General features: G+C 45.4%; 3 protein-coding genes, 1 non-coding gene and 1 pseudogene across 5 annotated transcripts; all 5 read right to left on the reverse strand.

Moving 5' to 3' along the window:
* Positions 1 to 7,477: 7,477 nt before the first annotated feature.
* On the reverse strand, positions 7,478 to 7,607 carry LOC142462012 (small nucleolar RNA SNORA44). The gene has a single exon (XR_012787162.1). It is a non-coding gene; the product is annotated as a small nucleolar RNA SNORA44 (small nucleolar RNA).
* A 6,009-nt stretch (positions 7,608 to 13,616) lies between these two features.
* On the reverse strand, positions 13,617 to 14,350 carry LOC142460754 (dnaJ homolog subfamily C member 12 pseudogene; annotated as a pseudogene).
* A 6,565-nt stretch (positions 14,351 to 20,915) lies between these two features.
* On the reverse strand, positions 20,916 to 31,061 carry CHCHD5 (coiled-coil-helix-coiled-coil-helix domain containing 5). The gene is made up of 4 exons (XM_075563127.1): positions 30,793 to 31,061; positions 28,564 to 28,704; positions 28,319 to 28,484; positions 20,916 to 27,329 (listed from the first exon to the last, which is right to left on the reverse strand). Coding segments are annotated over exons 1-4 (333 nt in total). The 5' UTR covers positions 30,795 to 31,061; the 3' UTR covers positions 20,916 to 27,305.
* Positions 31,062 to 41,353: 10,292 nt separating this feature from the next.
* On the reverse strand, positions 41,354 to 60,162 carry POLR1B (RNA polymerase I subunit B). The gene is made up of 15 exons (XM_075563128.1): positions 59,951 to 60,162; positions 57,695 to 57,862; positions 57,297 to 57,443; positions 56,274 to 56,406; positions 55,127 to 55,263; positions 53,677 to 53,900; positions 52,914 to 53,085; positions 51,270 to 51,441; positions 50,300 to 50,581; positions 49,111 to 49,244; positions 46,429 to 46,599; positions 45,712 to 45,868; positions 45,096 to 45,292; positions 43,689 to 43,942; positions 41,354 to 43,233 (listed from the first exon to the last, which is right to left on the reverse strand). The coding sequence occupies exons 1-15, from the start codon at positions 60,125 to 60,127 to the stop codon at positions 42,351 to 42,353; spliced, it is 3,408 nt and encodes a 1,135-aa protein (XP_075419243.1). The 5' UTR covers positions 60,128 to 60,162; the 3' UTR covers positions 41,354 to 42,350.
* An 11,426-nt stretch (positions 60,163 to 71,588) lies between these two features.
* TTL (tubulin tyrosine ligase) lies at positions 71,589 to 103,655 on the reverse strand. Of its 2 annotated transcripts, XM_075563131.1 has the most exons (8): positions 103,362 to 103,655; positions 100,049 to 100,127; positions 92,233 to 92,465; positions 85,416 to 85,551; positions 84,160 to 84,429; positions 77,275 to 77,337; positions 76,321 to 76,464; positions 71,589 to 75,057 (listed from the first exon to the last, which is right to left on the reverse strand). In XM_075563131.1, the coding sequence occupies exons 1-8, from the start codon at positions 103,516 to 103,518 to the stop codon at positions 74,934 to 74,936; spliced, it is 1,206 nt and encodes a 401-aa protein (XP_075419246.1). In that variant the 5' UTR covers positions 103,519 to 103,655; the 3' UTR covers positions 71,589 to 74,933. The 2 variants fall into 2 exon arrangements, with proteins under 2 accessions (XP_075419246.1, XP_075419247.1); XM_075563132.1 differs by lacking the exon at positions 77,275 to 77,337 and having other exon boundaries at positions 103,362 to 103,650.
* Positions 103,656 to 142,986: the final 39,331 nt, after the last annotated feature.

Here is a 142,986-nt window from a genome sequence, read left to right on the forward strand (position 1 = left end):
GAATACTCTCTTTCCTGGCCACTCAGAAACCAAGGCACACATTTGGAAGCGACCCTTCTCGTTCCCAAACTTTCTTTTAAAATTCACTGAACTGAACTCCAAGATAGGCCAGAGAACTTCCCATCTCTGCAGCGGTCTGTGGTCAGTCTTCGAACATAAGTGCATGAATTTTGTCGACATTTTCATCCGTTCAGGAAGCTGATGGAAGTCCAGAACAAGGTTTGTCGTTAATTGACATTTCACCGTTTTTGAAACAAGAAAACCACATGTACACTTGAGTCTTTCCCATAGCGCTGTCCTGTAAGCTGGGTTCAGCATCACAACAGTTTCTGTGGCATTTTTCCCAAGCAATTTTACAGCCGCATTGCTGTTCTCTGAAATCGGCCATCACAAAAACGAGGTTTGAACGAAACTGCTTTTACAAAAAAATTCACTGTGACCAGAGAGAACCTTCCCAGGAGACGCCACTGGGTGCACTAACTCAGAGCTTGTTGTTGGATGCTCACCTAGCACGCAGGCAGCGGCGGAGGGGCGGGGGTAGGGGGTGGGGTATGCGGCCGGATGCATACTAGGAAAGCTCCGCCCAACAGAGCCTCTGTGGGGGACTGGATTTCACCAACCTCATGCCATCCTTACTGTGGACACCTTCCTCCCATGGTATTCACCTTGATTTGGACTTCTAAAGGTTATACGCGTGTCGTTCTGTGCGGTCCAGTCTTATTTAAAGGCTGGTCTCCTTTGGATCCACATACACTATGCCCTCGACCTCATTGTTCACAGGGTTCTGCTGTACGGAGTTTCCTCACCCCCTTTCTCGACCTACCTGACTCCTACCTCCGAGGCTAAGCTCCAATCATCATCAGGAAGTCAATTCAGAAGTTCTCAGAATTCCTAAGGAATTTATGGAACATACCATTCATTCACTCGTTCATGCCCTTATCTGCATGGAGCCCTGTGGTAGAAGACGCTTATCACTGGGATCATGATTCCTAGAGCCCGAGCCTGAGGACTTTAACTCATACTTCTGTGGTGAGTGCAGAGCTGAGGAATTGAGGAATCTCAGGACAGGCTCATCCATTCACTTCCCTCCATCAATGTGCATCACCCAGGATCCACTGTAAAGCTGGAGTCTAAGGGAAGCCGAGAATAAGACACCATATAACCCGAGGGCACTTAATTCATTTCAGGCTTGTCTCTGGAGCCAGATCAACTCCCAGAGTCCCTAGCAAGGGAAAAGACAGCTACAACTTCCGTCTGTCCCACATCCTCCTTCTCTTCCCATCGTTGATACTTGTTGAGTGATCACAAATCTGGATTATATATAGATAAGTGTGTAAGCATAGACATATGTGTACCTATGTATGTGTGTGAGCATATACACAGACCCAGGGGCTTATTGATTTGGCACTCAGCAACCATTTCCACCTCCTTCCAAGGAACCTTCCCGCATTGCTACTGGAGAGCAGCCTAGTTAGATGGTCTTCCCGAAACAGGCAATAAAGTGGAGGCTGTCATCCCCCTGCTTGTAGCTGGTTTCTTTCTTTCTTTTTCTAGCTGTTTTCTATGGGCACACACAGTCATGGTGCTGTGAGGTCAGGGGCAAGCGTCCAACCTCAGCCTCATTAAGAGGCAGTTTCAGTGAAGGGAATAGTGTATTTCAAACAAAATAAAGTGAAAAGAAAACCCTTGTTTACTGTGGATTGGATGAAGGGAGCAACTTCTTGAATTTACTGCTGTTCAGTCTTCAAGGACTTGTTCCGAGGCCCAGCCCCCAGCCCACTTTCCTAGCTGTTCCCACATTTGAAATTCCCTGCACTAGTTCCCTGTTGGCATTGAGTTTCCAGACGGGTGTCTGTTTCCTGTGGGATTTTTTTGAGTACCCCACCCTGTCAGCTCCCTTGTCCCCCACCACCCCTCCCACCGGCATTTTACATCTCCATCCAAGATATACTGAATCGGAACCTATGTCTCACTACTTCTGGGTGGAAATGCAGATCCTCAGCAGGAGAGTTGAACTGGAATGGACTGGTTTAAAGTCCCAAGCAACACCCCTCCATTAGCCATGTTGTAAAGGTTAACTGAAACGGTAAGGCTGTATCTAACACAGGAAAGGGGCTGCTTATTTTTGTGATAAAGTGGTAAGATGACAAAAGCATTGTTTTAGCGTCTGTTTCTATTCCGCTCTCGGGTTCTCCCTGTGGTGGTGGACTTTGGTTTGGCTGGTGTGTTGCTGTGACCTGCAACACTGCAGCAGCTCCAAAAGGCAGCCAGGACAAAATGAAGTGCAGCTCCCTGCCCGTGCCCACCACCAACACTGACCTCTGGTTTTTCCCCTTTTGCTTGAAGGAATAGATGAATATTCCCATGATCTTCTCTCAGAGGGCACCCTGTTGGCAGTGTGGATTATGAGTTGGACTGCAAACTACAAGGCAAGGTCAGCAGTTCAAAATCACCGGCCACTCCGCAGGAGAAACTCCATTGGAGAGTTACTGTCTTGGAAACCAACAGAAGCAGTTAATTCTCCTTGGTCCTGTCGCCTGCAGCGAGTTTGGGTTTGGGGTGCTCTGAATTCAGCCCAGCTTTGCTGGACTCTGGTCATCTGGGCTTGTTGGTGGGAGGTGTTGGGTAAGCAGCAGCCTTCTGACAGCGGGGTGAGTCTGCGGGCTAATCTCCTCATGGGTTAGCCAGAGTGGGAGGGAGCGGACAGTCCGCACATGGCCAGTTCTAGACACACCAAACACGTGTACTAGGCCCCAAAGTTCCCGAGGAGGACAATCAGACAGAGGCTTCTGTTCCCCCAACCCCACACCAGACCAAGCTCCTCACTGCTCACCCTCCTGCAGGTGTAGACAGAGGTTGCCTGACTAGATTATAAGACTGGAATTTTTTCAAAAAGCACTCTCAGGGCCTACAAAGCCACAACAAGCACAGACTGCCTCCCTGGGACATTCACAGGTTGCGAGAAAACAGTGGCCCTTGATTCGAATGTGCACTTCCTCATGAAATTGGAGGACTTGAGGTTCAAAGATTCTTAGGTACTTCTCCACAGGGCCTCACTTTAAACTGAAAAACAGAAAATAAGAACTGAGTCAATAAAAGTTTCCAGCCCAGGGAGGTGGCCAGAGGGAGTAGAGTCCCAAGCACTACCACGGAGGCCTTTAGTGGAAAAAGCAGCGGGGGGTGGGGGTGGGGGTATCTTGGAGTCAAGCTGTCCACAAGTCTGCTCATGGGCAGTGACTCCCTCTGAGGAAAAGGAGTGCCCTGTATTCTGGGGTAGGACACTTTCTCCAGTGGGATGTGTGGCCAAGGCAGGAAATGAAGCAATCCAAGACTAATCAGCAGCCGGGAGCAGGCAGATCTCGAAGTCCAAGTCATCCCCGACTTGCTGCTCAATACGGACTCCGCATCCCAACACACAAAGGACACAAAAGGGACCGGATTCTGGTCAGAAAGGAAATGGGCTCCCTTTTGTCTTAGACGAGTAATAATAGCCTCTCTGACATGCACGGGTCTCCATGAGTCAGAGTCAACTGCACAGCAGCTCATTTGGGTCTGGCAACTTCTATGGGAACCAGTAACTCTGAGACTAGCCACTCCCAAGGCCCTCCCACCTAAGCCTGTGCCTCAAAACGACAAAGAAAAACATTTTTAAAAATCAAGACAGATTCTGCACGAGCCGTGATCAGAAGCAGGAAGAGCAGCCTGCAATGGTATGGTAAAAGAAGGTGAGCGTGGCAGGATGCCAGAGCTGAGCATATGCCAGGCAGAGCCGACACAGCTCAGGGAGAACTCAGCACAGCCTTTTACGCAGCCCCTCTGTGCATCCTGTTTTTGACGGAGTCGCTGCTACCAGCAAGTGGGCACCATGCCCAACCTTCAGTGGGCAGTGAGGGGGTTAGGTACCCACCCATCTGTCCTGCTTCCTAAGCAAAGGGGCTAGGAAAATGGTGCCCAAGCTTAGGCTGCCCTCTGCTGGGCAAGCACAGAAGCTGCTGTGGGGCCAGAGACGAGAGACATCCCAAAAGGAAAAGCGGCCCCACGTAGACGTACATTTTCCACATCTGTGAGGTGGCCAGGACAAGGCGGTGATGCAAACAGAGAATGTGTTAGGCTGCTAACTGAAAGGCTGGCAGTTCAAGTCCACCCAGAGGCACTGCAGAAGAAAGATCTGGCAATTTACCCCTGAGAAATAAGCACAGTTGGACAGTGATGCACAATGGCTGTGGATTAAAGGATCCCGTGGTGGCCTTTTGCTTTTCAGCCACCGTCTGAGGAAGGCCCCGGGGTCCTTCTGTGCTGTCAACGCCTCCTAGATGGGACCGAGTAACTCCTCCAGAGTCAGTTACTTCACGTGCATTTCATCAAAACGGATTGTCTGACACAGGACCTGACTCAATATATATGTGCTGAATAAATAATTACAGATTTTATGTACATGTATTGAAAGTAGGTCAGCCATTGCATATGCAAAAAAAAACTGCTCCCAGCTTAGTAGCACAGAGCAACTCCTGCTTAGGGTCCCTCTTTCTGAAACTATTCTAAGGGTCACTAGTGAGCTGGCACCTGCTCGGTCTCAAGCAGAATGCTCCTGCCCAGCCCACCAGCTCTGGACTCTTTCTGATGCTGGCCAAGCTGGACTGCTTCCTTCTAGCCTCCCGCCCCGGCCCCAAAGCTTCTCCCTTCTAATTCCTCAGCACTACCCCCTCACCCCATTATTCCAGTAGCAGTTTGTCATCCTTTGGTGGCTTCCATGTTGCTGTGATGCTGGACATTATGCCACCAGGAGGTCGTATACCAGACGGGCCATCAGTGGTGGACATCATGCAGCAGAACTGTCAGACGGGGCCAGACTAGGAAGGAGAGAGATGAGCCACTGTAGGCTTGATGCGTAGCAGCAGGGCATGGTCTGATTAGTGCCAGAAGGTGAGCCTCTCAGGTCAGCAGGCACTCAAAATATGACTGCGGTAGAGCTGCCCTTTGAAGTCAAGGTCATCTTAACCACGTGGGTGGAGTTCTGTTCTCTGGGCATTTATTTGCTGACAGACACAACTCAAAATGAAAAGAAGCAGCTGCTAATGTTTGCTAATCACTGAAATATGGAATACATGAAGTATGAAGTTGTGAATCTAGAAAAACTGAATCCTCTCACCCACTGCCATAAAGTCCATTGCAACTCATGGTGACCCCTATAGGCCGGGACAGAATTGTTCCTTTGGGCTTCCTGGGCTGTAAGTCTTTATAGGAGCAGAAAGCCTCATCTTTCTCCCGTGGAGACTAACCGCTAACAGAGCACTAACAGGGCTCCTTAGAAAAGCCAAAAGCCGTTCAAAGAAATGGAATGGAATGCAAAGACATGACTGTTGTGGGCAGCCAGGCACCGTCTAGCTCTGTGGGTCTCGGGTTGTCGAGATGGATGTTTGTGTGGTCTGTTAGTCCACTGGGCCAATTGCGCCCATGCATCTTTCTATGTTCATCATTCTTTTCTCCCGTCGCTCCTTACATGGCTGCTCACAAGCATTTAAGGCTCACGTGGAAACTCCTGAAAGCAGGATGTACAGCGTCTTTGGGAATGATGTTATGCCAAGACCTTGGTGTTCCTCGACACTGGTTCGGAACCCCGACACCTTGCCTCGTGGCACTTGGTTATGGTTAAGAAGCTCTGATAATGTCCCCTGAATGCTCCACCACATTCATGGATAGCTTGGCGCAAAGGTAAATACCCATGGGCAAAAATCCTCCGTCAGTCCTCTATGGATTCTCCCACACTTTCCAGACTGTGTGTCTATCCCAACACGTCCTCATAGATCACCATTACTGCAGGGTTGTGAACATAAGACTATCTGCCTCTGTTGCCTTTAACTCTTTCAAACATCCCCGACTTTCTCTGCCTCCATCATTTTCTGCCAGACTCCCTCTTAGTGTACGCTGCCTTCCCCTTTACCCAAGTTAGCACTTGCTAATCCTCAAGCCAGTGACTTCCTGTCCCTCCCTGTCCCCCCCTCTCCTGCTGGCCATCAAGAATGATTCTTTGACGCTGAATTATACATGTAGATGTTGTTGAATTGGAGAAAGTTTTGTTGTGTGTATATTTTTGCCACAATTAAAAAGATAATTACCTGAATAGCAGTGAGTAGAAGGAAGGAGGAATTCTAAAATCGACTGTGGTCATGATTGTACAATTCTTCTGGGTATGATTGAATCATTGAATTGTATGACATGTGGATGAACTGCCAACGAAACTGGTTTCAAAGGGGTGTGTGATTCTTTTGGTGTAAAAACACTTTCTTGACTTCTTACCGGCGCGGTCTCACACTCGCTGTCCTTTTGTGGTTCACTTAGGACCGTGTCCCCAGGTTCATGCATGTTCTGAGGTGTTTCGTGCCCATCATAACGGTGCTTTCGCATTGTGTAGCGTCCCATCGTGAGTGCATATTGAAGTTTGTCCATGCATTCTTCCACTGATGGGTCTTCAGGGCCTTCCCGTCTTTTCATCACTGTGAGTAGGGCTGTGGTGAATGAGTGTCATGTTTCTGTTCGCGTCACAGCTCGAATTTCTATGGATTGATACCATGAATAGGAATTGCTGGGTCATATGGTATTTCTAGGGGCTCTGGTGGAATAGTGGTTACTCATTTGGCTGTTAACCTCAAGGCCAGCTGTTTAAAACCCCCGGCCACTCCACAGAAGAAAGAGGGGCCTCGCTACGGTAAAAGAGTGAAACGCACAGGGCCCCTTCCCCCTCCTATAAGGTCACTAGGAGTCGGTGTCAAGCCAGTGGCCATCGGTTTGGTGTTGTAAGGTATTTATAGTCCCGACATTTGTGGAAGCGCTACACTGACTCCCACAGCAGCTCACTGTGACCCCAGCCGCAGTGCGTCGGGGTCATCTTTCTGCACCCTCGCCCGCAGTGATTGATTTCTGGTTGTTCTTTTTGTTACTATTTGTTGATTTTCTTTTGTTTGGAGGTTTTGATGTCTTTTCTTTTTTTTTTTTTAAGCATTGTCCCAAACACCAATGTTTTATTTACCAATTACATACAGTGACATCAATCGCTGAAACTAATTTAGGAAAGGAAAGAAAGCGTGTCCAGAGTTGGTTATACAGCTGATGGCCAGATGCTCATTGATGTTTTGCGTATGAATAATGAAGGTGAAAATGACACATGGTTACAGTTACACAGAGCTATTTACAAGGATTCAAGGCACACTTTGTAGTTTTGAGAGTCTTGTTTTCAGGTTTTTGCTTTTGTTTTTTCCCCTCAGGTCTTTTTTAATTTATTAAACCAGGTACATTTAAAAAAACTTTCTGCTGCATACAAAACAGCCTGCTTGAAGTTCGTTCTTCCCATAGTGCTTCAGTGCCCAAAATTCTAGATCTTTTGTGCATCATTTCCAGGCTGTTTTACTAGCCAGATCTACATGGAAGCTGCTGGAAAACTGGACTTAGGTAGGAGGCTTCCTTGTCCAGATCCTGGGAATGCTATCAGAAAGGCGTGTGGCAGCTGCAGATCCTCTGCTGACCTGAGCGGTCCCAGTCTCTCCAGGTTGCTCGTGGATGCAGTCGGAGATCAGAGGGCCACACGAGCCACAGACCTTGGGGACATGCTCTAGAGTTTGTTTTTTAACATATGTAGAAACTACACCAAAATATGATGTAATTTTCAGAAAATGACAAAATTCCTTTGCATTTTAGATTTAGAAATACAATTTACTACAATATTTATTGGTGGCCCAATCAGATTTAGACATAGGCAAATGAAACATTTTACAGTTAAGAACGAAGGTTTCCCATTAAAAAGCGACATTCTCAAGATTAAGGATGGTCCATCCATGACTCCAGCTTCTGGAATCACACTAGAAAAAATAAGAAGGTGGTTCTTTGGGAAGATGCATCTCTGGGGGAACCAGAGTAAACTCCTCATAGGAAACTCATGATGCACCTGTAATTCTGCTTTATTGATGGCTATTACGAGGCAGATGATTTCAATGCGGTTTTGAAAAGATTTCCAGTATCTGTGGGGAATTAAGACATTGAGAATGGCTGATCTCATGGTAAGTTTAAAATAGTAGCTCACTCATTATCGTGTTTCTACCTCAGTAATGGGAAATTCCGCTCTAACAACTCTAGCTGAATGATAGTGGCTTGGGAAGCTACATCTTCATTTGAGAATTACATGATTTAATACAATCGTGTATAATTAAATTAATGTCACAAAAAACAAAATATGCCAATTGTTAAAAAAAAGAGCAAGTGCCCCTTTTATCGTTACTATAGTTGTAGCAGTATAAGAGGGCCTAGGGGTGGAGAGCCAGGAGTGAGGATAGTGCAGGGCTCGGGAAACCTCTGCTCATGCTCAGGAAGAAGGGTCCAGGGAAGATGGACGGAGGCAATCTGGGAGTAGTGACAATCGGATGTGGAGCCTCCATGTTGGTGTTTTCTTTTCTTCTGCTTGTTTGTTTTTAACTTTGTATTAGTGCTGGGTTGAGGTGGTATCTCATTATTGTTTTGATTTGTGTATCTCAAATGGCTAATTATAGCACACATTTCTTTGTGTTTTAGTTGCTTGTACATTTTCTTTGGTGACGTGTCTGTTCACGTTCTCTGCCCATATTTAAGTTCGCCGGTTTGTGCTTTTCAAGTTGAGGTGTTTAAATTTTCCATAAACCTAGACAGTTGCCCCTTGTTTAATGTCATTGACAAATATCTTTTCTCCAGTCTGAGTGTTACTCTTTTGGTAAAATCTTTTGATTTTTAGGAGGTCCCAGGCATCATTTGTCTCCTATTGTTTTTTAGTTTGTGTTTTTATTATGTTTGATAGTATGCTTAAACCATGTATTCTTTTAAACTCATTTTGGGGGGGTTCTTACACCTCTTATAACAATCCTAACATCCATTGTGTCAAGCACATTTGTACATATGTTGCCATCATCCTTTTCAAAACATTTTCTTTGTGCTTGAGCCCTTGGTATCAGCTCCTCATTTTTTCCTCCCTCTCCCGCCCTCCCACCCTTATGAGCCCTTGATAAATTATAAATTATTATTATTTTCATCTGTTACACCATCTGCTGTCTCCCTTCACCCATGTTTCTGTTGTTCATCACCCTAGGGGGGAGGGCTTATACATTGATCATTTGAGTCAGTTTCCCCTTTCTCTCCCCACCTTCCCCCTACTCTCATGGTATCACTATTCCCATGATTGCTCCTGAGAGGGTTATCTGTCCTGGATTCCGTGTGTCCAGATGTATTAGAGCCCCTGTGTATGTGCTTAGTTTCTTTTTGAAACTTGTGATTGTGAATTGAGTGAAGGTTTAGAGAGCAGAATATCACTTGTTACACTTCTTTCTGGGTTTCCTACTTCTCCATCTCCCCTAACCCTTTGAATGCTATCCTTGGGATGTTGCCCTTTTTGATCTTAATTGATTGATTATTCTACTAGAGAGGTGAGTTCAGGTTCGGACGTGAAGGGTGACTAAGTCGGGGGTCCCACCTATATCTATCTATCTAATCAGTAAGCCTAGACTCTTTCATGATTTTGAGTTTTCTTCAGCATGTTCCTCCCACTCTATTCAGGAACTTCTAATGTGACCTTTTTTTTCTGTTGTCTCTTTCAATTCTGGAAGTCTCGTAGCATGTAAATCATTCCTCTTGATGGCATCCCAATAATTCTTAGGCTTACGTTGAACTTTCTGGTTCTTTTCTCTGGTTGTTCCTCTTGAAAGACTTGTCTTCAAGCTCACGAATCCGGTCTTGTAATAGTCATGTCTGCTCCTCTGCTCTTCAATGCATCACCTAGTTCTGAAATTGCAGTATCCATCTTCTGGATTTCTATTTGATGTTTTCACATGGTCTCTAACTTTTTGCTTATTTTGTCGGTTTGTTCTGGCAGTGTTTTCCTGAAGTCTTCAAAGTTTGTTTTGTGTGTGTGTGTGTGTGTGTGTGTTTTTCTTGTTTTCCTAAGCAGCTTTCCTGATCTTTCTCCCAAGATAATCTTCCTCTTGAGGGAATCTAAAAATCATTCTTTTACAGTATAGCAGTGATGAAACATATAACTGTCTTCTAGTTCTTTAATGCTTACTCCCCCCCACTATCATGATCCCAGTTCTACCTTACAAATCTGACTGGACCAGAGGATGTACACTGCTACAGATAAGAGCTGGAAACACAGAGAATCCAGGACAGACAAACCCCTCAGGACTAGTGATGTGAGTAGCAATACCAGGGGGTTAAGGGAAAGGTGGGGGAGGAGGCATCTACATATAACCCCCGCCCTGGGGGATGGACAACAGAAAGGTGGGTGAATGGAGACACCGGTCAGTGTAAGACATGAAAAAATAATCATAATTGATAAATTATCAAGGGTTCGTGAGGGAGGGAGGGAGGGTGGGGAGGGAGAAAATGAAGAGCTCATACCAAGGGCTCAAGTAGAAAGCAAATGTTTTGAGAATGATGACTGGAACAAATGTACAAATGTGCTTGACACATTGGATGTATGTATGGATTGTGATAAGAGTTGTATGATGAGGACTTTGGAGTACCAAGGACTAGGTGGTACAGAGTAGGTAGGGACCCTCACCCAATAGGTGTGGCTGCAGGAGGACATGTGGGCCATGTGGACATTATCGCTGTCTCCCATCAGGTGGGACAAGAGGAAAGAGAAAGAGAGGGAGAGAGAGAACAAACGGCTGTCAAGAAAGAAAATAATAATTAAAAATATAGGCGGGGACATTGGCAAATAAGAAAAAAAATATTTGATGACTAATCAAAGGAAAACACAAAGCAAATGAAAGTTTAAAAATACAGTAAGCAAAACTGGGGAAGAAAGAGAAGAAAAGCAAAGGAGAAAAAAGGGGGGGAACCTAAGAGAACAGAAAAACAAGAGAAAGAAGGGAGAGAACAGCAGAAAAGAGAAACCAAGGAGAAGGAAAAGGGAAGCAGAGACAAGATAAAAAAGGAGGGGCTGGTGGTTTCTAACTGCTGACCTTTAGGACTGCAGTCCAATGTGTCACTACTACACCACCAGGGCTCGTGTGTGTGTGCGTGTGTAAAATCATTTCTGTTCCTTATCTAAACACCAGTGATAAATTGGCGATGACTTCCTTTGTTCATGTCTGATTTCACTCTTGTCCTGCCTGTGAATCCTGAGACACCACTCTGACCTCTGCTAACAGCTCCCTCCCCACATGATGGGTTCGAGCCTTTGTCCCTTTGAAGGCTTAACAAATGTTGCTCTTATGTTACATTAGAGATTGGGGTGCTTTGGTATCCTTCAACAACTCCCGGAGCCTCTGTTTGCAGGTAAGGAGGACATGAGAATTAGGCCCCTGAGAGGGAGTCGGAGCTGGACTTAAAAAAAATGTTTTTGTTGCAATGTCACCAGAGAGAAGAGGCCAACTAAGATTGTAGAGAAACAACTGAATTGCTATAGGACATCCATGGAATTACCATATGACATAATGGGCCCCGAGCTCCCTCAGGAACAGGAGGGCTGGACATCTGTACGCCCTCTTACCCCTCAGAGGGATTCAGGGAAGAGACCTTGAAAGCAGGACACAGGATTTCTGCTGCAGCCCTTCCAGCCTCTCTCCTAAGACCTAACTCGCTTTTCTTGCCCTGGGACCTGACGCCATCGGCAGACACTTGCACTTAGTGCAGTGTTTCTGCCTCAGTCATTCCAAATGGGAAACCTGATCCTTGGTAGAGTTTTAAGTAGAAAGAGGTTTAAAACTCTGTTTCAGAATTAGGACTCTCAGACCTCTTTCTGCATTCCTTCCTGTTGCTGTCCTGTTCCCTCCTCTCCATACCCCCACACCTCACACCCCTAACACCAGCATTCCAGGTTTCCCGGACCCTCAGCCTCCAAGGCTCAGCCAGGGCTTCAAATCCATTCCTTTGATCCTCTGTGGACAATTTACATTTTCATCCCAGATATACTGAATCAGAATCTGTTCTACAGAGATTCACCCAATCACTGCGGCATCTTGTTAAAACATAAATTCTGATTCATTTTATCTGTGGTGAAATGCAAATTCTCAGCAGGAAGTTAAACTGTAATGAACCAGTTCTAAGCCCAGAATAGTATTTATCATTGAGGAATGTTGCAAGAGTTAAATGAAACTGTAGGAAAAAAATTTAACACATTTAAAAAAGGCTTAATTCTTTACAAAGTGGTGATCCACCTTCCGAATGAGCTCAGTGAAGTGTTCTGGGGTTCCCTCCCATTCTTCATGTTATCCACAGTTGGTTTGCACAAAACCCAGGTCAACATTTCTCTGGTACTTTCTGCTTTCAGCCAAGACCCACCTGGCATCAGCAGTGACATCCTTAGTTCCATGTCCTCTTGTGATCCTGCATGAACTCCTGGAGGCTCGCTGTCAATGTCCTACTGCAAATGTTGTTGAATGCTCTTCAGCAAAATTCTACTTGCATCTGTTACTAATGATGTTGTTTAATAATGTATGCATTCTGTAAGGTTAGCTTTCTTTGGAATGGGCACAAATATGGATCTTTTCCAAAAGGATGACCAGGTAGCTGCCGTCTAAATGTGGAGGGAGAACACGAGTACTTCCAGCATTGTATGTGTTTGTTGAAATATTTCAGTTGGAATTCCATCAATGTCGAGAACTTTCTTTTTCCCTGATGCCTTTCCGTTTGGACCATTGGATCTTGACACGGTTGACTGCTGATCAGTTCCTTATAAGACAGTGACTGTGTATTCATTACTGTGTTGTCTAGTGTTTTGCCCAGAGAAGCTTTCAATATTACAATTTAAGCCTTAAATTTTCTTTTCAATTCTTTCAACGTGAGAAATGCTGAGCATGTTCTTCCTTTTTGGTTTTCTTTTCTTTTAAAAAAATCATTTTATTGGAGGCTCTTACAGCTCTTATCAAAATCCATCCACCCATCGTGTCAAGCACATTTGTACATATGTTGCCATCAGCATTTTCAAAACATTTTCTATTTGAGCCCATGGTATCAGCTCATTTCCTTCTTCCCTCATGAACCCTGCTGTCTCCCTTCACCCACTTTTCTGTTGTCCATCCCCCTGGGAAGGGGTTATATGTAGATCCTTGTGATCAGTTCCCCCTTTCTCCCGCCACCTTCCCCTGACCCTCCTGGTGTCGCCGCTCTCATTATTGGTCCTGAGGGTTTTGGTTTTCTTGCTCTAGTCTGTGCACATTTCATTATAATATTGTGTCTTCTTGAGCCGCCCTTGAAATCTGCTCAGCTCTTTCACTTGTGAGGTCCTCCATTCAGTAGCTGCCCTGTGTTCAAGAGTAAGGGTTCCTGCTGCTGCAGGGGCTAGGCAGTGGTCTGCAGCTCAAGAGTACACTTCTGTCTCTTCTGACATCCATTCTGATCTTCCCGCCCCCTCATCGTTTGTTTGTTTTTAATTTTGAAGAAAGTGTTTATTTCATTTCATGGGATTTAGACATGTAATTTCACATTTCATTTTAAATCAAGAAAAAACATTCCTGATACCACCAGCATTAAGAGATTATAATATACCAATGAAGTATTTAAATACAGAGATCGATATTTAAATGTTTTCTATAAAAACATTCATAGGAAAGAGTCTTAATATATGAAAATATTGAGAGAAATTTACTCTTCTGAAAGTTTCACATTGTGAGAACGGTTTCACGAATGGAAGAATTAACTGGTACTCGGCAATTCACAGACAGGACAAACCCCATGGAATGTTGAGGGACAAAGATTCCAAGGCGTCGGCCCTGAGGGATGGTCTGTTCTCTCCCTCTTGCGTGGTGCAAGGGAATTTCATATTTCACCGTTTCTGAACGTCCTCAGAAGTTCTGAGGGCGCGTCTCCTGACCAGCGGAAACGAAGATCACATCGGGAGAATCTGGACTTTGTGGAGAGAATGCCTTCTCCAGGGACTCAGATGCTTTCTGCTCTATTTTCTCGGTGCCTGAACCCCTCCCTCTTGATTGACTGGTCTGTGCTCATCCCCAATCCTCCTTTTAATCTTGTTGGTGAGTCTGGTCAGACTCTTCCAGGATCAGATCTTTCTTACCTCTGACAGCCCAATGTACTGACCTTTTCACTGGGTCACTCCGAGCTCCGCATGGCTGGAGAGACTTAGATATCTGGCTCCTTCGCCAGTGGTGATAGCAGGCTCGACTCTTCATTGGTCGGGATGTCCTTTGCTTTCTGCAGGTTTCTGGAAAGGCTCCACAGCTTTGGAATTTTCAGTATGCTTGTCAAGGTGACATTCCAGGGCTCTGATCTTAAATTCTGCCACGATTTGTTCAATGGGAGACAGTTCGTTGCATCCCAGTAACATGTACTAATTTTCAGTGTCTTCCACACTGTAAGTCAGCATTGTGTCCATTTTACACGATTAACTAACTTCTTCCTTCTGAAACAAGCGGCACAACAGAAGAGGCCGCTGTAAGTCAGATGGTATGTTCAGCAAGTCCTCCCAAATGCCAGTAAGTGGATTGAAGGCCCCTCGTCTTTTTAATGATGATTTGCGTTCTTTCTCTGTGGATGCTGTCCCTGATGTCATCCCACACCGAAAACTAGACAGAAGTGTTCCCTGTGTCGAATCTACTTTTAAATACTCTCAAAATGATCTATATTCAAGATCATTCTTTAGTTCCTGTGGACTTATTTTCATTTCCTTTCGCTTGGACTTACATATGAGCAATTGATAATCTGTCCTACAGTAGAACATTAGAACCCCAACAGGGTCATCCCACCTTGCCCTCTCCGGTCACTCTCAGTCAAACTCAGTTGGATGGCAGTCAGAGTTTTGTTTTGTTTTGCTTTGGGCTTTCTGCATTAATTTTCATGTGGGGTGTGCCTTGAGTAAAGCCCTTTGGGAATATAAAAGTGACTAGACAATGAAGCAGGGGAGACATGGCTCAAAGGAGATGCCAAGACACAAGGAGATAGAAGCTAGAGCCACAAAGACCTTTCTCTGAGCCTACAGAGAAAGCATTCCCCTAGAGCCAGTCAGAATTCAGACTTCTAGCCTCTTAAGCTGTGAGCAGATCCACATCTGTTTTTTAAAGCCATCTATCTACCTTTGGTATTGCTGAGACAGCACTGTGCTTTAACTCATTAAGGTGTGCCTGAAAAAACAAAACCAAACTCACTGCCATTGAGTCAATTATGACTCTTAGTGACCCAGTAGGACAGGGTAGAATTGCCCCTGTGGGATTACGAGACTGTCACTCTTGACAGGAGTAGAAAGCCCTGTCTTTCTCCCACGGAGCTGCTAGTGGTTTTGAGTGACTAACTTTGCGGGTGGAAGTCCGACTTGTAACCACTGTGTCCCAGGTCCCCTTTATTTAGAAAAAAACCATCTTTCTGGGTACATGTAAAAAATGGAGGATGATTACCTGGCCTGAATGAGTTATCAAGTTCTTCTCCAAAGCTTTGTTATACTGGGGGGAGCGGGGAGGGAGGGGAAAAAAAAGAAGAAAAAAAAAAGAGGACCTGATGCAAAGGGCTTAAATGGAGAGCAAATGCTTTGAGAATGATTGGAGCAGGGAATGTGCAGATGTGCTTTATACAATTGATGTATGTATCTGTATGGATTGTGATAAGAGTTGTATGAGCCCCTAATAAATTGTAAACAAAGAAAAGAGGAGAAAGAAAAAAAAAGAAAATGATTAGGGAAAAGAATGTACAGATGAGCTTTATACAATTGATGTATATATATATGTATGGATTGTGATAAGAGTTGTATGAGCCCCTAATCAAATGTTTTTTTAAAAAAGCTTTGTTATACTTTATAGGTTTATTTATTTATATTATTTATATAAGTAATAAATTATATAAATGTATTTATTTATTTATTTATTTGGGGCTCTTGCAACTCTTATCACAATCCATACATATATCCATTGTGTCAAATATATCTTTACATATGTTGTCATCTTTTTCAAAACATTTTCTTTCTACTTGAGCCCCTGGCGTCAGCTCCTCTTTTTGCCCTCCTCCCTCCCCCAAATTAAATTTATATAACATTATATTATTTTTATTTACTGTGTATGATTACTTACTTCCCCAGCTTTGTATTTTTAACATGTCAAACTTACACCAGGGTTACAGTATTAATACAGTATGCCCTTCACATTGATTCATCAGGGTTTCCCTTTCCTGTATTCATTCCCTCACTGTACTATTCCTAAATCATGAAACTTTACCCCTGAACACGTTAATGTGTGTCCCCTAAAAACAAGGACATGCTTCTATATCAGCCTAGTTTATCATTAGTAAACCCAGTACATATAGAGTCCACGTTTGATTTTTATTTTCTTTTTTTCATGTTTTTCCTTTTATTCTTTTTTAAAATCATATTATTGGGAGTTCATACAACTCTTATTATTATCCATCCATTGTGTCAAGCACATCTGTACATTTGTTGCCATCATCATTCTCAAAACATTTGGTTTCTACTTAAGCCCTTGGTATCAGCTCATTTTTCCCTCCCTCCTCCCACACCCTCATGAACCCTTGATAATTAATAAATTATTATTTTGTCATATCTTATACTCTCCGACATCTCCCTTCACCCACTTTTCTGCTGTCCATCCCCCAGAGAGGAGGTTATAGCACATTTGATTTTTCCCATTATTCTAATAATGGCCTGTGGACCTGGTCCAGATGCCAAACGAAGACTTCCTTAGTCTCCTTGAATCTATCCCACTTCCCTGGTTCCCTGGCTGGCATTTATGAAACATCCAGGCCAGTCACTTTGCAGAATGTCTCTCATTTGGATTTGTCTGATGTTATCTCACTCAAGTGGAGCAGACACACACTGATATCCCAGAGCGTGAAGACTGCAACTAAGAATTCTTGGTGCTGTCGTGAAAATACATGGAGATAGAATCTGATACTCTAAGGCAGGGGTCCTCAAACAGGGCAAAAACACCCGGCGGGCTAGATAAATGTCCTCGGTGGGCCACATGAGACCCGTGGGCTGAAGTTTGAGGATGCCTGCTTCAAGGGGAGGAGAATGGACAAGAAGACTCTCTAAGGAACTCTTGAGAGAACTCTGATCTCAATGATGGTGTTAATAATGAACTGTGGCCCATCCCACCCCACCCCTCCCCAAAACATGTGTTGGAATCCTAACTCTACACCATGGCTGCTACCCTGTTTGCGTCTTGGGTTTTCAGCGTTATGTTAAGGAGGCTAGAGCTCTGTAGGGTGTGTCCTAAACCTAACCGCTTCTGAGATAGAAAAAGAGCAGTTTAGGGGACTGCTGGGGAGCTGTTGACTCAGATTGTGTATGAATTGTTGAATGTGAATATGATCTGCTCTGTAAACCTTCACCTAATTCACAATAAAAATGTTCTTTTTGGTTTTATGAAAGAGCAGATTAAACAATGATATGAACACATATGGGAGAAGATAGATGCCATAGGGGGATGGTCAGGGCTACAGAAGTTAAGAGAAAAAGCAGCATCCCTCAGAGCTTCCTGATAGCCAGGTTAGCCTCCCCTACTGCAGGCCGGTCCGTTTCTACTCAGAGCAATGCTGTGGGACAGCCTGCTCGGTAGGTTGCTGAGGCTGTAAATCTTCATGAGAACAGACTGTCTCATCTTTCTCAAGAGGTTCAAACCATCAGCCTTTTGGTCAGCAGCCGATTGACCCAGCAGGGCTCTGGTATAAATGAACTAATAACCAGAATTCAGACTGAACTGTGAGAAAATAAATTTTTTCTCTAAAGCTATCCACTAGTGATATCTATGGATGTCACAGCAGCACTAGATGATGAACGTGTTGTTAGGCTCCATTGAGTTGGTTCTGACTCATAGCAACTTTATGTACAGCAGGGAAACACTCCGGTCCTGAGCTATTCTCACAATTGTTCTTATGTCTGAACCCACTGCTGCAGGCTTTGTGACAATCCGTCTCATCAAGAGCCTTCCTCTTTAACACGCTGGGTCACAGAAAAGGAAGGGGCCCGGCGAAACCTTGAAGAATACCTCCATTTAATGGCTGCTGGAGAAGGTAACGGGTGGTCAGAGAGGGAAGCGGAACTACAGCGTGGGAATCAAGAAAGCAAAGGGAAGAGAGTGTCAGAAAGGAAGCAGGGGCCAGCCCACCAAGAGCTTCAGAGAGAACTGAAAGCTACATTCATGTGAAGGGTACCACTGCTCACAGAAGCAGCAGAGAAGAGTTTGAGGACATGGTTCACATAATTCTAGGTATATTATCAATAACATTTAACTGTAAAGATAATTAGTAGTATATCTATATAGTAGTATATCTATATAGAGATAATAAGCAGCCATAAGATGAAATGAAGGAATGCTATATGAAATGATATGGAATGATTGCCCAGTGAAAGTTTGGAGAGAAAAATGAAAAGGCACAACCAATTTCCATGTGTACACAAAAGGATGAGGTAAAAATACACATAGACACACGTAGGAGTGTGAGGGCCCCTGCTTCTAGAAAGACGTGTAAGAACAGTAGCCCTGGAGCAGGAGTGGAGAGACTTTTCAACGGTCCCTTTTGGAGACCCCTAGTAGTACAAATGGCTAGCGTGCTCAGCTGCTAAGGGAAAACAGTGATTCATCGTCTCGGAGGCACCTCAGCAGCAAGGCCTGGAGTCCACGTTCTAAAAAAATCATCCACTGAAAACCCTCTGGAGCAGTTACACCCTGAACCACATGTGCTCGCCCTGGGTCAGGAATGGCTGGGAGGTTTGGGGTTTGTATCTTTCAAGTTTTGCACAATGAGTAGGGACTGCTTAATCACATCATTGAAATTTCATATTCAAATAAAATTGTTTCTATATCATGTATGATCACTTGGATTTCCATAGAATATTTTCAAATAATAAATTATGGAGAGTCATCTAATTCTTTCAAACGACTATATGCAATTCCTCTGTGTAACTTTTGACTGTGAACTGGGTGAAGTTGGACAGAGCAAGTCAATGTGACATTCACCAGGCCATTCACCTTTTATTTCATCTCTGGCTGCAACCCCCACTCCCCCGCTGAGCTTCCCTTTGCAGCAGCGCCTCCTCCTTTCCCACCCCGTCTGAACTTGGTGAAGTCTGCCTCTTTGACCTCAGGTGGCTGGTTGATTATTCTAAAGTGTACAGATCTCACCAGTGTTCGTGTTCCCTTACAGACCAACGATTCTCAACCTGTGGGTCGCGACCTCCTTGGGGGTCAAATGACATTTTCACAGAGGTCTTCTGATTCATAGCAGTAGCAAAATTAAAGTTATGAAGTAATAACGAAAATGGTATGGTTGGGGGGGGGGGTCACCACCACATGAGGAACTGTAGGAAAGAGCCGCAGCATCAGGAAGGTTGAGAACCACTGTTATAGACCTATTGCTTGGCTGGAAATGGAGCCACAGAGATGAAGGGTCAAAAGAGGGCTACAGTCTCAGGGTTCTTCCAGCCTCTACCAGACCACCAGGCCTGGTCCCTGTTATGCGTTTGAGCTTTGCTCCACATTTTTTCTCCTGCTCTATTCAGAACCTTAATGTGATCCCTGTCAGATCAGTTGGTAGCAGTAGCCAGGAACCATCTGTTGTCATTGTGAGATGCCATCCAGTCAGTTCTGACCATAGCGATCTTTATGCACGACAGAAAGAAACACGGCCTGGTCCTGTGACCATTGTGGCAGCCACTGGGTCAATCCATCTCATAGAGGGTCTTCCGCCTTCTTGCTGCCCCTGCACTTTATCAAGCATGACGCCCTTCTCCAGAGACTCGTCTCTCCTGACAACATGTACAAGGTATGTAAGACAAAGCCTTGCCACCCTTGCCTCTAAGGAGCACCTTGGCCATGCTTTTTCCCAAGACAGACCTGCTTGTCCTTTTTAAATAATAAAAAAAAAAATCTGCTTGTCCTTTTTACAGCCCATGGTACTTTCAATATTTTTTTCCAACACACAATTCAGATGCATCGATTCTTGTTCGGTCTGTTCGATGTCCAACTTTCACATCATGGGGCAATTGAAAATACCATGACTTGAGTCAGGTGCACCTAAGTCCTCAAAGATCTCTTGACTGCTGCTTCCATCAGCATTGACTGCAGATCCAAGCAAAACAAAATCCTTGACAACTTCAATTTTTTCTCCATTTATCATGTTACCTATTGATCCAGTTGTGAGGATTTTGGTCTTTTTTGTTTTTAATTTTGATCTTCTTTACATCAAATCCATACTGAAGGCTGAACCCTGTCCACTTTGGGTGACCCTGCTGATATCTGAAATATTGGTGACATCGCTTCCAGCGTCACAAAAAGACACAAGCCACCACAGTATGACAAACTGACAGACACATGGTAGTGTTAGGAGCCATCTAGTTATCCTGATCGCAGGGGGTAGAAACTGAAGTTCACATGGTCCATTAGTCCTCTGGATTAATCATTTCCAGGTGCCTTCAATTTTTATTATTCTTCCCATGAACAAGGAAAGATCAATAGTTGTACCCAATAGAGGGCCAATCACAAGCTTTTGAGACCCCAGTCACTACTTACCCAAGTAGGGTGTAGAGCATTGTCTTAGTGAGCCATGTTATGCCGACTGACCTTGGTGTCTACAAAACTATGGTCTGAAGTCCCCAGGCCCAGCAACGCACACCCACAAGGTGCATCCACCTTCCTTGTTAAATTTTTTTCTGTTTACTTTTCCCCTTCCTTTTTATAGGCAAACTGTTGTTCCTAATGTTTCCAATGACTGTACATGACATTTCAGGGTGTATCCTCCACATAGTACTGCTTTAACAGAAATAACACAAGTGAATGGTTTTTAATTTTTATTTTCTCAAACTTTAAATGCCACTGCAACTGAATCTACTTCAAATCACAGAAACCCTATATACCGGGCCAGGGCTATAAATCTTCATGGGAGCAACTCCCATGGATCACCTAGTAAGTTTGAACCTCTGACCTTAGGATTAGCAGGCCAGTGCTTACCCGACAGTGCCACCTAGTCTACAGAGGTGGCTTTCTCTGTAATAAAGTCCTTGCCTGTGCTTCACATATTTTACAGCACTGAGTATTCTCTCAAATTGGGTGGGGATCTAGAGTGACAGAGACAATCAATACTCCTTGGCAGCGGTGGTGGTGGGACACAGGTAAGCTACATTTCCCAGTTTCTTTTTTTAATCGTTTTATTAGGGGCTCATACAACTCTTATGACAAGCCATACATACATCAATTGTGTAAAGCACATTTGTACATTCATTGCCCTCATCATTCTCAAAACATTTGCTCTCCGTCTAAGTTCCTGGCATCAGCTCATTTTCCCCCCTCCCTCCCCACTCCCCCCTCCCTCATGAACCCTTGATAATTTAGAAATTATTATTTTGTCATACCTTGCCCTGTCTAACATCTCCCTTCACCCACTCCTGTTGTCCATCCCCCAGGGAGGAGGTCACATGTAGATCCTTGTAATCGGGTCCCCCTTTCCAATCCACCCTCCCTCTACATTCCCAGTATCACCACTCACACTACTGGTCCTGAAGGGATCATCCACCCTGGATTCCCTGTGTTTCCAGTTCCTATCTGTACCAGTGTACATCCTCTGGTCTAGCCAGACTTGCAAGGTAGAATTAGGATCATGATAGTGGGGGTAGGGGAAGGGGAGGAAGCATTTAGGAACTAGAGGAAAGTTGTACTTTTCATCATTGCTACGTCACACCCTGACTGGCTCATCTCCTCCCCAAGACCCTTCTGTAAGGGGATGTCCAGTGGCCTACAAATGGGCTTTGGGTCTCTACTCCACACACCCCCACCCCATTCACTGTAAGATTTTTTTGTCCTGATGATGCCCGATACCTGATCCCTTTGACACCTCGTGATTGCACAGGCTGGTGTACTTCTTCCATGTGGCCTTTGTTAATTCTGAGCTAGATGGATGGTTGTTAACCTTCAAGTCTTTAAGACCCCAGATGCTATATCTTTTGATAGCTGGGCACCATAAGCTTTCTCCACATTTGCTTATTCACCCCCTTTGTCTTCAGCAGTTGTGTCGGGAAGGTGAGCAACCTAGAATGCCAATTTAATAGAAGAAAGTATTCTTGCATTGAAGGAGTACTTGAGTGGAGACCCAATGTCCTTCTGCTACCTTAATACTAAACCTATAAATATATGCACATAGATCTATTTCCCCATCCTCATATATAACTATATTTGCATATGTACATGCCTTTATTTAGAGCTCTATAAACGCCCTTTGCCTCCTAGCTCTTTCCTCTATTTCCTTTGACTTTCCTCTTGTCCCACTATCATGCTGTCTTCATTGGGTTTCAGTAGTTTCTCTTGGTTATATTACCCTTGATCACGCCCTACCAGGCTTCCTACACCCTCACCACCAATTTGGATCACTTGTTGTTCCCTTGTCCCTGGGTTTGTTAACACCACTACCTTTCCCCCCAACTGCCCTTCTTCCATGTCCCCCGGAACTCTCGTTCCCATTGTTTTCTCCTACAGATTGTTCATCCAGCCTATCTTAATTAGACAGACCTGCGGTGATAACATGCACAAAAACGAGAGGGCAAAACCAAGCAACAATAGACAACAAAACAACAAATCAATGAAAAAAACAAAACATAACAAAAAAGAAAAGCTTGTAGTTAGTTCAAGGACTGTTTGTTGGCCTTTAGGAGTGTTTTCCAGTCCAATCTGTTGGGGCACCATGCCCTGGCCCCAAAGTCTACTTTCAGTATTTCCTGGGGACCTCACCACTCCATTCCCTTGCTGTTCTGTTGCACCCCCTTAGTGTTTTGTCTCAGTGTGGCGGGATTAGATCTGGTGCAATTCCCACAGTGTCTCTGGTGTTGTCCCTTGTAGGGCTATGGGTCAGTGAAGGACGTCATGTCTCATAGTGGGGCTGGCCATGTGGACCTCTCTGTGGACTGGTTGCTCTAATCGGGAACACCATCCTCAAGGCCTGGTGGGCCAGGATGTGCTCCACTCTCTCCTCCTCCCCCTTCACCTGTTCCCATGTGGTCCGATCAGATATGTCCCTCTCCTGGAGCTGCAGATTCAATGCTGTCCTTTGAAATAAATTCTTCTGGGGGGAGGGACTCCCAGTTTCTTTTGTAAGTAAGAGGATGAGGCCTGGTGGCTGTAGTGGGGTGTGATCCAAAAGGCCAGCAGTTCAAAACCACCAACCACTCTTCAGGAGAAAGAAGGGGCCTTTTACTCCCATAAACCATTAAAGGCATAGGGGCAGTTCTACCCTGTCCCATAAAGTCACTCTGAGTCAGCATCGACTAGAGGGCAGTTGAGTTTTTATAGGGAGGCAGGGTTAAGTTTTGTACACTTCTGCTTCTAGGACTGTTACCTAAAACCTTCCCCATGATTCTTCAGCTCTCTCCTTCAACTGTTAGCTGTGGGCTGGAGATCAAGTAGAAGACTCCTAAGTAGCCTTAGAACATTAATTGAAAAAAATAAACTTTTACCAAAACTCACTGCCGCCCAAAACCTCTCTTATCCAGCCCTTGGGATTTAATCCCATACATAGAACATGACATCTAGTCTTTGCCGCTTATCATCTTCTCAAAGCACCGCCCTTCCACCCTAAGTATTAACAGTGGGCTGCCCATGCCCTGTGCTGTGCCTCATGTGCCTGTTAGCTGTGCCCTGCGTAGGATTAAACTGCTTCCTGAAACGGGCTTAAGCTGCTAATGTCGGACTGATGGACTTGATCTGGACTAGGCTAGCATCTTTTCTCAATATACAATTGCACTTTGATATAAAGATCTTTCTTGTACATATATGCATGTCCCTGGATTTGTTTCTCTAATCAACCCGGGCTAACACAGGATGGAGGATAGGAAGGCTCATGCAAACTGAAACTCACAAGTTAGGATGTGACAGAATGGTTTTAAATCCATCACAAAGGGCTTTATTGTTTGCACCCCTACAGACACACACACACACACACATACAGAGCAACACCTATCCTAAAAGGAAAACAGAGGTCCTTCAATTGGCTTGGGTATACTACATGCGCACACATTCTGTGAAAGTAAAATTATACTCCTGGTTCAGACACTGAAACGTAGATGCCATGTGAGCAAAGACAGAGAAGATACAGCTATGTTGGCCCCTTACTGTAGAGTTGACCAGTCCCACACTACCCTCACAGCTGTGAGCCCATTGTTGCAAACAACATGTCAGTCCATCTCATTGACAGCCTTCCTCTTTATTGCTTACCTACTACCACGCATGTTATTCTCCAGGGATTAGTCCCTTCCTGATAATGTGTCCAAAGCACCTGAGATGAAATATCACTAGCCCAGCTGCTAAGGAGCATTCTGGCTGTACTTCGGCCAAGAGTTGTATTTGTTCTTTCTTCAGTTTATGGTATACTTAATATTCACCAACTTCCTTATCCAAAGGCACTAATTCTCCTCCAGTCTTCCTTAATCATTATACAGTTTTGCATGCATATGAGGCAACTGAAAATACCATGGCTTGGATCGATTATCTGTCTTCAACATGACATCTTTCGTTTTTATCGCTTGTTCTTTTACAAATCCACCCGATGCATTTTGCCCTTTGACTTTGACTACTATTTTCATGGGCATGGGTTATGGATCTAAGTAAAATGAAATCTTTGACAACTTCAATATTTTCTCCACTTATCATGGTGTTTCTAACCAAGTACACAAAAGAAAACATCAACAAAATAAAAAGTAAATTGGTTCCCCACCCCACTCAGAAAAGGCACAAATACCAATGTGAAAAATGAAAGGGGGCTATCTCTATACACTCTATAAGCTAAGGAAAGTATGATGAACAGATTTGTGGCCATTTGAAATTTATACAAGGAATTTCTAAAACATATATAATTTATCAAAACTGGCACAAGAAAAAATAGAAAGCATGGAAGAGTTTCTGTGGTAGTGTAAGTGTGGCCACAAATCTCTATGGTCCCTCCAGTGTGCCCCCTAGCCCTTTCGTCTGTACTGGCTCCGTAACCTGCTCTAACACAACGTGGTAAAAGTGAATGGAAAACGCGGTTGTTGAGGTTTCCATTTCACTCTGGCACTTCGAGAGCACCCTCGGGTGAGGAAGCTGGCCAGCCTACTGGGAGAAAGGCCCAGACCAGACCCAAACCAAACTCACTGCCATCGCGCTGATGCCGATTGATAGTGACGCTATGGAGCAGGGCACAACTACCCCTATGGGCTTCTGCGACTGGAACTCTTTATGGGAGTAGAAAACCTCATTTTCCTCCCGAGGAGTGGCTGGTGGTTTCAAAATTCAGACCTTGCAGTTAGCTGTTCAACAGCTAACCACTACACCAGGGCTCCTTAAAGGCCCAGCGCTGTTCTAAATTCTGGTTTCTGTTTCCTTTCGTGGCCAGCCACTCAAGTCTTCTGATCAAACGTCTTTCAGTTGCACGGCATGGAAGTCCGTTTAAGCCAACTCAAGTACAGGGATTCAAATGAGTGGGCTTGGCAAAAAACAGAACAGACATCCAGGGTTCGAATCACAGTCCATGGAAACTGAAGGTAGGGGCAGAAAGGTGTCAGAACCCAGGCAGCCTTTTCAGGGAGCCCAGCGCTCGCTCGGAATCCTCTCAAGTACCTGAAAAGCACCCGAAAACTCCTGCAACACAGACTACATAGGACTTCTACTTGGCTTGACTTTTTTTGTCACGTAGAACTTAGGTGGTATAACTAAAAGGGTGCTAACCACAAGGTCAGCCATTAACCTCTGCAAGTAAAGGTTTAGTCTCAGAAACCTACTCTGGTCTATAGGGCGTGAGTCGGAATCGACTCGATGGCATTTTATTTTTGAACTTTGCTGCCAATTTACATTTCAGATGGTTCACTTTGTGTCCCACAGTCTAAACTACTCTTCAAGCAGACCCACCCCTATCATCTCACCCCTTCCTGGATCCTTGATTTCCCTTCTCCCCTCCCTCTGCGGATCACCACCTTCATTTCACTCAAGTCTACACCCACCGGGGGTCTAGCGCACTGCTTTATTTTCCCTCTCTTGCTCTGGGTCAGTGAACAGCTCCCAGTGTCTGGGAGGTCAAATCCCCAAGGGACATCCCAACTGACCAGACTCATTTTTCAAAACTAGCGCAAAACCTTAGGTTTCAAGTGGCCATTCCATCAGTTTTGACAATTTATCTTTACTTTCCAGAGGTTGGAGGTTACTTCAAGAGAAAGACTGGCTTGCTTGAACTCTGGATCTGAGCACAGGGCCTGGGCAGGCTCAGCAGCCTGGCCCTCCAAGATCTCTCCCCTGATAAACTGGCTGGCTGTTCTGTTCTTTAGGACTGGCCCTTGCTGGGGAGCCTGTGATCGGTCAGCTGTGCTCATAGGGCCTGTAACCCTGAGAAACATCAAGAAGCTACAGCAGCCACTTGTTCAGATCCACTCCGAGATCTCTCCTGGAGGCTCATGTGACCCCTGCTACTGTACCACGCCCTCTTCTGAGGCAGCAGTGCACCTGCTCTGCATGTGAGGCAGGTAAGAAGTGTGGCCCATCAATGCCCTGAAGAGAGTCCTCAGTGACAGAGTGGCGGTGAGGGTAGGGGGGCGGCGTATACAGATGGTGAGCCCTCAAGCTTCTGAGTCAACCTGTTGCCCACAGTGGTAACTGGTTTGATCATGCCCCTTACTCTGTCTCACTTCTCCATTAGCTAGCCAGTGTTTCTACACTTGCTTCCCAAACATGGTATCTATATTAAAGTTCCTAGAGTTGGCTTCTGGGAGAAAGGAAGCCAAGATGGAAATCTAGGGTAGCCTGTTCCTAAGCCACATCCTCCAATCCAGCTGCTTTCAATAATAAAGCCAGTATTTTCATCTGACTACCTAAAGCCTATGTCTACTTTTCAACTGGTACAGAGAGGGTTGCTATAAGTCAAAATTGACTCACTAGCAGTGAGAAGTCCCAAGTAAATACTTAATACAGGCTTGCTGAGTGCTACAGTAGAGGGCGAAAAGACCTTTGCCCACACGAGCTCAAAGGAGGCAGGAAATGGTTGCTTGGCAGAGTTAACAAGAGAAAAGGGCATGAGTTGTAACCTTGGTGGACAGAGAGGGCAACCTGCCCCCTCCCAGGCCCTTTCTTAGCACATCAGGTAAAGTGGGAAACAGAGGCCCAGGGTTTCTTGCCAGCCAGTCTTTCTTAGGGCCCCTTCAGGTGCCAAAGACAGAATCAAAGATGGCACACAAAATATTTATTGCAAGTCCTGATTGCCAACAATGCTAGGCCCATGTCCTGGGCCCAGCTGCACCCAGAAGTCTTCCACACCACTCTTTGTGGGGGCAGTGGCACCCAGTTTGGTCATTTACTCATGTCTAGCTTTCCTGCAGCGAGTCCTCAGGAGGCAGGAAGCGGCTGGGCCTGTGGAGGAGAAAACATCATCTGGCACCTCGTCTGTGCCCAGCTCGGGGAACACTGCCCGGGAGACTGTGTGCCTGCCCTTGCACAGCCCAGTCTACAATAAGACAGCATCAGGTGACGACCTGGGCCACCTGCCACATGAACAAGCCGAGTGGCTGTGGTGAGCTGTCATTAAGAGGGGCAGGGTTAGCACTCTACCACCATGTTTCCTACGGGCCTTCTGTGGGCTGGGCACTCAAGAGGCAAATGATCATGAATCTGGGGTACAAACACTTCAGCAAGAAGGGGACAGATGACCAATGAATCAAAATACATCAATTGATAATCAATTCTAGAAAACTAAACCATAGTAAGGAGCAGCACTGTTGGGGCTTCAGGGCTTTGGGCAGACTTTGTCAGCTTTGGTCTCATAGTGGTCACGACTTTGGCGAGATTCTAAAGGTTTATGGCTCAAAACCCTAAGTTGCTCTACAGCAGAAGAAAGACTAGGCTTTCTTACAGTCTCAGAAATCCCAGGGGCACTTCTACCGTGTCCTATAGGGTCACTATGAGTCAGCATCAACTCAGCGGCAGTGAAGTTATATGTCAGGTTGTTGTCAGCTACAAAACACAGATGTTCCACAAGGTCTTTAGGGCATTATTTTTCTGATGAGAGCTTTTGGGGATCAGCAGCTCAATGCATAACCTTTATGCCACTTAGAGCTCCTTGAGATGAGAACTTTTTGTTTGCTATTTGGTGGGAAAGAGACTAGAGCAGGCCCAAATCTCAGGGCCCCAGTCTAGTGAAGGCAAGCTGTATCAGGACCAACCTCAACTGGAAGACCACTGACAGTGGCTGGCGGAGGGTAATGGCAGGGACTGTGGCAGGGCAGGAGAGGAACCTGCCCTGGATGTTCAGTGAAGGACCAGATGGAGGGCGAAAGGGTTGGTGATGAATCGGGCAGAGGGAGGTCAGGGAGGAAGTAGTGGACCCACAAGCCTCGCCTTACCTCCACGGTGGCAGGGGAACTTGGAGGCTGCACCTGCTCAGCACACTGCAGGAAGCGGCGTATGTGCTCCGAACAGTTGCCCACAGCCGCCTCATTCTGGCGCAGACATTCCTCAAAGGCCAAGAAAGGCTCAGCACAGACTTGGCGGATCTGGCGGATGATTGGGCTGTGGGGGAAGGATGTTTCAGAACCTGGGAGACGACCCTTCAACCCAACTCCATTGCTCACCCCCCACCCAGACTCACTGTGAGGATGTGCAACGAGCAATGCTCATCTTGAGATGGTGACAGTCCCGCTGCCATGACTCAGGCTTAGCCGCCACACACTGGCCATACTGTTCCAGCTCCCGGCCACAGTAGCGAGCAGTGACCTCCAGGGCAGCCTGCCTGTGGGACAGAGAAAGCCAAGGATCATACCAGAGGGAGAGGTGAAGGAGAGTCCGGAACTGTGTGAGGTAGGAATAGAGATCCTGGCAGCCCTGGAAGTCCAAAGGATGCTGGGATGTGACCAGAGAGGTGTAAAGGTGAGGGCTGAGTCCTGGGGGTCATGGAGTAGACCAGACACGTGGAGGGATAACAGGGGTCCTAAAATGAAATCTGGTTGATCTAAGTCAGCCCTTGGGGCCCCAGTCAAATGGTTGAGTCTAAGGGCCGAGTGAAACAGTGGAGTGGGATGTTGGGGACATTTTAGAGAACATTTGGAAGTCAGAGGGAAATGGTTCAAGGCCCTACAAGACATATATTAAGGGGCAGGGGGTAGGGGGAGAGGTGTCTAGGAGCCCTGGTGGTGTAATGGTTATATGTTGGGCTGCTAACTGCAAGGCCTGTACCTTGAAATCACCATGAACCACTCTGTGCGAGAAAGATGACGCTTTCTACTCCCATAAAGAGCTGCAGTCTTGGAAACTCAGAGGTAGTTCCACCATGTCCTACAGGGTCACTATGAGTTGGCATCTACTCAATGGTAGAGTGTTTGGCTGGAGCTTGGGGAGCCCTAAATATATTTGAAGGTCCTGAAAGTGAGGGGTAGGGATCTCAGAGGTGGGGTATAAGGCCCCAAGGAAAGGGCTTCTTGGTCAGAAGGCCTTTGGTGAACTGAGGGATAAGTCCTGGGGGCAGAGGTAGTTGAGGTGGACTTAGACACTAGGGTGAGGATGGAGGGCCTGGATGTATCTCAGGATCCTAGGCACATGATATGGAAATCCTGAGTGGGGCTGGGACCCTGGAGTAGAGCTGGGGAGCTTTTGGGAATCTTGGAGCCAGGATCTGGGAATCCAAGTGGGATCACTTAGGACAGGGGTGTCAAAATGGCAGCCCACAGGCCACATGCAGGCCCCCGGGGTAGTTTTTTGTGGCCCGCGATGCTCTGAAATAAAATGAAAATAGAAAAAAATAGCGCTTAGAGGAGATTGAGACAATACCACACATACAAAATTCCCTCATTAACTCTTTAACTACTGAAGATGAGCATACACGTGGCCCAGTGCCTTTTCTGGGGGTCTGTGGACACGTATAAACGCACTGACTCAGTTCTGGCAACGTTTGGAAGCGATGTGTCTGCCACTCTGTGTCACGTAATGTAAACAGATCCCCATAGCGAAAAGGTTAAAAAAAGCACTCGGGGTGGCACACCTAGTGGCAACCCTAATTAACATTTTTAGAGGGAAGCCATTGTGTAAGCAACTGTTTTCAGCCATGAAATTAAATAAAATGGCATACAAACCAAGATTAACTGATAAAACATCTATCTGCCTTAATGAAGATGGTCTGTTCTCAGTCTTTGAATCCAGGTATCGGAAAACTAGGAGGAAAGCGCTGTCAAGTTTCCGGTAAAAAATAATAATTTTACTTTCATAAATACATTAAATAAATGTTTAAATAAAAGCAAATATATAGTGTTTTAATTATCCTATTCATATTCCTGAATCATCACTTCAAAATATAAATTTAACAAAATTTGTCAATGTGAAGTGGCCCGCGCGAATCTTGCCTGCTGCACCCAATGGCCGGCGTTTTAATTGCGTTTGCCACCCCTGGCTTCAGCGGATATCTGCAGTCCTGGGCAGATTTAATCTACCACAAGGTATGGTCTCGTGACCCCTTCACAGGAACGTGGGGTTCTGAGGGCGGATCCAGAAATTTTAAGGGTCTTACAAAAAGTCTGGGGTCCTCGCAGTGCACGCTGAAGGACCTAAACTAGATGTGGGCTTCTGAGGACGGAGCTTGGGGTAAGGAGCACTGGCCCTGGAGGTCTTCCGGCAGCAGAGGACGAGGGGCGGAGCCTGAAGCCGCAGAGGGCGGGGCCTCCACACCTGGAGAGTTGGGGCTTCTGAGGGACCCCGCTAAATGCCGACAGGTGAGTCTCCAAGAGGACAGGGAGGGCAGTGCTTCGTCTCAGGGTCCACAACAATGTCCGAGGGACGGGGGAGGAGAAGGGACGCGGCGCGGGTACCCGGCACCGCTCCCGCTACTCACATCTCGAGGTCGGGACGGCGTGTGAGCAGTCGCGCGAGCGGCCCGCCTCTTCCGGTGCCAGGCTGTCATGGCCGCTCCCAGTTCGACCTGGCCCGTTTCTTCCGGTCCGAGGGCGGGCCAGCCGCCTCAGTCCTTCCTAGGCTGTTTCCTCTTGGCTGCGCCATTCTCTCTGCCGGACCTGTAACGGCGACATCCCACTCATGTACGTTGCGTTCTCTTTTCCGACGTACTCCCGGCTTGCGCTGGCGGTGCCCCGGGCTCGCCGGAAGTTCCTCACCGGAAGTAAGGCGTACAGGCGCCCGGAAGCGAGGGGGCCCCCTGGCGGTGGCGCTGCCTGCGGCTCTGCGCGCTGCCGCTCTCTGGGTTGGACCCGGCCGTGAACGGCTGGCCTTGTTCCGACCCTTCAACGTGCTGCTGTGTACGGGCAGGTCTCCTCGCTGTGGCTGGGAGCCCGATCCCTGCTGCCGCGTGCTCCCCGCTGTCGGCATTGCTCGCGCACTCTGTCCGCTCGAGAACCTGGCCCGTGCGCGCGCAGCTCGTCAGCTAGACTAGAGTCACCCCCAGAGCTACACCCAGCTGCTCGGCCGGGGATGCCCTGCCGAGACCCCCATCTTTTCGCATAGATAATAAAATCAGAACGGACAGAGGTGTGAATCCCGGCTTCGTTGCCATGGGGCCTACACCAGACATCATTGACTTTAAGTAATTTCTTCTAGTGTCAATAAAATTGTGTGTGTGTGTGTGTGTGTGTGTGTGTGTGTCAGAATTTAGCACAGGTTCTGGTATGTAATGTTGCTCGTATCCTCTCCTCCCCACCCCCACACACTTTCCAGGACTAGCAAGTACAACATCGTTTGCCCTGGCTGCCTACTTCAGAAGTGTGAAGCTAATCCAGACCTGTGTGGATTATGTTTGTGAGGCTGGGCACTGGCACGGGTATTTCTTGATCAGTGAAGGTCAGCAAGTAGTCCTGTGATCTAGTGCTCAGTGGACTTCCCAGACTTAAGCCAAAGTGAGTATGAAACGCAGTTAATCCTAGTGTTTAAATGGGACAAGGGCTATTGGACTGAGCAGGTGACTGAATCACTTGGAGTGTGGTTGCCCTAGTGTGTAAATTGCCAGTGATGACAGGGACATGTCATCACATAGGCGGCCATAGTGTATGTGAAGCAAGCATGCTCAGTTCTGAGTCAGAGTTGCTGCAGGAGGCCCTAACCAGAGCTACCCTTGTAAGATGCCCAGAGGCATCTTAACCTTCCTCAAAAGATTCCAGCAGGTTTAGAGCCATGGAAATGGCAAGAAAAAGTGCTGTGCCTCATGAGGACTTTTCAGTTCTTCCGTCTTCCAGCAAAACCTTTCAAGTATGTTTGTCAGGAGAAGAGGGGAAGGGGGGATCGGCATCAAGAACTGTAGGAAGAGATAGTAACTCCTCTCTGGGGCTTCGAAAACCCCAGGAAAGTTTTGTTTTCAATTCTTGTTTTTGCCTCATCCCGCCTCACTGTGCTGACTCAGAACATTAAGACCCTGGAGACCAAGGAAATGGCCTGTTTACAAAACTCCACAGGTGAATTCTGTGCAGTTTGAGAACTACCGCACTAGCCTACTGTCCCCTCACACTTGCCGGATGAGCAAAATCGCATGAAGGGCAATGATTCAATGCGATGGCCCTTGTAATACACTTGGCACAGGGCCTGGCATATAGAAACTCAGTATGCCATGTTAGCTGTTTCAAATTTTATAGAGTATGTGTTAGTCTGGATACTTTAGAGAAACAAATCCACAAAAATTCATGTATAAGAGAGAGTTTGATATAAAGGGTAAGTGTGCATCAAGAAAACATACCCCCCCCAGAAAAAGAAAACATCCCAACCCAGTGCTGCCCAAGCCCACAAGTCCAACATTAACCCATATGTCTGCCTGACACCAATCTACAAAGTCCTCCCTCCATCTTGCAAAACAGACGCAATGATGCCGGCTGCAGGAGGAAAGCTGAGTCAGTGAATGTGTAAACATCTCAGCGCTGGCAGGGGTCTCCACATGGGTGCTCCAGCACCCAGGGCTGCATTGGGATAGGTTCCATGTCGCTTCTTGGGGATGTCTTGCAGGAAGTCAGCCTTGTCAGCTGAAGCAGGGAACTGCTAAGGCAGTTGCACCCTGGTGTGACCACCACAAAGCAAAAGACTCGAGAACTAGAAAGGCGAAGCTCACCGAACCGTTTATCCCTCTGCCCTTCAATTAATCCCATATGTATTTATCGGCCAGGTTGGCACAATAAACTAAGAGTATTTCACAGCCCCCCTGCTGTGCATGCCTTCATTGTAAGAGTGATGACAATAAACATGTCGGTGATAAGAACTCCTGTTTATTGAACTCTCGATACTCACTATGTGGAGTGGTGAATTAAGCATTTGGATTATCGTGTTGGAGAAGAATATTAAAAGTACTGCGGACTGCCAGAAGAACAAGCAAATCTGACTTGGAAGAAGTACAGCCAGAATGCTCCTTAGAAGAGACTCTATCTCGTGTACTCTTGGCAAGTTGTCAGGAGAGAAGTCTCTAGAAAAGGATGTTCTGTTTGGTAAAGTAGCTCTTTGCCATCAAATCTATTTCAAATGAGCAACTCTATAAGAACATAATTGCCCCCCAAATCAGCGACTCCATAAGAATAAAACCCCTCCCCCCAGCCCTTTGGATTTCAGAAACTAATTTTTTATAGGAGCAGAAAGCCTCATCTTTCTCCCATGGAGCAGTGGTGCTTTTGAACTGCTGACCTTATAGTTAGTAGCCCAACACAACCTACTATACCCCCAGGGTTCTTGGATAAAGTAGAGCCTGAGTGCAAAAGATGGACTGTCTCTTGCAACCCTAGGCTGGACTGGGCAGCGTTTCTGTGTGTATAGGGCTGCTAAAAGTCAGGACTGATTCTTCAAGGGCATCTAGAAACAACAACAAAGTGGTGAACGCTTATTTAATTAAAAACAAAAACAACTCATTTCCTAGTCATGTGATATCAACATGTGGTTAAAAACCAAAAAAGTTTGAGAATGATGAGAGCAATGAATGTACAGATGTGCTTTACACAATTGATGCATGTATGGATTGTGATAAGAGTTGTATTAAAACAAAAAACCAAACAAGCAAAAAGAACTAGAAAAAGAAAAAGTGTACCGGGATGGGATGGATGTTTGGGAGCTGCCGACAGAGCCCACACTCATGGCCACACCCAGCCAGGAAGCACCTCAGAAGCAGTAGCGGACTCAGTTTCCTGACTGCACTTCAAAAATGCTAGATGCTTGCTGTAGCTAGTGACACAAAGCCTTACGGACACACTTAGCAGTCTCCCCCACTCTGAGGTAAGTCACGTTTACAAGTTGGGGGTTTCCCTCACGTGCTCTTTCTGATGAGCAGGAAAGGGTGCTAACTGCATGAGCAGTGAATGATTTAATGTGGTTCTTCTAGCCGGTGTCCCACTCCCATCAATCTACCTTCCCCTGCACACGTCTGGACAGAAGATGGGGGAAGAGGCTGCTAGGCGTCCACCATCCGTGAGTGATTCTCTGGAGTGGCATCCTGCAGTGTATAAAATGACCCCCCTGAGAAACAGGATTTTTGCTTGTGTTTCTAGTGCTTCATTTATTGGGCTATGTTATTAAATCTTTTGTATTCCACTTTCATTTGAATAGATCTCTTCACTTGTGTTTATCAACACTGTCCTGGAGACACAGAGCAGCCTTCAGTGCTTATGAGGCAGTTTCCGTAGACATTCATTTCTGTTCGCTAGAAGTTCATTCATAGAAAAATATGATTTCATTCTATCTTATTTCTAGTTTTTTTCCTAAAAAATAGGTTCATTTGCTTATATTCTGGCAACACGATAAGTAATCATATATTTGTGTTCACACGCCATTTAGAGACAAAACATATCACTCAGCCTCCTCAAGTAAATTTATGGTTGTTATCTCAACACTCCAGGGAGGGAAGGAATTGTTGCAGACTGAATGGTGATCTTCCTCTCCTCCCTCAAATATGTGTGCACCTGGCTAGGCGTTGATTCTGGGGTTACGTAATTATCCTCCGCTTTGTGAGCGAATGTGATTGTATCCTAATCTCTGATGTTAAAGACGCAGCTGTAGCAGCAGCTTTGTTCACGAGGCAGGATACAATATAAGGGATTAGGCTGTATTTTCAGTCAATCTTTTGGGATATAAAAGAGGTTAAACAAGTGAGCAGAGATCAGAGGGACCTACTTCCAGCAAGAAAGAAGAGAACATCCCTTTTGGATTAGGGGTCCCCGAGGTGGGAACCTCCTACAATCAGGAGACACAAAGTCTTTCCCTAGAAGCTGGCGCCCTAAATTCCTACTTCTCGCCTGCTCAACTGTGGAAAGATAAATTTGTCAAAGGCATCCGTAGCTGTTATTTCAGCACTGGATAACCGATAGTACAAACATACTCATTTAAAGCAGTTCTCAGCTTGTGGGTTGCCACTCCTGTGGGGGTCGAAAGACCCTTTCACAGAGGTCACCCGATTCATAACTAGCAAAATCAGTTATGAAATAGCAATGAAAATAATTTTTAATTTTTGGGAACTCATACAACTTTTATCACAATCCATACATACATCCATTGTGTCAAGCACATTTGTACATTCATTGCCCTCATCAGTCTCAAAACATTTGCTCTCTGCTTGAGCACTTGGTGTCAGCTCCTCTGAAAATAATTTTAAGGTTGTGGGTCACCACAACATGAGGAGCTGTATTACAGAGTCGTGGCATTCAGAAAGTTGAGAACCACTGCTATTGGGTCTGATTGCTGTAGAGTAGGGGTGTCAAACTGGCAGCCTGCAGGCCGCATGTGGCCCCCGAGGTAATTTTTTGTGGCCCACGATGCTCTGAAATAAAATGTAATGAGGAAATTGTGTGTACGGTATTGCCTCGATCTCCCCTAAGAGCTATTTTCTTCATAATGATATTTTCTATTTTCAAGGATTCAGTCAGGGGGTTAGTGAAATAAGGCATGGAACAAAGAAGCCATCACAAATGCATGACTGTGGCACCTCAATACATCACGCCCAGGTGGGAAAGCAGAATTGGGAACTGGACCGTGATTGGAACACATCCACCGTTACAAGAGCTTACCCGATTGGCGCAGGGCCTTCTGACCGAGGCAGTCTGGGCACATCTGATAGGATGTGACTCATTTGACCTCCTAGTATCCTCAGTATGGTGATCTCCATCGAGGACATACCCAGGGTATGCCCTTAGGAGAGCAGGTCCTTATCCTGGCTGGCAGGTGCTTTTCAATGTACTCTGCCTAAGGACAGAGCTACCCCCTTGGTTGATTATCAGAAGGAATTCAAGGAGGCCTAATGTATGTGCGGACTCTAATGGACTAATGGGTGCTCAGACTTTAAGCTCTAATACAGGTGGCTTGATTTTGTTTCGGTTTTGCCAGAAGCAAATAAAAGAAGCCCTAGTAGTAGTGTAGGTTAGAAGCATTGGGGTGCTAGGTGCAAGTTAGGTTGTTTAAACCCAGTAACCAACCAATCTTGGGGGAAAGATGAAGCTGTCTGTTCCTGTATAGGCTACAGAAAAAATATTGTTCAATTTGATGTATTGCAAGTTTCATCCAAGTCTGTGTGTTCTACCAACAAGGTTCATACAGAAACAAAATACAAATAAGCTTATGCACGTACAGCATTTGCTTTAGTTTATATTATAGCAAGAATCCATTCATACGTATATTTAATCTTGAGTCTAGCTTTTCCTTTTTCAAATGCACATCCCTTTGTATTTTTCCAGTCCTTCATTTATTGGGAAATATGTAATCTAATTTTGAGTGTAACTTTTCCCTTTTGTTCGATATACCCACTTGTGTTCTAAAAACACCTCATCTTGTTTTAGAAACGTACTTGGCTTGACTGGAAGGGACTCAATGCTGGGCTCACCTTGGTCCTGTTACTGGCCCCACAGTTCCTTACAGTATTTCTGAGGGGCAGATTACCGAACAAGCCTGGGAAACACATGCTTCCTTATGCCTAGTTAACACAAGTAAGTTCCCTAGTGGTAGCGTGGGGGAAGCACTGGGAAGAATGGGCCTTCAAGCCCACCAGCAGGTCTGCAGCTGGGCTGGCTGCTCCTGGGAAACTGCGCCTTCAGTCTTGCTTACTGGATACTGGGTCTCCATCAGAGATAGTAACTTTATAAAGAGGCTTTGATTCTGGAGGAAGGTGCTTGCAGTTGGGAAAGACAGATGTCAGTCACACTTTAGGAGGAGCATTGAAGTGGTGTAAAAATGTAAATTAGTTCACGATAGATTAGCAAGTAAACACAATTAAGCCTGTGCTTACTTTGCTGAGTAATCCGACACTGGTATTAGTACTTCTTCAACATCTTTAAACTAATTAAAAAATATATGGTGCCTGGTTTAGCTACGTGAGAACTGGCCCGGAAGTCTTCCCTGTCCTGTGGTGCTGACGTGGTTTACACTTGCTTCCTCCAAGGTCAGAAACCAAAGGGCAGTACTGCACCTTTCCGGTAGTGTCCTATGACTTGGAATCGACTCGATGGCAGTGGGAGCCCTATCAAAGGACCACCTGGGTGCACATGGGTGCACAGACTGGGCCCAGCCACATGGCATCACACACGTGGGCCTAAACTCAGCCAGTAAGATCATGCCTCCCCCGGCCAGTGAGACCAGAGAACAAGAGCCAGGATGCTTACACTCGCCCAGCTGCGTCTGTGCTGGGCTCCCACACTGATTCTTGTCTCACTGGAGTTCATCTCTGACGAGGGTCAAACCTTCCTTGAAGGAGAGCGTCAGAACACTGTTATTTACTGTGTGTGGAAACAGACACCTCTATTTCTGACACTGGAGAAATCACGGGGCTCACAGCAAAGCACTGAAACATGGTTTCTTTGGAAGTCTACTGACATCAACTGGAGGTCAAGGTGTCAGAACCCAAGGGCATGCCAGTTTCCTTATGGCCTTTCTTCTTTGTACCGAGCCTTTTTAGACCATTTACAAAATTACTCTGCCAATAAAAAAAAAATCTAATACTAGATACTGTAAAAATAACCAAACAAAAGAAACATACTAATTTGTCCCTTGACTACTCTATGCCTCTAGAGGTAGGCCAGCCATATATTGATTTCAGACCAGGTTTCGCTAATAGTTGACAATCTAGTTGCTCAGTCAGACAGAGAAGGGTGTGGATTTTATTTGTAAGTTTTGAAGGGTTGTGAGAAAATAAAGACCACCACTTGTGTGGAACAGAGATTTCTCCCAAGTTGTCTCCCCCAAATATATGCCAAACCTAGCTGCTTGCGAACCATGGTAAACGACTATATACACTTGGGAGGTCAACGAAAGCAGGTCAGGTTATTTTCTCTAAGGGTTATCAGCCATCTAAAGCAATCAGACTGTATAGTCCATCCCACCCTAAGTAGGGCCCACTCTCTTCTGATTGTTTCTCTGGATTGGCCAGGGAGGTCAAGCCCACTCAAGGGTGACCAAGGTTAGGCTGCAAAATTGTCCAGGGTCCGCCCATCTTGTCACATGTATACCCCTAGTCTAAGGTGACCAGACCCAATTTTTAACAATTTTCCTACATCCCGCTGTGTTTTTAAAAAGTCCCGATTTTTTGAAAGAATGCACAATTTAGGGTACACAGTTTTCAGCTGCCATGTGGCTATTTTGCCAGAATGAGTTTTATCAATGGTGTCCCGCTTTACCAATGTTAAATTCTGGTCACCTTACCCTAGTCCCTCCCCTTCCTAGGGTATATGCTTATCGTACAACCCCTCCCTGTGACGTGGGTGGTTACCTGTGACCACACCCCTAAGTATATATGGGCCTTGGCCAGAAATATTCTCCTGGCCCTCTCCTCCCGCATCCCCATGTGGACCATCAAGAAGGGCTGAGGTGAGCATGCTACTGTGAAATCTGTCTGCCTCTTTTATTTTACCTTCTCTTATTTCCGATGACTTTGCTATAATCTTTATGTTTTAACTGTACAATTGCACTTATTGGACCCATGATATAGTTGTGAGGAGCTGGATTCCCCCACACACTTGTAATTTATACCATTGTGAATTTTACTTTGAAAATGATTAGTGTCAATTCGCTGCCAATTTGCCTTTAAGCCATTTCCCTTTTCTTCCCATCTAGCCACATTTACGTCTCTCTGAATTTCCTCATCTTATTATTTCAGGGCACTTAAGAAAACATACTCTCCAGGATTCTAGAAATTCTTTCCTTTTGTTTTTCCGTATTTCTGTACAAACCATGCAGGAAGAGACAAGGCAGTTGGGGTGGGAGTCTGTACTGTTTTTACGTGTCCTCACCATGAGCGAGGCAGCTGAGCACCGCGAGTGCAGGTCCTTTTGTTCGGCCAGAACACAGAGCATCAAGATGCCTGCCGTGCTGCCAAAGGGTTGAACAGACTCAAGAAAATCATGGAAAAATGGGAGTTTTCCCCGTGAAACTTTTGAAGCCCCTTTGTGGTAGTTGGATAATTTGATGTCAACACTACTGGACTATGCGTGGGCCAAACCTGTCAATCAAGTGGTAGCTTGGGAGCACCTTCTTGTAGTTGTAGCCTCTGTGTAAGAACGAGGGGCTCCGGGAAAAGCTGTAGCCTGTGTAAGAACGAGGGGCTCTGGGAAAAGCTGTAGCCTCTGTGTAAGAACGAGGGGCTCCGGGAAAAGCTGTAGTCTCTGTGTAAGAACGAGCGGCTCTGGGAAATGCCTCTCTGCCACTTCGCCTTCCTCTTCCTCGCTGGGACTTCACTGGGACTGTCTGTCTGTCTCCAGGGGTAGGTTCCATCAGGGCCACACGACTGACAGCTGTCTGTGCCCTGCCCAGCTTCCATGACCTTGGATCCATTTGACTCTGCACTCTCCAGCCTGTGATCTCCCTGCTTCCCGCTCCCCTTTCTGTGTCATCAGCCTGCAGGTCTGTGTCTGAAGAGGGCCTACCAGCATTGGACTGTGGCCTTGAGTTGGATTGAGCCTCTTGAGACCAAGTTCTTCCTTGTATGCAGACCAGCGTCACTGCATACTTCTCTAGACAGCCCAGCCTAGCCCACCTGTCACATGGAGGAAATATAATTTCATTTCTGGCTGGATGTTATCAAGTATGTCTCCAAATTTTTAACATGTTGTTCACGCAAAAAATAATTCTCAATAAGCAATATATTTAGCTTTGATTAAAATGGTTTTGGGAAATAAACTTTGCAAAGGACACTACTCTGCGGTTCATTTAAAGAAATCCTCAAAAACAAACCAAATATCACCCTGCAACCAGGCCTGGTGCAGTAAAAGAAGCTGACCTCTTAAACAGGGAAAACCAACCAACCAACCACCTGGGCGACACGTGAGACAACAGATCTCAGACATGGAGAAACAGTGCCACAGTGATCCATGAGCGCAGACGAGTCGGCTTCTGGGCCAACACTCCGGGAGAGGGACCAATCAGAGCAGGGGCCTGCACACGCTGGGGCACAGTGGAGCACCTGGGAGGCAGGGCGGCGAGCGCTGCATAGAGCAGCAGAGCCCTGTGGATGGTCACACCCACTGTGGAGCACCTGGCCCCGAAATACCAGGTAGCAATAAGGAGGAATGAACTATTGATGCACGCAACTTGGATCTCAAGAGAACTGTTGTAAAAAAGTGAAATTGTGCATTAAAAAAGGCCACTCAGAAGGCCACATATGGTTCCCTTTACATCATAATCTTAAACAATCAAATTTGAGATGATAAACAAATAGCAGCTGCCGGGGCTTACAGGAGTGGCCATGAAGAGAAAGCACTACACAGCCCAGTAGTGAAGGCAGTTCTGACTCCTTGCCACGCTGGTTACATTCATCTGGGACTAATGACCAATAGTACACAAAGTAGCACACAGATGGAAAATGGATGAGACTCAAGACGCTCCGTGGATTGTCCTGATTTGAATCTCAAATGAAGATATTAAAGCAGAAAACCAACCACCCAAAACCCCAACCCTGTGTCACTTCCATTGTTGCTCAGACAGAAATGGAGCGAAGAGAATGGAATAGGCCCCAGGGTGGGACGAAGAAGTGGACGGAGAGCTGAAATCTGGAGTTGGGTTCCAACAGAAGTCTGTAATAGGAAGAAGGGCGACTTAATAATAGAGTCAAGATATTTTCTTAGCCTTCTTCATGAAGTTAGAATGCATTTTGGATAGATTTTTCTCAGTCTACTTCTAAAATCAGTGACACCAACCACTTAGTGTCAGAGACTCAGGGATTGTTAGGGAAATGTTGGACATCAAAGAGCACCTGATTCTTGTATAAGGGTATACAAGGCCACAAGAGAGTACAGCAGTGCTAACACGGCTTCTAATAGTTTAAAGAGTGTGTGTGTGAAGCGATGACATGGATCCACACATAGCCTCCTCCCTGGGGGATGGACAACAGAAAAGTGGGTGAAAGGAGGTAAGATATGACAAAATAAAACTTATAAATTATCAAGGGTTCATGAGGGAGTGGGGAGAGGGAGAGGGGAAAAATGAGGAGCTGATACCAAGGGCTCAAGTAGAAAGCAAATGTTTTGAGAATGATGATGGCAACAAATGTACAAATGTGCTGACACAGTGGATGTATGTATGGATTGTGATAAGAGTTGTACGAGTCCCCAATAAAATGGTTTTTAAAAAGTGTGTATTGCTCAAACATTCACCCCAGGGACTGCAATAGGCACTGCAGTACACACGTACACACACACACACACGCACCATTCTATACACTGGCACAGAAGCTGCTCACTATACATTAAAAAGGAAAAGCCATGCACTGAACAGATTACACATAAAATACTGGATTATGGGGGAAAGGCATATAAAAGAACTCAATAAATTTTAAGTATTCACATGTTGGGAAGACATTTATTATGCGAAAATACTTAAATTATTTTCTTTCTTTCATGTGGGCACAACGGCTATCAAACCGTATGTAGTTTCTCTTGTGCCTCTTCCTGCATGACCCCTTTGCTCTCCAGGGGTGAACACACACGTGAAAGCCACGCACAGGGGCAGGGAACCTAGGAGGGCTGGTTGGGAAACAGAGCTTTCTGTTTCTCTGTCATCATCTTAAAAGATGGCAATTCTTTTTCAAAACAAATGCACTGATTCAGTGGACTGCACATCAGCATTGCTGTTAGCGGCCTCTGTGCCAGTGTGGATTCACGGTGTCCCTTAAGGCGCACAGTGGAACAGCTCCACGGGATCTCCTCTGGAAAGAGATCACTACAGCTGTTTTCCAAGGTGCCTCTGGGCAGCTTTGAGCAGCCAACCTTTCAGCTTGTAGCCAATTGCATAGCTGTTTGCGCCACCCAGGCATTCTTTGGAATCTACTGAAAATGAGCTGTCCTGTTTATAGCAGACTCAGAAGCCTGGATCTGTCAGCTGCCAAAGTCTTGATCCAGAGTACTGACACCTCTGGAAAAGCTCGAGTACCCGAAATAAATGGTTATCGCCCCAAATCAAACTTACACCTTCATGGGATACATCTCTTAAAAGTAAAAGGCCAATGTCAAGTTAAACGATGTCCAACTTCACCTTGATGTTCATTGCTGCCAGTTCAGCTACGAAGTAGCGAAAGACGTAAGGCACGGAGACTGTGTCGATGGAGTCACTGCGGTTACAGAGGGCGCAATTGTATTTCCTGTTGCGCGTGGTGGACCAGGAAGGGGGCGGCTTCTCCAGCAGCGGGGAGAGCAGGCTACCACACTGGACACACACGTGCGCCACCGAGCGGTCCGAGCAGTTGAAGAGCCGGTCGTGCAGGAGGAAGGAGGTGCCGTGGGCCAGAAGCGCATCTCGCTCCATCTCCCCAAAACGGATCCCACCCTGGACGTTCCTTCCCCCTATGGGCTGGTTGGTGACTTTGTCTCTGGCTCCGGTGGTTCGGACCTGAAACTTGTCGGAGACCATGTGTCGCAGGCGCTGATAATAAACCACGCCGATGAAAATGTCAGCCTCCAACTCCAGCCCGCTGATGCCGCTATATAACCTCTCGGTGCCGTAGAAGTTGTAGCCCCCCGCCTTCAGCATCTCACCGAAGTATTCTAGGGCTGAGTTCTCCTCCGAAAAGGTGAAGGGGGTGGCGTCATGGCAGAGGCCGTGCAGGGCCGCCGACTTCCCAGCCATGCTCTCAATCAGCATGCCGATGGTCATGCGGGACGGGAACCCGTGCGGATTGAACAGGATGTCGGGGACCATCCCACTCTCAGTGAAAGGCATGTCCTCAGTGGGCCACAACCTGCTTAAGATGCCCTTCTGCCCGTGCCGGCTGGCGAACTTATCTCCGATGGTGGGGTTGCGTGGGACTCGCATGGTGACGCACACACACTTGAACTTCCCGCTCCCCGAGTCATTACTGCACACCTTGATGTTGTCCACCACACAGTGTTCTTTACTCCTGCGGAAAGACACATGCAAAGGGTCATGTGGGGTCTAAGCCTAGAGAGATCCTTTGCTCTAATTAGTGCATCATTTGAAAATACAGGCTCTTTCTTCAAGTCTTGAAGCCAGGCGAATCAAAGCACTAGTATGAAGATCTGTGCTTGGATGTGGTTTTGTTGTGAATAGAATTATTTTTAGTAAGAACCACCATGCATTCAGCATGTTAGCTCGGAGACCCCCTATAGCGCGCACGAGAAAGATGGTCCAGTCTGAAGAACCTGGTGTCAAGTCAGCCATAGAGGGACCCACAAACTGAGCAAGGGACATTACACCGGACTTTTCAGTCTCCTTTAAGCAGTGGCAATTCATGCTGACAGTGACGGAGCTGGCACCAGTGTGGCCACCATGCTCCCGTGAGGGAATGGATTTTCACGGGTCTGTGGCAGCTCCGCTCGGAGCACCCATACTCACTTGTAGTACATCACGAAGCTTTCCCCGGTGTTGAGGTTCAGGTAGCTGTAATAGGGGTCTCCATACTGCAACCGTGCGCCAATAAACGGCAGCCCATCCTCATCTAGTGTCTTCAGAACCCGCGGATCACCAGCCTTGACCCCAAACACCAGGCTGTCGTCTCCTTGTTTAATTTTTTCAGAGAGATCTATGAACTCAGACTTGTATACACTTCCATGGGCGAAGCCTCGTTCCCAAGAGGCTTTATTTACAATCTGTAACGGCAAAGAACCATTCACTCATTAGGAGACTGCAGCCATCGGAGTCTCTTTAAAACAGAAGCTGGATGGAACAGTACCAGTTTAGAAAATCTTTTCTGTAATCCTTTCATTAGGGGCTCATGCAACTCATCAGTCCATGCACACATTAATAGTGTAAAGCACATTTGTACATTCATTGCCCTCATCTTTCTCAAAACATTTGCTCTCCACTTAAGCCCCTGGTATTAGGTCCTCATTTCCCTCCCCTTCCCTCCCCACGCCCTCTTGAACCCTTGATAATTTATAAATTATTATTTTGTCATATCTTGCCCTGTCCGACATCTCCCCTCAGCCACACTTCTGTTGTCCTTCCCCCAGGGAGGAGGTCACATGTAGATCCTTGTTATCGGTTCCCTCTTTCCAAACCCACCCTCCCCCTCCACCCTCCCAGTAACGCCACTCTAACCACTGGTCCTGAAGGGATCATCCGCCCTGGATTCCCTGTGTTTCCAGTTTCTGTCTGTACCAGTGTACATCCTCTGGTTTAGCCAGATTTGTAAGGTAGAATTGGGATCATGATAGTGGGGAGGAGGAAGAGGAAGTATTTAGGAACTAGAGGAAAGTTGTATTTTTCATCATTGCTACATTGCACCCTGACTGGCTCATCTCCCAGTTGAAAAAAATCTTTCATTCAACTCTATCCCTGTGTTTTCCAAGTTACCTGTATTACTAAAACTCGAATACACAAATAAACCCTAAGTATGCATAAATATGAAAGGTAGATGTACCGAAGACTCCTTTCTAAAACACCCAAACTCACAGCTACCCCATAGAAGCCTACGGAACTACTCCTTTGGATTTCAGACTGTCAACCTTCAAGGGAGCAGAGAGTCTCATCTTTCTTCCATGGAGCAGCTGGTGGGTTTGAACCTCTGCACAACCCATTACCTCAACAGGGCTCCTACACGGCTTCAGTGCCATCCCAACTTTACTTACTATGCTCACTCTAACCGCAGGTCGCCAGCAGTTTAAATTACTTAGTTTATCCCTTTAATGTTACCCAATTTCCCCCCAGTCCAGGAACGAACCATGTAACAGGGCAGTGAGGACACAGAGACCCTCAGCTGGCCTCACAGCACAGACACCAACTTGAAAAGGAAGCACTCACCATGGCATCTTCCATATCGTAGCCGGTGTAAGAGATGACAGCGACGATGGCATTTGTCCCGATGGGATAGTTATCCATGTCGTAGTAATCGTACATGTAAGGCCTCACTAACGGGCTCTGTGGAGTCTGAAGACGGTACAGCTTGTTATCGGACCGGTCTTGATACGTAAGGAGTGGAAAGCCCATGGTCTGCTTACCTACAGGAGGAGGAGGAGAGCCACGGCAGTGCTTTCGGGAGAGCTTCCTTGACTGTGGAAAGGCAATGCTTTATGACTTTGGTAGCTACAGTAATGCAGGTGAAGAGCCTTGTTCTTAAGAACTGTACATGGAAACCTCTGGGAGCAAAGGGGCAGCATGCCAGCCACTAACCTTCAAACGGAACATGAAGAGGAGGGGGCAAAATGGCAACAGTAACGGAAACCACGTCTCAAGGACTTAAGGGGGCTCTATGTATTTTCTCTCAACTTCTTTTTGAAAAATCATTTTACAAAAATCCATACATCTATTGTGTCAAACGCATCTCTCCCCACGTCTGGACACGTTTGAACTCATTCCAGCATAAGGAGCTACAAGTGCTTCCCTTCGCTGGGTGTGATCACCTCCTTCCCCGCCTTACCCATCTGACACTGGTACATGTTCCGGGGGCTCTGGTTGTGATCGGAGAAAGGGATGAAGTTGGCGATCACACTCAGCAGGCTGTGAGGGAAGAGCTCCTGGTGTGTGGTAACTCCGGCGGAAACCTCATCCTCAAAGATAGCGATGTTCATGAAGAGCTGGAGAGAATGAGAGACGGGGAAGCTCAAGACACAAAACATCTGACTGCGGACATGTAACTACTCCTTCTCCAGGCTGAAAACCTCACTAGCATCACGGACACGGAAGAGATCCACAAAGAAACTTTGGTGAGAATTATCACTGGCCACGGATTTCACTCTAAATCTACCTTGGTCCAATTGTGAAGGGAAACAGGAAGGAGATGCACAAAGCTCACAACTTTGCAACGTCAAGGGCGCAGGCAAAGACCGAGTAGCCTGTCAATCTTGGGGAACTGTGCCCATCTCGGCACCTGAGGCACAGATGGGTGCAGAGCAGCTTTGGGAACCAGATTAGGTTGGAAAGGAGGCAATGTGAGCACGAACCCTCACGTTCAAGGTGCACGAGATAAAACAAGTGAACCAACTGCTGGTCACTAAGGCAGAAAGTAAACGGATTATCTTTCAAAATGCCTAATTATTATTAAAACAACGATAACCTAAAAAGTCCCTGGTTTAGTCAACACTGCATCCTCTATCATCATGTACATCCATCCACCCATCCCGCTTGCTCCATGTACCTGTTCCATGGTTCCAATCAGTTCTTCTTTGCCTAATTCCAAGTTCTGCACAGGTCGGACCAGTCTACAAGGAGTGGTAAAAAGGTACAGTCCTGGGTAGAGACTGGGCTTTCCGGTCATGGGAACAAGGGCCACCTCCATCCACGGAGGAATTCTTTTCTCTCTCAACACCTGTTTTTCAACGAGAAGAAATTTTCATTTAAAAAAAAAATGAATGCTTTGCTCTATATTACTCCTCTCGTGCAGGAGATAAAGGCAAACCATACTAAAGCTTCAAACTCAATAATAAAAAAATAAAATCAATAAAGATGAGGGAGGGGATAAAGAATACAAAAGAAAACCAACATCTGATCAGCATGACTACAACCACGCTAAAGCAGAAAGGGAACATTGGCTTGAGAACACCGCATCCTGATTCACCTGGGAGAGATTTGCAAACAAGCATTAGAGTGAGGCAGAAGTTCACTCACAGTGGTCTGGATTATCGAGTGTGAAACCACTCTGTTGTGGAAGGTGGAGCCAGCAACTCTGAGCTGGAGAAGGGAGTCACGAACATGGGCAGGGAAGGACTAAAGCAAGTTTGGTGTTGGGCTGAAGCTGGTGGTTTCAATGGGAACTCATGGTTTTAAACACATGTGCGTGGTGAACACGCGTGATGTGTATCGGCTGCAAGGGCTTAGAAGCAAAGGTGCACCAGCAGCAACGTCCTATCCCCTCGTTTCTATGGCGCCACACAGTCCACCAAAAAAGGAATTGAGGCACTCCCTTTAAAGAACTGGCTGATTTGGGGCTGAACTGGGAAGGTCCATGATGAGCCAGGAACATCTGTGCCAGAAGGCAAGGCAGCATGAGAGAATGATGGGACATACAGTAAGTCAACAAACACAGGGAGCCAGCCAGGCAGGGTCCCACGGCCTCATCTGACACACCTTTGAGCGTCCAAATGATTGTAACAGACCACTTGGGAAATGAGCACCTATAAACCTATGCTGATATTAGGAAATGAGTTAGTAAGTAGATGGAAGAGATAGAAAGCTCTATATTATAGAAGAGCAGCGAACACACGCAGAACGATGCCAGGATTAGGAACTACGTGGCCCCGCCGTATAACTACTTGATCCAGCAACGACGGCCACATCACAGCATCCTATTTTTGCTATACTTATTAGGTCAATGGAATATACTATAAGGAATGGGTACTACTGCTCGTCAGAAGCTTTCAAGAAATAGTACATAAAGCTACCTAAACCCACAGCACTTAGGGAAAAGAAAATCCTCATTAACATTTCCAAACCTCTGCTCAGGTTTTATAAATGCCACCATCAATTTCCTATCACTTAGTACATTTGTTTTAAAAGCTCACATCATAATGCATTACTTGTACTTTAACTAAGCAGTTTTTAGGTGTATAAAAGAATCAGCCGTGCATAGGAATCGTTTAGCAAAGAATGCGTCAACTGGTGAGTGAAAATCTGATGAGGGACCTATCTGAAGAGCAGTCACGCTCTGAATTTCACGCTACTTTACGAAGAGAAAAACACAGCAACTTTGCAGTAGATTGATGTAAAGAACACTAAGTGATTAAGGTGAACATTACCAGAAACAGGACAAGTTGACATTGAGATGTCCCAAAAAACTCTTCACGAAGCATTTTAAAACCTCAAAAAGCCAAACTCTCCGTCACTGAGTTGATTCTGATCCACAGCGACGCAATCGGACAGAGTACAACTGTCAATCTTTACAGGTGTGAAGTGGCTGGTGGTTGTGAACTAACCTGTGGTTTAGCAGGCCAAGGTGTAACCTACTATGCCACACACTGGAACTGCCCCTGTGAATTTCCGAGACTGTACACCTTACGGGAGTAGAAAGCCTCATCTTTTCCCCTCAAGTGGCTGGTGGTTTCAAACTTCTAACCCTGCAGTTAGCAGCCCAGTGCATAACCACTACACCAGGGCTCCTTAGACGTACAGCTACATCAAATATTTGTGTAAGTGAATATGAATAACACATCGAGTAAATTTTTTTATGAAGCATATACCACCTCATCCAAAATAGTCACAATTCACACTGACACAAATGGGAATACATTCACAGAAAGCACACACGTGGAAAGCCAAGGGGGTGACATGTAACACTGGGAGGATCTGGGTAGTGGGCACGGGGGCACACCTCATCCTACTGGGCTTTGGTCTATTGTGCTTCCAGATAGTGCAGGATTTTTTTTTTTTTAGTTCAAGGATCGTTTGTTGGCCTTTAGGAGGTGCATGATTTTAACATAATAAAATTCTGAAGGAACCCTGTGTTGAACAAGTTTTTTATGCATTTTTCTCATAATATTTAGCATTTTTCCATAGTGCTATTGCATCATTGGTCTCTAAGAGTTGAACCTTATTCGAAGACAGTGAGTTTGATTTTACGGCATATTAATAGTTTTTATATGTAACAGAAAACGCACAAGTCATGTGACTTGCTTTATCACGATACCACCTTATCGAGGTGGTCTGAAACATCTCCTAGGTAGGCCTGTATTATTTGAACATTTTTTAGAGTGTAAAATCACAAGGTATAACTATTTTAAAAACAAAAACAGAAATCCTAGAATATCAGCTACAGATTTATCCTAGAAAAAGAGGGAAAGCCTAGGATGAAGGGACAGAGCACTTCTCAATCTCTCAAGATTACCTTAAAGTGACGCAGAGACTTGGCAATGGCAGGGGCGAGCTCCTGCTCTACCCAGCCCACCATGACGCCATCCAACAGGACAGGGTAGCACTCACTGTATGCGCGCTGGGGAGCCCCATCAACTGGCGTCATCCCTAGTGAAGGGGACAGAACCACATCAAAATGCCTCCTCAAACATTTTCTTGTGTAAGTTGGTCTTTTCTTCAAGGATACCCAAGAAACTAGTGACACTGATTGCCTGTGGCAGGGAGAACTAGGGCAGGGATATAAGGGAAGCTTTCCATCACTTATCTTATATTTCAGTCTCTGAGCCCTGTAAAAGTATTAGTGTGCTAAAAAAATATAATTAATGGAAAAGAATTCCCCACCGTGACCCTGAGTATCAAGGAGTGACAATTACCTGATCGGCGTTTCCTCGACCACCTTAATCCGATCAGATCTATTATGCTATTTACATGCTCTATCCTGTCTTCTTCCTGGTGTCCAAGCAAGTAACACACCACTCTCCACCCCCCACCCACCGCTTCTTCTGCAATGGGGTACTTCCCCCACATATCTACCTATTTCTCTTCTCCTTTCTTGAACTTTGGCATTTCCAATTACTGATGAAAACAAAAGTATTCTTTTTCTGGTGGAGGGCAAACTACAGATTAGAGTTATCCCACCCTCTGGACCCTGAGTATTTTGGATTACTTCCTCTTGGGCTCCCTCTGCAGAAGCCATGCACGAATTGGCAGAAGCTCTCAAAATCAAGGATCCAACCCTGAAGAATGCAGAGATAATGTCCCATCGAAAGCAGACAGCAGCTGCAATGCTACCAGGAAAAGGGCCTGTGTACCGGAGATCAGGAGACAGGCAGAACCACCTCCTGTTCAATGTCTTCCTGGGATCCGACCCTCCTTTCTAGGTACAAATGTAAAGGGCCACCCAACAGAAGCAGGGAGAGTACCCCTAAAGGTAACGTGACCGCGCCTACACTACTGCAATATTAACTATTCATCGACTTCAAATGCTTTGATATCAAGACAGAAGGGAGGGAAGCAGCCCAACCCCCACGACTCTTACAAGAATAAGCTGCTGACTCCGCGACCCCCTGCCCCCCCACCAAAGACGTATAACTCAGCGGCTTGCGGCTGTTACAAAATACGGACAGCTGAGTGCGGCTGTCTCATAGCTGTACACCACGCACCCAAGTTGCAGAGCAGAGCTGGGACAGACGTGGTGTACACAAACTGCGTGACCACCTCACACACAGCAGTTAAGTGGTTCATCAGGCCGCAGGGCTCCCCGTCTGGGGTGTGCACGGGACAGAGGAAGCCCCAGGACTCCGGCAGCAGCCTGCGTACGCTGGTGGTCCTCATCTTGGCAAAGGCGGCCCCTCTGTGCACACAGCGGAAATGGGAAAGATAGCGGATGAAGTTCAGCTTATCGGCCACAACACACAGTCCGGAATCTTGCAGGAAGCCAAGACCTTAATAGAACAAAAGTCACTCAAAAGCCGGCCAAACTTTAAAAAAAAAAAGTCTTATTTTTACTTAAGGTTCTAGTTAGTGGACAAAACCCGAGGACGCTCTTACAGATTACAGAATGGGCTCCGTAAAAGTTTACCTTTAGTTTTGAGCGAGTGCACGTAACTTAGCCAAAACCGAACCAGTGCGACTTCACAAATCTATTAATGGAGTCACAAGTAGGGAGGGCCGACTCGCCATACTCCCCTCTTCACCCCCTTTGTGGGAGAGCCTTTCACGAACGAGCAGTAAAACAGGCAGGAATTAAAGGGACCCATGCACAAGGATGGATCACGTGACACTTGGTAGCCCCGAAAGCATCCGCATCAGTTTCCCTCTAGAAGCCTAGGCCTCTGATCACCACTTTCTAAGCGTTCCCCGTATGATTGAGGGGTAGCTGATTTAAGGATGGTCCTGGACAGCCTGCTAGGTTACCCTCCCCCAGAGATCCCAGTTTTCCTCAGCACTGAGAAGGGGGCACATAATGGAGGCACTGGTCGGCAGAATTGAGCTACACAGAACACTTTGTTGACAGCCCTTCATATTGACACTTATAAGTAAATTTACATGTAAGGCACTAATTTGGAGGGGGGAAAATTTCCACCGCCCCCCTCCCCCCACCAAACTAAAATGGAGCCTCCCTGCCTTCACCTGTTTTAGAACGCAGATTCCCAGTAGCAAGAAGATACTCAAATGGTTTCGTAAGGTCAGTTCCCAGATTGAAGATCTTCAACAAATTCTCAGTGTTTATGGATACATTGGTCTTCTGAGCCTTCTTGTCTATTGCTATTTTAATAGACACTAACCAAGCTTCCATCTTTTCCTGAAATAAGCAAGATTAACATCAAGTGTTTTCATGCGCACAGGCACACATTCACCAGTTACTCTCACATTCTCTGTACAGTCCACAGCAAGGGCTGACAAACTCATACACCTAAACGATGGCTTCCTCATTTTACTAGACATCAAGTTCTCCTGAGCCAAAGTCTACGATTTACAGGGAGCCCTCCAGGGTGCTTCAGCACTACCATGTCTTGGACTCGAGAAACTCGCGGGTGCACGAACCACACCTGCCACACATGGCGGACTGGGGCGCTGGCAACGGGCATGCTAAGTAGGGTAATTAAGCTATACAAAGCTTAGTAACAGTTCAGGTCAGGTTTTGCCACCAAGTTACGTCTTGGGGGGATTCCGTGCTTTTTGGATGTGGGTCTGCACAGTGATTGTGGCCTTGTATGTACAGCCGCGACTCACGCAGGTGCAGAGAGCAGGAAGGCGTGAGGCTGTCCTACGATGGGCACCAAGGATACAGGAGAGGCGTGTCTACCTCATTACAGAAGGCCAGAAAGGGCCACTCTGTGGTTTCTCTCACCCCCCTCAACCCTTGGGGAGCAGCCTCCGGAAGTGAGAAGACCCCGTGGGGCACCTCAATCCCCAGGGCTCACTTTGTGGAAGGGTGGACTTTGTAAGAGCATGCCCCTGTCAGCTAGCTTCTCAAGACTGCTTTCAGGCTCCAACCCAGAGGAGGTTTAAAAGTCTAAATAGAACTGGTGAAAAGGAAAAGAAACACTTATTTTTAAGCACTGGATTTCTTGGGAAAGTCACAAATTTCCCTTTGTTGTTCTCTGAAGAAAGGGCTGGCTACTTGCGATGCAGCTGTGACACTGCAGGGTCCAGAAACCCCACAATCAGTGTGAAGTGGGAGGGAATCCTAAATTGACTTTAACCCGCACGGCCACTGGACCTACCAAGAACATGTAGCCGTTGCCTGACTGAATTCTCATGGGGAAAAATTCAACTGGAAAACTTCAATCTAACTTATGGACAGAGCACACAGAAACAGAAGGAGCATTTACGTAGTAAGAATTACTAACTAGGTAAGGCATTACCTGAGGTTTTTCCTTTACGTATTTCCGTCTTGCTATGCTACCTCTCATGAAGGTTTAAGTCTTTTTAGGATGAACATGTAAAATGGCATGAAAGCCAACTTGGCTTTGAACATCATTCTTTTGCCTTATCAATGTCGTATGAACCCTTACAGGCTTTATTTAACATTTTATCATTCATGTGATAAAGACCGAGATTGGATAGTGTCTTTACTTAAACTATATAAAGGTACAGAACCCAACAGAAGTATCTTTGATTAAGCCCCTTACTGCTAAACAAACAGGCAAACAGGCCACATATGGAGGCCAAGCTACAGAATATAAACATGCACACAGGAGGGAAAAAAGCCCTCCTGGATCCAGTCACACTTTTCCACAGGTGGTCCAAGTGGAAGCCGCATGCACTGACCTTCAGAAACATGAGGAAGAGCTGGCCAGGTGTAAGGACTTCTTGATTCATTAAGCTGTCGGGATTCTCCTCCATGCACTCGCCTTTGGCTAAAGCAAAGAGCTTCCGGGTCATGAGACAAAGCATGTAGAACTTTTCAGTATTGGAATTTAAGTGGATACAGATGCACTGGCTGTCAAAACAGAAAGAATATAACACCTCATGACTTATTCGCCAAGACCCCCAAGGCCCATTTACTTAAATAACCCTAACTCATTTTCGAAAAATGGCTTTTTACATTTTTACAGGCAAGGGTAGCAAAAGAGGTGAGCTTACTGTCCGTTTATGGCAGTGGCATGCACCTACTGAAATAACTGAGAGGAAATAAAGCATTCTGCTTCTCAGTGCCCAGCGTGGTTAGTGCCGCACAGAACTGGTGCAGGCAGGGTCTCGGCAGTAATCACACCGTGGTCTGTCACAGGGGCGCCTTGGCTTTGGCGAAATAAAAGGGCATAAATGGCTCCAGAAAAAATAAAACTGAAGCAGAGAGACAATGAAGCGGATATACTGCAAGGTTCAGAATCGGTGCGTGTACATGTTCTCAAAAACGGACTCTTTTTACAGCTGTCCTACAAGGTTGACAGTATTAAAAAAAAAAAGTTGATACAATAAAAAAACCCATAAAAGGAGGGACAATTAGGGCTGGCCACCAACAGACAGCGTTCTACTCAGAGGTTCATTCTGACGGACCCCCACCTCCCCGCCCTGGAAACAGCACACCTACTCAAACAGAAACTCCGCCGCTTGCTCACTGGGGTACCAGTCGGGAAGGTTGAGCTTCACTCGGAAGCTTTCCCCGAGGTAGTGGAGGACCTGCTTCTGTGTGGCACAGCCCTCCTCGGTGACAATCCTTAACATCTGAGACACGGAGTTCCTGAAGAAGGAGTTGTCTTCTTTCCCTTTGATGAGCTCCTTAAAAATCTGGTAGTCGGAAAAACTGACAAGAGCCTAGAACGGAGGGGTGGTAATGTTTGCCTTTTGGTTGCTCATTCCTAATAACCAAACCATTTTCCTCAATTAGAAACACTTCCCACTCTTTCTACTTTCGCTTTAACACAATTGTGCACACCTAGAGCTAGTGTGGGGTCAGATCCATCAGTGCAATGTGACAGTAAAGTGAGCCCCACGGGTGTTTTGGCTTCCCAGTGCACACCAAACGATGGCTCTCGTCTACGGGGTGTGCGCCAGCCAGCTACCAAAGCCGCCCATGGGTGAGGAGGAGCAGTGTGACAGCGACGCACAAAGGGAGCACAGCCTGTGGAAAAACAGTGCCGACTGACCGGCTCAACGCAGGGCTGTCACAAATCTTAAAGTTAGGAAAAACAGAACTGTCTGTGGAAGGCAATTAAGCAACACGCACGGAAGAGGCCATGTCCACACCCAGGAAATCCGAGCTGACATGAAGTGAACTCTTGAAGGCACCACTGGTGAGAAGGCCAGACACCACACTGTGGCCTCCAATGGGCCATAGTCCCTGCACTCACAGCCGTGTGAGGTCTCCTCACTCTGAGTCAGGCCAGCTTGTGTGAGGAGCGAGAGAGCACGAGGCCAAAGGCAATGTGAGCCCCTCAGGGTGAGATCACCAGGGCAGCAGGACTTCTGCCTTATTCTCTCAGATCACTGTCTACGGCAGCGGTTCCCAACCTGTGGGTCTCGACCCCTTCACAGAAGCCGCCCGATTCGTAACTGTAGCAAAATTACAGTTATGAAGTAGCAACAAAAATAATTTTATGGTGGGGGAGGTGTCACCACAGCACGAGGAACTGCATTAAAGGGTCACGGCATCAGGAAGCCTGAGAACCATTGGTCTACGGCAAGAATCTAACTCGGCCTGTGGAAAAGTCTACATGAAGCGTAGCTAAGGTTACCCTCCAACCACCAGTATCAGACCACACAGCAACCTGTGACCCCAGGTTGCCCAGAACCACCCAGCCAAATGGCGCCCCCCCAGATTTCTGACCCCCAGAACTGTGTGAGATATTTAGGGAGGCTCTGAGCTGCTGACTTTCGACACAATTTGTTGTGGAGCAGTTGAGAAACTAGTAGGTTGCATACTGGTTTTTTCTTCTTTTTGGCTGTGTACTTTGATAAGGAGACCCCATTCAGTCTGCACAGGCTTTTAGCTCCAAGCAGCAGCTCGTCAAATCTAACCAAGCATATCCATTAAAACATACCTTCAGTGCAAAGCCCAGGGGGAGGAAGAACAGTTCTTTCCGGTAAATAAAGTTCAACATAACCGTGCCATTTTCCACGTAGTGAAGGTTCATGTTGACAGCAGAATGCTCCTCCCTCACGCAGTGCATCGAGACGCCTACTCAACCCGTGAGAGGACAGAGGCAGAAACTTCAGCAATACTATCACGGCTTCAATCTTTTTTTTCCGAATTATTTTACCCTTTTAGGCGTAATTAAGAACCAAATCACTAAGCTGAACAAGACCGATAACCAAAAACCGCGCTAGACATACATTGCCAACAGCCCCCAGGGGACAAGGTCCTCATTGGGAACCACATATGTAAAGGGACCAAGGCTAGGAGCGTAACCAGACTTGCATTTCCCTCAAGAGCAGACGACGTGCTGCTGCCCTTGATTTCCCAAGGACCCTGCGGAGTCTGGCAAGGAGATGAGGGCTTTGAGCTCACACCTCAAGTGAAGAAAGATAGAATTTTAGGTTTTCTTTCTGCTTCAGATAAAAATCACTAAGACTGTGTGAACTGACACAACAGAATAAATAAGTAGGTTTTGACTTGCGGATGTGGTGATCCTCGGCTACATGTATGTTAGGACTATAATAAGAGGCAAATTCCTTTTTTTTTAAAAAAAATTGGAGTTAATTCATATATCGCTCCATAGTTCAATCACATCAAGCAGTATTGTACAACTGCTACCACAATCCATTTCGAGACCAATTCTTATTAGCTCAATTGCTAACGGCTACACTGTTTACGTACAGGGGCTGTCCAACAAGGCTGCATGTAGTCTCGTGAAGCCAGATGCTGTCACAGCGAGCACTCAAACTGAGGCGAGGGGCAACTAGCCAGAGCCCCAAGGAATGCTAAGACAGGCTGACGTAGACAGAGCAGAAGCACAGGTCACACCTCACCCTACCCCCACCCCCAGCAGAGGCAGGCCAGTCTTCTTCGTAACAATAACATACTTCATACACGGTGCTCTTTCAGCCCCCAAAATTGGAACATAAAATAGGCTTTCCACTAAGAAACCGTAGCACAGACACACTTAAAAAAACAAAAACAAATGGCACCATCTCTATTTTAAAAACATCTTTTTCTGAAAGAACACCTGAGCAGTCAGTGGGACCTACCGTACTGAGTATAGCCAGGCCCTCTACTTTTCCATTTAGGTCTTATCATGGCGATGGGGAAATTTCTCCGTGGCATAATCAACATCCGGATGACCTTTTCAATGCCGTTGATTATAAAATAGCCTCCCATCTCCTGACAAAACAGATGGATTAGCGTGTCAAACAAAAAGAAAAGGCAAAGACACATCATTAACCGGAGTGCAACATGCTGTAGTACACACAAGTCGAAGGGACCCCTTGGAAATATTCTCTGCGTGCAAATTCAGTTTCAAGTAGGTGGTGGTGGTTCGAGGGACCTAGAACAGTCTCTGAGGTCTGATGATTTGATTCTACACAAATAATTTCCCTTTCAAACAACAACAAAAAGTACTACAAAGAAAACCACAGAAGCTGTTCTACTCTGTAACACACGAGGCTGCCATGAATTGGCACTGACTTTGGAAATGTTCTTTGGTTGCTGGTTTTAACATGGACATGGGAAAGAAATACGGGTGTAAATCAGGGAACTTTCCCCTATTAGAAGGTTTAGGCTAAGCTGCCTTTTTGCTCCCTGAAATGGCTTTGGTCTTCAAAGGACATTTAAAGAAATACTCAGATCACCAGAGAAGTCTAAAGATAATAAACTTCCCAAGCGCCACAACTGGTAAGCAGAGGGGCTGGGATTAAACAAAGACTTGACCCCAAAAGCCCTTCTCTGTTTCCTAACACGGTCTCCTGGCCCCTGGTGGAGTCTGTGCGCTCTGAACATGTCTCCCAAGCATTGCCTTCAGGGACACCTGGCACAGATAGAGAAATGCTGGAGGAAAGAGACAGAAATGACTAACGATACTCAGTGAGTGCTTCCTCCCCTATAACAGTTTTCTCTAATGACAGAGCTGGTCTTCATTTGATAAGCCCCACTTAAGCTATGGGGAAATTGAAGCAGAGGAAGAACTAACTGATGAGCCCCCGCAAGCCACATGTCCCCTCACTCCCTGACCAGGCCTCTGCTATTAGTTAGGTCACGTGGCTCCTCGCAGTCACCTCGGGCTCCTCGTGGTGCTCGACGAGGGCTCTTGGAGGCAGATTGTGCAAGTTGCAAAGGTTGGACTTCACCATGATCGGAATATACCCGAGAAACTGCTTGATGATTCCTTTTGAGACTCCATTCACGGACCAGCTGATGTCAGCCTACATGAAAATAGAGATGAAAAAAAATTATTAAAGAAAACATCTGGATCTTCAAGAACAAATAAAATTTTCTAAATAATGAGGGGGGGGGGGGAACACTCCACAAGCTAAATGATCTAATGGTTCAAATTCAGAAGAGGAGATCTTGTAGCTATAAGCCAGCAGAACCCGGTATAAACGGTATTGGGGACCACCAGCCTCATACTTAAAGACGTGCTCCATGAGAGCCGTGAAGAGTCCCTGGTACTCACCGTCAGCTTTCCCCGGTAGGTACTCCTCCGGCCCCGGCATTCTGCTGGGTAAACTTTGAGCTCTTTGCAGATGCTCCCCTTTGGAACTGTGGGCGAACTGACGACAGCATCCACAATGGTAAGAGAGATGCGCTCATCTTTGAAAGCAAATTCAAAGGGAGGAATGGCCTGAAATACAGTTCACAAGATTACATTCACAAGGCACTGTCTCTGATGGCGCATGTGCTTTCCAATCCTAACTGTTCTTTATGTACGGATACCTCTAACGTTATATACCAACTCAAAAACTCCCTGCCATCAGGTTGATGCCGACTCTTAGTCAACCTACAGGGCAGGGTAGAACTGTCCCCGTGAGTTTCTGACACTGTTTGTGGGAGTAGAAATCCCCATCTTCTTCCCAAAGAGCGGCTGGTGGTTTAGAACTTCGGACCCTTTGGATTGCAGCCCAATTCATAACCACTTCCCCACCAGGGCTCCTTGTCTATGTCTGTTTTATTGCTGGATGTAACTGTGTAGCTTTGGGAGAAAGAGGAGACTTTCTACTCCCGTCAAGGTTACAGTCTTGGAAACTCACAGGGGCAGTTCTACCCTGTCCTATAGGATGGCTACGAGTCTGCACTGACTCAATAGCAGTGAGATATTTGAAATTGTGCTAGTAAAACGTGTTTTGTGTATTCTTCCTTCTACGATTTTCTACAGTAAAGAGTTTAAGGCATAATTTAAAGTGACTTCTGAGGGGTTAACTCAAGCTTCAGCAAGTACTGTAACTCAGAGAAGTTACCTTCTGGGACACCTGCAAATGATCTATGCAACTTCATGATCATCCCACAAATGCTTTGAAATTAGGAATGATCCTGTGCCTGGGCACACAAGCAGTACAACTTGTCTACTTTGGAAACTTTTCCTATATTCTAAAGTTGTAGCTAAGGTTAGGGATACTTTAGAAATTTCTAAGTAAATTGTGTAAGACATTCCATACTTGAAGAATAGATTATTAAATAAGAGTCAGATACACTGCTTCAAGCTACACAGCTGACCCATGGATGTGACAGACTTTTATCCGTTCTGGTCCTGGAAGGATACACTTTACAGAGACTGGACTCTGGTCAGGTGGGGGCATGTAGAACCCCTTGGAAAGCCTGGGCATAGGGTTTTCAAGGAAGTGGATCACCCTCCCCATCTTCCCAGGTGCACCTCTGCGTGGTTTCAAACCACCAATCCCTTGCCTAGTTGTCAGTCAGACTCCCAATTGCTCATTCTCACATTTCGGATACCTGACCGAAGTATGATGCAGCTTCAAAAAGTTTATTTAAAAGAAACCAACAAAAATCAAATTCAAAGATACTGGAGTTTTCCGGCCAACTTTTTGCAGCAGGAGAACTCCCCCTTCCCAGAGCAGTTCTCTAGATTAGGGGCCAGCAGGGATTTCAAGCCCACATTCCAGCCCCTCACAATGATGCTGAGCGCTCACAAGGCACCCCGAAACCTGGAGATCACCTGAGCCCTTCCTTCACCATCCTCACCTGAACTCAGGTTTAACCATGTGCTACCTAGGAAAGCTATGACACCGTTTCCACTTTCTACTCAAGAGGGGGACCTATTTTGGAGGGCTTGCCTTACCCATTTCCATCTTCCTCAACACCTGCCTCGCTCTGTGCAGGGGTCCAGTAGCTTCTTTCTTTAAAGTGCTAGGGGAAACTGAGGCCTAATCTACTTCTCAGCCTGCCTACAACTAGATCCGAACCTTTGGGGGCAAGTCTTCCAGGGACAGACCTACGGGGTACAGCGATGTAAACGCGTGTTACGAGGCACGCCCCACACGGGTCCCTTCCTCACTCCCCTCACAGCCACCACCTGCCCCTGAGGACACTGTAGACCGCTGGCAATGCCACATTCTTCCAGAACTCAAGAGAACATCTCCCAACTCGGCGCGGCGCGGCTCCCCGCCATGTGGCAAAGACCCACGTACCCAGGAAAGCCGAAACTTAGCACTCTCGAGGAGCACAGAGTTTGTGGGATTAAACGGTGACCTCCCGAGGCCATTTCTCTGGGGCCCCTGCCCCCCGCACTGCCCCACGGGCCCCGCCCCCGCCGCTCTCCACCTCCCCACTCCCAGCCCCGGCGCCCCGTTCCCAGTCTACCGGCTCGCCTCCCCCCGCGGCTTGCCAGCCCCCCTTCGCAGCCCGCTTCCAGCTTCATCTCGATTCCGCAAACCGCGAGGGGAGCCGCGCGCTGACGGCAAGCGGCCGCGCTCACCTGCACCGCGTGGCTGAGGCCATCTCGCACCGCGTAGTTGAAGGACTCCACGTGAGCCCGCGTCAGCTCCTGCAGCGCGGGCTTCTGCTGCTCCCGCGGGAGCCTGTAAGAGGGGTCGGTCAGGTGCTTCAGGCTAGGCCCACTGGGGAGCTCCCGCCACCGGCCGCCCGGCTCCATGTGTCCCGTCGCCCGCGCACGGCGCCCCCGAGGCTGCTCCGCATGCGCCAGGAAGCGCTTCCGGCCCAGGGCCTGCCGGGAAATGTAGTTCCCGCTGCCTGCGCCCTGGGTGTGCCTGGTCGACCTAGACCTAAAACCGTCGAGCGTCGGGCGGGTGGAAAACTGCGCACAGATGCAGAGCGGGGCAGGCCCGCCCCTTCTCCTCTCTGCACGGTGCAATCCATGCTCCTCTGCAAAAGAGACGGAAGGTGGGCATCCGTTCCACGTTCCAGGCAACGTGTAGTCTCCCAACGTTAAATTCACTGCCCCGCCAGGGCTGCTCGGACTGAGAAGAGTCTCCAAACATCTTTCCTTTCCCTCTGCTTTCTGACCCCATGCTGTTATGACTCTGATTCGACACCCAGGTAGCATCCTGTCTGAGATGAAGGCAGATGTTGGCGGTCACCTGTCTGAGCGCATTCTCTTGCCCAACTCTGGCATGACGAAGGCTCGTCCCCCCCACGGTCCCTCTCCCGCCACCTGTGGGGTGGGGTTTGAAAAACCAAACCAAACCCAGCGACCCCCTGTAGGCTTCCAGGACTGAAACTGAGTTCAGGAGGAGAAAATAGTCTTTCTCCCACAGAGCCGCTGGGTCATGCAGATGGCAGCCTGGTGAGTAACCTCTGCACCCCCAGGACTCGGGGGTGGGGGATAAGGGGGCAGAAAAGCCTCTCAAGGGACATCCAGTCTTATCCTTTCGGGTCCCTGTGAATCACCTTATCTATGAGTACCTTATCACATCAGAATACACATTTATGAGGGAAAGTCACCAGAGGTCTTTTGACTTAAAAGTTTTGTGTGCTTAAAAAAAAAGGTTTATTGAAGTATAATGCTATGCAATAAACTGCAAATTTAAAGTTCACTCGATGAGATTTTACATATATACATATCCACGGGCATATATATCTCCACAGAACCATCACCCACAATTAAGGTACTGAACTATCCACCGCACCCTCTTGCCCTCTCTCCTATTCCAGGGAAGGAGTCCTGGTGGCCTAGCATTGACTGTTAGCTACAAAGTCAACAGTTCGAGCCCGCTGCTCGGAGGAAGAAAGTCTTGGTTTCTCAGAAACCCACAGCGGTCTCAATTCTTCTGGGCCTCAGAACTGGGTTTGGTTGGGGCCTTTAGAAGGCAGGAGAACAGAGCGATGGAGGTACAGTGGGTTAAGCACTGGGCTGCTAACCACATGGGAGGTGGTTCAAACCCACCAGCTGTTCCTGGGGAGAAAGCTGAGGCTGGGTGATTTACAATCTGGGAAGCACTAAGGAGCTAGGATTGTTAAGCATCGGGGTCCATGTGACTTCCATGGGTGGAGGGTTGCTTTAGAAGGCAGGAGAGTGAGAGGACTGCGGCAGGAGCAATCATTCCCATAAGGATACAAAAGCCCGGTTGCTGCTCATGCTGACTCACAGCCATCCAATAGATTCCAGAAGAGGGCTCCACAGGGCTGTATTGGCTGCTGTTTTGAAGGAAGCAGATCACACTTTCTTCTGAGGTGCCACCGGGTGGCACAAACCGTTCGTGCCACCTAGGGACCTTACCTTTAAAACAAACCCCCTTGATCCCTAATCTCGGCAACCATCATACCCACCATTTCTCTTCTCCCCTTCGGTCAAACATTCCCATTGGCTCGTTACCTTTTGCCACCTCCCACACACTTTATTTTTATTTACTTATTTATTTATTTAATGAATCATTGTATTGGGGGCTATTAAAGCCCTTATAACAATCACACTTTTTAAAAAATCACTTTATTGGGGCTCATACAACTCATCACAATCCATACATACATCAATTGAGTTAAAGCATCCTTATATATTCGTTGCCCTCGTCATTCTCAAAATTCGCCTTCTGCTTGGGTTCCTGGAATCAGCTCATTTTCATTTTTCCCCTCCCCGCTCCCCTCTCCCTCATGAACCTTTAATAATTTATAAATTATTATTTTATCTTATCTTACACTGCCCGGCGTCTCTCTTCACCCACTTTCCTTTTGCCCATCCCCCAGAGAGGAGGTTACATGTAGATCCCCGAGATCGGTTCCCCCTTTGTACACCCCCTTCCCTCCCGGTGTCACCACTCTCACCGCTGGTCCTGAGGGGTTCATCTGTCCCAGATTCCCTGTGTTTCCAGATCCCAACTGTACCGCTGTGCATCCTCTGGTCTAACCAGGTTTGCAAGGGAGAATTGGGATCATGATAGTTGGGGGACAAGCACACTTTAACCCGCTCCACCACTTCCCTGTAACTGCTCTTCACAAGCTCCCCAGTCCTCCACCTTGACCTTTCAGCAGCACTGGACGCCATGAGCCTTTCTTTCTGGAATATTTTCTTACTAAACAGTCCTCTGTCCTGCTTTTCCTCCACGGCTTTCCTGATCTCTGAATATGAACGACACGAGGCTCCATCCTAGCCTGTTTTTCTTCATCTGCTACTTTCACATCTTAGATGAGCCTAGCAGCCCCCCTATTGCTCCTCTGCCTTGGAGTCCAGATAAGTGTATTTTGCTCTCCCTCCAGCACATTTCCAAGGGATCATATCTCAAAGTTCAGATGAGTGAACTGGGTGAAGGCTTACAGGGGAAGCCAGTTCATGCAACAATTCATACATGTTTGTCTCATGTCATTGGTTACGGTCCCCACAGTGCAACACCATTTACTCCTCTTCCTCCTTACTCGTCCTGGTTCTGATCCTTTCTTTCCTAAAGATTAAGAGTTTTGTTCTTGGTAAACGCTGCCTTTTGATCTCCAGTAGTTGATGAAGTACTGACCTCTCTGTTGATAGACTTCTAAGACTGAATATTAACTGAGCCATCGGGCGAGTTCAGTTCTAGGTCTGAAGCATGACTCAGGCCCATGGTCTCGGGCATTGTAACAGGCTCTATTCCATCAGGAAGTCTAGTTGTTAGGTAGCTAAAGCAGGGACCAGGTGTGTCTACTGAGCATGCTCCAAATTCAGGCCCTTGAGCCAGAAGGCAGTAACCCAGAGGGGCCCAAACTAGGCAAGGTGGGCTTAATTCAGCCAACGCAGTCAACCAGTGTCACCAACGACGCCTCACAGCGGAAGGCCCTAACAAGTGGGAACTTAGAGACCACCTCTATTTTTCCGACCGCACCTTGGCCACCCACTGGGTCATGCCGAGGCCTCTCTCTCGGGCCTCAGGTTGCCACGTGCAGTCCCGCGGTGAGTGACTAAAACCTGAAACCTCCTATCCTTTATAAAAAACCCACTTGGATCACAAACCAGGCTTGGGCATGAATTTCTCTTGCATGAACCAAGAACCAAGGTATTTCCCGCCCGAGAAATCTAACATAGTCTTTTAAAACATGTCGTTTTGGGATTTTGTGTGGGAAATAAGTGTAGACAAATCTTAGCTATTACTCCCTCGTTAGCTTCAACTCTCAAATGGCTTCGCATCCCCCTTGAATAAAGGCAGATCTCTTGAAACTTTAATGGGCCCTACATAACTTGGACTCTACCTCCTTGCTCAGCCTCGCCTCTTCCCCAAAGCCCCCTTGATCTGTGGAGTACCATCCCCCACACCGGGCCCAAGGGGCAGTTGTGTAATTGAGGGTAAAATTAAAGAGACATCAGACAAGATGAAGAATTTGAGTGCTCACCTCTGGGACCGTCGTGACCTTAAGAGCCAGATCTGTGCAGAGAGAATATTTTTCCAACCAAGGCTTATGAACACTAGGGGTGTGCAAGCCCCTCATTACAGGTAACCACATATGTAACAGGAGGGGGACGAGCTAGGGGTGTACCTGCAATTGGACAGGGAGGCATATATGTAACAAGACAGGCAGGCTCCAGAGTCAAGATGGCAGCCTAACCTTGATGTTCCCTGAGTTGACTTGACCTTTAGGTGTTTTGGGCTCCCCTTCAGGGGAACACTCCATTATTGTTATCAGAAGGGAGTGGGCTCTGCTTAGGGTGGGACAGCCTGTAGGGTCTGATTGATCTAGACGCTGATAACCTTCAAGCAGCTGACCTCCAAATGTACAGCCAGTGCCAAACAGCACCCTAGGTTTGGCAGATATTATGGGGGGACAACCTGGGGAATATTTTCTCGGTTTCCTACACTGATCCTCCACTTTAATCCCTGTGGCCTTGCGGTCCATTTGTTTTCCCTAAAGAGCAGATCCACTTGTTCTTTCTTCTAAAAAATGTCTCTTTCAAGTCATGACCCACCCACCCTCTCACCTCCTTCAGGGCTCTGCTCATCTGGCTCCTCCACAAGGAGGCCCTCATAGACCACAACCGTCTGAAATGACCCCCCCCCCCCCCCGCACGCTCCAGCTCCTTCCCCACTCTTATTTTCACTCATAGCACTTACCTCTAAAATGCAGGAAAATAGGAAGAGTGATAAGGTGTTTGCTTGTTGTTGTTTCCTGTCCACAAACGCCAGATGGCATCGTGCTTAAAGGAAACACTCTTTTTTTTGCCTCCCGTCCGAAAACATCAGACACTTTGCTTGCAAAATAATGATTATGCTATGTAGCCTGCATTCAGCAAGAGCTTTTACATATACACTGGAGCTCTGGTGGTGTGGTGGGCATGCTTTGGGCCGCAATTTGCACAAGGTCAGCAGTTCAAAACCATCCGTGGGAGAAAGATGGGGCTTTCCACTCCTGTAAAGAGTTATAGTCTTGTAAGTGCTCACAGGAGCAGTTTTACCCTATCCTATAGGGTCAGTATGAGTTGGCATCAACTCGATGGCAGTGAGTTTGGTTTTGTTTTTATGTATGCAAGTGTAAGAAATGATTTAAGGATATTTCTGAAATTTAAAAAAAATACACAATTTTTATGGCACTTGATAGAAAATGAAAAACATGTCACTGCAAAGCTAATAATAGGTACATGCATAATTCTATACATATGTATATACATTTGTATATATACACACATATATATAACTCACTCTTTGCCATTGAGTCATAGCGACCTTATAGCACAGAGTAGAACTGACGCTGTAGGTTTCCAAGACTGTAACTCTTTTACGAGTAGAAAGTTGCATTTTGCTCCCAATGAGCAACTGGTGGTTTCAAACTGCTAAACTTTCAGTTAACAGCCACCACATAACCCACTACATCACTGGGCAATTTGCACATACACACTTGTATATTTTCCTGTAGGTTAAGGGTTAAATCATAGCTTTTTCCAAGAAAAATGAATACAGGTGTGAGGCACAGCTGGCAGAGGGATGCATTCCCTTTAACAACAACAAGCACAACCAGTTACACAACTAAACGACGGAGAGAACAGAGAGAATTGAAGCATCTGCAGCGCAGGGTTCCGTTTCCAGCAGTAACCTGTGCCGCCTCCTTTTCTCCTCCCTCGGAGAGTCCTGGGGGTGGAACTGCGTAGAAGCTAGAAGTGTCAGCGTGAGTTCTTTTTCAGATAGCTGGTTTGTGAATATTTTCTCACTTGCTTTGTTTCTTCATCTTTGGATGATATTTAAGAATACCATTTAAAAAATCATTTTATTGGGGGCTCTTACAGCTCTAATCACAATCCATTCATCCATCCATTGTCTCAAGCACATTTGTACATACGTTGCCATTATCATTTTCAAAGCATTTTCTTTCTACTTGAGTCCTTGGTATCAGCTCATTTCCCCCCTCCATTTCTCATGATACCTTGATAATTTATATATTTTTTTCTGTCTTACACTCCCCATTTTGCTGAAGAACAGCATTTTTTTGTTACACTTGCTTTTGGTAACCAAGAAACCATAGCTTAACTCAAAGTCATGACAATTTTATAACCAGACTTTTGTTGAATAATTTCATAGTTTCAGTTTCTACATTTACATCTGATCCATTTACACAATCTTTTTTGTATCTAGTTGGAGGTAGAAGTCCAACCTCATTCCTTCGTATATGGATAGCTAGGAGTCCCTAAACCATTTGGTGAAAAGACTGTTCTTTCCCCCCATTGGATTATTGAAATCCATGGATTGTGAATTTGTGGGCTCCCTCCTGAACTTCTAATTATATTGTCCTTGTGCCAGTGCCAGCCTGCCCTGTGTATCCCTTGTTAGCTCAAGAACGGCCAGGCAGGTTCTTCTGTGTTGGCCTAACCCAGGCCCTTGCACATTTCAGGGTAATATTTTTAAAAAATGTTTTATTGTGAATTGATTGGTAGTTTACAGAGCAGATCATCAGCTTTACATCTAGTGACTCATGCATGTTATTACCTCATTCAATGGAATCCCTTATCCCACCTCCTCCCTGTGTTTCCTGTCTCCATCCTCCTTTTCGAAATGGGCTGAACTTTGTCCTGGGGAAGATACTAAAACACCCATTGATCCTAAATGGCCCATTATTGTCAGGTATGCGCACGTCAGTACTGTTATTATTCCCATGCACGCCTGCCTATAGTTTGGCTGAAAGATGAACCCCAGAGGTTAGTTCAGTTCCAGATTAGAAGGGTGACCAAGGACCATAATCACAGGGGTGCTCTGACCAGTCAGCCTACTCTCCTTCATGATTTTGAGTTTTGTTCCATGTTTTAGGGCCTTCTAATGTGATCCTTTGAGAGCAGTTGGTAGTGGCAGCCAGACACCATATATTTCTTCAGATCTCCGGGACATGGAGCCTTACATTCACGTGATTCATTAGTTCATTAATTGTTTTTCATGAGTCTTAAATTTTCCTTACTCTTTTTTCCCCTTTGAACAGAGAGAACGAGACCAATAGTTGCACCTTAAATGGCTGTTTATGAGCTACTCATCAAAGTAGGATGTAGACTTGACAATTGTCCTCCAAGGCTATGGTACTAAGCCCCCAGGCCTGGTGGCCCATGCCCCTAAGGAGCCTGGTTATGATAAAGACTTTTTCATACTTTGTCCCCTGTTCCACCACATGCATAGATATAGTTACCAAAAAAGGTTAATACCCATACACAAATATCCCCTTTCTATCTATGTATATATGCATATAAACACCCACACCCATTCAGCCTATCCATGCATCTGCTTGCAGATTTATTGTGGTAGGACTGTGTATATAACAGTATTTACCTCTGTTGCCTCTGAAATCCCATACTCCTCTGTGTCCTCCCTGTCTCCATCACGCTTTGCAAACCTCCCATTTATTGTACACTGCCCTTCCCTTCCCCCAAGTTCTTGGAATCCACTTCCTCTTCATCTGGAACTTCTATCATTTCCTTTTTGCTTTGTAATGAATGGTTTTTATTGCAAATTGATGTCTGGTTGCATATTTTCAGTCTTGTGGGTTTGTTTCTCTTAGGATACCTGAGTAGCAACTGACTCAATGGCAGTATTTTGGGGTACACCTGAGTTAATTCTGGGTTACATTATCACCCATGCCATAACGTCCCAAACTTATTTGGTCTACTACCTCATTTTCAGAAAAAAAAAATTTCTCAGCGTCCCCTTGGCAGTGAAAAACTTATACCACAGCCCACAATCCAGGATAAAATGTTGGCACCTGCTTTTCAAGAGCCCCCAAGGGGCAACCTCATCCATTTTGGGAAACATTAATATAGACTAATCTCAGGTTGCTGTCTGCCATTGCTGGTTCTCTACCTACAGATATCTTTAGTATTTCTTGTAAGGTTGGTTTCGTTTTTACAAATTATCTTAATTTGGGCTTCCTGGAAATATCTTAATTTCATCCTATTAGATGGACAACTTTGCTGGGTTCTAATTCTTGTTTGGCATTGATTTTTTTTCAGAATTTTACTTATGTCATCCCATTACCCACTTGCCTGTGTGGTTTCTGCTGACAAATCCGAGTTTAGTCTTAGTGATTCTTGTGCCATTAGATCATATGTTAACTTGGATTTGTGTGAAAATTTAGGGGTGGAGTCAGACCTGCTAATTATATCACAGCCGACGACCTTTTCTTGGGTGGTGGCCTTTTCTATGCAACAGGGAGCACTTCTCTCCCCTCTCTTGACTTCGCCTTACTCCTTGCTAGGGCGCTGCCTCCAGGGACAGCCCCCTATGAGTCACTGACCCTGGGCGCCAACCTCTGAGCTGTCAGGACCCTCCCATCTCCCCAGGGACCTTGAAGCCACGTGACTCTGCACCCACCAGCCTGTGATCTCCCTGCATCTCTTTCATCTGCGTCATCCTTTGGCTACAGGAGTCTGAGGAGCATTCTGGCTAGCATTGGATCTGTGGACTTGAGTTGGACTGGGCTGGGTGCTTCCTTGATATATTACTTCTTGGTATAAAGTCCTTTCTTAAACATAACTGAAATGTCATTGGTTTTGTTTCTCTAGACAACCCAGCCTAACACAGTTCACCTTTGTAGGCAACTTCCCCCCGAATTGCTCTCAGAATTCTTTCCTTGTCTCTCTCTGGTTTTGGAAACTTGGATTATGATATGCTGTGGTGATTCTCTTTTGGCATCTAAGCTATTTGGGGTCCTTTAAGCTTCTTGAATGCACAGCTCATCTTTCATGATGTGATGGTAAGGAAGTTTTCTCCCAACAACTCTTTAACTATTTCTCTGTACTTCTTTCTTGTCCCTGCTCTGGAATTGCAAACGCATGTTATAACTTAGGCTTTTTAAAAAAACAGTTTTATTAGCACTTCATCCACATGCCATACAATTCAGTAGTTCAATTATATCAAGGTGAGTTGTAAAATTGATACCACATTCAACTCTAGATCATTTTCTTATTGTTATTCATGTAATTTTTTATAATGGTGGCAAAAACATATACAACAGAACATTCTCAATTCCACAACTTCTACCTGAATAATTCAATGTCATTGATTATATTCTTCATGTTGTAAAACCATTATTGATATACTTTTCCAAATAAATCTTAGGCTTTCTTTGAATTTAGTTGTTAAAAAAAAAATTTGTTCCTCTAGCCTAAGTGAGAGATTTGTCTTAAAATGACCAGTTAGGCCTTCCATTGATTCTGTTTAACTCCTTTGTCTTTTCAATGTGTCATCTTTTTCTGAAATCTTAGTATTAATCTTCGGGGTTTATATTTGATGTTTCTTAATTTTTCATTTGCAATGGGAACAGTTTCTGAGTCATTGTGGTGGCGTTATTGTTTGTAATTAGTTATTGTATGTTTTGCGTTGACTTGGTAAGTGTAGCTTTGTAATAAAATTTGAAATTCAGAAATGTGAGCTTTCAACTTAATTTTCAATATTGCTTTGGCTATTCCGGGTCAATTAAATTTCCATATTAATTTTAGCATCCACTTGCCGATTTCTGTCAAAATGTCAGGTAGGGTTTTGATAGAGATGGCACTGAATTTAAAGCCATGTTGAAGATTTTAAGTTCTTCCAAAATTTTTTGTGGGAAATATTTTATTTCTTTGCTTGGATACAGCAACACAACTGGCTTTTGCCTATTAATTTTGTGTCTATCAGTTTTGCTGAAGTCATTTATTAGCTCTAATAGTTTTTATGGGTTCCTTAGGATTTTATAGGTACAAAATCATACTAGGTAAATTTTCTATGTACAGGATCATACATAAATAATTTCCTTTCCCATCTAGATGTCTTTAATTCCTCATCATTATTTTTAGGGAGACTTCGTGGGTTACACATTTGATTGCTAACCACAATGCCGGCAGTTTGAACCCACAGCCCCTCTGTGGGAGGAAGCAGAGCCTTTCTGCTTCAGTAGAGATTTACAGCCTTGGAAAACCCAGAGCCACTCTGAGTCAGAATTGACTTGACAGCAGTGAGTTATGTTTCTTGACTGTTTATTTTCGCCTCATTGCCCTATTCTTGAATAGAAGTGATGGGAATAGGTACCTGTCTTGTGCCTGACTTTAGGGAGAAAGTTTTTCATCTGGTGCCATTCAACTTGCTAGCTGTGGGTTCTTTAGTAAATGTCAGGTTAAAGTAGTTCCTTTCTATTGTGATAGTTACATAATTTCATGTCAATTTGATAGTACGGGTGGTATCTACCCAGTCAATCAGGTTACAAGATAACATCTACCAGGAGTCATGCTGATGGCAGCCAGAGCCCTGGAGATGTGTCCACTGTCCTTGGACCCACAGGCCCATAATCTGCCTGCATTCGTCATCATTGCATGTGCTGTGTGAGTCTGAAGAGAAATTCATGAACTAATATCAGACTTAAGGGCTAATATTGAACTTAAGGACTTCATCTGGACTGAGCGGTTTTATTGATGAATAATTACTTCTTCTTGATAATAAAGTTCTCTCTTACGTGCATGTAAGTGACACTGGACTTGTTTCTCTCATCAACTCGGCCTAACACATCTATCTATCTATCCCAAGTTTGTTGAATATTATTATGAGGTATAATCTCCTATTTTGCCAGATGCTTTTTGTGTCTATAGAGATGTTCTTGCAATTTTTGTCTTTTATTCCATTATAGTGGTATATTACATTGAATTCATAAATCGAACCATCCTACTTATATGACTACTTTCTAATAGGCGTTAAGAGTTTGGATTTGGTTTGCTAGTATTATATTAAATACGTTGTCTTTTTTTTTAGTGTGACTTCTTTATATGATTTTGGAATATTGTTCTTGGATACTTTAGAGTCACAGTGACCCTACAAAGAATGCTGTCCAGTCCTGCACCATTCTCACAACCATCGCTATGGTTGAGCTGATGAGTGCAGTTGGGGTGCCCATCGATCCCCTTCCCCTTCTCTTTCACAGACCCCCGACGTTACCCAGCATGCTGTCCCTCTCCAGGGATAACGTGCCCACAGTAAGTCTTGGGATTCTCTAAGGAGTAATCATGGTGCCCTCATAAGATGAGTTGGTAGGTGTTGCTTGTGCTTCCAGTTTGGGAAGAACTAGTGAATAATGGGTGTTAATTGTTTTTTAAAGGTTTGGTAGAATTCACCTGGTCTTGAGCTTTTCTTGGTGGAAAGTTTTTGGATTACTAATTCTTTAGTCATTGGAGGTCTATCCAGACTTTGTATTTCTTCGTGAGTCCATTTGGTAGCTTGTGTGACTTATTTTAGAAGTCTTCCCAGGCAAGTGTGACTCACACACAGCTCTCCTTCACATCCATGAGTCTCACTTCACAGCGGTATCATGAGTCAGACAACATACGAGGCACACAAGAAAGGCTGGGCTTTGGCAGAGGACATTGCTTCAGTGATGCAGACAATCACAAAACCGCTCACTACCTTGTGAAGAGCAGTCTGTTGCCTCTTGCACTGGGCAACATGGTGAGGCCGGTAAAATCTGCCCAAATCTTCATGGCTTATGAACCATAAATGATATGTACACCTTTCCAATATTGTAAAAACAAAAAAGCCCATGTGTAACAGAAAACCCATAGGACCAGAGGAGCCCAAAGTATGTACTCTCTAGTTCTGTACAGAAAATGTTGGCCAACTCCTGGGTAACAATACCGTGAATTCAAATAATCAGCGATATCCTCGGTAGTAAATACCCACAATATCACAGAACCAAAGAGGACAAAGACATTTGAAATAGCAATGCTTTAATGCTCCAGGCATTGTAAATATCCACAAAATTACCTTCTCTCAGAAGCCATGTTCTCTTACACAGAGCCTGTGCCCGGACTGGAGACATGTATTTCACTTCTTCTCTGTGACTCTCAGAGGCGGAGTGAGCCCGGTCTGGAGCCTTATCCAGCCAGAGGAGCCCCTGCTATGCCCACAACAGAACTTTCTCTGCCCAGCTTCCAGTCCCTCACCTGTTAATGGAAACATGTTTGCAGCTTCACTGACACACGTCGGTTCTGTTCATCCTACTTTACTTTCAGCAGCAGCAACAGTAGCAGCAGCAGCAGCAGGCGCTGAGTCTATTGTGTGAATCATCTGGAAGAGCTGGCGAACGGTCATTGGTAGCCTGTTCCCATATCCCCTACAAACACCAGGGCACTTAGCAATGTTCTGGGTTAGATGAAGGTTAAGTGCGAGGGAGGGCCTTTCCTCTCATTAATGAATAACCTTAATATACATTGAGCTTATTTATAAATTCATGTCTGTTTACATTTTTGTCTACGCGTCATACGCTGTGGAAGTCCATGAAAGCATGTTTTATGAGTTCCCAGATGCTGTGACATGAAGCACATGCATTTTATAACGCAGAGCCTGGTTAGACAGCACTTGCTTGTCCCGTGAATGCAGATGAGGGCGGTTCGAAAAATTCCTGGGGAAACTCCATTATCTTTTAATTCCACTTTTCCCTACCAACTTTTTGAGGCCCCTTTGTATGTCAACAACTGGTCATCCTTAGAGAGACGCCTGTCTTTCCACAGCAGGATTACAATGAAAAATAAATAAATAAAAGCCGTTATGCCTCATTCATTCCTCCCAAGGTCATCATGTGTGTTGTTCTTCCTTCGAAGGCAGTGGTTCAAGGCATTCCACAGCACGTTGATTTCACTGGTCAGCATAAGGGGGAGATGTGGGCACCAGCTTTTTTTTTTTTTTAAGGCTTCACACATGATTCTAGCATGCAGTCCATGTTAAGAGCCTTGGTACCAAAGACTCCCGAGTCTTTCTTGTCTTTATTTGTCCTCACTCAAAGCCCTTGAGGTAGTCACTGGGCAGTAACATTCTCCTCCATGAGATAAGAAGCTAAGGCACAGAGGTAACGACAGAGCCGAAATTGGACTCCCCAAGTAACACTTTCTCCCCCAGCACCTGCCGGCACTCTGAACAGACCGCACATAGGAAGACTGACTGGGAGGGAGGGAGAGCGGCACGGCATCTGCGCTGCAAAGGACATCAGGGAAGGGTCTGGGCCATCTCTGAGCCAACCATCCTGTCTGATCCGACCTCGATAAAAGCATCTTGTGTGACACTGGGTGGAGAACGAAGCAACGCCTTAGGTTCCTCACACAGATGACATTTAACAACAACCACCACCACAAACCCTCTTTCTTAGAAGATCCAGATTTCCTTCCTAACATCGAGCTTCTTAGCTGTCTGCCACTCTGAGAGCTGGAAAATTCACGAATGTCCTCTGGATCCACAAGAGAAACACACACCTGTGTTAGCATGGTCGCCCTCCCCGAGCTTGTCTCCAGCAACAGCCCAACAACACGGGACACCCATCATTCTGATTCAGCATCCGTTCGGATCTCAGTCCCCTCACGACTCCCCCAACGCGGGCCCATCACCTGGGCTTGGGGCTGCCAGGAGAACCTGTCCCTGGAGACGATGCTATTTGAGGGATGGGGGGGTGGGAGCACAGCTGTCTTCCAGATTGCTTTATTTGGGTCAAGTACAGGCCAGTGCTCTGAGTCTGGGTACCCACTGGGGCTTTTGTCTTGTCATTCTAAACTCAGTGGGACCCTTCACATCTCAGCACCCCCCACTGCTGCGCATACAGGATCACCCTGATGAGGACTCCCACACTGCTCACATTTGAAGAGGCTGCTGCTGGCTCATCTACCTTTGAAGAAGTCTCACCTGACTTTCTGCTAGGTAGACACCCCTGTGGGTGAAGGCGGCGCCCACCAAGTTCTGGTGAGAGTTCCCGGGGGTCTGCTGTAACTTCCAGTGTATTACTCAAAGGGGGCTGTTTTCTTAGCTCACGCCGAACATGGCCACGAAAAATGAGCCCTGTGCTTCCCACTGCTAGTGACATCGTCGTTTGACAAAATGCTAGTCGACCTGGTCAGAGCACTGGCATCTGACGTACATGGGTCTGCAGACAAGATGCCGTGTAGTGCTCCAGGACCTCCTTTCCAGTTTGCGGACGTTCCCCCCTTGAGGTGGCACACACATAACTACCCTCATTGGGACCCTGTCCCGTGATGCCTGGGGGAACATGCAGACAGACCAAACCTGTGTCTGGGCAAGGTGCCTGGGAGCAGGGCACATGGGAGAGAGGACAGCCATCCGGGTCTGGGGCTGTGCCCGCTGGGATGAGGAAAAGGGAATCCTACCATCCCTCCTGATCCCCAGGGTGGCTTCAGTTTAAAAAAAGAAAAAGAAAGAAAGTGAAGATAAAGCAACTTTGCAAAAGTGCATTCAGAACTCTGATAAAAACAAAGGTAATTGCAAACCATCCTTTTTCTAACACCCACCACACCCACTCAGGCAAGCAGAGCAAGGTAACACGTGTTCCCTCTCTCATCCTTATTCCATGTACACAGGTTTGGGCAGACTTGCTTTGTATCCAGGGCATGCAGAGAGCGGGCTGAGAGCAGCAGGCACTGTTTTGGGACCCAACCAGCACCACCCCTGGCAGGTGCCTGACCAAACACCATCAGGACAGTGACGAGGAAAGCTCCCTTCACTGCGAGGGGGTGCCCAGCACGAACCCAGCACTGTTGGTGCATGCGTGGCCGGCGTTAAGTGGAGCCGAGTGTCAGGGAGGTGGTGAGGGGGAAATGCATCAGCTGCCTCCCCAATGCTCTAGCGCCCGCTCTGTGCCCGAGAAGAGAAAGGGTGATGGGAACGGCGCCAAGGCACTAAGGCTGCAGCAGATGGGAAGATGCCAACCAAATGTCCCCACGGTCTGCAATCCCCGGGGAGGCCAGGGGTGGCTCACAGTGCTGCCTCAGGAGAAAAGGAAGGTCTCCAAAGGAGGAGGACACAACAGAATCAAGTCTCGGGTTGTTTTTCTTCCCCCTTGAACGATATTCTGCCTCCCTCTCAGAAGTTGCTTCAAGTCTTGCTAGCAGCATGGAGAGCCCCACATTCTTGGGGAGTTCTGCCCAGGGTCTCCGTCCATCCGGCTGCCTCTTTCCCACGCGTTTTGGCATGTCGGAGAGCAGTCACTTCATCTTCCCCTGAAGCCGGCCCCGTGCGTGCATGCGTACTCCGAGGCAGCTCTGGGCACCTCCGCCCTCAGAGCTTGATGAAGGCAGCCTGCTGGGCCGCCGGCTGCTGCTGCTGCTCCGTCTCCGGAGGCGGGAAGACGCTGGAGATGGCTATGTCTACGATGCCCTGGCAAAGCTCTGCATAAAGTTTCCTGAAACATGTTGGGGGGAAAAATCAAACTGCAATGTGGTTTTTCCATCAGGGACCTTCCCTGAAAACATAATCAAAGTCACTGTCATCAACTACTGCCCAGCGGGGGCTTCCAAGGCCGGAAATCTTCACGGAGGACACCACCCGCCCCTCCACCCCCACCCCATCTTTCTCTCCCGGAACAGCCGGTAGTTTTGAACTACAGTTCAACGCACTCACAGCCATCGAGTCAAGGATGACTCAGCCACCTGACAGGACGGGACACGGGAGAACCGCCTCCGCCACTTTCTGAGGCTGTCATTCTTTAAGAGAGCAGAAAGCCCCATCTTTCTCTCAAGGAGTAGCTGGTGGTTTTGAACTGCTGACCTTGTGGATCCGCAGACCAACCCTTTACCACTACGCCAGGGGTCCAACATATAACCTGTCATCTACCAGGACCCCTGAGATGACCATGGCACACACAAACGATAAGGGAGCCTTCACACCACTAAAAAGCTTTCCCTCCACAAATGATTCTGGACGGCTTTGCAGGGGAGCAAGACAGACACCTCCTGCTCTGACTGTGGGAAAGAGGCAATTTCAATAGCGTGCAGCAAGGAGCCACGGCGCTTGCATGCGAAGGATGTGCACGGAGGGTGGGTGGGCACTGCCCGGGATCAGACCCAACTCAGGAGGGTTGACTGGACCTTAGGGAAGACAGCCAGGGAGCAGAATGAACATCACATTGAGGAGGGGTCAGAACGTGAAGACAGAAGGACAGAGGAGGGAGAGAGAGGCAGGCCCAGAAAGACAGTGAGAGAGAGAGAGAGAGAGAGAGAGAGAGAGAGAGAGAGAGAGAGAGAGAGAGAGAGATAGAGAGAGAGAGAGAGATAGAGAGAGAGGAAGAGGCGCACAAGCAGAGGAGCAGCATGCACAGAGGCGAGAGCATGGAGAGTATATGGAGGACCGCACATGGATCAGAGTCCCTGGACCAAGAGGTGGACGGAGGAGGCTCAGCTTGTCACAAGAAAGGGTCTCCTCTACAGTAAGTAACTTTGCTGGAAACGTTCACTGCGTCTGCTTCCCCTGATCAACACCCAGGGAGGCAGTGGGAAAGGAAGAGGTCCCGCAAAACCCCGTGCCAGCCCGAGGCTCCCAGGGGATGGCTAATCCTGGGACATCCTCCCCGACCATGGCGAGAGGGTCTGCCTTTGACCACTCACTACCTTCCCAAGACCAGCCTAACCGCCTTCCTGCGGTTCAACCATCACGGTGTGAAGCTTACTGGGCACAAGCAGGGGCGCCGTTGACCTCAATGAGCCACACCTTCAGGTCCTCATCCACCATGAAGTCGAAGCCGAAGAGCTGGAAGCTCTGGTAAGGGAGGAACTTGGTGCTGATGGCGGGCTCCACGCTCATAAGGCAGCTCCTGGGGGCAGAGGGAGAGCTCACTGAGATGGGGGTGGAGGGAGGAGTCCACAGGTGCTCGTGGATAACGGTGTGTCCAGTGTACATACAGATTGCCTTTGGCTGAACGCCTTCTTCTAAGTGTACTGCCAAGAGCTTACTAAAGAGAATTCCACTTATCAAGCAATTTGTTCAACAACACCTATGATCCTTTCTGTTTTTAGAGGTAAAGGCTGCTTTCCCGGACCTCTGGAGAAGCCCGGCACAGTCCCCATGGCCTCTGTGGGTGTGGCTGCCTTCAGCAGCTGTACTCACACCATAGATGTGCACTGGGCACTTGTGGACAATGGACTGTCATTCAGTGAAGAGCAGAATGTGCGCCTCCCCCCCAAAAAAAACCATTGGTCCCATCCATGTCTTTGACTAGCTCCAGTTCTAGTGCCAAACGGTTGTTATCTGAAAGACCAAAGAGCTGTAAGTAATGAAACTAGATGATGAGATGCATCACCATTGAGTACCGCCTGAATGGAGGCATTCGAGGGACACCTAAAACCAAACTCACTGTCGTGGAGTCGATGACAACTCATAGGACCCTATCGGGCAGGGCAGACCCACCCCTGCGAGTTACGGAGGCTGTAACTCTTTTGGGGAGTTGAGAGCCCCATCTTCCTCCCATGACACATCAAAGTTGGAAGCAAGTCTTAGACATAAGGAGAAAGTGCATGAGGTCACTCTGCTGAGGCTGGCACTTCAGTTTCTTTTTAAACCTATGCTAAGCTTTGATTTCCGTATCTCTAAAAGGGCGGGGCGGGGTGGAGTGGAGAGTACCCACTCCCAGGATTGCTGCCAGTTCAAGGAGATCATTACATCAGGAATGTGGCAGGACTCCTGGTACCTAGGAAGAATTTAATAAATGTTACCACTTTAACAAGTACATTCTATTGAGCAACAATTGAGATGATTACAAATACATTACCTAAGAATAGCAAATGACCACTATCCAGCACAAACATCCCCGAAAACCTTCGCCATTTCTACTTTATGAAAATCTTCCTGTTTTGTTAACCCCCCCCCTCAACTTCATGTTGGGGTAAACTATTAATCCACTTTAAACCATTCCCTCCACCCGCTCAATCAACAACAACAAACCCTCCCCATTGCCTTTGGGTCAATTCTGGCTCATAGTGATCTACAGGACAGAGTAGAACTGCCCCATACGGTTTCCAAGACTGTAAGTATTTATGAAAGCCAACTCCCACATGGCTCTTCCCCTGAGCGGCTGTTGGGTTTGAACTGTGGACATTCTGAGACTAGGGGAACGCTTCGTCCCTGTGGCATAAGGGCCCCTCCAACTCATCTGTGGTGGCACGAAATTGCTTACCAGCCTCCCCGTGACTGGGCAAGAGCCTGCAAATACAGTGCCGAGGCCTCTGACTTGTGAATTGGCCAGCTAGGCCATTCTGCTGGGTGGTCTCAGAAGAGAGTGGTCTCAGAAGCAGGGATCAGAACCCATGACCACCAAGAAAGAAGGTCCCGAAGTGGCAGAGGCAGCAGAGGCTGTAGCACCGAGACCACAGGTCAGAACAGAGTTGCTGACGGAGACTGGGAGGCAGAGCAGTAGGTGGCCTTCCTGGCTCCCAGAGGCAAAGGCCAAAGGGTCATGTCTCTGAAAAACCAAAGACATTCTCGCCAGTAAGGATGAGAAAAGGTACGGCAGACAAAAGAACTATATCTTTACCCATCTGTAACCTGTTAGCTTCGCTAATAAACCTCCAAACCATGACCATCGCCTGTGAGTTCTGGTTGGCCACTGCAGTGCACGATTGCACTGAGAAGAGAAACAGTGTCGCAGGGAGACGGCTGATGTCAGACAGAGTAAAGAAGAATGGAGGGTGGAGGTGTGTCTGACTCTTCTGCCTCAGAGGAAGCAACCTTGGCCTGAAGTGGAGTGAGCGTCTCCTTCCCAGCTGTGTAGCCTGAGGTCAGCTCTGATGCCCAGGCCGTTTCCTCACCACCTTAGTAAATAAGATACATTATGATGACTCCTGACCAGACACGGCTGTCCAGCTACACAGTTGTATGTTTAGATGGGAAAGGGCACGGAGACCTGGCTTCGACATGACTCCTGTATATCCTTACAGGCAAATTTTGACTCATGACTTTGAAAGAGAAGAACTGAGAGCTTTGGTAACTTGGAGCCAGGGTTTTGCTCCCTTCCTCGCTCAAGTTGCAACCACTGTCTACAGATACGCGTAAATCTGTACACATAATTTTGGAGAGATTAGCCACTTAAGAAGCAATTGGGATAAAAATTCCAGTTCCACTCATCATGAACTTGCTGTTTCAAGCCACATAACACATTTCTTCCTATATCTTATCTCTACTCCGTGGGTGAAGACCTTTCATTTAAAAAGTATAATAAAAACCCTTTAAAGTATTTATGATAGCTGAGAAGAGTTTTAAACTTCAATCAAAGCTTGGGGTGAAAACGGGAAAGAGCCAATGATTCTAAACAAGAAAGAGACGCACAGTTGGACACATAGAGGGAGGACTAAGAGCCAGAACTGAAGCCAAATCAATATGTTCACTCTCCTGAAAGTTCCAGATTAGCATAATCCAGCAGAACGCGTCACGATTTTGTCTCTGAGTCATCAGAGACTTTACAGTACATCTTTTTTAGGCTGGAGTGGGAAGGTAAGGGGAGGCTGGCTTAAAAAAGGAAAAGCAAGTAGGAGGAGCATTTATAGCAACAAAGTAGGGCAACTCAACTGTACGGAGGAGAAAGTGGACTGGCAATTTTCCCGTAAACCTTCTGCCTAAAACAGAAATCCTTTCTTCAGATAACTGATTTACATGGTGTCAGAATCAAACGGCCTATAATCCCTGATAAAATGACGCACTAAGCCCTGAAATGACTCAGCTAGATTCTATGTCAAAATACACTACGGACAAAGCCACAGTCATCAAGGCTAGGTGACAATGACACAGCAGACGAAAAGAGCAACAGAGAAGAATGGAGACCCCAACGACAGACTCTCCCAGAATGGCCACCGGGTTTGTGACAAGAGCACCGCCATGCAGAGAGTAAAGGACAGTTTCAGGCAAAACCAGCCCAGAGTCAACTGGATAGCCTTGTGGAGAAACATGACACATGACACGTAATATTTCCAGCTAACTACAGATCTAAAATATGAGATAAAATACAGATGGCTCTCGACTATAAACCCCCCCCAAAAAAACCGCAAACCCACTGCCATCAAGTCAATTCTGACTTGTAGTGACGCCATAGGACTGGGCAGAACTGCCCGTGTGGGCTTCCGAGGCTGCCAATCTTTATAGGAACAGAAAGATTCCTCTTTCTTCCGCTGATTGGCTGGTGGTTTTGAACTGCTGACCTGGTTAGCAGTCTAATTCATAACAAACAATGCCACCAGGGGTCCTTACACTATCGATTATAGAATGGATAACTGGTGAACCACTCCCACAATGAAATAAAATATAGTCATAAAAGAACTAAGCCACTGCTATGTGGGACAATGTGGAAAATTCCAGACACAATGAAGGACAGGATGGATGCAAAACAGTACATACAGTATAATTTCATTTACGTCAAGTTTGAAAACAAGCCCAAGTAATCTACGTTGCGGAGTGGCCATTTTCAGCAGAGGTACATAGTTGGAAGGCATTGCTGGGTAGTGACCATGGCTACGTGCTCAAGCATGAGTCAAAGAGCCGGCAGGTCAAGCCCACCCAGGAGGCACCTTGGAAGAAACACCCGGGAACCTGTCTCTGAAGGGTCAGAGCCTTGACCACTCCACGATACGCAGTTCTGCTCAGCAAACAAGAGGCCGCCAGAGTAGGCCTCAGCGAGACAGCAAGGAATTGCTTGAGGATGTCACAGATGGTGAGGGCCTTCGAAGGCATCGGCTTGGTGCTGCAAACACTCGCTGTCTTGATTTGTGTTGTGTTCAGGTAGGTGTATGCGTAATTAAAAACCCACTAGGCTCTACACCTCTCGGGTCTCTACAAGTCAGCATCGACTCCATGGCAGTGAGAGACGCCCTGATGGTATGTGCACTTGACCTTAGGCACACACAGAAGTACAGTCAGAGTGCTCCCTGGAGGAGGCGATGGGGAGACTCATCTCATATTTTGGACATGTTTTTAGGAGAGACCAGTCCCTGGAAAAGGACCTCATGCTTGGCAATGTGGAGGGCCAGGGAAAAAGAGGATGTTCTGACCAAGCTGTATCTCGTCTTTCCTGATCCCGACTTGTAACCTTACTCTTCCCTCATACACGGCACAATGCACGTCTGAGTTCTGTGGCCACTGAATGAAGTCTGGGTGCTCGCAGAGCAGCAGAGTGCTGTGGGAGGGCAGCTGGTGTCGGAATGGCGGCAAAGAGGTTGGAGGAAGGAGAAACCGCTGACCTCTGCCTCACAGGCATCAGCCTTGGGCCGCTGATCTCGATTCTCCTCCCCACTTAGGAAATTACAGAGTCAGATGCCTCTTCCACCACAGCATTCCAACAAGCGGCACAGTATCAATTGTATAAAGGCTTTGAAATATTAGGCACATATATTTTTAATCCCTAGAGAAGCCACTTACAAAAAAAAGAATACAAAGATATAGCCAAATACTCATTGATAAACTGAAATGGAACTTGCTATATTAGATGCTCAAATAATTCCAAAGGCAGGAAAGACTGGAAACAACAAAAAGAGAGGGCAACAAATAATAAAGGGGCACCCCCCCCCTCCCCTCAGAAAAATTCACTTCGGAGGACAGCACTGAACCTACAGCTCTGGGAGAGGGACATGTCTGATCAGAGCACATAGGAGCAAATGAAGGGAGAGGAAGAGAGAGTGGAGCACAACTTGGCCCACCAAACCTTGAGGATGACATCCCTGCTCAGAGCAGCCAATGCAGAGAGAGGACCATAGGGCCGGCCCCACCATGAGACTCAACGTCCCTCATTGACCCATAGCACCACAGGGGACAACACGGGGGACACAGTGCAGGAATTGTGCCCATTCTCACCACACCACACTGAGGCGAAACACTAAAGGCTTACAACAGAAAAACACAGGGAGCAGAGCAATCAAGTCCCCGGGGAATACCAAAAATAGACTGTGGATCACAGGCGTGGGACCCCATCAGACTACAGGAAAACATTCATAAAAGTCAACAAACAGCCCTTGAACTATTTACAGGTTTTTCTTTTTATTGTTGTTGTTTTGGTCTGTCTTGTTTTTGTGCATATTATTATCTCTGCAGTTCTATCTAAATAAGATAGGTTGGATAAACAATCTGGAGGAGAAAACAATGGTGATCCTGAGGGACATGGAAGATGGGGAGGCCGGGAAAAGGAAGTGGGTGTTAACAAACCTAGGGACAAGGGAACAACAAGTGATCCAAAATCGATGATGAAGAGGGTGTAGAAGGCCTGGCAGGGCTTGATCAAGGGCAATGTAACTGAGAGGAATTACTGAAATACAAATGAAGGCCGAACATGATATTGGGACAAGAGGAAAGTAAAAGGAAATAGAGGAAAGAACTAGGAGGCAAAGGGCATTTATAGAGTTCTAAACATGGGTATGTACATACGTAAATATATTTATATGTGACAATGGACATTGGGCCTCTACTCAAGTACTCCCTCAATGCAATAACACTTTTTTCTATTAACCTGGCATTCTATGATGCTCACCTTCTCTACAAGATTGCAGAAGATAAAAGGGATGCATAAGCAAATGTGGTGAAGAAAGCTGATGGTGCCTGGCTATCAAAAGAGATACCATCTGGGGTCTTAAAGTCTTGAAGGTAAACAAGTGGCCATCTAGCTGAGAAGCAACAAAGCCCACATGGAAGAAGCACACAAGCTTGTGTGATCATGAGGTGTTGATGGGATCCGGTATCAGGCTTCAAAGAACAAAAAATCGTATCATTGTGAATGAGGGGGAGTGCAGGGTGGAGACCCATATTTCATCTGTAGGGAACTGGACATCCCTTACAGAAGGGTCATGGGGAGGAGACGAGCCAGTCAGGGTGCAGTATAGCACGTATGAAACATACAACTTTCCTCTATTTCTTTAATGTTTCCTCCCCCTACTATCATGACACCCATTCTACCTTACAAATCTGGCTAGACCAGAGCATGTACACGAGTACAGATAAGTTCTGAAAACACAGGGAATTCAGGACAGAAAAACCCCTCAGGACCAATAATATTGAGAGTAGCGATACCAGGAGTGTAAGGGGAAGGTGGGGGTTGAAAAGGGGCACAGAGCACAATGATCTACATATAACCCCCTCCCAGGGGTATGGACAACAGAAAAGTGTGTGAAGGGAGATGCTGGTCAGTGTAAGACATGAAAACATTTTTTAATAAATCATCAAGGATTCATGAGGGAGGGAGGGAGGGAGGGGAGAGAGGGGATAACAAATGAGAAGCTGATACCAACTCAAGTAGAAAGAAAATGTTTTGAAAATGATGATGGCAACAAATATACAAATATACTTGACACAATGTATGTATGTATGGATTTGTGATAAGAGTTGTACGAGCCCCTGATAAAATGATTTTTTAAACCCCCAAATAAATGGGTAGATATGTCTAACCATATCAATAATTATATTAAATGTAAAGGTATTAACACATTAATTAAGAAACAAATTGTCATACTGGATTAAAAACAAAATCAAAGCCAATTATACAGTGTGTAACAGAAACCTACTTTATATATAGTAAATAAAATGTAATAAAGGAATAAAAGTAAAGCTAGAACATGCAAACAAACCCCGAGTAAGCTACAGTAGCTATATTGATACCAACAAAGTAGACTTCAAAATAAGGAATTTCATCACATATATATTAATTACACGAAGCAAATGCTGATCAAACAGGAGGAGAACTAGACAAATGTATGATTTTGTCTCATAGTGGAAAGGACAATAGAGTATGAAATCAGCAACCACATGGAAGACTTAACTGAAATGGCCTCTACAGAGCTCGTCATCTGGCAGAAGCAAAGAGAACATTCTTCTCCGTGGACACAGAACAGACCTCACGTGCTGCCATGAAACAAACCCTAACAAACTGCAAGGAAATGAAGTCATTCAAATGCACTCTTTGACTAGACTGGAATTAGAGTAGAAATCAGTAATAGAAAGATAGCTGGGAAATCTCAAAATATTTGGAAATGAAATAAGACATTTCTAAGCACCCCAAGCAGCAAAGATGAAGTTAAGAGGGAAATTAGAAAAATATTTGAATAATCTAATGTATTCTCTCATCTTTCAAAAAACTCCACAAATAAGAGAAAAACAGACTCTGAGAAGAGTAGAAGGGAAAGGATGTGAACTCAAAAATACAGCAGAAAAGAACATAAAATAGAACCAGACACAAATCATAAACATGAGAGCGAAAACAATAGTGAAAATTAAGAAAACCAGAAGCTGATGTTTTGAAAAAAAAATATGAAATTGATAAACCTCTAGCCAATCTGCCTAGATAAGACGCTGGGGAGACACAACTCACCAATATCAAGACTGCGATCTGGCATCTTCACAAATCTCCCAGGCTTAAAAGGACGACAAGAGCATCTTAGGAATAACCCAGCTCATAAATTTGCCAACTTACATGGGTCAATCCCTCAAAAAAACAAACTCCTCCAAGAAGAAACAGATAATCTCAAAAAAGATCCGATTGCAATACCTTATTATCTGCTTGATTTGCAGTAGGATAGTACTCTCCAGGGTAATATTCAAAGCACTTGTCAGGTACTGACTGAACTCTTCGAAGAACATTTCATTTCCTTCTTCATACTTCCCATAGTTCTTCGAGAACTCCTTCTGGATGCAGTGATTGGTCAAGTGGCAGGTTTTGTCTTGGAAATTATCAGCATGATATGGTTCTGAAGCAGTCCGAAGCACACCCTCTCCATAGAGGTAGATATTATACTGATGATCCACCAAGACCCAGCTCCTGCAAGTCAGCAAACGCATCACTGTGGTCAAGCCATCCAGTTTCTCCATGCGTACACATCCATCCCCACACCTCTGGGGCAGGGGGAGTAGGGGAAGGAGGTAAGTTCTACAATTAGAGATCTACATCTATCTACTAATGTGTTCTAGGCACATCTCTCACATTTTTCCATGAACAAGTCCCCATACATTTTATACTCTCCTCTGTGTAGTATTGATCATCTTAGTGAAAGAGAATATATTTTGTTTAAAATGCAGTCATATATAAAATTCATTTAGTCTACATAAAATTATATATGTTTAGAACTTATTTCCCTACCCTACTCCCCCTGCCCCAGAAAAAAATTGCATGTGTATGTATGTGTGTCTATAACATACACACACACATATGGTGTATCAGTGTGTGTGTGTATATGTGTGTGTATCACATACATACATGATAGCAAGATCAAGGGCCAGCTGAGGAGAACAGCACATAATCTGTCTAATGTCAAATTTTTTGCTCAGAAAGTGAAACTCCAAATGTAGTCATGTGTTCATGAAATTCATGTAAAATGCGGCAGAGATAATGAATTGAGGGCCTATTATTCAGCAGTTATGTGACCTGTTGTGTCTGAATTATGTGTTCCATGTATATTTTTCATCTTCTTCCAAAAGCAAGCCCCATATATTTGCACCCTCCTCTGTGTAGTCATTTTAGTAAAAGAGAATACATTTTTAAAAAGTAAGCCCAAAATGATTTATAAAAATATATATATATTTTAAAGTAAGCCCATAATTGGATTAATTTTTCCCCTTGATTAATATTTTCCAGAAAACAGAAGTGAATAAAAAAATTTTAAATGCTTCATAAGCTCAGTTTCATCCAGTCATGCTTCATTTTGGTAGCATATTAAAAATGATAAAATGTTATTACAGTCTATGTCACCTTCCCCCTCACCATCTATCACTTTTTCAGATGCACGAAACAAGCACAGCAGATTTTACCGAATGTCAAACTTGCGATGACCTGGCTCGAGCAGCAGAGGGTGCTCAAGGTACTTCTGGATGACATGAACCTGGCCCTGGTTGTCAATGAAATCCAGCAGCTCTGCAGCCTCGGAGGAGATGAGGATGCCTTCACCTGACAGCAAAATCAAAACAGAAACTAGTCCAGTTCATCCCAAGAGGAAAAGCTCTCTACCAAGTCAGGAAGGGAATGAGGGCAACACCCCCAGGACGCTTTCAGCGGCCCGGTCACTCTTTTCTTTCTTCCTCACGCAATGTCTCACACTCACCCTTTCCTCCACAAGAGTTCTCGGAGTTATCCAATGGTGAGAGTGAAGATTTGGTGTGAACTTGGCTGGGCCAGGGTTCTCAGTGGTTTGGCAGGTAGCGCCTAGTAACTCCCATGACCTGACCACATGATCACGATGTCATCACAGGGGATCATTGTAAAGCCTCTATCATGGGTGAGATTAGGATGGCATCTGCAATAGTTGATTGTGCCAGCCTGGCCGATAAACACAAGTAGGATTAACTGAAGGGCGCAGGGATAAATGACTTGGTGAGCCTCGCCTTGCTTGTTCTGTGCCTCAATTTAAAGGGGTACACTACCTGTGGGGTGACTAGCCTGTGGACTGTGTTGCTCTAAGTTGAGGTCCCTTTAAACCCACAGGATTGGAATGTTCGTTTCTGGAGCTGGGGACCGACAGTTGGTGACAGTTGGTGACTTGCCTTGCTGTTTGCTGCCTGGATATATATAGCCCAGCTCTCTCTACAGAAGGGGACTGGCAACTGGCAGCTCTCAAGCCTTAAAGGACTGCTAGTGTCTCACTGCTTTATAATTTAACTGTTAATTTCTTGTATTATCTGTCTGTATATAATTTAATGGCTCATTTCTTGTATTATATCTATCTTTATAAATATATTTATATATAATTACTAGCAATCTGGTTTGTCTCTCTAGAGAGCCCTGTCTAACACAATATACAACTCCCTTATTCAGGTCACAGCCTGGTGTGATGAAGAGCTTCTGCTATACATGGATGCTGTGGAAAAGCTTACTTGCTTTCTGTTGAGACTGGATCCTGCATCTGACTCACTGATCTCTGGTTCTTCTGACTCAAGCTAATGGTCTGCCATACTGCCTGCCAATCTGAGAGTTGTTAGAGATCTGCCATCTGACCTGTCAACCTTGGATTCATTCAACTCTGTAGCCACCAGCCTGTGACCTTTTTGCCAATCCTGGACTCATTACCATTCAAAGCTATGCAAGTCAGGAGAAGCCTCCAGCTGACCACCTGACCCATGGACTTGCATTTGCCCATTTGTACAACTGTATGAGCCATTTCTTGATACAAATGTCTCTCCATCTGTGTATATATAAGCTTCATGGGGTTTGCTTTTCCAGAGAACCCAGCCTGAGACACCAACTTAACTCTTCACCTAGGATTGTGTGTGAAACATCACTTTTACAGGCCTCCAAAGTGTCTACACCCTCTAAAGAACAGGCTGTTCTACAAATGGTTACTGTGAGGTTCCTTTCGCAAGGAAGGATGTGCGTGGCCTACGATTCGCAAGCCTACTTCTAAGGCTACGTTTTATAGAACTATCAGGAAGGCTAGGGCACAAAAGGAATTGCACAAGTATATTTCCTGCAGAACTGTAATAGGAGAAACAAAACACAACTAGAAGCACTCTAAGTGTCCATCAATATTAAGTCAATGCTACAATACCTTTTTAACAGCTGTGCTAAGATATATTTTCAATGGCTGATTTTTCAGAAATATATCGCCAGGCTTTTTTTGGGTTTTGTTTTGAGGCACCTCTGAATGTACGTGAAATTACAGTCTTTCAGCCAGAGCTGCATGCCTTAACCATATGCTCACCATGGAGGCTAACTCAAGAGGCCCTGGAGGCACAGTGGTTACAAGTTGGGCTGCTCATCCCAGGCCAGCAGCTCGAAACCACCAGCCACTGTGCAGGGAAAGATGAAGTTTCCTATTCCAGTAAAGAGTTGTAACACTGGAGACAGTGCGGGAATTGCACCCGATCTGACCTTACCACACTGAGGCGAAACACTAAGGGGGTGCAACAGAACAGCAAGGGGAACAGAGCACCGAAGTCCCCAGGTAACACCAAAATTTGACTTTGGGGCCCAGGAGTGGCACCACATCAGACTCGACTGGAAAACACTCCTAAAGGTCAACAAACAGACCTTGAACTATTTACAAGCTTTTCTATGTTTTGCCATTGGTTTTGTTGTTGTTGTTTGGTTTTCTTCTGTTGTTTTGTTTTGCTCAGTCTTACTTTTGTGCATATAATTATCTCTGCAGGTCTATCTAGATAAGGTAGGCGGGATAAACAATCTGGAGGAGAAACAATGGGACGGGGTGGGGTATGGGAGAGAGGGAGGTGGGGGAAGGGAATTGGGCATTAACAAACCCAGGGAAAGGGAACAACAAGTGATTAAAGTCTGTGGTGAGGAGGGTGTAGGAGGCCTGGTAGGGCTTGATCAAGGGCAATGTAACCAAGAGAAATTACTGAAACCCAAATGAAGGCTGAGCATGATAGTGGGACAAGAGGAAAGTAAAAGGAAATAGAGGAAAGAGTTGGGAGGCAAAGGGCATTTATAGAGGTCTAATACAGGCATGTACATATGCAAATATATTTATATATGAAGGAGGGGAAATAGATCTATGTGCATATATTTATACGTTTAGTACTAAGGTAGCAGATGGACATTAGGACTCCACTCAAGGATTTCCTCAATGCAAGAACACTTTGTTCTATTAACCTGGCACTCCATGATGCTCACCTTCCTACACGATCGCTGAAGAAAATGGGGATGCATAAGCGAGTGTGGTGAAGAAAACTGATGGTGCCTGGCTATCAAAAGAGATAGCATCTCGAAGGTAAACAAGGGACCATCTAGCTGAGAGGCAACAAAGCCCACATGGAGGAAGCACACCAGCCTGTGTGATCACGAGGTGTCGACAGGATAAGGTATCAGGCATCAAAGACCCAAAACAAAAAAAAAATCGTATCATTGTGAATGAGGGGGAGTACAAGTGGAGACCCAAAGTCCATCTGTAGGCGACATGATATCCCCTTACAGAAGGGTCACGGGAAGGAGACGAGCCAGTCAGGGTGCAGTATAGTACAGATGAAACATACAACTTTCCTCTAGTTCTTAAATGCTATCATGATCCCAAATCTACCTTACAAATCCGGCTAGACCAGAGGATGTACACTGTACAGATAGGAACTGGAAACACAGGGAATCCAGAACAGATGATCCCTTCAGGACCAGTGGTGATACGGGGAGGACGGAGTAGAAAGGGGGAACCGATTATAAGGATCTGCATATAACTTCCTCCCTGGGGAATGGACAACAGAAAAGTGGGTGAAGGGAGACATCAGACAGTGCAGGATATGACAAAATAATAATAATTCATAAATTATCAAGGGTTCATGAGGGAGAGGTAAACAGCGAGGGAGGAGGGAAAGAAATGAGGAGCTGATACCAAGGGCTCAAGCAGAAAGCAAATACTGTGAGAATGATGATGGCAACAAATGTACAAATGCGCTTGATGTACAATGGATGTACGTATGGATTGTGGTATGAGTTGTACGAGCCCCCCAATAAAATTAAAAAAAGAGAAATATATTGATTTTATTTTTTTCTAAAATAAGAGTTCGAGTTTCAAGAAAATGTTTTTAAACGGATGGTGGCAACAATTGTACAGTTATGTTTGATTTAATTGAATTATGCATTGTTGTAATATCTGTAAGAGCTCCTAATAAAATGGTTAATTAAAAAATAGGGAACCTTTGAATGAGATGGATTTACCCAGTATCCACAACAATGGGTTCATATGTACCAGAGATCAAGAAGACAGTGGGAGCTGGGTAGCGTTTGGTTTTGTTACACATGAGGTGCTACAAGTTGGAGCCAACTAACAATGAAAGTCTCCTTATCTAAACGCCCCTCTTAAGCATCAGACCCCAAACTGGGGGGCGGTACTTGAGAAGAGGTCACAGTAGGGGGAAAAGAAGCTGGTGAGGTCCCTGGCTTGTGGCAAGAGTCCCAATCTCCCACTTTTAGGAGCATGATGTCCTGCCTCGTGGTTGAGGAGAAGGAGGCTGGTTCACTGGATTAGGGACATAAAAGAGTGCCAATGGCCAGGTTGTAAAAGAAGTTAGGTAATAAAAGATGTTTAATGTGGAAAGGGTTTTTAAAAGAGCACAGGATGGCAATTAGAGAGAGACATTGTGTTTAGGAGCTCATTATATTTGGAACTGACTGTATTTTAAGCCTTCAGTCATGGCGGACCTGTAGAGCAGGGACTTCAGGAGAATGATGAGGCTTTCTGCTCCAGTCAAGATTTGCAGCCTCGGAACTCAATGGGGCAGCTCTACTGTGCTATGCTGTTGCCATGAGAACTGACTTGGTGAGGGATGAGACAGAGAGTGGCACAAGACACAAAGTCTGTTCATAGGGAGCTTACATTCTGACGGGGTAGACACATATAAACCGGGACTATAGTGCTAGGAAAGGGTTAAAACAAGGAGGAAAAGTAAGAATCAGGATGCAAGGTTGGAAAGCAAAGGCACTGAGTCTATTTTAGATTACAAAAGCTCTCTGACAAGACAACATCTGAGCTGACAGAAATAGAAAACCGTTCGTGCCGTCACCCTCTAGGTGCATAGACACGCTGGGAGTGTCTGAGAGACAGCTGGGCAGACTCGTGGCTACAGGCGAATGCGCAAGGCCAAGGACAGAAGAACGTGGGATCAGAGCTATGGCCAAATGTCAGATGGCGTGGGCACCGTCCGGCATCTGGATTCTTTCTAATTATACTGGGAAGCCAGCTGGGAAGCGCTGAGTGGGGGACCCATGCTCTCCATGTCAAGGCATCCCTCCAGCTGAGAGGAGGAGCACCGGTGAGGGAGGTCGGTGAGGAGGCGGAACCGTCGCACAAGCTGCAGAGAACGGCAGCCTTGACGTGGGAGGGGGAGCGTGAGAAGAGCAAAGTCAGGTTCAGAATGTGCTCAGTGCAGACTATAAAGACAACAGCAGTTACAGGTGACGTCTAGTTCTGGACTCTGGAGCTGGCTGAGAGTGGGATGATTGACTAAGCAGGGCAGGCTGAAGGAGGAGCAGGCCGGGGTGGGTCTAGCTGGGAAGGTAATAAAGAGTTTGGTATCAGGCACTCGAAACGAGATGTCTGAGTTGTCACGATACTGTTGGGCCTGCTGCTCAAGGGGAAAGACCTAGAGTGGAGACAGACATTTAGAAGTTATCATTACACAGACCAGCATGTAAAGTTATTCAATTTGACATGAGGCAGTCTTGTGGGTTACTCCTTCTTGGGCTGCTAACCACAAGATCAGCAGTTCAAAACCACGGGCCACTCCGTGGGAGAAAGATGAGGCCTTTCTACTCCTGTAAAAAGTTACAGTCTGCACACCGGCCAGTGCGATCACGAGGTGCCCAAGGGACCAGGTATAAGGCATCATGCAAAAAAAAAAAGATATAAGTGTGTGTATGTATGTGTATATATGTGTATATGTATATATGTATATATATATCATATTAAATGAAGGGGGAAGTGCAGAGTGGAGACCCAAGGCCCAAGTGTCGGCCAATGGAGATCCCCTCATAGAGGGGTTTAGGAGAGGAGATGGGTTAATTAGGGTGTGAGGTAGTATCGATGAAGAACACAGTTTTCCCCCAGATCCTGGATGCTTCCTCCCCCCAACTACCATGATCTGAATTCTACCTTGCAGGGCTGGATAGGACAGAGGCTGTACACTGGTACATATGAGGGCTGGAGGTACAGGGAATCCAGGGTGGATGATACCTTCAGGACCAAGGGTGTGAGGGACGATGCTGGGAGAGTGGAGGGTGAGTGGGTTGGAAAGGGGGAACTGATTACAAGGATCCACATGTGACCTCTTCCCTGGGAGAGGGACAGCAGAGAAGGGGGGAAGGGAGACTCCGGATAGGGCAAGATATGACAAAATAACGATGTATAAATTACCAAGGGCACATGAGGGAGGGGGGAATGGGGAGGGAGGGGAAAAAAAAGAGGACCTGATGCAAGGGGCTTAAGTGGAGAGCAAATGCCTTGAGAATGATTGGGGCAGGGAATGTATGGATGTGCTTTATACAATTGATGTATGTATATGTATGGATGGTGATAAGAGTTGTATGAGTCCCTAATAAAATGTAAAAAAAGAAAAGAGAAAAAAATGATTAGGGCAAAGACTGTACAGATGTGCTTTATACAATTGATGTATGTATATGTATGAACTGTGATAAGAATTGTATGAACCCCAATAAATTGTTAAAAAAAAAAAGTTACAGTCTGGGAAACCCACAGGGGCAATCCCACTCTGTCCTGGAGGGTCTTATGAGTCAAATAGCTAGATAGCAGTGAGTGTTTTGGTTAATCTGACATGAAAAGAGAAACCCTTGTGGCATAGTGGGGTAAGCCTCAGGCTGCTAACTCAAAGGTCCGTGGTTTGAACCCACCAGCCACTCTAAAGTAGACAGATGAGACAGCCACTCTAAAGTAGACAGATGAGACTGCCTGGTTTACATTCTCCGAAATCCTAAGGAGTTCTACTAGGGTCTTCCAGGGTTACTATGGGCCAGCATTGTCTCCACAGCAGTGGGCTTGGTTTGGTTTGGTAAAGAGTCACGATGTCTTACCCTTGAGGCTGGCGTGGAGTCAGTCAACCCTCTAACGACCAGACAAAGTGTGATGGAGACCTACCTGCAGGGAAAGGATAAGGGGCAGCACTGCCAACTCACCTTTGGCACCAGCCGAGGACTTTGCGATCCAAATGTTGCCCTCCCCGCCCTCCTTCTTTGTGTTATAAGACGCCAGGAAGATGTCTCTCTCATCGGTGCGTGAGTTCCTGATTGGTAGGTGGGCTCCATTCTGGGCTGGGGCCACTGGAGTGCTGACATTACTTGGATATATTACGTAGGACTCAGGAAACCACGTGCAGGACTCAGACAGTTCTGGGCTGGTCTTGATTAACCTGGTGATGACAGAGGTGCAGTCTCAACTTTTACTTCAATCTGTCCAGCATGGCCAACTCCATTCAGAAAGGCTGGTGCTTTCTCCCACATCTCTGGGAGGAGGAAGGGGTAGCCAGGGGCCTGGATGGTCAAAGGTGGCTTCTTCTAGGGCAGTGGTTCTCAACCTTCCTAATGCCACAACCCTTTCGTACAGTTCCTCATGCTGTGGTGACCCCCCCACCAACCATAAAATTATTTTCATTGCTACTTCCTAACTGTAATTTTGCTGTTATGAATTGGGCAACCCCTATGAAAGGGTCATTCAACTCTCAAAGGGGTCACGACCCACAGGTTGAGAACCGCTCTTCTTGGGCAACGATTTGTTCTTGGCCTCTCTCAGACCACCTCTAAGGTACCACAGGTGATATGCAACATTAAAGGCATACCCCAACTCATTCAAAGGGGCTAAATGCTCTATCCCTTAGTAATCCGGAGCCGACAGTCTTTCAATAGCGTGTTATAACTGAGCCAGACCCACTGAAAACCAAAGAGAAAACTGAGGGGAATTACGGCTAAATAGCAAGGATACTTTCTTAGCCCCAGCTTTCTAGGGGGGCGGGGGGGAGAAGCTACTTAGGAATCTGAATCCTCTAAAGATGTAATTCAGTTCTTCATTTACTCTTTTTGGCTCACCCAGGCTCCAGGGATGGAAAAGAGAAGAAATCTTTCAATGGGACATAGGCCACCAGTGATCAACAATAAACGTGCCCCCTCTTCCCAAAGGGGCACAGCACAGTGGGAGATAAAGTCAAGCGCTGAGCAAAGCATTTCACAAGCATAAAGGCCCAGGCTCACCAAGGGCTTCTCACTAAATCCACTGCATTCTCGCCCAGAGGGCAAGTGGCACTAGAAGTACATTTCACAAATTAGGGACTGGGGCCCAGAGGAATTAAGCAAAATTCCCATGATCACAAATGCAGTAAATGGCACCGCCAGGACCCAAGCCTGGAAGGAAGTTCTACTTCTGTACCACCTTTGCCTCTGCAAAAACCAAAGAGCCAGGGAGGAACCTACCAAAATCGCACACAGGCTTTCACCGATCCGTTTAGCACAGAACTGCTCACATTAAGCTCATGTTAAGATTCACCTGCAAAACCCAACTTATGAACAAATGACAGAATAACTGGGGGAGGGGGCAGGGGTACCCCAAACCAATACCCTGGAGATTTAAAAATAAAGTTCTTTCGATATCAAGGGCACTAGAATCTGAAAGGTACTGGGATTTAAAGCACCAGCAAAGCAAAATAAAAATAGTGATGTCAAACTCACTGAATGTTAAACTGTTTATGTGCATTGCCCAATACAGTGGTCACTAGCCACATGAAAAGCAGCCAATTCAACAGAGTAATGGAGCTCCATTTTAACTTTAACTTAAAATGGAAGCAGTGCAAATATTTTTCCTATTAGGTACAACTTCATTGTTCCCATAGGCTGACATTTCACTGCCTGGCCTAAGATGATAAATACTGTCACAGTGTGTGTGCATCAGGCACACGCTAGCTTCAAGTATGACACATAAGCACACCATTGCTCGCAGGGACAATGGATTGATTCAATTCAGATGCTGTGAGCTTCCATGCAAATGGTGTGTGATGCAGGGAGCACAATGACAGCGATGGCTGTGTCAGCCACGACCGGTTATTAAAGCCAGAATAATATTTTAGTTAAAAAAAATAAGTACAGACAAATTCTTAAATTTAAAATGAATGCATGCAACTGACGGAGGAGCCACTGGAAACATTGAGGCTGATTCTCCAACCAGAACAGAAAAGGGGAAAAAAGAAGAAAATGGAAGGAGGTGTGCCACAAACCCCACTGTGAATGGCAACTGCAGGTGGCTGTAGTGGAGCCCAAGGAAAACAAGTCATTTGTTTGCTGTGTAACAGGTAATTGCCGCGAGTGAGGAATGGATTTAATAAGCAGTTTCCTCTTGGAAAAAATTGATAAAATTAGACATCTAAAATCAGAATTAAATCTCCAAGAAAAAGTACACACGCTTTCAACAGGATCTGAGCGTGTAATTCTGGCCAGCTACACAATGGCTTGGATTCTTGCACAAATGCAAAAAAGCACTTCAAATGGAGAGGGAAAGAAACGGTGAGGAAAAGACTCAAAAAGGTATTTTACAAAAAGTGCAAGATTTCCAATTGTCACAATTGTTCACGGAGTACCAAGACTTTTGAAGAGCATCAAAGATTAGTTGAGTCAAAACTTAAAAATTACAGTCTTTTATAAGCTGCGGGACACATGAAATACTATCCAATAAATACAGAATGTATATTTTATCTGAAAGGACTTTGAAATATATGGAGAAATATTGTCAATTTGCATCCTAAAAAAACCTCACAGTAGGCACATTTTAAAATACCTGTTAACAAAGTTTCATCTACGTATAAAAAATTCATTTCTATCACAATTTCAGAATAATAGCCAGGACTTCAGCTGCGTTAGTTAAAAACTGTAGATTAACTGGGATTTTAAGAGATGTTCCCCTTACAGATTCATTCCTGTGATACATCTGCAAACATTTGAGTTCAGTTTTCCCAAGCAGACTCTCTGAGAAGAATCCTGGATACATTGTTAAAATGGCTCAACACACGCTTGTAAGCGCTACAATGATTGACCAGTTCAGGGAAGTGTTGAGAGAAACAAGACAATGAATTCAATGACACTTACTCTTTACCAGTGCTCATTAACCACGGAGGAGCTGTGAAAAGACACTCTGTATTGTTAGCTCTCATTCAGATTTCCTTGGAATACAGGGGATGCTTGCCAAATCCTTATTTTCATCCAATAATCAAAGATAAGACACAGCCGTGTATAGCACACTGGACATAACAAGATTAATTTAAAGTTCCAAGAAAGGGGAAAAGTCATTTGAAACTTAACTTGGATATTGTGACTTATGGTGCCATTTCATAATAAAAACATCAATAATAATGATCCCCACATCTTTCTAACATGACTCAGTAAGCCGAAGATCTGCACTGTCCGAGACAGCATTGTGCAAACTGGGCACAAAAACCCCGGAAAGACCTCCAGCATGCGGTGCCGATCCTGCCTGGTGTCGAGGTGCTTTTGTACGTCGTCAGCACCTTCGCTGAATCTGCGAGCAGGAATACTGCGTGGGTGACACGGCGGGTGAACTCACTCAACTTTGACAGATGTTATTTTAACATTGATATGCTTTTGCTTCAGAGTCAAATCAGTTCTTATCTAAAAATGCCGGCGTGGTTCTGTTGGGGTGGATGTGGGCATCGATAGGAAATTAGTTCCTTGGCAAACGACTTGATGACTGGAGACCTGTCACCTGACAGCAAGCTGGGTAAGCAGAGCTGCTTTTCAGCTCGATTTGGGTGAAGTTTGAGCACAGATCGAGTTACTGCCAATGCCAATTTGATAGCCAAGTCAAGATTTGCTAGGAATGTAAAACTACAACAGACTTTGAAGACTCAGAATGAAGCAAGTAAAACTCTCATTTGCTATTTTTATATTCAATATGTAGTTGCTGTTGCTGAGACTATCCCCAGCAAAACACACGCTGATTCAACAATCGCTAAGTGTGCCGGTCAATGGACACTGATTACCTTCTTCAAGCTGGACTGTCCTCCTCCCCCTCCTCCTGATTGTTCCTGCCCCATTCACAGCCCTCGAGGCTTCCTGTCTAACCATCTGAGTTGCTATGATCACTCTGATCCCATATCAGCCATCTTTCTCCCTTGGTTCGACTGGTGGATTCGAACTGCTGATCTTGAGTTTAGCAGCCCAGAGCGTTAGCCCACTGAGTCACCAGGGCTCCTGACTTCTCAAAAAGCCAAACTCACTGCCACGGAGTCAATTCTGACTCATTCAGGAGATACTGTTGATTTAAGGATTAAGGATGATCTCAGGATTATGGTTTTAAGGGGTCATGCAGCTCCACAAAGTCTAGATTCCACGGGAATTTACAATCCTATTCTATTTCTTCCCTTTGGGTCAGGAAGTCATTTTTTATATCGAATACAGATCAAAGTAATAAGAATCGGATTTACTGGGTTAAATGCAGAACCACTATACACACTGTGCCTGTCTGCACTTTTAAAAAACGTGGCTACTGGAAAATGACTGGACAACTGGACAAAACTGAGCAACTTAAAGTTGGAGCGCACAGCTCTGCAGGATGGTCTGGTTGGTTTAGACAGAGCCAAGCCCAGTTTCTTTGAGAAATCCTTGGCAGGGTTCTGTTTCCTCGTGAGCCCACGCGGGAAGCAAGCACACAGATTCATCCAATACCTCCATAGGCCACAGGCCTGCAGGCTGAGGAGGGTTAGAAAGGTCCTTCAAGTCTCCAACACTAAGGCTTGGGAGCCTTTCTCGGACTTCCTGAAAACTCCTTGAAAATGACAGAGGAAGCTGCTGGCTGGATAGCCTCAGGGAGGCTGTGGGAATCCCTCTGAGGGGTGCCTGGTCACACCACTATCGATCCCATTTGCACAGATTAGAAGCATCTGGCTTAACTCTGTGATAGTTCAGTTTACTGTGCCAACTAGGCCGCCATAGGAACATGTGGGCAGAGTTTAATCAGGTCACAGCTTGATGGGAGGGCTACTGAGATAAATGCTTTCCAGGGAGGCCGCCTTCCTAGCTCTCTCTCTCTCCCTGGTGACTGGATGAGCGTGCTGCTGCGTGAGCTAGTCCTTTGTCTCAACTGTGTGCTGTACTACCTGTGGCTGAGCCAACTCGTGGATCCTGATTTGCCACACTGCACGTGGCCTGTGCTGGTGAGCAAGCATGAGTAGAACTTGGGATCCCATGGAGCCTGCTTCTGCATACTGACTGGTGCTGCCCACCCTGCTGTCTGCTGCCCGCCGGCCACTCTGCCTGTCTCGCCCGAGGGTAGACTCCACTGTCTGCTTCCTTGACCTTAGCCTGCATAAGTTTAATGAGTCCTCTGTACTGCTGTGTGGACTAATTAGCTATTATAGCTTCTCGCTATATGTAAACCTATGCTTTATATCTATAGAATCATAAGTGTCCTAGTTTGGTTTCTCTAGAGAACCCTGCGTAACACAAACTCTCACTGCTGTGGTCCTAGTAACTTGGCTGTCCTCTCCGAGCCACCACTTTGTCTGGCTATAATGACAATGATCATATTTTAAACTCTTTGGGCGTCTTCTCAAACAGCACAAGTAGTAGAATACAGACACGGTGGCAAATGCAGTTGTCTCCTGGATTATGATCGCCCCTCAGAGGATACTGGAGGAGGAGGAAAACATATTACTGATGACAATAAGCCCTAGCTTGCATAAATGACATCCCCATTTAAAAGGTGCTATCCATGGCAGATCATGCCACATGCCACTAAGGGACCAAGATCAGGTATTATCACCATTGTCCCCATTGTACAGATGGGCCAGTGAGATTCAGAGTGGCTTAAGGGTCCAAGGCTCAAAGGTCAAGATACCTATTCAGACCTAGCTGTGACTTCAGAACCCATACTTCCGCCACCTCATCATGGCTAGTAAGCAGGCAAGTATGCAGAACATCACTGTTTCACAGCATTTCTGCCTCCTATTTTGAAAAACAAAAATTCTACCTTTACCTTTAAGGGGGGAAGCAATTCATAAGAGAAAAAAAAAGACTGAATAACCATTTTATACAAGTTTCTAACACAAGAACCTGGATAAACAATTGTTAGCCTTGTCTACTCAGTTCTACACCAGACTCTGATGGAACAATGTTTGCATCCTAATATGGAATAAGAAGACTTTAGGAAGCCTTCCTGTCCTGTAGACAGAACTAGGGGATCATGAAAACAGATTCTGGAGAGGCCTCGTGAGGCATAAGCCCCGGGGGCAGTGCGTTTAGACACAAATTTGGAAACTATCCTGTTCACACACAACCTCATCAAACAGAGCCTAGAAAGAAATGTTAGTGGGACAGCACTTTGCATTGAGTCCTCTCTTCCAGAACCTTCTTTCCTAAATTATGTATTTAGCAACATACTCACGTCCACCAGTCATTATGGGAGGAACACTAAAGACCTATTACATTTCTGATGTTAGGGGCCGAACCCAGTATTTACCTCCAGAAATGATAGCAATTGTAGCAATAATAGTAATCATAATCCTCAGAAGGGGGCGTTCACCTACGTGGTGTGAACTGAGACAGGAATGATTTAATTACAGAAGTTAGCTGTATTAATCCTCACCATCACCCTGGGGTCGTTATGAGAGGGCTTCAAAATATTCATGGGAAAATGAAAACTTTCCACAAACCTTTTGAAGTCCCTTTGTATTATGCCCATTTTACAGAGATGGAAACTAAGGCGTGCAGTCAGATGCCTACCATGGCTCAGGCCACTGCCCTACACAAGTCACACACAGCACTTCATTTCCTACCCACAGCCGCTTTATAAGGGGCCTGCTGAGGCTCCTTAGAGGGTCGAGGGGCATTGCCCAAGCTAATCAAGGGAGACCTGGTGCTAAAACCCACGCTGGAGAGTCCAGATCTCAGTGCCTGTATAATAATGGTTCCTTCCACCTCGCGCTACTGCTGTTCTTTACGACACCTCCTCAAAACCCAACTGCTCCAAGACAGGCAGTAGGTACAGTGACATTCTGCCTAGATCTCCTTTCTGAAGGGACCCCTCTCTGCTCTGAGAGTCAGCTGCCCAGGGTCTATCCATGCCCCTTTCCCTGGGGCATGAATTCCCTTGTTCAGAAATGTCTGGAAAGCCATGTCCTCCAACTCTCCTTGAAGAAGGACACTGGAGAACAGAAGCCTGATCCTCTTGCCTCAAAACACAATTCTGGTGCTTGCTATGGAGTGAATTGTGTTTCACCTCAAATAAATTGGAATCCTAAACAGTGCTCAGAAACACGGCTTTCTTTTATTAGGTTAATGAGGCCACAGTTGGGAGGGTCCCAAACCAAATCACTTTTGAGGTTTAAAAAGTACAGAACAAACTCAGAGACCCTGAGTGGGAAAGATAGACACTAACGATCACCGAGGAGTGGCAAGGGTCACCAGCCAACACCTGCAACCAGGAGAGAGGCTCACAGGGGAAACTGACCTGGCAGAGATCCATAGTTGGTCTTTAAGCTTCTTTTGTGGGGAGACATTTCTGTCCCTTGAAGTCACCAGCTTGTGGTGTTTCTGTTTTGCCAACTTTAGGGGACAAAGGCAGTGAGTGTCCTTACTGCAGAGCTCCAGGGGCCATGACTTCAGCTCTCAGTTGGCCTCTTGCCTTGCCCCACGTTGCTTGCAGGAGCCCTCCCTAATCAATCACGTACACTAAACATCTGTCTCCGCTCCGCTTCGAAGGCAGGCTGGTTGGCACTCTTGAAAGCAGTGGTTGGCCCAGTTCGGGGCTGCTATCACAGTAGCTCAGGGGACACGCCACAATGGCTATTTGATTGATTCTATTTTTTTAAATAAAAGTACTTTTTCCCTTTAAAAAACAATTAAATACCTCCTAGTTAAGTTCTTCACTTTGAAAGTTAAAACACAAACGACTTGGTTATGTAAGAAATCCAACAGCGAGGTCTTAGCGAACACTTACTTTACCAAGGAGGCTTTCCGACACAGTTTGTCAGCTCCTCTGTAGTAATTCACCAACTGCATCAGTCCGGGCTCATGACCTAAGAAGGAAAGAGGTGGCTCAGAAGGACAGCGGGGCAACATCAGCACCAGCGAGCAAAACGCAACACATCTGTGTGAGGGTGAGCCTTCCTCCCTTCCATCCCATGATGGGTCATTAGAAATGGAACAATTTTGCTGTCGTGTCCCCATGGCCCCCGCTTCTCTCAGCATGCCACTGGCCATTCTTACCCTCCCCACAGTGGATACTATCAGACCAACAGAGGGTCTTCCAGAGACCACTGCTGTCTTTGTTTCTTCTCCGGAGGGCAGAGAGCACTGGAGGATTTTCTATTTCCCCGCTTTCTGATCCCCACTGCACTCTTCCCTTGGGGATACCCTCCCAACCAACCAATGCTACCGAATCAATGCTGGCCTTAGAGGACAGGGTAGAGCAGCCCTCGTGGGCTTCTGAGATCGTAACTCTATATGGGAGTCACACGCCCTGTCTTCTTCCCTCGGAGCAGCTGGTGGCTTCAAACACCTGACCCAGCGGCTAGCAGTCCACCAGCCAGCCACCACACCACCAGGGCTCCTCCCTGGGAGACAAGAATCCATAAATCCACTGACAGACTGACTTGTGATCTATGTGCACGCAGGCTACTTCAACAAAGCCATGCTTTCCACAGGTGGACCTTTGCTTTCTACAGAAGCGAAGGCAGGCGGGAGAGCTACCAGGCTCCTGTTCTTCATCATGCCCACCTCTCTAGCGGCTGCCGGGAGAGCCACTAGCAGAGGGAAGGAGGGCAGAGGCCATGTATCAGTCCGAAGGGACATTCATTCTCACTGGTTGCATGCCCCTTCCTCTAACAAGCCCGAGTGGAGAAGGTGCAAACAAAACTCTCAGTCTCTGGCTTTGTTGAAAATCCTAACAGTTTGCTGCACTTTCAGGAAAAATTATCAAAATAGACCAAACCAAGGAAGAGGGATTTGAGGATGCCAGAAGAAAGAAGAATTCATTTGAGAACAGCGTGCAACCTTAGGCTCTAGCTGCCTCTCTGTGTCTCCGCTAAGGCAGAGGGGCCCCACCCTCAACCTAAACTACCAGCCTTCCACAGTGAATTTTACAACCAAAACTCAGTCCATCCTGACTCACAGAAACACTACTTGTCCCCACAGGGTTTCCAGGCTACACACCTCTAGTTACAGACCAAACTGCCATGTCTTTCCTGCCCAGAGTGTCTGGTGGGTTTGAACCAGTGACCTTCCCACTGGCAACTGAGCATTTTAACCACTGTCCCACCACCACCACCACCATACCAACCACCACTCAAAAAACCCAACTCACACCAAACTCACTGCTGTCCTTTCCAACTCATAGCGATGGTATAGAGGCGGGCAGACTGCCCCTTTGGGTTTCTGAGGATGTAAATCTCCACAGGAATAGACAGCCTCATCTTTCTCCCACAGAGGAGCTGGTGGATTTGAACACTTGACCCGAAGGTTAGCAGCCCAATATGCAAACCATTCTGCCTCCAGGTTTCCAGGTTCCTTATTGTGTTTTAAGTGAACGGTAAATATCTCCAATGTTGCAGGTAACACAACTACTTTTGTTGAGGGCTTTTCCCATTGAAAACCAAACACCTACTGATCATCTACTGAATCTGTGGCACCTGCTTAGGATTTGGGTCCAATAGGCTTCTGCCAGGCCAGAGCAAGGGACGTCAGCATGGGATGCCAGGAGGAAGTCGGCAACCACCCCTTTCAGCCTCGGCACAGCCTTCTGTTTCTGCATTTCATGTTAGGATTATGCCTACGTCTTTAAAGTCCCCAGAGAAAGGTAAGCAAAGTCAGCAGGGGAAGTGGGAAGATCAAGGAAAAAACACAGGCAATCCTCCTCCTCCTTGCAGGGTAAGTGGTTTCTCTGCTGAAGGCTTCCTGAGGAGACACGTGGCTGAAAGGGACTCTTCAGACACACTGTCACTGGAGATTTCTAGTGGTCAGAACAGCCCTTCTTATGGAGTGACCAAAGATGACCAAAGACCAGGAGGGCAAGCTTGTATGGTAATGAAAAAGTGCCCTTAGTACCAAGTCAAAGAAAAAAAAAGCCAGCAAGGCCATGCCATAACCCCCTTCATGCCTCCAGCACCTCCCAAACCCCCAGCCAAACTCACTGCTACCAGTCGCTGCTGACTCACGGAGGCTCTGTACAAGAGCAGTGTTTGAGGTAATCCTTCAAGAGAGTAGAAAGCCCGGTCTCCCTCCACCGATAGGCCACCAGGGCCATGAGTTAGGGCCAGTCAATTCCAAAGGGACTGCTTTTAAGTTTAGCTGATGGAATCTTTCCAACCCCTGACCACACCTATTTCTAAAACCCCTCTCCACTGCAGGGCATCGGCCATCGCTCTTCTTGAGTTGCCTTCCCAGGCAGAGATGCGCTCTGCTCAGTATCAATTCACATCTTTGGTAATGGCCCCCGCTCCAGCTTCATTTGGGCAGGAACTTGGCCATCCAGAGTATAGCTGTACTTCCCAGGTGACTGGGCAGCCAGGCCGGTCATGACACTGCTCAGGTCTGTGAGGCAGGAACTTAGTAACCGATCAACTTCTGGATGACATCCTGGTCCTCTCTTTCCCCCTGGGTCCTTCAGACAGCCTGACACGTGGATAATACTGGTGGCGATCTGACTCCACTATGCGGATAAAGGAACCTCCTGGGAGAAGCCAGGGGGCGAAGGGCTGAGCTCAGGGCAGCGCCAGCGGGCCTGGTGGAAAGCCTGCTTTCAAACGCCCACCTCTGGAAACTGTTCTTGGGTGAATGCTAAACCAGCTACCCTCTCCTGGCCCTTCTCTGGGCTACGGCCACTTGGGCAGCTCCTGCTTTTAGGCTCCCCGGTCTCTCCCAACCCCGCTGACACTAGCAGTCTTCATCGGTTGCTGGTTTTCCACCCAACTGCCGGGCGCCACGAATTCTCAGTGCAGAAAAGCAGCAAACGCCTCGCCGCCCTGCGCTCCGTCCAGCCACCGTGCCTGACTTGGGGGCGTCGGTCCCAGAGTCGCCGGCACACGCGGTCTCCGGCGCGGCGGCCGACGCCCCCCGGGCTGCAGGGACCGGCCATTGTCAGCAGGCAGCTGCGGCCTCGCGCCCGAATGCGCCTTAGCTGAGGAGGCAGAAGGCGTTTCTGCCCCGCCGGCCCGAGGGCCGCGGACGCGCCGGGGAGGTCCTGTAGAAAACAAAGCGCTCGTCCGCACGGGTCGCCCCGGGCGCGGGGAGGCGGGACTCGGCGCGGGGCTCACCCAGTCTCCCGAAGGGCAGCCGGTTCCGCTCGCCCAGCATCAGGTTAAAGCGCGGGTTGTCGCGCCGCAGCCGCTTCCAGTGGCCGGTGGCCAGCAGCAGCCGGGAGACCTCGGCGTAGACGCTGCTGTTCTCGTCGCGCACCACGAAGGTGTACATGGTGGCGGGCGCCGCGCCCCGCGCCCCGGGCCGCCCTGCAGCCGCCACTCGGGCCAGCTGGCCCGGGCGGGGGCTCCGCGCGGCACTCACTCGCCGCTCCCGGCCCGCGCGTGGCTCCGGCGCCCGCGAGCCCGCCGCGCCCGCCCGCCGCTCCCCGGCCCGTAGCTCCGCAGCCCGCGTCGGGCTCCGGCCGCGCCCGGGCGCCGGCTGGCCGCGCGTCTGCAGTCCGGGCGGCGCCCGGCCGAGTGGCAGCGCTGCCCGCACGCCGCGCCCACCTCCGCCGCGGCCCCGCCCCCGGCCCGTGATTCCGCGCGGCGCGGCCCGGAGGGGAAGGGGCCGGCGGGCCCGGGCGCCTCCGCACCCCTGCGCCCGCGCTCTGCGGCTGCCTGCCGAGGGCCGGGGCTTGCGCGGTGGGGCGGGGGTTGCGCGGCCGCGTTGGGGATCCGCAATGGGGCCGGAGAAGGTTGGGGCTTTCCGAGGGGACGCTGCCAGCCGGAGTCCGCTTTTGGGGGGCTCCTCCGCGTAGCCTTTGCAAAGGGACGTTTAAGGATGCAAACAAGAAGGTCTCAGGCCCTATCCTGTGTCTAAGGGAAGATCCATTCCTCTTTCCCTGCTTAACGACAACAGAGACCGAGTGCTTCCGGTGGCTGTGGGTTCCTGTGAGTCGAGGGCCCCCTGGGTGGCCTTGGGAGGAACATCACACGCACAGTGCTGTAGCCCCGGACCGGCCTGGAGGCTATGATGGGAGGACCGGGGATAGGGGGCCTGGGCTTCCTCCCCACCCCCACCCCCACAACCTGTGTAGAGCTGCTCCACCGGACTTCCTGTCAACTTCCTACTCCAAAGAAACAAAACCAAACTCACTGCTATCAAGTCAGTCAGACTCATAGTGACCCTACAGGACAGGTTGGTGGAACTGCCCTTGTAAGTTTCCATGACGATACATCTTCAGGGGAATATTAAGCCTCATCTTTCTCTGTTAGAGGCCCGATGTGTAACCCACTACATCACCCGGGCTCCACACTGGCCTTGGGGTTCGCTCCTTTTCTTACCTTGCTGGGACCCTACTCACTGCCAAGGAGTTGATGCTGACTCCCAGCCACCCTATAGCATCTGAAAGCTCCCTCCTCTGTGTGGGGCGTGCACACAGGCCTCCATCTCTGTCGCCACCTGAGGGTGTTCACTGGCGGCAGGGAGCTTGCTCAGTGAAGAGGTGGGGCAGGCCTGGAAGAGCACAGCCCTCCTTCAGTGCGGAGGATGTTGTCAGATAACGTGCAATCTTCCTCATCTGTTAGGGGATTTGTTGGGACGCAGAGATCCGACACTGCGTTTCAGGGGTCCTCTGCAGTACAGAAAGGAGTCTTGACAGCACTGTGGGCTAGACACTGGGCTACGACCTTAACGTCTGTGGTTCAAACCCACCAGCTTCTCAGAAGAAAAATGAGACCGTCTGCTTTTGTTGAGGTTTACAGCCTTGGGCAGAGCAGGGCAGTTCTGCTCTGGCCCATTGGGCCGCTGTGAATTGGAAACCCCTGGAAGGCAGTGAATTTGCTTGGTTTTGGTCTGCACGACAGACACAGCTCATTGGACTATTTTGCTTTATTGCATTTCACAGATACTGCATTCTTTTTACAAATACGATTGTGGCAACCTTGCTGTGTTAGTCCAGGTTGACCAGAGAAACAAATCCAGAGACACCCATATATGTATAACAGATAGCTTTATATCAGAGAAATTGTCCATTAAGAAAACAGCCCAGCCCAGTCCAGATAAAGTTCATAAGTCCGATATTAACCCCTATGTCTCATACTAGTCCATAAATTCCTCTTCAGACTCTTGCAGCACATGTACCAAATGCAGGAAGATCACAGGTCGGTGGGTGGAAAGTCTTGTGGATCCAGTGGTGGTGGTGGAAGCATGTCCAGGGCTCTGGCTGCGATTGGCGTGCCTCCATGTGACTTGCTAACAGGAAGCTCAAGCAGGAGAGTGTGTCCCGTCTCCAAGGAAGAAGAGAGGAAGTCATAGAATCCTTGTGAGAAGGCCACATCCACAAGGAGGCATCATCAGGCTGTGACCTGATTGACAGGCTAACTCCAGCCCATCACGCTATTTATCAAGTTGGCTTGGTATTATGTAACTACCACACCTACGAGGAGCAAGAACCATTTTTTTCCACTTCATGTCACATTTGGATAATTCTTACAACGTTTCAAGTTTTTTCATAATGCTACTGTACATATAATAGACCACGGTACAGTGCAAGCATAGCTTTTATAGGTACTGTGAAGCAAAAGTAATTGGGGGACTCTCTTTCTTGAGGTACTACTAACTTTATTCTTGTGTTCTCTAGACCAACAAAACCAGGACACTTACGATTTTAGATAGATAGATTTATCTAATGAGAGGGAATAGAACAGCTAATTAGTCCACACAGCAGTACAGAGGGCTCAGTTCAGCTCACTTTTGTGGAACAGTTACTACACCGGAAGTCCTTCAGTTCATATGGGCTGCCACGTCCAAGGTCAAGGAAGCAGACAATAGAGTCTTTCCTCGCTCAAGGCAGGAAGCAGGCAGCAGGCAGCAGGCAGCAGGGTGAGTCAGCACAGTCAGCAGCTGAGTGAGGCAGGCCCTGATTGGATCTCAATCTCAAGCACAGTGATAGGATCCACCAGCCGCAAGCTCAAGCAGTGTACAAGCTAGCAGCACGGTGAAGCAAGTCTCAAAGGAGCCAAAAGCTCTACCAACAGGATCCATGGGTTGGCTTGGCCCACAGGTAGTATAGCACACAGGTTGAGGCAGAGAAACAAAGCAGGAGCACGCTGGTTCGATCACCAGGGAACAAGAGGGAATTGGGATGCCAGCTGTCTTTATTTATTTCGGCCATCCTCCAATCAAGCTGCGACCTGATTAAACTCAGTTCCCATGTTCCTATTGGCCTAGTTGGCACAATAAACCTAGCACAATTGTGGTGACTTGGAACTAAGCCCATAATATCTTCAAGGTATGGCTTGTATAGAAGAGGCATTTAGTGATAAAGTATAGCGTTTTCCTCTCCCATAAAGAAGACCCCACATACAGCTACCCCCACCCCCACCCGCCACTCACACTCCACTGTCCATGGAGATTTGCAAGTTGCTATATGCTGAACAGGTTTCAGTAGACTTTTCAGAGTAAAGTAGACTGGAAGAAAGATCTGGCAATTTACTTCTAAAAACCCTATGGAGCACAAAGTCCTATCTGTGAGTTATCATGGGATGCCACAGGATGGGGCGACATTTGCTCTCTTTGTGAATGGAGGCACCATGAGCAGGGCCTGACTGGAGGAGCGCTAACCACAGCTACTGCAGGCTAGAGTAGAGCACCAGCTGTCCACAGCTGTAACCTGCTTCCTAATGCACACTGCTGCCTGCCATCCCCTGCCTCACTCTCCCATTTCTCCACTTTGTTTCTTGATTATCTCCCAAAGAAGCTACTTGTATACATCTTCCTTTCAGGGTTACCTTTTTTGGGACACAGTGTATCTGCAGGCCTTCATGGTCAATCATCTTGAAGGTGATATTTAGTTTCCATGTCCCACTCCTCTCCATCCATTCACTCCTGCACCATGCACTCACTCCTTGGAGCTGGCTTCCCTATCTGCCACTCCGCAGCATGGCTCTCTTCAGGACACCAAATTTCCCAATCCAGCTGTTGTAACTTTTCTCTTTTTTTTCCACTTGAGTTTTGTTGTGAACAAACACTTTGTTTTGTCTTCCCTTTTGTACATCATTCTCATTGCCCCCACCTTTTAAAAAACTTAATAAAACTCATCTTTCTCCTTGGAATCCATTCTATGCAGCTCTGGTGAGATTGACAGTATCCATTGTAGGCATGGGAGCCCTGGCGGTGTGGTGGGTGACGTGTTGGGCTGCTAACAGCAAGGTCAGCAGTTCAAAGCCACTAACTCCTTCATGGGGAAAAGATGAGATTTTTATCCTCCCATAAAGATTCACAGTTTAAAAAACTCACAGAGAGCTGGTATGAATCAGATCTGACCCCATGGCAGGGAGTTATTATTGTGAAATATCCACAGTTGGGCCCCTTCATATTCATGCTCAACAGAATATGAAAATAATTGAATGGCATCATTAATATCACATGCAAGTAAAGTGTGGCTGAAGAAAATTTGTAAATGTTTCCAAAAATACATCCACAAGGAGCTTCCAGAAATTCAAGCTGGATTTAGAAAGAGGACGTGGAATGAAGGGTCTCACTGCGGATGTGGGACTGACCTTGGTCAAAAGTAGAGAATGCCAGAAAGATGTTTACTTGTGCTTTATTGACCATGTGGAGGTATCTGACTATTTAGGTCATAACAGAGCATGAATAACATTGAGAGGAATTAGGAATTTCAATTATGCCCATGAGGAAACTCTACCTGGGCCAAGAGGCAGTCGTTCAAAGAAAGCGAGGGGAACGGTGTGTTTTTAAATTGGGAGAAGTGTCAGGTTGTGTCCTTCCATCATATTCATTCCATCTAGAGGCTGCGCAAATAATCTGAGAAGCTGCACTATATGACGAAGAATGCTCCTTCAGAACATTAGCAGTCTGTGAGATGCAGAGGCCACCGCCTTGCTGTCTGGAAGCAAAGAGGACTTGAAGCACTAACCAATGAAAATCACAGACTACAGCCTTCAGAATGGATACAACTCTGTACAGAAAACAAAACAGCTCACGGGCAGACCGAGAGACAGCATTATGATAGATGGAGGGAAGATTGAGGTTGTCAAGGATTTCATTTTACTTCGTTCCACAGACAATCTCATGGAAGCAGCAGTCAAGCGATCAAATGGTGCATTGCTTTGAATAAACTTGCTGCAAAAGATCTCTTTGAAATGTTAGCGGGATAGACTAAGGATAACACACCTGTGTGCGTTGAGAGACTTCAAGAGAGTAACAGGAAAACCACAGACCGGGAGAGGATTTTTAGCCATGTCACAACCGACAAAGGGTTTATTGCTAAAATCTACAATACCTTCTTAGTCTGCAAAAAGAAGAAAGCGGTTAACCCCTGAAGAAGTGGGCAAAAGACCTGAATGGAAGTTTCACTAGGGAATAGAACCCAATGGCCAATAAACATGAAAAAATGCTCACAATCATTAGCCATCAGAGAAATGCAAATTAAAGCAACTATGAGATACCACCTAACACCTTCGAGGATAGCCCAAATCAGAAAATCAGAGAGCAACAAATGTTGGAAGGGATGTGGCGAGATAGGAACGCTCCTCCATTGCTGGTGGTCGTGTAGATATATACAACCTCGGTGGAAAGCCATCTGTCGATATTTAAAGCAAATGTAAATTGAATTACCTTACGACCCAGCAATCCCACTACTGGGCATAGACCCAGAAGAGGTAAGACATAGTAGACCACGACCTGTCGTCTGCGCTCCATGTTTATTGCGGAGCAATTCACAATCACAAAGAATTGGAAACGACCTAAATTTCCATTGATAGATAAGTGGATTAGAAAATTCTGGCACATACACGCAATGGAGTACAACCATCATGAAAAAGCACTGATGAGCTCATGAAGCACATCATCTCATGGGAAGAGTTGGAGGAAATTATGCTAAGCAAAGTTAGCCAATCACAAAAGGAGAAGTACATGTGAATCCACTGAGGTAAGTATAATCAACACGGTGGGTATAGAAGAAACACCGCTTATCTCACACTTTACAGGCTGAAGTACAGGCAACCGGGTGGGGAACAGACCAAATTCAAGTGTGGACATGTCATTCCAACACAAAGAAGGAGAAAGGGATGGAGGGGGTGGGAAAGAAAAGAGTGGGGAAAAAGAGGGAGATGACGGCACTGGGGGAGCAGAGCGCTAATCCACTCGGGGGCGGGTATTGTAATGTCTTCACAGAAATAGGAGTGAGTACAGACCCCACCACAGCGTACCAAACCTGGAGGGCAGTGTAACCACATGGAGTAACTCATGAACAGAGAGGTTTGCAGCGCCGGCGCCAGTCAGAGCCAAACTGTCGCTATCCCCACCCTCACCCGAAGTATGGCTACAGAGGACAACTCTAAACCTACAGGATGGGGAGAAGGCCTGCCTGCCACACCCGCACAGAAGCAAACAAAGAAGGAACATGAGAGAGCAAGGGACTAGACCCCATACTGGCACACACGCCCAAGGATGCCGTCCCTGCATGGAGCTGCTATAAGGCACAGAGAGGACTAGGGCTGACAATAGCTCGAAGTCCTCTGGCTGGAGCATACAGTGTCAGAGGACAATACTGGGGACACACAGCGGGGCGTGAGTCCAGTCTGACCACCCCCACAGTGGGGTGAACCAAGAAGGGAACACAACTGATCAGCAACCGAAGCAAAGCAAAGTCACAAAACCCCCGAGGAGCCCCACAAACAGACTTCAGGCTAGGAGAGGCAGCTCCAGAGCTCCCCAGGACCGGTGGGGTGATGGTCATAAGGGTCAGCAGACAGACCTGGGATTACGTGTGCTTTAGGGGGATTTATTTTCTTCTGTCTTAAAAAAAAACACATTTTTGGGGGGGTTCATACAACTCTTTTTTTTTTTTGCTCATACAACTCTTATCACCATCCATCCATCCATCCATCCATTGTGTCAAGCACATTTGTACATTTGTTGCCATCATCATTTTCAAAACATTTTCTTTCTACTTAAGTCCTTGGTATCAGCTCCTCATTTTTTCCCTCCCTCCCCGCCCCCTCCCTCATGAACCCTTGATAATTTATGAATTGTTATTATTTTTTCATATCTTACACTGACCAATGTCTCCCTTCACCCACTTTTCTGTTGTCCATCCCACTGGGAGGAGGTTATAGATAAATCATTGTGATCTGTTCCCCCTTTCTCCCTCCACCTTCCCTTCCCCTCCTGGTATCACTACTCTCATAATTGGTCCTGAGGGGTTTATCTGTCCTGGATTCCTTTTTTATTTTCCAGTTCTTATCTGTACCAGTGTATATGCTCTGGTCTAGCCAGACTTGTATGGTAAAATTGGGGTCATGGTAGTGGGGGGTAGGAATCATTCAAGAAGCAAAGGAAAGTTGTATGTTTCATTGGTGCTATACTGCACCTTGACTGGCTCATCAATTCCTTGTGACTCTTCTGTAAGGTGATGCCCAATTGTCTACAGATGAGCTGTGGGTTTCCACTCCGTACTCTCCCTCATTCACATTGATATGATTTTTTTCTGGGTTTTTGATGCCTGATACCTTATCCTATGGACACCCCATGATCACACAGGCTGGTGTGCTTCTTCCATGTGAACTTTGTTGCTTCTCAGCTAGATGGTCATCTGTTTATCTTCAAGTCTTTGAGACCCCAGACGCTATATCTTTTGATAGCCAGGCACCATCAGCTTTCTTCACATTTCCTTATGCACCTATTTTGTCTTCAGCAACCATGTTGGGAAGGTGAGCAACAGGGAATGAAAGGTTATTAGAACAAAGTGTTCTTGTGTTGAGGGAATAATTGAGTAGAGGCCCGATGTCCACCTGCTACCATAATACTAAACCTATAAATATATGCACATAGATCTATTTCCCTATCATTATATATAAATATGTTTACATATGTACATGCCCGTATTAGGCCTCTATAAATGCCCTTTGCCTCCTTGCTCTTTCCTCTATTTCCTTTTACTTTCCTCTTGTCCCACTATCATGTTCAGCCTCCATTTGGGTTTCAGTAATTCCTCCTATTACATTTCCCTTAATCAAGCCCTACCAGGTAGTCTATGCCCTCCTCACCATTGATTTTAGATGACTTGTTCTTCCCTTGTCCCTTGTCCCTGTGTTTGTTGCACCCTCCCCCTTTCCCCCACCTACCCTTCTCCTGTACACCCCCTGGAACTGTCGGTCCCCTTATTTTCTCCTCTGATTGTTTATCCGGCCTATCTTGTCTAAATAGACATGCAGAGACAATAATAAGCACAAATACAAGACAGAGCAAAACAAAACAACAACAACAGCAACAAAATCGTCAACAAAAGAAAAGCCTATAAATAGTTCAAGGTCTGCTGGTTGACCTTTAGGAGTGTTTTCCCATGGAGTCTGATGGGGTGCCATGCCCTGACCCCAAAGTATATTTTTGGTATTCCCAGGGGACTTCATTGCTTTGCTCCCCTTGCTGCTCTATTGCACACCCTTAGCATTTCACCCTGGAGTGGTGGGGTCAGATAGACACAATTCCTGCACTGTGCCTCCAGTGTCATCCGTTGTAGTGCTATGGGTCAGTGAGGGGTGTTGTGCCTCATGGTGGGACCTTTTTTTCTTCTTTTACTCAATTTTTTGTTTTCTTTTTTCTCTCTCTTGTTGTTTTGCCTACAATATAAGATAATCATGGGAAGCAAGCCCGAGAAGGGAGCAGCAGGAGCTCATGACATGCGGCATCCAGGTCAGACACACCCTCAGGAACAGAAATGGGAGCAGCCATCCCAGGAGGGGGAGGGCAAGGAACGGGGGAGGAGAAAGGGATAACCCCAGATTGCAATGATTGCTGCATAAGCCCCAACCCCTCCCGGGATGAACAACAGAAATGTGGGTGAATGGAGACAGCAGCCAGTGTAAGATATGAAAACAATTATAATTTATCAACGGGACATGAGGGTAGGAGGAGGGAGAGAGAGGGCAAAAAGAGGAGCTGATACCAAGGGCTCAAATGGAAACTAAATGCTTAGAAAATGATGATGGCAACATATGTACAAATATGCTTGATACAATTGATGTGTGGATTGTTATAAGAGCTGTAAGAGCCCCAATAAAATGACATTATCAGAGTGGGTGGTCTGCTTCTATAAAAATTCACAGTCTCACAAACCTTACCTAATTTTATTATGAGTTGGAATTGACTCAATGTGAGTCGACAGATCACTCCTTACATCAGTTTGGCATGTGGACATGGGAATATGTCCTTGCCAAGAGAATGACTCAAGTGATTGCATCATTTCCCAGCCTGGATCTTAAAATTGAAGCATGCTGTCTCCTTCTTCTAGAGTCTGGGCTCACAGTTAATGACCACAGTGGAAGAATTTTGCCCAATTGGCTATATGCTGAGTCATGAAACCAACTTCGATATATTTCAAATGCTGGAATAAGTTATTTAGGGGTTACCACATGGAAATAACCCATGAAACAAAGAAGAAATCATAACAGTGCAAGCAATATATTTTTTTCTTTGTCCCAGTGAGTGACAGCTGCCACTGGCACAGACCCAGGGCAAGGATGCGATCATAGGGTTTTTTCTCAGCACCAGCTACCAAATCCTGGCCCCACAGAAAGCAATATTTTAAACTGAATGATAATAAACAAGGATCATATTAAAATGGGAAGGATGCAGCTAATGCCAGATATGACAATGCAGTGTACTGGGTTGTTTTCTGGAAAGAAATGGGAAGTTAAAGTTTAAATTCTTTTCTTTGGTTGTTGCCTTTGGTTATTTGAAATGGAGAAAATGAATGTGATTAATGTATATTTTGAGTTCTGGGGCTGAAATCACTGTTTGAATTTCTCAGAAACTCTGCTGCTTAGTGAAAATGTCTGACAGAAGGTCAAAATGGCTGACAGGAGACCCCACCCTGGCTTGATTCAGTCAGAGACCTAAAGCCATATTTTGTGCCAATGTAATAGTTTAGATAAGAATTAAGATAAGAAAAATAAGGATTGAACTTGACTGTTTTAAGAATTGAGTTTAGGATCTAATTCTAGTTTGTTTATGCTGATTTCTTCTGTTTATTGTTATTGATATGATGATTGATAGAAATGATTCTTGGGAAGTATGAAAATAGAGAACTTACATATGAGGGCTGGAGGCACAGGGAATCCAGGGTGGATGATACCTTCAGGACCAGGGGTGTGAGGGGCGATGCTGAGAAAGTGGAGGGCGAGTGGGTTGGAAAGGGGGAACTGATTACAAGGATCCACATGTGACCTCCTCCCTGGGAGAGGGACGGCAGGGAAGGGGGGGAAGGGAGACTCTGGATAGGGCAAGATATGACAAAATAACGATGTATAAATTACTTTTTGAAAAGGATGATGGCAACATATGTACTTATGTGCTCAAAACGATTGATGTATGGATTGTTATAAATTGTAAGAGCCCCCAATAAAATGGTTTAAAAAAAATTACCAAGGGCACATGAGGGAGGGGGAAGCAGGGAGGGAGGGGGAAAAAAAAGGAGGACCTGATGCAAAGGGCTTAAGTGGAGAGCAAATGCTTTGAGAATGATTGGGGCAGGGAATGTATGGCTGTGCTTTATACAATTGATGTATGTATATGTATGGATTGTGATAAGAGTTGTATGAGTCCCTAATAAAATGTAAAAAAAGAACAGAGGAGAAAAAAAAAGAAAATGATTAGGGCAAAGAATGTACAGATGTGCTTTATACAATTGATATATGTATATGTATGGACTGTGATAAGAGTTGTATGAGCCCCTAATAAATTGTTTTAAAAAAAAAGAAAATAGAGAACTTGTAAGCCCACTTGTCATGAACCATTAAAATTGGATCATTAAATGGGTTTAGGACAAGCCTGCAAAGAAGCCTCTGAAAAGATAAGCCCCACCCAGTTTCTTGAGTGCTCAGGACATTCTAAGGTGAAGAGACTTGCCTACGGGGCTGTTGACAGATTAAAAAAGAGAAAAAGGGATTTTTGAACTAGTGGTTTTTGTCAGAAGCTAGAAAAAAATCTGGAACCATGAAGAAATCTCCTCTCTAGGACTGAACATTCTAGGGAGCCTGTGGGCAGGCTGAAATGCTTGCTAGGTGACCACCTGGATCCACTTGTTGAGTGGAAGTGGGAGAAATGCAGCAATAAAGAGATGGGTTGAGTCTGGCCACTGATACTTGTGGACCTGTTTTACAAGAACTAGAGGAGAAGATGGGATTGGGTTGGCTGGTCTGAAGTTTAGAGTTGTGGAACCTGAGTCTATGGCATGACTGAGCCCAAGAGGCTAGGGTTGTTGAGAAGTTGTGACAGGTCCGTGGTCTGAAGGCAAGGCGACCAAATGGGCACACTCTTGAGGCTAAGTGAGGCAGCCCACATTGAGTTGACCAGAACCCGACCAAATGAAGAGAAGATATTTGAGCCTGTGGACTGGTGCATATTGCTGCTGATTTTATGGATGGCCTGTCCTGATTTGACTTTGCTTATGGATGCGGATGCCACAAGGTTCAGACTGCAATGAAGACTCTTCACATCAAAGAATGTGATCATCTCAGAATACTGGGCTGATGTAAGTGGGCAGTATAGAAATTGGATACCCCAAATTAGGAGGATAAAGGCATGAAGTGGTTGTCTTAAAAACTTTGATAGGTGGGGGAATATTTTGATAGGATTATGGTATAGGTGTTCACATAAATATAGAATATTTTTGTTTTGTCCACTTATAGAATGTTGAATGCTTAAATGAGAGTGGCACACTAATTAATTGTATGCATTTTAGTTTTTTCCTGTTGCATACAGATATGATATTATTGTTGTTTGAAAATTATATGTGGTTAAAGAATTGTTTGAAAGTGTCAAGTTGACAAGGGGTGGTCTGTGGCAGTTACATAACTCCTGTCAACTCGAAAAGGAGTGGAGTCTAGCCTGTCAATCGGGCTTCCGTGTGGGCATGGCCCTCTCCTGAGGATTCTGGGAACTCCTGTATTCTCCCCTGGAGGTGGGAGACTCTCTCTGCTTTATCTTCCTGCTGACAAGACACATGGAACTTTGCTAGAGTCCTGGAGCTGGAGGAGCCACTTGGAGACCCCTGCCAGCACTGAGATGCTCCCACTGCCACTGGATCCACAAGACTTTCCACCCACTGGCCTGCGATCTTCCTGCATTTGGTGTCATTGCATGTGCTGCATGAGTCCGAAGAGGAATTTATAGATTGGTATTGGATATATGGGCTAATATTGAACTTATGGAATTGATTTGGACTGGGCTGGGATGTTTTCTCAATATACAATTGCTCTTTTATATAAAGTTCTTTCTTATACACATATAAGTTTCTATGAATTTGTTTCTCTAGTTTACCCAGACTAATACAGCAACTATATCATCCTTCATCTTCACTGTCAAATGGCTATTTTTTCCTCCCCCTAGATAATTCTCTGAATTTTTTCTTCTTTTATAAGGCAGCATTCACATAGGATTAGGTCCTTCCCTACTGGGTATGACCTACGTAGGGCTTATGCAGTGAGCTGTGTTCAGCAAGGTTGGCAGTTTGATACCACCAGCAGTTCCTGGGGAGGAAGATAGGGCTTTTCTACCACCATGAGCAGTTACAGTCTTGGAAACACAGAGGAGCAGTTTGGTCCTGTCCTGTAGGGTTGGTATGAGCTTGCAATGGCAGCGAGAGAAGGAAGGGTACTAACTGTAGTGTATCTCGACAGTCCCTTTTCTTCATTTCCCTGTAGTTTGCAGTAGCTAGTCAAAACACTGACCCTGGTAACCAACTCTGGTCTCTATCCATTTGTCTCTGTTTTTGTGATTTACTGACTTTGCTCAGCGCAATGTCTTCAAGGTTCGTCCATGTTGTAGCACACAGGATTTAATTTCTCTTTCTGCCTGAGTAATATAGACCACATTTTATTTATCCATCCATCCACTAATGGACATTTAGTTTCCTTTCACCCTTTTACAGTTGTGAATAGTGTTGCAACGAACACGTGCACACATATTGCTGCTTCTGTCACTGTTTTCAGTCCTTTGTATATTCCACTGAGGGGTGGAATTAGCCACATTATCAGTTCTTTTAAGGATCCATCACCTTGACTTCCATAATGTATCATTTTGCATTTCCACCAGCAGTGGATAAATGTCCCAGTTTTGCCAAAATTCTTACCAAAGTCATTTTTCTTTTTTTTTTTTTAAATCTTAGACGTCCTGCTGTGCTGCTGTTAGACGTCATGGGGTCAGTTTTAACATACAACGACAGAGGAGAGTGCCTCATCGTGTTGTTAAGGCCAGGGTATTTGTGAGAGTAGATCGCCAGATATTTTCTTATGGAGCCACTGGGTGAGTTTGAACCACCAACCTGTCAGCTAGCAGCTACATGGATAACCTTGTGCCACAAGGTCTCCCTAGCCATCCTAGAGAGCGTGCCATGGCATGGCATGGTGGTTTGGTTTTCCTCTCTCATGACGAAAGACATCAAGCATCTTTCCATGTGTTAGTTGGCCATCTGAATATCTTCTCTGGTAAATATGCAAGTTCTTTACCTATTTTGGGGGTGGTGGTGGCGGATCAAGTTGTCTTTTTGTTCTTTAGTAGTCAAATTTTTCAAACCTTATTTTTATGCCTGGCTTAATTAAAGCTGTTACTATTTTCGCTGTCTCTATTTCTAATTCCTGTGAGCATCAGCTCTTCAATACCTCCATGAATAAATTATGAGGTTTGCTTGTTAGCAATACTGTCAGTGACGTCAATGGCAGAGTCAGCTAACAGTTGCTGGGAGATACCACACCCTTGACCTGTCCTGTGGATAGGGCTAGTTTCCTGTTGCTGGTAAACAAACGGGATGTCTGACATTTAGAGTGAGTCCAATCATCTGCTTCCTACTTGGAGAGTAGACAGGGTTCTACCAGCAAGGTAAGGAAAATCTCCACATGTTGGTTCTTGTTGGTTCTCTGTGTGTGGCTACATGCTCCCGGTGGTCAGCCAATGATGGATCACAACTTTTACAGCGTACTCTGTTTTTGTTTCCCAGTTTAGTCTTTGAATAAGATGGTGTTGGCTGATCTCTAAATGTACTGAGGAGCAGGAATAAGTACAGTCTCCTTTTCCTTAGGTGGTTAGACTCCTCATTATCTGTAATATTTACTTTATAATGCATTTTGGTGTGTTTAAAGATTTCAGTAGAAGAGAGCATACTACAAAAGCATGTAGGTTAACCATTTTACGATGAAAGTAGACTTATGAAAGTAAAAAATAAAATACAGCAACCTTAGTTTCTTTCTTTCTTTTAATAGTCAGAAGGTGTGCCAGGAAAAAGAGTACTAAATTACACACACACACACACACACACACACACACACACACACACACACACACTCACTGTGACCCTACAGGACAGGGCAGAACTGCCCCTGCCAGTTCCAAGACTGTAACTATTAATGGGAGTAGAAAACCCTGTCTTTCTCCCGTGGAACGCCTAGTGGTTTTGAACTGCTGAACAGATGAACAGGTAACCACTATGCCACCGGGGCTCCTTTATAGACATGTATATTCATGTATGATTATATTACATGTAATGTGAAAACATAATACATTCTAAAATTATGTATATTATTAAGAAAGTAGCAGACTGGTGGTTTTGAACTCCCGGTCTTGTGGTTAGCAGCCCAATGCATAATCGCTCTGTATTGATAGTGTCAGTTTAACCAGTGGTGTAACGGTGTAGAACACTGTTGAGAAAAGGAAATTATATAAGTATAGGGCACTTATGAACCATAATACATGCATTGTTGATTTGTACAGATTAAAATCTTAAGTGACTAGACACTGTTAGATTTCTTGAGTCAGAAATACCCCGGTCCTTGGCTTAATGTGAGAAAGAATTCACTCTGAATCCTCTCAGTCATGACTTCAGGAGGCAGGTCCCAGTAGAGAGAGGCCATGGTCCAGCCACACTGAACTGTGTAGTAGCTGCTGGGAGGAGCCGTTGGTTTCAAAGTTTCTGGCCCCACCCCATCCCCCTTATTGGCAGGTGTGGTCGACAGTACTGTTTGACCCCATTGGCTGAATTACGCCCACCTGGCGTAGATGGCGTCCCACCCAGGTTTACTGTCTTCCTGTCTCAAAGATCTGAATGTGAGCAGACCCTGTAACCTTAAGCAGCTTCTAACTTCCGGTAAGGGAGGAGGGAGGCTTTGGCATGTAGCGGGACAAGCCCTACTTCTGGCTCTAGCTCCCTAACAACATTATTTACACAAAGAATGGGGGTTAATGATAGGTAGAAGATTTATAGAAGACCCAGAATCTCACGACAGTACTCAAAATATCCAGGAAACCATGGGAAATCGCGCATCATACAAAGAACCAAGAAGTAGGAAAGGAAAGCAGCAGACGTAAAGGACGTTGGAATTATGTTATATTCCTTAGTTGAGAAGAGTTTCGCTTTGTTTTATTCTGTAATCACGGATGGGTGTTGAGTTTATCAAATGCCTTTCTGTAGGAGTGTTTGCCTCTTGCTTTAGACTCTCTTACAAACCTCTCAGTGCTTCCCCTGCTTCCATCCTTGTCCCTTGCCTCGCTCCTATTATGCATTGGCTTCTCCTGAGTTGTCCTTCCCTCTTTCCCCTCCCACTCTGACAACCATTAAAGAACGTTCCTTTCAATGTGTAAATACCGTCTTGGTTTTTTATAATGGTGGTCTAAACTGTCTCTGTGACTAATTCCACTCAGCATCTGGTTCACCAGGTTCAGCCAGGTGGTAAGATGTTGGATAGGGTCATCGTTACTGTGTAATGTTGCGTAGTGTTCCATTATGCATAGAGTCAGTGTGGGCCGAAGCTGACCCAGTAGCACTTAACAACAGAGGGTGGAAGGGAGGGAATGAGGAGCTGATATCAAGGGCTTTGAAAATGATGCATTTGTACAAAAGTGCTTGGCACAATGGATAGATGGATGGATTGTGGTAAGAGCTGTAAGAGCCCCAATAAAAGAATTTTTAAAAGTTTAGAAGAAAAACAAGTATTCCATTGTGTGTATGTACCCATGTTTATTTATCCATTTTCCACTATTGACCATTTAGGTTGTTTCATCGTTCTGGTACAGTGACTAGTGCTCGGATGAACATGGGGTACGTATATCTGTTTGTGTCATGGCTCTTACATACCAAGAAGAAGGATTGCTAGGTCGTAGATGCTCCTCCCACTGCCAACGTTGGAGGACTCCCGTGCCACTTTCTGCACTGGCTGCGCTGCTTACAAACCCTCAGCAGTCCCCTGGCACCCTTGTCAGTGTCACTGTTAGGGGATTCTTTGAGCTTTGCTGTTAATGTTGGGGTGTGTGATGGCTGCCTAATGTTTTCATTTGCATCTCTTGAATGGCTAAAGATCACAACAAGCGCTTGTTTGTTGGCTGCCTGAATGTCTTCTTTTGGTGAAGTGTCTGCTCATGTCCTGTCCACTTTTAATTGGATTATTTGTCTTTTTCTTGTTGAGATGTTGAAGTTTTCTATAAATTTTTCAGATTGCTCATATTCAGTATGCCATTGTCAATATTTTTTTCAAAGTCTGCAGGTTCCTTTGTAGTCTTTTGGTGAAATCTTTTACTGCTCAAGTGTCTGGTTTTCAGGAGGACCCAGTCATCTAGTCTGTGCTCTGCTATTTATGCATTTTTATTACACTTGATAGTGTATTTATGCCATGCACTGGGCAACCTACATCCCTATTTTTTAAAAAGTAAGTGACTTTTAAAAAATCATTTTATTGGGGGCTCTTACAGCTCTTATCACAATCCATACACATATCCATTGTGTCAAGCACACTGGTACATATGTTGTCATCATCATTTTCACATTTTCTTTCAACTTCAGCCCTTGATATCAGCTCATTTTTTTCTTTCCTCTTTCACTGTCCCTCCCTCAGAAACCCTTGATAATTTATAAATTATTATTTTTTTCATATCTTACACTGACCACGGTCTCCCTTCACTCACTTTTCTGTTGTCTGTCCCCCTGTGAGGGGGTTATATGTCAGTCATTGTGATCAGTTCCCCCTTTCTTCCCCTGCCCCTGCCCATCCCTTGCTAGTATTACTACTCTCATTATTGATCCTGAGGGGTTTATTTGTCCTGGATTTCCAATGTTGCCTTGAGCTCTTATCTGTACCAGTGTACATGTTGTGGTCTAGCCGGATTTGTAAGGTAGAATTAGGGACATGATAGTGGGGGGGGGGAGCATTAAAGACTGGTTCTTCTCTTCCTTGTGACCCCTTCTGAAAGGAGATGTCCAATTGTCTACAAATGGACTTTGGGTTTCCACTCTGCCATTGTCCATTCACATCAATATGATTTTTTAATTTTGGGTCTTTGATACCTGATACCTGATCCCATTGACACCCTTCAACACCTCATGATCACACAGGCTGGTGTGGTTCTTCCATGTGGGCTTTGCTGCTTCTAAGCTCAATGGCCGCTTGTTTATCTTCAAGCCTTTAAGACCCCAGATGCTATATCTTTTGATAGCCAGGCACCATAAGCATTCTTCACCACATTTGCTTATGCACCTACTTTGTCTTCAGCAATCATGTCAGGAAGCTGGACATCACAGAATGCCAGGTTATTAGAACAAAAAGTGTTCTTGTGTTGAGGGAGTATTTGATTAGGGGTCCAATGTCCATCTGGTGCCTTAATACTTAACATATAAATATATGTACATAAATCTATTCCCCTATCGTTATATATAAATGTAGTTATATATGTACATGTCTGTATTTAGACTTATATAAATGTCATTTGCCTCCCAGTTCTTTCCTCTATTTCCTTTTACTTTCCTCTTGTCCCACTATCATGTTTGACCTTCATTTGGGTTTCAGTAATTTCTCTGTTACATTGCCCTTGATCAAGCACCCCCCCCACCCCCCAGACATCCTCACCATTGATTTTAGATCACATGTTCTTCCCTTGTCCCTGGATTTGTTGACACCCCTTTTCTTTCCCCCACCTCCCTTTCTCCTGTGTCTCCCCAGAACTGTCAGTCCTGTTGTTTTCGCCTCCAGATTGTTTATCCCTCCAATCTTATCTAGATAGACATATAAAGACAATAATAAGCACAGAAACAAAACATAACAAAAGAAAACAAAACAACAAAAGCCAGCAGCAATTCTGTTCCATTGGTTTATGTTTCTATCACTGTATCAGTACCAAGCTGTTTTGACTATTCTGTGCTTTTGAGATTTGAAAGTAAGAGGCTCCCACTTTGTTGTCTAATAGTGCTTTGCTTATCCCGAGTCTCTTTCTTTTCCATATAAAACTGGTGATTAGTTGGTTCCATCTCTCTAAAGAATGATGTTGGAATCTGGATCAGGATCGCATTATAACTATAGATGGCCTTGTGTGATATTGACAATTTTTTACAATGTTAAGTCTTCCTATCCATGAGCATGTTATATTCTTCCATTATGTCGATTTTTTTTGTTTTCTTTCTTGTAGTAGTTTTCATTGTACAGGAATACCCATTTCCTTTTCTTAAAAAACGTTTTATTAGGGACTCATACAACTCTTATCACAATCCACACATATACATACATCAATTGTATAAAGCACATCTGTACATGCTTTGCCCTAATCATTTTCAAAGCATTTGCTCTCCACTTAAGCCCTTTGCATCAAGTCCTCATTTTTCCCCTCCCTCCCCATTCCCCCTCCCTCATGAACCCTTGATAATTTATAAATCATTATTTTGTCATATCTTGCCCTGTCCGACATCTCCCTTCACTCCCTTTTCTGTTGTCCGTCCCCTAGTGAGGAGGTCACATGTAGATCCTTGTAATCGGTTCCCTCTTTCCAACCCACTCTTCCTCTACCCTCCCAGTATCGCCACTCACACCCCTGGTCTGAGGTATCATCTGCCCTGGATTCCCTAGAATACCCATTTCTTAAGTTGTCTTTATTTCATATAGTGTGTAAATTCATGGCTGTTGTATTTGTCTTCCTCTGACCATGACATATTGTGTCTTTTTTTAATTAAAAAATTTTTTTTGACATATTGTGTCTTAATCTCACCTTTTCACACGTTACTGTAAAGTTCTCACATGTCCTATGTTTATAAGGTCCTGGGGGGCGGGGGAAACCCAATCTATTTATTCCTTTAAGACAGTGGTTCTAAACCTGTGGGTCACGACCCTTTTGGGGTCAAACAACCTTTTCACAGGAGTTGCCTGATTCATAACAGTAGCAAAATGACAGTTATGAAGTAGCAAGGAAAATAATTTTATGCAAATTGATGTATGTATATGTGTGGATTGTGATAAGAGTTGTATGAGCCCCTAATAAAATGTTTTAAAAAAAAGAAAATAATTTTAGGTTGGAGGGGTCACTACAACATGAGGAACTGTATTAAAGGGTCACGGTATGAACAAGGTTGAGAACTACTGCTTTAATAGTTTGTAAATTTCTTTCCCATCATATAGATAAAATGAGATGATTAGTGTTTCAAAGAGAAGTCATGATTGTCATGATTTACCAGCATGTTGTAACTGATGTTCACAGATTAGAAGAGATGGAGTCTTTCCTTTTGGATGACGTCGGATCCATGATACATAACAAAGCCATCGAGAGAATCATCTCACCAATGACTGTTCGGCTTTGCCATCTTATTATTTCAGTGGAGAGGAAAGACGTGGAACGTGAAGCGTTTGCCTCTTTGGAGACTATGGCAGAGGAATTGGCTAAAGCTAGTGAAGCGTTTGTGCAAGTTGCCACAAGGTAATAAGTTCAACAAATTCATGCCTTTTCTCTGATGGATTTACAGAAGGAGACACATAACTGGACCCTTAATATGATTTCCTAAAATGCTTTTGGAAAAAAGTCAGGTGCAAAGACATAAATTGATAAAATACAAAGCAAACCTATCTAACAGACTGTTACATTTAATAGTTGGTATATATTTCATACAAATGCTAAAGAATTAGTTGACTGGATGTTCCACTAAGGAGCAATTTTCTCTGTCAAGAAAGAATTTCTAAGTCCATTCTTATTTATTTTACAAATTAGCTTTTTTTTAAGAAATAGAATCACAGTTTCAGAGTTATCTTCATATAATTTCTTCCCTGTCTCTTCATACTCTGGGTCTAATTCTTCATTAGTAAACCCGCATGCATGTTATTTCCAAATCAATTTCCAATTCCAAAGTTGATATAACAAGACCTTGTTTTAACAACAAACCTGAACCCTGAAGTTGTATTCTATGATAGCATTTTACCGTTTTACTGCCTCAAACTTAAGTGTAGGCTCCAGAGTTGGACTGCCTGTGTTTGAATTCCAGACACCTTGCTTAGCAGTTGCGTGGAGTGAGCAAGTTGTGACAGGTGTTTGTTTCTCATTGGTGATGCTGGAGGGAAAAACTGTCCCTGCCTCTGAGGCTTTTCATCAGGGTTGTGAGAAAGACTCCACAGTCACTGAGAACAGTGCTATTCACATGGCAACCAGTGAGCCATTACCTTGGGTTTATCTTTAATATGACAATGGAGACGAGCCAGGCAGGATGCAGTGTAGCAACCATGAAACATACAACTTTCCTCTAGTTCCCAAATGCTTCCTCCCCACCCACTATCATGATCCCAATTCTACCTTACAAATATGGCTAGACCAGAGAATATACACTGGTACAGATACAGATAGGAATTGGAAATACAGGGAATCCAGGGTGAATGATCCCTTCAGGACCAGTGGTGTGAGTGGTGATACTGTGAGGGTGAAGGGAGGGTGGGCTGGAAAGGGGGGAACCAATTTTAAGGATCTACATATAATCTCCTCCCTGGGAGACAGACAACAGAAAAGTGGGTGAAGGGAGATGTCAGACAGTGTAAGATATGACAAAATAATAATTTATAAATTATCAAGGGTTTATGAGGGAGAGGGGAGCAAGGGAGAGACGGGGGAAATGAGAAGCTGATGCCAGGGGCTTAAGTGGAGAGTAAATGTTTTGAGAACGCTGAGGGCAATTAATATACAATGTACTTTGCATAATTGATGCATGTATGGATTGTGATAAGAGTTGTATGATCCCCCAGTAAAATGATTTAAAAAAAGAAATTTAAAAATTCAAATGAAAATTTTTTAAAGAAATAAAAAATATGACAATGGGTATTTTAATTAAAAATAAGATTAACATTAATGGAAACTCCTAGAGAATTGATGACAGAAATAAAATAATATCTAGTCAGGTCTCAGGATCTAAAATTAACCTGAATAAATCAATAACCTTTACATACACAAGTAATAAGTAATTGTAAGACTTTAATGGTAGGGGGAAAATCCCATCTACAATGGCAACCAATAAATGGCTTTGTAAGGACAAGTGTATCAAAAATGCATGCACCATATATGAGGAAAATTTTTTAAAAGTTCCTGAACGATATTAAAAGTAGATCAGCACAAATGGGAAGACATACTTTGTTCTTAAGCGGGATGATTAACCATCTTAAAGATGTTAGTTCTACCTAAATTCATTTATCAATTTAACGCAATCTTATAAAAAATCGTTTTATTGGCATATACATCAAACAGCATACCATTTAGTCAGTCAGCCAGATAACGGGAGTTGTGCGGTCCGCACCACACTCTCAGAGCATCTTCTGTGCTCACAGTTGTTAGTGGCCATTTCCCTCAATCTTCCCCTGCCGTGTCCCTGGTGATTATCAATCCAGCAACTGTTGCTACAGAGCTGCCTATCCTGGATCTCATTTACAGAAAATCTTACAAAGCACAAACAGGAAGCAAGCAAGCAAACAAAACAACAATGACTGAGCTAAACATACAAAAATTTTAATCAAATAGAAAGCAGAAAACATTCAATGGTGACACCACTGTAAAATGGGTCAAAAGGGAGAACAAATGATAAGGTATTACAGTTTTACCTAACTACATCGGCCATAATTGACTTTTTAAAGTTCTCTGATAGCCAGGCTATTCAGATCTCTGGACTCTGGTCAGAAGAGAGTCCATCTTAATCCATCTGCAAAGATTTTTTTTTAATGTATGTACCTTGTTTTAAAAAAGTTGTTTGTTTGTTTATTAAACAGTTTTATTGGTACATAATCCACATATACAAGAAGAGTTATACGATCATTACCGCAATGAATTTACCTACGTACATTTTTATAAAAAGTTAGAACTTGAAAAGCTGGTACTAGAATTCATATGGAAAAATCAAGCACACAAAAATAATTACAAATGTGTTGGGATGAAAAGTTATGCCGTGAAAGTGGCTGGGGAGTCAATTCTGATTCACAGCAGCCTTACAGGACAGAGTCACACTGCCTCTGGGTTTCCCAACACTGTCAATCTTTACGGGAGCAGAAAGGCTCATCTGTCTCCCCAGGAATGGTTTGTGGGTTTGAACTGCTGATCTTGTGGTTAGCAGTCTAAGCTATTAGGGCTCTAAAAGTAGCCTGCCAGACACTGAAGTACACGTCACATCACAGTAAACACAGAAAATGTTGACATTGTCAAGGATTTACTTTTATTTAGATTCATAGTCAATGCCCGTGGGGGCAGTGGTCAGGAAACCAAGTTGAGGTATCCCCCAGGGCAAGTCTGTTGAAAAAGTCCCCTTTAAAGTATTAAAAAGCAAACACATCACTTGTCACTTGGAGGACTAAGGTGAGTCTCACCCAAGCCGAGGTATTTTCATTCACCTCGATGTATTTGAAAGGTGACACTGAATAAGGGAGATCAAACTGGAAAGGAGGCCAGTGAATTATGGTGTAGAGGAAATACTATTGACTAGACCCTGAACTGCCAGAAGCAAGGACAAGCCTATCTTGGAAGAAGTACAGCTAGAATGCTCTTTAGAATTAAGGATGGTTAAGATTTGTCTTGAGGATTTTGTACAGGTCACCTGGAGAAGGACACCATGCTTGACGAAGGAGAGGGTCAGAGCAAAGGAGGAAAGACACTCCCCAAGATGACTGACTGCATGGTTAAGGGATCTTTCCCTTAGCAATGGCTGAGCAGGGGGAAGGACTGGGCAGGGCTTCCTTCTGTTGTGTGTAGGGTCATGGTGAGTCAGAAATGATTCAGTGGCCTCTAACAACAACTAGACCCTCTATCCTGAAAGTAGTGTGGCACTGTCACATGACTGAGTAGACGGAATAGGGAGTCTAGAGACAGACACCTGGAACCAAACACCACAGACTCCCTTTGACTGCATACAAATGAAAAGCAAAGAACACTGGGGTGTTAGGAATTCCTGAGGGGAAAATACACACATGAATCTCCCTACACTACAATCCTACACTCCACTATAACCTCATCATGTGTCATTGTTAGGTGCCATGTGCATCGGGGAGAAAGGAGCTCGGAGGTCAACAACTTTGAGAAATAGTGTTTTGGCTAGGTACTTCACAATTCCAGGGGGAAAAGAGAGACTGTCCACAAACGCTATCGTTAGTAAATTTGTTTCTGACAAAGCAATGAATTAGCAATTTTGGCATCACTTTACATAAGGAAAGCCAGTCAGAGTAAGAAAGAAGTTGTTAGTAAGGAAGGGAGAGTACCAAAAACCCTGCAGATGACTCTGAGTGACACTATGAATCGGGATGTGCTTGGGTTACTTTAGATGCATATATTTCTTAGCTTCGTCTGCTGAGAGGCCCTCCAATCAGTGGCACCTCAGTAAACCAAGCAACCAACAGACAACAGCCACATGGGTGCTGTCCAGTAGATTCTAACTTCCTGTGTATCAGCATAGACTCGTGATAGGGTTTCCAATGGTTGATCTTTCACCAGAAGATCGCTAGGTCTTTCTTCTGAGTGTATATTGGGCAGATTCAAACCTCCAACCTTTCAATCAGTAGCCAAGCTTGTTACCAGTTGCACCATCAGGACACCCAGTAACAGTGAACACATGCATCTAATGTACCGTCAGGATACAGACCTGGAAAAGGGGCCGAGACAGTCAGAAGATGGAGGTGGGGGGCCAGTGTGAGCTCCCAAATGATTTGTTTCTATCCTCTTCTGCGAAGCTTTTGAAGTTTACTTTGTACGGTGTGGTATGAGTTGGGGGGTGCCAGCCCCCCACCACCAATCACGCGTTTGATAGGTACAATTGTGTGGTTGAGACATATAAATATATTAAAGTCATCGAGAGCATGAGAGATAGAAGAGAGTCAAATAATGCAGTCAGACACATTTCATAGTAGCATGCTCACCTCAGTCCCGCTTGATGGTCGGCGTGGAGAGAGGGGGAAAGGAAGGGGGGCAAGGAAACCAGGGAGCGAGGATGGGAGAGGAGGCACAAGAGCCATCTCTCTAGCTAACCCAGGCCTATATACATTTTGGGGGCGTGCAAACCCACTGATTACAGGTAAAGACATACGTCACAGGAAGGGCTTGCACTATAGGTTATAAAGCAATGAGAGGGGGTACACATGTGACAAGATGGGTGGATCCTAGATTTAGGATGGCAGCTTAACCTTGACCTGTTCTCTGGATGTCCATAGGAACCATTATCAGTAGGGTGTGAACTCCACCTACAGGAACCAGATCAATGACTGCAGGCCTGTCCATTGTCCTTAACAGCAGGGAGCAGGGCCTGGTGACTGCCCGTCTTCTGGGAGGATGTCTGTAAGCAGCTGATCTCCCCCCACAATACGGCAAAACAGACCTGCTTTTGAGCAAGTCCGGCTCTTGAGATGCTCTAGTTCGTTCTGGAGTCCCGAGGCGCACACGGAGGTGCTGCTGAGAAGGCCAGGGGAAGAGTGAGAGAGGAGAGAAGGTCATGTGATAACAGGAAGCAGGCATTGGCGTGATGTACTTTGCAGTTGCTGAAAGGGCCACCGTGGGACACAGGTGGCTTAGGGTCGCTGAAAGTGCAAGGAGGCAGTCCTCGTCTCAGCTCCTCCAGAAGCGTGCAGACACCTGAGCTGTGGCTCAGTGAGACCCACTTCAGACTCTCGACTCCCAGAACTGCAGGAGAGTACATTTGTGTGGGTTTTAAGTCTTTTAAGAGCGTGGTGGTTTGCTACAGCAGTAGCAGGAAACTTACACAGGATATTGAGGGCGAATGAATAAATAAATAAAGGAGGAGAAACACTCTCCCTTAATGGTAGAAAGACAACCAATGAAGTAAGAATAACAAGAGTTATAAAATTGCCGTGTCTGCAACCATCATCATAATCATTTGTACTCAGCGATGGGTGCAAATGTGAATTTTGGAATGAATGGATGCTCTGGCTCAGGGATACTTACCAGTTCTTATATGGAGGGCGTGGGGTATGGTCCTACAGGTTCTTTATTAATTACAAAGGTGGGGTAATGGTAGTTTGACAAAGGGAAGATCAGGACGATGCCACTTTGTCCACATGATCAAAGCCAATGTTACTGCTATCGCGGCCAGAACAGGCTCAGCGTCTGCTGATGCGATGCACTTAGGACATACAGTGCTACTTCCTAGGAATTATTTCCGAAATATAAAACCTAAATTGATTAATGAAACACCCGACAAACCCCACCTGAAGGTACCTTCTTCAAATAATTGGCTTCTCATCAAATGTCAAAGGTCAAGAAGACAGCAACAGCCTCAGGGACAGTTCCGGCTTAAAGGAGACTCGAGGAACTTGTATTTGGTTCCTTTTGCAGCTGTAAGAAGCCATCACGTACTTAATGACTTAAAGTAACAAACACCCCCCCACCCCCGCCCATGCTTGCTTGTCAGAAGTTGTGGGGACTTGGCCGACACCTGTGTTCCAGGTATCACAGGACAGTAATGAAGGTGTCTGCAGGCTGAGCTTTTATCTGGAGGGCCTGGGAAGAATTGTTTGCAGGCGTATGTAGGTTGTTGACAGAATCCAGTTCCTTGTGGTCTTAGGACTGGGGTCCCTGGAGCTTTGAGTCACCAGGGGCCAATCGCTGCTCTTCAAGGCTGATTCCAGCAACGACTGGCTCAGTGTCATCCACACTTTGAAACTGTCACCAACTCTTCTTCTCATTTCCTTCTTGACTTTTGTGGGTTCATGGGACTGCATTGGCTCCTTTGGGTTGTCCAGGAAAATCACCTGATTTTGAAGTCAGCTGATTTGTAACCTTGATTACATCTTCAAAGTCCTTTGGTAGCAGTGCCCAGGTTTGTGCTTGATGGAATAATCAGGGAGCAGGAATTTTAAGGTGATGTCTTTAGAATCCTGCCCGCCACAGGAATTGACAATAAAATGTAATGCATATTCTTGGGTTGGGCACAATTAGCAAAATTTGAATATTGCTTTTTGATTAGGTAGTAATGTTTTGTTGTGTTGTTTGTTTTAGGTAGTAATGTTTTATCAACATTTAATTGCCTGTTTTTAATGATTATTCTGTGGTTATCAAATAAAATTGTCTGTTTCTTGGGACTCCACACTAAACCACTGGGGGTTAAAAAGGCATCATGTCTACACCTTTGTACACACAGAGAGACAAACAGACAGACAGAAAGTAAGGACACAGCAAATGTGGCAAGAGTAATAACCTATCCCATTGAAGGGCATATAGGAGTTTGTTGTTATTCTTGAAGCTCTTTGGAAGTTTGAACTGCAAAAAAGCAAAGTTGTAAAACTATTGTTGGGAAAAGTACTCATTTTCTTTCTTTTTTAAATAAAATCCTCATTTTCTAATGTTAAGTGAATTAGGGGAAAACAAGAATTCAAAACAGTACCGGATATGACTCCAATGATGTAAAAAGGAGGAAATCCATGGAAAGAAATTTACCCAAACATTTATAACAGTTTCCTTAGGATTTGGGGACGGAGTACATTTCTATTAATTTAATACTTTTATGTATTCTAAGTATTCTTAAGTTTTCTAAACACGTTGTTCAACCATGGGCAAACACACACAAAAGCATACTCGATTAAAAAAAATTTTTTTAGCAAACTTGATTTTAAGAGAAGTTGAATATCTTTTTGCATTTGTTTCAACAGAAATGCCTTTGCTGCATTGTCTCTGTCTGGGAGGTAAATTATTTATAAAGAGAATTATCCATGCTCTTGACCCTGGGAAATTGTGCCAGCCCATATATCAGGGCAATATTGCAAATAATTTATATTCTGACTCAGGTTTGGCTCTGTTGGTTTTCAAAACGATCCTCGGGCGGTTCTCAGAGAAGGCCAAATGGAAAGAGTCAGCACACAGCGAGCTAAGTACTTGGCTGGCAAGTCCCAGTCTCCCTCGCTGCTGCGTAAGCGCCGGGGGCCAGAAAGAACTTGCCACATCTGCAGACCCTGGATACTGTGTCAACCCAACTCCTGGAGACTCGCTCTCTCGCCACTGACCTTCTACTTTACCAAGCAGGATGCCCTTGTCCAGGGTCTGATCCCTCCTGCCAATGTGTCCAAGGAACATGAGCTGAAGTCTCACCAGCCTTGCTTCTAAGGAGCATTTTGACTGCACTTCTTCCAAGACAGATTTATTCGCTTTTTGGCAATCCGTGCTATGCGCAATATTCTTCACCAACACCATAATTCAAAGGCATAATGCTTTTTTGTTCTCCCTTATTCATTGTCCAGCGTTTGAAGAATGTAGGATCCTCTTGTCTTGTTTTCAACTACGACTTGGCCTATGTTCAAAACGCATGAGTATAATTCAGTGTTCTGGAATTTCCATTCTTTTCAATGTCATCATAATTTATTATGATCTACAAAATCAAGCAACTTTTCAGTCAGCAAAGTGCAAGAAAATATTTTTCTGGTGTTTTCTGCTTTCAGCCAAGGTCCATTTGGCACCAGCAAGGAGATCCCTCATTTTGTACACTCTCCAGAATCCAGGTTGGATTTCTGGCAGTTCCCTGTCAATGTACTGCTAGAACCGTTTCTCATTTACATGTACTATTAATGATATTGTTACTTTTACTTACATGTTGATATTGCATAATTTACTTACATGTGCTACTAATGATTTAATGCTACTAATGCTACTAATGCTACTAACGATTTCTTCTACAATCCGTTGGATCACATTTCTTTGAAATAGACACATATATGCATCTCTTCCTGATGGTGGGGCAGATGGCTGTCTTCCAAACTCTGTGACATAAGCAAGAGTCACACACACACACTCTTACAATTGGTTGTCTTGATTGGGAACCTTTTTCACCTAACAGGAAAGGGCCCCTACTTTTCACATACTTGAATGTGAGTCTACAGGAGCAGTGCCCTAGAGGCAACCCAGTGCGTAGTCAGCACAACTGCTAGAGGGTTAGTCCCGGGAATGAAGGTGGTTTAGAACATCTCTATTCTCCACCTTCCATTTCCATCTCTCCAGGACAATGCAGCCAGGGACTTCCTACTTACCTTCTTAATTCTGATATCTAGGGTACTCGTGGCCCAGCATTTGGCACACATTTGTAAATGCTCCGTGTACTCTTAAGTAGACATCTATTCTAAATTATTGGGTATAGTATTCTGTATACTTATGTCAAATTCCATGTTCAAATTCAGATATTTAAATCTTCTAGCCCTATATTTTGTTTTTGGCCGAGTGGTGTACTGAAGACCTCTTATAATAAAGCACAGAGATTAAATTTATGATCCCTTCCTGTTGAATTTACCTCTTATCACTATGAAATGAAGTCCTTTAAATATAATAAGTCTTCTTGCATTAAAAATTTAACATTTGGAAGAAAAACAAGGCTTTCTACTTCTGTAAATAGTTAGAAACTCAGAAACCCTCAGAGGCAGTTCTAACTTGTCTTATAGGGTCGGCGTTGACTCAATGGCAGTGAGTTTTTACTTTAATGTTACTATTGATAGCCCATTTTTGTTGTTGTTAGTGTTTGGTATATATTTTTTAAACTTTCAACTTGTCTATGTTTTAATATTTAAGATATGTCTCTTGTAAGCATCAGTGTTGGTTTTTTTTAACCCTGAGCCTGATGATCTCAGAATGCTAATTGGAATAATTAGTCCAATTACATTTATTGCAAGTGCTGAAATATTTGAGTACACAGCTATCATTTTACCATTGATTTTCAAATAGACTCACATTTTTAAAAAACTTTTTCTCCCTTTGAGGGGGATGTCTTTTTAAAATACTCGTGTATGTTTAATATTTCATTTTCTTCCCATTAGCTTGGTAGTTATGCGTGCTGTAATTATTGTTCTAGTGTTGTATAGTAGGCATGAATTAGCTTACTTATTGTAACAAAAATCTTTGACTTAATAGGTTCTGATATAAATGAATACTTTCAAAGAAAATAATAAATGAAAACTTTCATTACTTCATGAGCATTCAGGGAGATTAAAATATTTGAACGCCACTTATTTTTTCTTTCCACTTTTTGCGCTGTCTGGTTTTGTATCTTAATTCTATGTAAATTTCAATTCCATTAAAATCATTATTATTTTCTTATCTGTTGATATTTATTTAAGCATATCCTTTCTAGTTCTTTTGTTTCTTCTCAGATGTCTATGATCATTTTTCATTAGGAAAAGCTTCCTTTAGTATTTCTTTTAGTCTAAGTCTGGCCTCAGTTATTTTTATCTGAAAACCTCTTCATCTTATATTTATTTTAAAAGCAGTTTTATTAAGGTCTAACCAACATACAACAGCCTGCATATACTTGAAAAGCACAATTTGATACATGTAGACACTGTTAACTATGAAGCCATCATGACAATCAAGATACTGAGCATTCCTTGTCCCAGTGCTTTCTAAGGCCTCTTCGTATCTTCTCCTCCCTGCCCAGGCAATAATTGATCTGTTCATCACTAAAGATGGTTCTGTATTTTTTATAATTATCTATAAATAAAACCATACTTTATACACTTTCCTTAGTAGGGGAATCTGGTCTCTTTCATTCAGCCTGATGATTTTGAGGCTGTGTTAGTCTGGGTAATCTAGAGAAACAAATTCATAGACATTCATATGTGTGTAAGAAAGAGATTTACAACAAAGCCCACGTGGAAGACGCACACCAGCCTGTGTGATCACGATCAGGTACCAGGCATCAAAGAACAAAAAATCATACCATTGTGTGCTCACCTCCCCTATATGATCACTGAAGACAAATGGGTGCATAAGCAAATATGGTGAAGAAAGCTGATGGTGCTCGGCTATCAAAAGATAGAGCGTCTGGGGTCTTAAAGGCTTAAAGGTAAACAAGCAGCCATCTAGCTCAGAAGCAACAAAGCCCACATGGAAGAAGCACACCAGATTGTGTGATCATGAGGTGTCGAAGGGATGAGGTATCAGGCATCAAAGAACAAAATTTCATATCATTGTGAATGAAGGGGAGTGCAGGATGAGGACCCAAAGCCCATCTGTAGGCCACTGGACACCCCCTTACAGAAGGGTCTTGGGGAGGAGACGAGCCAGTCAGGTGTAACATAGCAACAATGAAACATACAACTTTCTTCTAGTTCCTAAATGCTTCCTCCCCCTCCCCACTATCATGATCCCAATTCTACCTTGTAAATCTGGCTAGATCAGAGGATGTACACTTGTACAGAAAGGAACTGGAAACACAGGGAATCTGGGCAGGTGATCCCTTCATGACCAGTGATGAGAGTGGTGATACCAGGAGGATGGAGGGAGGGTGGGGTAGAGAGAGGAAACGGATTATTAGGATCTACATGTGACCTCCTCCCTGGGGGACAGAGAAGAGAAAAATGGGTGAAGGGAGACGTCGGACAGTGTAAGATATGACAAAATAATAATTTATAAATTATCAAGGGTTCATGAGGGAGCGGGGAGCAGAGAGGGAGGGGGAAATGAGGAGCTGACGCCAGGGGCTTATGTGGAGAGCAAATGTTTTGAGAATGATGAGGGTAAAGAATGTACAAATGTGCTTTATACAATTGATGTATATATGGATTGTGATAGGAGTTGTAGGAGCCCCCAATAAAATGATTTTTTTAAAAGAGCTTTATATAAAGAGTAATTATACATTAGTCCAGATCAAGTCCATAAGTCCAATATTAGCCCATATGTCCAATACCAAACTATAAAGTCCTCTTCAGACTGACACAACACACGCAATGATGCTGAATGCAGGAAGATCACTGACCAATGGGTGGGAAGTCTTGTGGATCCAGTGGCATTGTAAGCATCGCAGCGCTGGCAGGGGTCTCCACGGGGCTCCTCCAGATCAGGGCACTAGCATATCTCCATTTGTCTTGTCAGCTACAACGTCTCCCAGGCAGTGAGCCTGTGTCCTGCCTCCAGAGAGTTATTTATCTCCTTAGCGCTTCCAAATGAGGTCATCAAACTGACCTGATTGACAGGCTAAACTCCATCCCATCACTAGACATCATCCCATCAAATAGACAACAGATTATGCAACTACCACAGAGGCACATCTACACAATTATTGTTCCTTTTCATTGTTGAAATAACTTCTGTTGTATGACTATACCACAAATCACTTATACTTCACATATTGATGGACATTTTGGATCTTTTCTGTTTTGGACAATCACAAACAAAACTGTTAGGAACATTAATGCCCAAGCCTTTCTGTAGACACTTGTTTTTATTTTCCTTGACTACATAGGAGATGAAATGAATAACTACAGATGAATGGTTAAGTTTTTAAGAAACTGACAAACTTTAAAGAGTAGAAGCACCATGTTCCATTCCTACCAGCGGTATATGAGAGTTGCTCTTCCTACACGTCCTCAATAAAACTTGAGATCATCAGTTTTTTAAACTTTTAATATTTTAGTCTGTATTTACAGAGCACTGGTGAAGTCGTGGGTTATGCATTGGGCTGCTAACTGCAAGGTCAGCTGTTCAAAACCACCAGCCACTCTGCAGGAGAAAGATGAAGCTTTCTTCTCCCATAAAAAAATACAGTCTCAGAAACCCACAGAGGAAGTTCTACTCTGTCCTACAGGGTTGCTTTGTCAGAATGGACTCAATGTCAGTGAGTTTGGTGTTGTTGTTGTTTAGTCTGTATTTGGCACTGCTGGGTAAGCATTGGACTGCTAACCACAAGATCAGTGGTTCAAATCCACCAGAACTTCCATGGGAGAAAAGAGGCTATGCTGAGCCTAAAAAGATTTACAGCCTCAGAAACCCTATATAATAAGGTCATTGTGTATCAGAATCTACTCAATAGTAATGGGTAGACTGTATTTTATGGTAGTTTTAACTTAAATTTTCCTGATAAATATTGAACTCCCCTCCTTATGGATTTGTTTGTCATGCACATATCTTCTTTGGTGAAGTATCTGTTTAAATCTTTTTATAATTTTTGTTGTATCTTCTAAGTACTTTATATATAGTAGACACAAATGATCAGATCTATGCTTTGTAAATACTTTCTCCTGGCATATGAGGGGGATTTATTTGTAATAGCTAAGTGTTGAAACAAACAAAGTAGCCACCAATTGATATATGGGTAAATAAATTTGGTATATATAAACAATGGAATGCTACTCAGCAATACAAAGAAATGCATATTGATTTATAAATGATGTGACTAATCTCAAAATAATTTTTGCTGAGTTAAGGAATCCAGACAGGCCATCAAATCTCTTATCTCTCAGATCTAAATATTTGTCTGAGAGGCTAACAAAGGAGGGAAAGTAAAACTAAAGTGGATTTTGTGTCTTTAGTGACATACAAATTCATTCCAAACGTATGAGTGGGGTAAAAAAAGAATCCAGACAAAAATGAGTAATACAAAAATGTCTGTGTTTTTCATTGACATGAAATGCTAGAAATGCAAGCTAATTGTCTTAGTCTGAGTTGACTAGAGAAACAAATCTAGAGACACTCTTATGTATGTAAGAGAGAGCTTTGTATCCCAGCCCAGTCCATAAGTCCGATATTAGCCCATATGTTCAATACTAGTCTACAAATTCCTCTTCAGACTCACGCCACACACGCAATGATGCCGAATGCAGGAAGATCACAGGTCCACCTTTCATCTACCTTTCTCTGATAGTAACAACTTACACAACCACTGCTTGTCTATCAGTCTGATATACTGGTTGTGGTCTGTGTGCTGCTATGCTGCTGGAAGCTGTGTCACAGATATTTCAAACACAAGCACGGTCACTCAGGTAACAGGTTTCAGCTGAACTTCCAGACTAAGAACAGACTACAAAGAAGGAATCGTCCACTTCGGAGGAACTAGCCACTGAAAACCTTATGGATAATCTTCAAACAATGTCAGGTACCGCAACCCTCATGAAGAGAAGAAGAAGTTTGTTAGAGACAGTGCCAGGAGATGATGAGCCCTTCAGGTTGGAAGGCACTCAAAGTATGATTGAGGAAGGGCTGCCTTCTCAACCATCATGCCCATGCATGGAGAAAGCCTTCAGGACCTTCATTGGCTGGTGGGGCACAACTTAAAATGAGAACAAACAGCTGTAAAGATCAATGATTGACCAGAACTTGGAAGATACAAAGTATAAATCTAGGAAAATTATAAGTTGTGTGAAAAAAGAAATGGAATACATAAAGATCAATATTCTTGGTGTTAGTTGATATGGACTGGTGTTGGCCATTTGGAATCAGAAAACCAAGCAGTTTACTCTTCAGGGAATGATATTTTCAAAAGGAATGACGTAGCATTTATCATCAAAAAGGACATTTCGAGATCTTGAAGAACAGTGCTTTCTGTGACAGGATAAGATGTACACACATACAAGGAAATCCAGTCAATACCATTATTATTCAAATGTAGGCACCAACCCGTAAAGTTAGGAATGAATTGAAGAATTCTACCGATCTCTTCAGTATGAAATTGATCCGGCACATAATGAAGATGCATTGATCATTACTGGATTTTGGAATACTAAAGCTGGGAACAAAGAGAAGGGAACAGTAGTTGGAAAATATGGTCTCGGTGTTAGAAGCAAAGCTGTAAGTGATATGGTAGGATTTCATAAGACCAGTGGCTTCATCACAAATACCCTTTTCCCACAACGCAAAAGGCATTCACACAGACAGACCGACTCCTCCAGATGGAATACCCAGAAATCAAATAGGTTGCATCTGTGAGAAGACATGATGGAGAAGTTCAGTATGAGCGACTGAAACCAGATCAGGGGCTGATGGTGGAACATACCACAAATTGCAGCTATATGTCAGCTCGGGTTTGAAGCTGGAGAAAATGAAAACAAGTCCATGAGAGCCAAACTAGGACCTTGAACCTACCCCCCTGAATACTGAGAAGGTCTCAAGCACAGATTTGACACACTGAACATTGATGATGGAAGACCGGATGAGCTGTGGTATGACATCACAGCATATCATTCATGAAGGAAGCAAAAGGTCATCAAAAAGTCAGGAAAGGAAAATATCAAAGTGAATGTCAGAAGAGACTCTGAAATTTGCTTAGTCATAGGGTAGCTAAGGCAAATTAAAGAAATGACGTCAAAGTGCTGAGCAGAAAATTTCCAAGGGCAGCTCGAGAAGACAAAGTAGCATAATAAATAATGCAAAGACTTAGAGTTAGAAAACCACTAAGAACACACTCAGCATATATATCTAAAACGGAAAGAATTAACAAAAAATTGAAAGCTTAGAGTTGCAATATTAAAAGATTCTATGGGAAAAAAAGACTGGGATTTGATCTCCCTTCTGACTCATTTTAAATTTGTTCTATTTTTTAATATTTTCTACTTTCTTTTCGATTGCAGTTTTTCTGTTTCACTTTGTCATTGTTATTTTCTGTTGTGTTTTTCTGTATATACAATGTAAGACAGATAAATCTATAGAGACAATAACTGGATTGATGGTTTCCTGGGTGAGGGTACGGCAAGGTAGGTGGAGGGGAAAGGGGAGCGAATTAAGAAAGGAGAAAATGCTCTAACATTGATTGTGGTGATGATTGTTCAACCAGTCTTTCTCTGTAACAGCAACCTGGTGGTTTTGAACTACAGATCCTGTGGTTGGCAGCCCAATGAACAGTGTGTATGTGTGTGTGTGTGTGTGTGTGTGTGTGTGTAACAGCGAGGGTCTTACCAGTGATCACATGTGCTAGCTAGCTTTTCAGTGCCTCTGTGGTCTATAATTTCAAGGGCACAGGACTATAGAATAATCATTATAAAACCAGAGGTCAGAAGGAGTTGGGCTTTTCTTGTTTGTTTAAAATCATTTTATTGGGGACTCGTACAACTCTTATCACAATCCATCCATCCGTCCATGTGTCAAGCACATTTGTACATTTGTTGCCATCATCATTCTCAAAACATTTGATTTCTACTTGAGCCCTTGATATCAGCTCCTCATTTTCACCTGCCCTCCCCATATCCCCCTCCCCCATGAACCCTTGATAATTTATAAATTATTATTATTTTTTCATATTTTACACTGTCCGATGTCTCTCTTCACCCACTTTCCTGTTGTCCATCCCCCAAGGAAGAGGTTATATGTAGATCCTTGTAATCGGTTCCCCCTTTCTACTCCATCCTCCCAGTATCAACACTCTCACCACTGTCCTGGAGTCCCTGGGTTTCCAGTTCCTGTCTGTACCAGTGTACATCCTCTGGTCCATCAGGATTTGTAAGGTAGGACTTTGTTTTATGTGACTAGGGATTACTTACTGAAAGATCACATGTGCAAAACATTTGCTGTGACATCTGTATTCGTGGAAATGGATGTTGATACAGGAAACCTCTCCCCTTAATATCTTGTATTGAAATGAGACTCTTGATATAATTTTTCTTTCTTAACAAAAGTAGATTTACTGTTTTTGTAGTAATTATGCATGTTCTTTGAAGAACATACAGAGCAGTTCAGAGAGGAACAAAGCATAGTTTTAAACGGTGGGATATTGCTGCGATTTGATGATTTTCTTTCAAGAGATGAACTTTTGTCTAGATATGTACATAATTTAAAGCAAATGGGTTCTTGGCATACATACTATTCTGTAATTGGTTATTTTTACTAAATTCTATGTCTTAGAGGTGCTTCTATGACTCTAAATATAAACCTATATTACCATTTTAATGATTGCTTAGAGTTTCATAATCCATGTATCCTTATGAATGTTTCTTTTTTTAATATCACTTGGGGGTAAAGAATTTAACATGTACTCTTTGTCCTTGTTTCCTGAAAAACAGCACTACAATCTTGGAACTTTCTCAGCTAATCTAAACAACACCTAAGGGTTTGTGCTAGTAAATGGGGGTGGGGTGGGGGTGACCAGGGGAAGTGGCACGATACGAGCTAATCTCAGGAGATTGTTGTTGTTGTTGTTAGGTGCCACCTAGCCAATTCCAACCCATAGTGACCCTGTGCACAACACAATGAAACACGGCACGGTCCTGTGTCCTTTTCACAATGGTTCCTATGCCTGGTCCATTGTGGCAGCCACTGTCTCAATCATCCCATCGAGGCCTTTCTCTTTCTCGCCGCCTCTCCATTTTAGCAAAATGATGTCTTTGTCGAGGGACTGATCTCTCCTGACAGCATGTTCAAAGTGTGTCAGACGAAGTCTTACCATCCTTGTCTCTAAGAGCACTCTGACTGGGCTATTGCCAAATCATTTTGTACTTTTAGCAGCCCATAATACTTTCAATGTTCTTCTGCAGCATCACACTTCAAATACACCGATTCTTCTTCAGTCTCCTTTATCCAGTGTCCAACTTTCACATGCATATGATGCAACGGAGAATACCATAGCTTGGGTCAGGTGCAACTTAGTCCTCAAAGTAACGTCTTGCGTGTCAATACTCGAAAAAGGTCTTGTGCAGATTTACCCGATGCAGTGTGTCTTTTGATGTCTTGACTACTGCTTCCATGAACATTGGTTATGGATCTAAGCAAGACCGACTCCTTGACAATTTTGCCATTTTCTCCATTTATCTTGATGTTTCCTCTTTGTCCAGTTGGGAGGCATGTCGTCTTCTTTGCATTGCATCGTACTTCACACTGAAGGTTTAAATCTTTGATCTTCATCAGCAAGTGCCTCAAGCCATCCTTACGTTCAAGGAACAATGCTGTGTCATCTGCACATCACAGGTTGTAACTACAGTAAGGCTTCCTTCAATCTTGATGCCACATTCTTCTTCATGTCATTCTGATGACTGGCTCAGCAAACAGATGGAGTAAGTATGGTGGAGGATGCTACCCAGATGTACACATTGCCTGATTTTAAACCATGCCGGACAGAACAAGGGAGTGCGGCGTGGTTTAAAAACTCAGCAGGGAAAAGACATAATTTATTCATTCATGTATATTTCATGGGACTCCAATCATGGCTATGAAATGAAGTCCAATAAAAGCGCTGGACACAAAGATCCAAGAGCTTCCTAGCTGATAAACGATAGGCAGGCATGTGGGAGGGAGCAACGAGACCTTACCCTATGTAGCTCTTCCTTTGTATTCTTTTTTCGCACGGATCGATCTGTATGGTGCATATCATACTCTCCCTGAGTTTTGTGAGTCATTCCATTGAAATATGGAACCCAAAAGGGACAGTGAGAGCCAACCCCAAACCTATTAACTGCAAGTCATAGGGTTGGGGTAGTACGTGGACTCCCCAAACTTGCAGCTGGCATCTTCCTATTGAACAGTCTAAAGGACAATGTCTTTTTAACTTGTGAGCTCTGGGTCTAACTCTGGGTGACCAGAACCAGAGAAAAAGGTATGGCAGTTACATAACCTCCTGTCAACATGCAAAGGGGTGGAGTCTAGTTTGTCAATCAGGTTGCAACTTGACCTCACTGGAAGGCACAAAGGAGATAAATAGCTCACTGAAGGCCAGACACTCTCTCTGCTTGTCTTCCTGCTGACAAGTCACATGGAGACCCCGAATGGAACCAGAGCTCTGAAGCTGGAGAAGCCACGTGGAGACTCATGTCAGCTCTGAGATGCTTCCAACCGCCACTGCATCCACAAGACTTTCCATCCACGAGCCTGTGATCTTCCTGTTTTCAGCGCCATTACATGTGCTTCATGAGTCTGAAGAGGAAATTATAGACGGGTATCGGACATATGGGTTAATATCGGACTTATGGACTTGATCTGGATTGGGCTGGGATGTTTTCTTAATAGACTATTGTTCTTTGATATAAAGTTCTCTCTTACACACATATGAGTGTCCATGAATTTGTTTCTCTAGTCAATGGAATCACAGGGATTTGAGACTGCATCATCTATTGGTGATTGGATTTGTGTTGATCCTTATCTGTGACCTTGCAAATGTCTGCCCAGGCTCGCAGGAGACCCTGAGGAGGAGTGGTTAATGGAGGAAATGGGGCCTGTGGCTGAGTCTCTGAGCCTGTCCGGGATGAACATGGTGCTGGTGGCTCAGAAGCTTCGTCTTCGGCCAGAATGCCAAAGCTACCGGGAGCAGTTAGTGAAAACAGCGCAGCAGATCCTGGTGAACACCACAAAGGTGAGCTGATGCTGGGGCTGGCTGGCTGCTTGGTCTGAAAGGAGAGGTCCTCGCCACAAAGGGTGTATGAAGCCGGTCACTCCAACAGAGGAGGCTTGCTTCAGAGAAACCTGCTAACATCCCGGCCACAGAGTTCACCATCCATTTAATCAAAGTCAATTGGGAAAGCTCCCATAGGGGATTGGGTAGATGTACTGAATTTGGGGCTCCCATGTGAAACCCAGGTGTATTCCGTTAGTTCTTCACTGCCCTCCTCCCCCACATGGTCATCAAACCCTAATGAAGAGGTGTCATCGGCGGGGTCACTGCCCACCATGCCAATGGCTAGGCATTATGGGGAGAGGCAACTAAAAGTTCTGCAACCCTCAACCTATTTGGCAAATATGGTCCTTAAACGAAAGTTATGTTGGCTGTAAAGAACAATACGAACCAGGTTGCGCTGGGCTATTAACCTAAAGATGGATGGTTCAAACCCGACTACTGGTGGAGCCAAGGACAAAGGCCTGGCATCTGCTTTCATAAAGACTGCAGCCAAGAAAGCCCTAGGGGACAGCTCTACTCTGTAACCCGTGCTGCTGCCTAGTCAGCGCCCCTCCAGGGCAACCAGGGCAGATCTGAGGAGGCCAGGATACTCCGCAGTCCCCCACACTGCCCTTCTCCAACCCAGTATGCTATCTCTAGTGTGCAGCTCCTTTAGAAGAAGACATCGTTCCGGCCAGACTCTACAAGCCTTCAGTAGACTTGCTCACCGTTAAAGGTTTAGAATTGTGGGTGGAGTGGGGGAGTGGTGTGTGAGGCTGGGAAAGGCTGTCCCCCCCCCCCCAAGCGCTTTATGGAAAGACCACCCTCCACCCTCATGCGAACAGTACCCTCTAGACAGTTCCTCGCCCCTCAGGGTGTACGCATTACTACAATGAAAGTTCTCTGCACCTCTGAGCACCGGAGACCAGCAACCTACCCCCTAGCTGGGCCAACAATTGTTTCCTGCACAATCAAGAGACCACACATGGGCAGTTCAGCCACTCGTCTTCTGTCCACACTGCCCTAGACGACCTTTTTTGGGAGAACGGCGCAAGATTGTATACCCTAATCGCAGGAGTGGACGATGTTCGTTTGTCAAACTGGCGGAGGCCAACGAGCACCTTTAAACCGCTCTCCTACCTATGACCCCAACAGGTGCTGCTTCTTGAAGACGCGGCGACGGCGAGGAAGACGGTGCGGGCGGCCGGAGGGTGCCTGGCCAGCCTGGACGCGCTGGAAGCGGCCGCGGACGGTGCGTCCGGGCGCGGGCCCTGCGCAGACCTGGCCAAGGCGCTGCTGCGCCTGGACGCGCTGGTGGCGCGGGGGCCCCCGGAGCGTTTGGGCCGCGTCTGCTGGCTCCTGCGGGGCTACGTCCCGCCGCTGCTCGCGGCCGCGCGCGGCCACCTCCAGCGCCCACGCGACCCGCGGCTGGC

Source organism: Tenrec ecaudatus, chromosome 11 (genome assembly GCF_050624435.1).
Source record: "Tenrec ecaudatus isolate mTenEca1 chromosome 11, mTenEca1.hap1, whole genome shotgun sequence".
Classification (NCBI taxonomy): domain Eukaryota; kingdom Metazoa; phylum Chordata; class Mammalia; order Afrosoricida; family Tenrecidae; genus Tenrec; species Tenrec ecaudatus.

Bases quoted from the DNA above. Each gene is read 5' to 3' on its own strand.
- TTL (XM_075563131.1), bottom strand. From the start codon at position 103,518: ATGTACACCTTCGTGGTGCGCGACGAGAACAGCAGCGTCTACGCCGAG. The intron at 100,128-103,361 runs GTGAGCCCCGCG...TTTCCTTCTTAG, and splicing joins GCTGCCCTTCGGGAGACTGG to GTCATGAGCCCGGACTGATG. The intron at 92,466-100,048 runs GTAAGTGTTCGC...TGTCATCACCAG, and splicing joins CGGAAAGCCTCCTTGGTAAA to GTTAATCAAGACCAGCCCAG.
- CHCHD5 (XM_075563127.1), bottom strand. The intron at 28,485-28,563 runs GTGAGTCTGGGT...CTTCCCCCACAG, and splicing joins GCTCGTTGCACATCCTCACA to CCCAATCATCCGCCAGATCC. The intron at 27,330-28,318 runs GTAAGGCGAGGC...TCTCCTCCACAG, and splicing joins GTTCCCCTGCCACCGTGGAG to GCCCAGCCGCTTCCTGCCTC.
- POLR1B (XM_075563128.1), bottom strand. From the start codon at position 60,127: ATGGAGCCGGGCGGCCGGTGGCGGGAGCTCCCCAGTGGGCCTAGCCTG. The intron at 51,442-52,913 runs GTCAGTGCATGC...TGCTTATTTCAG, and splicing joins TCTTCCTCATGTTTCTGAAG to GAAAAGATGGAAGCTTGGTT. The intron at 45,293-45,711 runs GTAAGGCGGGGA...CTCCTCCTGTAG, and splicing joins CATGTACCAGTGTCAGATGG to GTAAGCAGACCATGGGCTTT.